The sequence below is a fragment of the Ovis aries genome, chromosome 3 (genome assembly GCF_016772045.2).
Source record: "Ovis aries strain OAR_USU_Benz2616 breed Rambouillet chromosome 3, ARS-UI_Ramb_v3.0, whole genome shotgun sequence".
Classification (NCBI taxonomy): domain Eukaryota; kingdom Metazoa; phylum Chordata; class Mammalia; order Artiodactyla; family Bovidae; genus Ovis; species Ovis aries.
The window spans coordinates 204,657,664-204,801,842 of NC_056056.1; the positions used below are offsets into that span (position 1 = coordinate 204,657,664).

Genomic DNA, 144,179 nt, shown 5'->3' on the forward strand with positions numbered 1-144,179 from the left:
CCAGGGGCAAACCCACATCTCCTGCATTAGCAGGCGAATTCTTTATCACTGAACCACCCGAGGAAGCCTATAGTACAAATACCACATGACTGAAATGAGGAAGTCATTATTTTTGTGTGAGTGTCTGGATGACGACAGTCACCTCCCACTATTTCAACATACTGGAGCTGTCATGACGATGACAATTCAGTTGAACACATGGTCTCTGATTTCAAAGAATACATCAGGTACTCTTGAAGAGACATTCAAGGCTGCTATAGGAAAGCTGACTGGCAGTTGAAAAAGTTAGCATAATCCTGATGGAGTCACCCAACTGCATAGCAATCCTTGCACCTGTAGGAATAATACTACAATGACTAGTCAGAATTTTAATAAGTGGTAAGTAGCAATAGGGAGAAGGGAGGTAGAATGGCTCAGCACAAAACAATGAAATCCTATGGAATGTCGTTGTTCTCAGCTGTTCCCTTATGTCTAATTTACAAAATATTTATTCAATATTTTCAAAGAATTAAGTATTAAGGGCACCTGTGCCAGACACTGTGCTAGATGCTGGATAAAAGAAACAGTGTTGGGTTAGAGTCTAGAAAGCAAAGGGACGTTATATACATGTTTGTATGCATAACGTGGTGCGGAGATGGTGAAGGACAGGGAGGCCTGGTGTTCTGCAGTCCAAGACAACAACAAGAATGTGTATTTGTGAATCACAGGCCATGGTAAGTGCTGTGAAGAAAAAGTACAGGGTAAGCGGAAGGGAGTAAAAAGTGGGAACTTTGCTGAAAAAAGTGGCATTTAAAATGAGACCTTACGAATGGGGTGAGTAAGCCTGACAGTGAAGAGAAGAGCTTTCCAGCAGAAGGATTATTTACGTGAAAACACTGAGGCAAGAAAAAAAGCAGTTTGAGGAACTGCAAGGAGGCGCAGTGAGGCAGGAGGGGAGTGGTGCTGATGAAACAGAGCGGTGCTCTTTCACACTGTATTTTTCTTCCCCAAGGAAAACAATGAATTCACCTTTAGCACCAATATTCAAAGTAGTACTTGATACTCATCCATCACGGGTAATTTAGAAATAATAAAATTCAACTCTACCAAAATTCTGGGAATAAGTTAGATGATCCAGGAGAGAATGCTTCACAAAATACCCACCATGTACAAAAATAGACTCAATGGAAAAGTATAGTTTTAAAAATATGTAAGAGGAACAAAATATTAATTCTGCAAATAGTTGTTCATTGTATACCACATACAAAGCTCAAAGCTAATCTCCGCGGAGAAAATAAAGACAAACCTGAATGACTCAAGTCACTTATTTAGTAGTAAACTGGTGCCTCCATTTTTTTTTATTACATATCTTTATTAGGAACAATATTTTGAACACTTGATCCTAATAAAAGTATATTAATTTATATAGAGATGTAAAATATACACAGTATAAAATAAATGCAATATAAATTTAAAAGGGTAAGATAAAGGTGAAATAAATTTATTTTTAAAATATTTTGCTAATTATTTCACATTGCATGTTAATGTTTATTTTGGGAGATGGCATAGAGACAATTGCTATTTTCAATGTGATTTGTTTTTCTGGATATAGATCTGGAAAACTGGATATAGTAATTGTTTATTCAAAGGAAACTGGACTTTACCCTCAATTGGCCAGAATTTTTCCAAAAGGACAGTTATATTTCTGGCATATTTGACTTATCATTCAAATCAGGTATTTCCAAGGTAATGAATAGAAAAGAGAATTATAATGTCTACCATTTAATCAAGTTGAATCTGTGTTAGGATTTGTTTTACTGTTTTGATTTCCTCCTCTCCCAGTCTTTCTTTTCCAATTTATCCTTTATGGTTAAAAAACAATTCTAACATAGCTAGGAACTGAGCAAATGCTGACCTGGAAATCATGTCCCATTGAAACTTGACAATGTAACTTAACTTAGAATAATCTGAACCAGAGTTCTCAAATCATGTTTGTGCACAACACTTTATTTAGGTATTTTGTGCCTGAAGAATCCCATGGACAGAAGAGCCTGGAATCCACGGAGGTTGCAAAGAGTTGGACACGACTGAGCACTTAGATTAAATTTGAATAATAATATTTTTCACCATTTTAAATAAAAAGTAAATCAGTTCAGTTCAGTCGCTCAGTCGTGTCCAATTCTTTGCAACCCCATGAACTGCAGCACACCAGGCCTCCTTGTCCATCACCAACTCCTGCAGTCTACTTAAACTCATGTCCATTGAGTCAATGGTGCCATCCAACCATCTCATCCTTTGTCATCCCCTTCTCCTCCTGCCTTCAATCTTTCCCAGCATCAGGGTCTTTTCAAATGAGTCAGTTTTTTGCATCAGGTGGCCAAAATATTGGAGTTTCAGCTTCAACATCAGTCCTTCCAAATTATTCAGGACTGATTTCCTTTAGGATTGACTGCTCGGTAAATGGAAAAAGTAAATAGAATCTTCTAAATCTTAACCTTAACCAGCCAACTCATTGGAAAATACCTTGATGCTGGGAAAGATTGAAGGCAGAAGGAGAAGAGGGCAACAGAGGATGAGATGGCTAAATGGCATCACCGATGCAATGGACATGAACTTGGGCGAACTCCAGAAGATGGTGAGGGACAGGGAAACCTGGCATGATTCCATGGGTACTCGAAGAGTCAGACATGATGGGGCAACTGAACAACAGCTGTTACTAAATTTTTTGCTCTACCATGACTCATTAAAAAAATAAATATGTGTCAAATACAGCAGAAGACTGAGAAAATAAGCCATTATGCTTAATTTAGCAGACTGGCTTTACTCGTTTTGGATATAAGAGTCAGTGGTAATGCTATGTGTTAGAAGCATATAATAATGTCATATGCGTGAAAAATAAGTTTGAATAATGGAATTGAATATATCACCATGTCTTAATAATCTAGCAATACCTTCAAGTGCTCACTATATATGAACATGTTTGAAAAACAATGGTGTGGAAGTTGTGGTGTTTCTGCACAATGATGGTTCTCTTATTTTAAAAAAATAACACCACTGAGTGCTCTAAAAGACATACATGGTTGAAAGAGAGAAGTTACTACAGAAGAGAAGAGAGGAAGGTGGTGGATGGAATAAAGACTGAAATAGACCATAGTCTTCTTACATTTAAAAACATTTCAATCACCTTAAAATACTGTTTTGACCATATAATATTCTGGATTTACTACTTTGATCCTTTTAATGGGATGCCATTGCTGCTAAGTCACTTCAGTCGTGTCCGACTCTGTGTGACCCCAGAGACGGCAGCCCACCAGGCTCCCCCGTCCCTGGGATTCTCCAGGCAAGAACACTGGAGTGGGATGCCATTGCCGTCTCTGTTTAATGGGATGAGTTAGCCTTAAAAGCTTTATTTTTCTTTTTTTTGTAAATACAAAACCAAAACTATTCAAAAGCTACTGATAAAGGAATGAGGACAAAAAACTACCCTTTCCAGTATTTATCACAGAAAAGTCAGAACATATATCTGGAGATTGTAAGTAGGAATGATTTGATAATTTTAAATAGTGGGGCAAAAGGCAAAAAAAGGTATGTGAGGACAGAGCAGACCTAAGAGATCAAAGGAAGAATTTTAGACACTGGAAAAAGTGGAACATTTTAAAAGACTAAATTAACACTTATAAGAAATAATCATCTCTGACCACAGCCCTCTGACTTGATTGGTCACCATGAAGCTGAAAATAAAAAACTTAAAAACTCTAGTGGGAAATCATTATTTTATAAATGCATATTGTGTATTTTATGAAATCATTAAGTCTTAATTTCAGCTGGAGTTGGAAAATAAAATGTTTATTTCTTAAATACTTCACATAGGTTTTTGAAGCTGATCACAGATAGATTGCATTAGCAAAGGCGGAAATAGTTCTTTATTTGACTTAATTTCAGGAGCCCAAACATTTATTTTCATAAATAAACTGTGCTATTACTAGTAAGTATGCTCTAGTTTGACGCCTACAGCCAGTGAAATTGAAATTTCTGTGTTCCAAAAATATTTTCACTACTTCCAGCCCATGCAGAAGCCTATGAACTGGCTCTTATATATTGTCCAAGGTAGCCACTAGACATGTCTGGCTATTTAATATAAAGTTCACACAAATAAGATTTAAAAATAAAAAATTCAATTCCTCAGTTTCACTAGCCACATTTCAAGTGCTCAACAGCCATTCAGAACATTTTTACTCTGAAGTTTAACATCTAAGACCACAATATACAAATGCTTTATAACGTTCCAATTTTTATTATGATACAAGAGATACACAATTCAATACACAATTGTTGCAGCTAATTATAAGCAGGATTTAATTAAGTATATTTTCACATTTCATCTTAATAACAGAGAGGATTAGTCGAGCTCAGATTTCTGTTTAGGAGATAAAGTCAGTCAAGGGTTACAGATGAAAATCTTAACACTGCATTCCATAAGTTCTGTTTACACAGTCACAGATCTGGTGTCTGTAGCTGTCTCTAGGCAAGCATGAACTCTGGCACATGTGCCAACAACTGGAAGGAAAAGCATTAGGGAATCCAAAGATTGCACAGGGCTTCCTACAAAAAACAAACCAAATGGATTGCTGCCTATATTTCCAGATATACTATAGAATGTTGTGGTCAAGTTTCTGTAGATCATTTGTGTGATAAGCACAGTGACTGACTCATCCTGGTTTGCCTGGGAAGTTCCACGTCTTAAGACTGAAAGTCCCACATCCCAGGAAACTCCTTGGTCTGGACAAAACTGGAGAGGTCAGTCACCTAAGAGGTGAGGGATGGTGCTATATGTTTCTTGTATATTTTCTATAATAGCAGCCTATATTGGAATCTCCTTGGAAGAAAAGTTATGACCAACCTAGATAGTATATTCAAAAGCAGAGACATTACTTTGCCGACTAAGGTCTGTCTAGTCAAGGCTATGGTTTTTCCAGTAGTCATGTATGGATGTGAGAGTTGGACTGTGAAGAAACCTGAGTGCCGAAGAATTGATGCTTTTGAACTGTGGTGCTGGAGAAGACTCTTGAGAGTCCCTTGGACTGCAAGGAGATCCAACCAGTCCATTCTGAAGGAGATCAACCCTGGGATTTCTTTGGAAGGAATGATGCTAAAGCTGAAACTTCAGTCCTTTGGCCACCTCATGCGAGGAGTTGACTCATTGGAAAAGACTCTGATGCTGGGAGGGATTGGGGGCAGGAGGAGAAGGGGACGACGGAGGATGAGATGGCTGGATGGCATCACGGACTCGACGGACATGAGTCTGAGTGAACTCCGGGAGATGGTGATGCACAGGGAGGCCTGGCATGCTGCGATTCATGGGGTCGCAAAGAGTCGGACACGACTGAGCCACTGAACTGAACTGAACTGAATATTGGAATCAAACAATTTTTCTATATTAGCATTTATACAGTGGTTAATCTGGGTTTCCATATTGACACTTATACAATTGCTAATACTTCACAGAACCTGCTGAGCCTGTTTTTCCGGTTATTCCACTTCCATGAACTTTTGTGTTCTAATGACACCGAATTTCTTGGCTTTCCCAAGTCATGCATTTTAACACCACTGTGCCTTTGCTCAGGCTGATTGCTTTTCCATCCCTCCGAACATATACTGAATTTATCCAACAAGGTCCAAGTCAAATAGCATCTTGTCACAAATCTTCCCTGGTATTTCCCCTTTCTTCTACTTCCCCTCTTCCCCAATAAAGTAACTTGAGTCCTCTGCAATATTACCAGCATTAAACAAACAAACAAAACTTTCTTATAGCATTTGCTTTCATGGACTAATATGTATCGACATGTTCGTTTTCTAGACGACAAGCACAAAGGATTTTTTTATTACCAGTGCCCAACCATTTCTGGCACATACGAAATGCCCATTATAACTCATATGTTGTTTCATAAATTTTAAATCTTATTTCACATACATTATCTTATCTGGTCCTTTCAACAGTTTTTTGAGCTTGACAAAGTTGATTTTAGTCTACTCATTTGGTTGACCAATAAAACGGCTTAAAGATAGGGTCTTAAAGGAAGTTAGGTAGAGATAAGTAATGGGCATAAATCCCTGTCTTCTGACTGCCACTCTCTTTATCAAATCCCACTGAAGGTTAAAGGGTATCCAACAAGCAGGATTATTCTGTGTGTCGATAAAAGAAAGGTAATCAATATAACCGAAGAGGAAAAAACAAACAAACAAACAAACAGGCTTTGTGTAAAGCTCAGCTTGCCTTTCCTCATCCTTCAAAACCCACTCCAGATGAGAGCTATATTTCCCCAGTATAACTCTAGAGCGTAAGAAATGGGCGCTAAACCACTTGACCTGTGATCAAATTGCCGAAACTCCAGTAACTGGATGTTTTATTATTGATAGAAATTTTTTTCGTATCATGACTGTCAAGAGATTTTGCTTCAATGTGCTCTTCAAATTTTCAGACAGCCTGTCGTGATGGATTCTTTCTACTTTGTCTCGTCTGGCTTCTAGATGCCAGAAAGCGAGCCATCATTGTCCAAAGGGGAGAGGCCTGTGTTAGAAGTCTAGCAAGAGAAATGGCTGTACTGCAGGTCTGCATTCTGATTCTGGGCTTTTACCTTGACTCATGCCACTAACCTGGGGGATAAGGCCACACCCACCTCACGGGATGCCGTGAGACCCCAAAAGTCAGAGCGACTTTTAATTTAGAACTTAGAGCAACTCCGAACTAATTCGGAGGTCATAACAAATGCTTTCATATTTTATCACTTGTGCTTTCCCAATATAATATGATCTAACTAATTTTGAAAATAATATGACCTTAGTAAAGCAGAGTTCATGCCTTTGCAACCCTGCCCCACCGCACCCTATCTCCCACCCGCTTTTCTCTCGGGCCGAGGGAGGCTGAAGGGGCGCGCCCGCTGTGACGTGTAATCCTTGGGCGACTGACGTCACTGCCAGGCGCCGGGAGTCACGTCGGCCGGTCCTTCGGCGGGCTTTTCGGGGACAAAGATGGCTATGGCCAGCGATTTCTACCTGCGCTACTACGTAGGGCACAAGGGCAAATTTGGACACGAGTTTCTGGAGTTTGAGTTTCGGCCGGACGGTGAGCGGAAGAGAGGCGACTGCCGCACCTGGGAGTGATGATGAGCAGGGGAGAAGCGAGGCGGAGAGGCCGCGAAGGAGGCAGGGTGGGTGGGTGAGCTTGCTCGGGCTCGCGAGTGTACAGTTGGGTCCAGGAGCTTAAAAATGTAGGAAGCTTACATTGGTTTGAGGGAATAAAAGAGAATTAGTCGGTGTCAATTATTTCAGAAAAGCCTATGCTACCTTTGATCCTAAAGTTCAAGCTATAGTAATCAGAATTCTAGAATCAGTTCACCGGAAGGGACCTTAACGGCCTTCTAGTTAATTAACCTAATACTTGGACATTTTTTGACATCCCCACCAAGCGGTGGATCCATGGACACTTAAAATCTTCCTTTAAATAGTAAATTTCAGACGGCCCATTCATCCTGAATTAATTTACTCGTTCAGGCACTGTATGGAAGGCAGAAAAGCAAAATGCTCTGGAGGTGGGAAGCCCAACGTGTAGAAAAACGAGTGTAATGATGTCTTTCGGGTGCTTAAATACAGTTGTTCGCTATTGGATGCATTAAGACTATTAAAAGGGGGCGCGGTTAGTTCTTCATGAAAGAGTCGGAAATCTTTTTTGAGAAGGCGACCATTGAGATGAGTATTGGAATGAGAAGACGTATTTTCTTGGTCTCTGGGAGAAAAGGCGTCAGACTCCTGAGCGCTCTAAGAGCGGGGAAGGGGGCCCGGGGTGAGGTGAAACTGCCAGTTGCCCAAGAAATATGCAGCAAATTCTATATTTTGACAACTAATTCTCTTTAGATAGTTGTACTGTATATTGAACTGTTATTGTAACAACAGTAGTCCAACTGCATAGACTGTTTTTTTGAATGCATATTATGTGCTGGGCAACACGTAAAAACAAAAATTGAGGGTACAGCAGTGCATAAGACATTTTCATTCCCTTCAAGGAGTTATATTTTGGTGGATGACATAAACATAAAACTAAGTGTAAAGCGGTATGCATATTAGGCGCTGTGTTCATGCTTTGGACAAAGTTCTGGGAGGGCATGAAAGAAAAATTAGGGGAGGTTCACATACTAGCAAAAGGGAAGAATATCAGATACATCAGGTAGAAGTCAGGGTAACTACATTCTGCAATTATTTAGGAACCTTAATCCCTAATCTTCCTGGTTCCCCTCAGGTTGTTTCTAAATTTAGCTCAGGAGCCAAATTTACTTGAATTCTCTTTATCTTTTCTTTCTTTGGACTTCCCTGGTGGCTCAGATGGTAAAGCATCTGCCTACAATGTGGGAGACCTGGGTTCAATCCCTGGGTTTATACTGTCTTCAGGGTCTTGGCATGTGACCAGCTTTTAGCTGGTCAATTTTAGCCAGTCACATGGATGAAACAGTCTTTTCTTAATCTTCAGTTCAGTTCAGTCACTCCAACTCTTGGCGACCCCATGGAATGCAGCAGATCAGGCTTCCCTGTCCATCACCAACTCCTGGAAGCTAAGTTCAAACTCATGTCCATCGAGACAGTGATGCCATCCAACCATCTCATCCTCTGTTGCTCCCTTCTCCTGCCTTCAGTCTTTCCCAGCATCAGTCTCTTCCAATGAATATTCAGGACTGATTTCCTTAAGGATGGACTGGTTGAATCTCCTTGCAGTCCAAGGGACTCTCAAGAGTCTTCTCCCAACACCATAATTCAAAAGCATAAATTCTTCCACACTCAACTTACTTTATAGTGCAACTCTCACATCCATACCTGACTACTGGAAAAACGATAGCTTTGACTAGAGGAATCTTTGTCAGCAAAGTAATGTCTCTGCTTTTTAATGTGCTCTCTAGGTTGGTCAGGACTTTTCTTCCAAGGAGTAAGCGTCTTTTAATTTCATGGCTGCAATCACCATCTGCAGTGATTTTGGAGCCCAGAAAAATAAGTCAGCCACTGTTTCCGCTGTTTCCCCATCTATTTGCCATGAAGTGATGGGACCAGGTGCCATGATCTTAGTTTTTGAATGTTGAATTTTAAGCCAACTTTTTCACTCCTCTTTCATCAAAAGGCTCTTTAGTTCTTTGCTTTTCTGCCCTAAGGGTGCCGTCATCTGAATATCTAAGGTTATTGATATTTCTTCGGCAATCTTGATTCCAGTTTGTGCTTTATCCAGCCTGGCATTTCGCATGATGTACTTTACATAGAAGTTAAATAAGCAGGGTGATGATATACAGCCTTGACATACTCCTTTCCCAACTTGGAACCAGTCTGTTGTTCCATGTCTGGTTTTAACTATTGCTTCTTGACCTGCATACAGATTTCTCAGAAGGCAGGTAAGGTGGTCTGGTATTCCCATCTTTTGAGGAATTTTCTACAGTTTATTGTGATCCACACCATCAAAGGCTTTGGTGTAGTCAATAAAACTGAAGTATATGTTTATGTACTGTTGAAGCCTGGCTTAGAGAATTTTGAGCATTACTTTGCTAACATGTGAGATGATTGCAATTGTGCAGTAGTTTGAACATTTTTTGGCATTGCCTTTCCTTGGGATTGGAATGAAAGCTGACCTTTTCCAGTCCTGTGGCCACTGCTGAGTTTTCCCAATTTGCTGGCATATTGAGTGCAGCACTTTCACAGCATCATCTTTTAGAATTTGAAGTAGCTCAGCCGGAATTCCATCACCTCCACTAGCTTTGTTCATAGTGATGCTTCCTAAGGCCCACTTGACTTTGCACTCCAGGATATCTGGCTCTAGGTGAGTAATCACACCATTGTGGTTATCTGGGTCATGAAGAACTTTTTTATATAGTTCTGTGTATTCTTGCCACCTCTTCTTAATATCTTCTGCTTCTGTTAGGTCCATACCATTTCTGTCCTCTATTAAGCCCATCTTTGCATGAAATGTTCCCTTAGTATCTCTAATTTTCTTGAAGAGAATTCTAGTCTTTCCCATTCTATTATTTTCCTCTATTTCTTTGCATTGATCACTGAGGAAGGCTTTCTTATCTCTTCTTGCTATGGAAGAACTCTGCATTCAAATGGGTATATCTTTCCTTTTCTCCTCTGCCTTTAGCTTCTCTTCTTTTCACAGCTATTTGTAAGGCCTCCTCAGATAACCATTTTGCCTTTTTTGTATTTCTTTTTCTTGGGGATGATCTTGATCACTGCCTCCTGTACAGTGTCACAAACCTCTGTCCATAGTTCATCAGGCACTCTGTTTATCACATCTAATCCCTTGAATTTATTTCTTACTTCCACTGTATAATCATAAGGGATTTGATCTAGGTCATACCTGAATGGTCTAGTAGTTTTCCCTACTTTTTTCAATTTAAGTCAGCTCCTAGTCTTGTTTTTGCTGACTATATAGAGCTTCTCTTCTTTGGCTGCAAAGAATATAATCAGTCCAGTTTCAGTATTGACCATCTGGTGATGTCCATGTGTAGAGTCTTCTCGTGTTGTTGGAAGAGGGTGTTTGCTATGACCAGTGTGTTCTCTTGGCAAAACTCTGTTAGCCTTTGCCCTGCTTCGTTTTGCACTCCAAGGCCAAACTTGCCTGTTACTCCAGGTGTCTCTTGACTTCCTACTTTTGCATTCTAGACCCCTATGATGAAAGGGATATCTTTTTTGGGTGTTAGTTCTAGAAGGTCTTGTAGGTCTTCATAGAATCATTCAACTTCACGTTCTTCAGCGTTAGTAGTTGGGCCATAGACTTGGATTGCTGTGATATTGAATGATTTGCCTGGAAACAAACAAATCATTCTGTCATTTTTGAGACCGCACCCAAGTACTGCATTTTGGCCTGTTTTCTTGGCTATGGGGGCTACTCCATTTCTTCTGAGCAATTCTTGCCTACAGTAGTACATACACTGGTCATCTGAATTAAATTCACCCATTCCAGTCCATTTTAGTTCACTGATTTCTAAAATGTCAGTGTTCACTCTTGCCATCTCCTGTTTGACTACTTTCAATTTACCGTGATTTGTGGACCTAACATTCCAGGTTCCTATGCAGTCTTGTTCTTTACAGCATCGGACTTCACTTCCATCACCAGTCACATCCACAACTGGGAGTTGTTTTCTCTTTGGCTTTGTCTCTTCATTCTTTCTGGAGTTATTTCTCCACTCTTCTCCAGTAGCATATCGGGCACCTACCGACATGGGGAGTTCATCTTTTGTGTGTCATATCTTTTTGCCTTTTCATACTGTTCATGGGGTTCTTGAGACAAGAATACTGAAGTGGTTTGCCATTCCCTTCTCCAGTGGACCACGTTTTGTCAGAACTCTCCACCATGACCTATATGTTTTGGTGGGCCTACACAGCGTGGTTCATAGTTTGGTTGAGTTAGACAAGGCTGAGGTCCATGTGATCAGTTTGATTAGTTTTCTGTGATTATGGTTTTCATTCTATCTGCCTTCTGATGGTTAAGGATAAGAGGCTTCTTAATCTTCGATTGACTATTTTCAGGGAAGTTTCATTTCAGAACAGTAGTTCTCATCTGCCACCACTGTTTCATAACCTTTCTGTCAGTAATAATGAGACCCAAAGAGAGCAGTTCCTTAGAGATTCACCTTATTAAGATAACCTCTCATTTTAGAGGATCTGGATCACGTTACAGCTGTACCTAGGCAACTGACCAGCCATGAGGAGAAGCGTACATTCAATGTAAATCAGAAAACAAACTAGCCAGTTTTTATTTGGAAGCAGCATGTAGTTTGTATTGCTTCTTAATTACAGTTCTAAAATAGTAGCATTACCAGAATACATTGAAGTGAAGGAAAATAAATGAGAACATTTTGGAGTCGTTAGAAAGGCGTGTATATTGGTACAAAGTAGATTTAAGTCTGAATCTTGTGTGACTCTGAGCAAGTTACTTAACTCTCTGTTTTTCTTAACTGTGTATAGGTGAGAGAATGAAACCTACTTTTTAGGGTTGTTTTACAGATTAGATGAAATGCTCTGGGTAACTCAGCACCAATAAGACATAAATAAGACAATCACAATAAAGTAAGGTAAACTTTAGAAGAAACATTAGTTCTTTTTTGAGATTCCCTATGTAAATCATGATGTTGCTTAAGAAAATGGGTTTTGAAAATGACTCTCTTATAATATGAAATTATATTGAAGGCATAGAGTATAAACAGTTGATTGGCTTCAACTTCAGCCAGCATAACAGCAAATGCGTATCCAGCATTGATCTTATGCCAGGAGGGAGCAAATATTAATAAAAGTAGTAGTGTAATATAGATTTTACCTTCAAAATTGCTTATGATGTCATTTCTTTATTTATTATTATCTTTAGCAGTTTTTGCTGTTATAGGTTGAATTTTTTTGTACTTCCTACAGGAAAACTTAGATATGCCAACAACAGCAATTATAAAAATGATGTCATGATCAGAAAGGAGGTACGTTCTTTTCAGATGTCTAATTCTTTGTGTTAAGCCTGTTTTCCTCATGTCTGTATTTTTACTTACCTGTTTAAAGTACACATAAGATTTCCCTGGTGGCTCAGGCGGTAAAGCGTCTGTCTACAATGCGGGAGACCTGGGTTTGATCCCTGGGTTGGGAAGATCCACTGGAGAAGGAAATGGCAACCCACTCCAGTACTATTGCCTGGAAAATCCCATGGACAGAGGAGCCTGGTAGGCTACACTCCATGGGGTCGCAAAGAGTCGGACACGACTGAGCGACTTCACATTCACATTCACATTCAAGGCTATAGAGAAGAGGCTGATTTATAGATTGAAAAAGGATTCTTTGTAGCATCTATAACAGCAAAAGAATCAATCTGAATATATTAAGTTGTAGTCTCACATTTGAGCATATAAGTTAATTCATTTTATAATTAACTTGGTCTTTTTACTCTGCTCATTATTTAAAATTAATTGACAATAATGTTTTAAACACAGGATGCATTTTAAATGAAAGCCTCAAAAGTTAGGTGTAAGAAAGAGTTCCCCGCACTGTGATGTGTATTTGAATTTGACACCGTTCACCTCATAAATTTTGTGTTAACCACTCAGATATTTGATACAAGATTTTAAGGAGGGAATAATGATACAAAGGGGGAAAAATATGTTTTAAAGGAAAGGGCAAGAGAGTGAAGAAAAAGCAATAAGAAGGATGAATGATTCTCTCCTTTTAGAATCAGAATTAAATTTTTCTTTAATATTCTATTTAAATACTCAGGGTTTGTAACTCCGTTTTATTATTTCTGTCTAAGTTGTGTCAAGACATAGACCCTAACATTTTTATTACTTGCTATCAGGCTTATGTACACAAGAGTGTCATGGAAGAACTGAAGAGAATTATTGATGACAGTGAAATTACAAAAGAAGATGATGCTTTGTGGCCTCCCCCTGACAGGGTTGGCCGACAGGTTTGTATTTAATAATTCTTTAAATGCATAAATTGTAAACATTATTAATAGAATTGTTGTGGTTCTCCTTATTTATCTAGAATAGATCCTCATTGAATCTTGGATTTTTTTCATCTAGTAGGCACCTGGTAAATGGTTTATAATTGTATTTCACTTTGCATCAATTTGTGAGCTACCTCCTAGTAATAAAGGAGTCAGTTTAGACATCTTTCTGAACAGTCTTCTCTGCAGCCACCGCAGCTAACCTTAGGGTGTTTTCACAGTATTAGAATTAATTTCCATTATAGGTTAAGTACTTTTATAAGGACTAATGAGTTCTTGCCTGATGAACTGTAATCCACCAGGCTCCTCTGTCCATGGGATTTTCCAGGCAAGAATACTATAGTGGGCTGCCATTTCCTCCTCCAGGGAATCTTCCTGACCCAGGGGTCAAAGCCAAAGCTGTGTCTCTTGCATCTCCGGCACTGGCAGGCAGATTCTTTACCACTGGCACCACTTGGGAAGCCCAATGATAATAAATAATAAAAATAGGTAGGAAAAAACTCAAATGTTTGATGAATTTGAGAATTAGGATTCTCACTATGTAAAATTCACTTTCTCCAGATATATAACTTTGAAAATTCGTATTTGCTTCTTTACACTCCAGAGAGATTTGATTGGTTTCTTTGTTCAAACTGACCATTGCCTTTGCCTGTCATATTCCCTTCAGAAAAATTGATATTTCTCAAAGAGCTGCTGAAGAGCTCTGAAGGCCTGATTTCACTCTGTAGAAAGACAGTTTGATTTCTGAATTGGGTCTTTTCAACTGCTGGAAGAATGAGATATGACTGCAGGAGGAAGAAACACTTAATTTCGCTTTTGTGTGTTCCTGAGGATTATACTCTATAACAACTTCTTTGACTAGAAGAAAATGTGGAGAATAGATGCTGATGCTCTGTAGCAGTAACTTAACGCTTCTATTTAAAGAAACATTATTTAGGAAAGCAAAGGTAATAGTTAACAGTATTTATTGTATTCACTGTGAACACTTTTAAGAAGTAAATTTAAATTTCCATTTGTTTTAGACACACATATATATATATAGGCATTAAAAATCAGAAACAATAGCAGCAAACCTTTTATTTATCTCTTAGACTCAAGGAGAGAGCAGTGTTTTCATCTACCCACTTGATCATGTGTTCATGTGTTTTGGATAATGGGGAGGATTACTTCTGCCGTTGAAGTTGTCTCTTGGATCTTTAGGTCAAAGATTTTGATTGCTTGAGAGTCTTAGTTAATTATCCATTCTGTGTGTGTGCCATAAAGGGGCATAATTAGATCTTTTCTGATCAAATACAGATCTGGGAATGTCTTTAATGGCATCTGTTAATTTAAACTGAAAACTTAATACAGACATAGCCTCTTAATTTTTCATTTTAGATTTGCAGATAAAATGTGGAGAAAAATTTATACTTAATTTTGTACACAAATCTTTCAGTTTTACAATCCAAGAGTTAAATATTAGTACCATCACATATTAGTGGTTGTAAATACAAACAGTTTTTTTTTTTTATCTTGCTTTTGAGTCTTGGGCTTTATATTTGTAAAATCAGGCAATAAAGCTGACCTGAGAAAGACAGGCTTTATTAGCCCAGTTTTGGGGATTACAAAGAACATGTTTTTAAAGTCCCTATCAGCAGGTCTGATACACAGTAGGTGCTAAATAGTGCTATTATTAGCATTATGCAGTTTATTTGTAGAGCCTGGTAGAAAGGATAAATGTATTTGTATTTATTATATTAAAAATAGGCTTAAACCCATATTCTTAGTTTTTATTGACATCACTATTTCTGTGTGCCTCTGAAGTCTATCATTCATTTGATAGCATCTTCTTTGTCAGATCTCTGGAAAGCAGTTCTTGATTCATCCTAATACTGGGGAACTCTGAGGAGTTGAGATTTTTACTTTACAGACATAGTTAACAAATTGTTTCTTTTTTATTTTTACCCCCTCCTCTATTACGGCTAGAAAACTTGCAGCTAAAATCAGGACCTCTTGGTTGTAAGAGGTGAATTTTTACACTAACTACATTTCTCTGTTTTATTTTTTTCAGGAGCTTGAAATTGTAATTGGAGATGAACACATTTCTTTTACCACATCAAAAATAGGTTCTCTTATTGATGTCAATCAGTCAAAGTGAGTATTAAAAGCATTAATAAAAGTTAAAGCATTTTGACTAAATTGACATGATTTATTAGGCTTATTTTAGAACCATAGCCAGTTTGATGAGATTAATTGTATCCTGTAGCAATTTATTATGTATATGTAATCCTCATTTTTATATTAGTAAAGACTTATTATCAAAGAAGTTAACAGTATATTTTACTGATTCCCAAAATTAGTCTGGATGCAGCCCCACAGAGTTTAAAAGAAATCTTCTTGAATTTCTCAGCCTTATTAGTTCCATATGACATCATTTGCCTCCTTGGGTTTAATACTTGAAAGAAATGGAGAAAAGCCTGATATAGCTTAAGTATGGCTGTAGCCATATGTGCCTTCCCAAGCTCTGTGTGTGACAGATACCTCTTACTATTATCTGAAAAAGCTCTCTGCCTCCTTCTACTGCTTTCCACTCTTTCCCCTCAAAATGTTCTCCTAGTGTTATTTTCTTATCAGCGTAACTTATAATAACTTAACTTGTTTGCTTAACTGGTTTCAGTGTAAAAGAGAGAGAGGAATTTCAGAGAAAAGTTCAGAGAAAAGATAAAGATAGAAATTGTCCAGTATATCAGTTATATTAATAGTTATCAGAAAATCCTTTCTCCTCAGTTCCTTTAATTTTTTTTGGTTTTTGGTCTCTGTTTTAAGAATTAACTTATATTATTATGTTGTTTCATTCTTGGAATAAAAAACTAACTTTTATCTTTTAAATTTTAGGGATCCTGAAGGCCTTCGAGTATTTTACTATTTGGTACAGGACCTGAAGTGTTTAGTGTTTAGTCTTATTGGATTACATTTCAAGATTAAACCAATCTAAACTATATGTGTTTTGAAACTGGGTTTATATTTAATTAAGGGGTGGGTGAGGGAGGATTTGTTCATTTATAATATTGGGGGTTTTATGAATGTGAAGCAAACTTTTTTGTATGCAAATTGAAAACAAGACAATATCTAAGCAGGCTTAACTGTTATCTTCACTTGAGTCCAAGTGGGTTAAGCAGTCACCGCACACATTAAACTCTGTAAATAAAAGCCACCTTTTGTTGAAATTTTGCTCCAATAAAACATCACAGCCTGGATGGAGAGTGCTTTTGGTCCTTCCGGAGGCCAGATCTCTGATTCATTTTAAAGATGAAAATTGTTCTAGAAGGTGTATCCTATGACAGAAGGTCTTATATGTAGAAACATATAGCCAGATTCCCATCTGCTTAAAAGCAGTTGTAGATCTCCCCTTGTTTCTGCCACACCTGACCAAATTTAAGTTTTTGGTGCTCATAAAAGTTGTTTATAGAAGCTTTTGGATTTTTTGTGTTTGTCACAAACTCCTTAGGGGTTATTCACATTTCAGTGTTTTTGTGTAAGCAGTGATTTCCTCAAGGTTACAAAGGTAAAGTCAGTATCCAAAGTTAGACACATCTTTTATTATGTGCCTATTCCCGTATTTCGCAATCCACATATTTTGTATATCTGTGGGAAATAAATGAGTTCTCAGCTCTACAAATTGTTTAAAGTTTGGACTTCCGTGTGTGTGTGCATTTGTGTGTGTCTGTATTTACATCCTAACTCCTAATGAACACAAGTCCCAGTCATATTTCCCAGTTCCCTTCAACCTCTTTCTGATAGACTTGATTACTTTGCCTGTTAGTAACTCATACCCTGGTATTCTGTTACTTTTCCATCTGCACCTTCACTCCGAAAGTATGCAGTCCTGGCAGTCATCATCCACTTTGCCCAAAGATCAGTCAGGTCCCCTCTAGGGACCTTTGGGTGGAAGAACTGGGGTCTGACAGCTAGCCAGGTCTCTGGAGCAGCTAGAATAGAGCAACTCTGGTAAACTTCTGTGCGATAATAGAGATGCTCTTGATCTGAGCAGTCCAGTAGGGTAGCCACTGGATACTGCACGTGGCTACTGAGTAGTTGAGATGTGGCTAACATGACTGAATTTAGAGTCATGTTAATTAAAAGTAATGTTTTCCAATGTTTTATTATGAAAAATTTCAAACATAGAAAACTTAAAAGACCCATATATGCCAATTTAGGTTCTATAACATTTTCCCTTTACTGTAGTAAGTCTAAGTCATGTCCTCTTGTTGGATTTTTCATTTACAGATGAAATAACAGGCATAATTGGTGCTATTTAATTTTTAATAGATTGAGATAGGCAAATGAGGCTGGTGGCTACCCTTTGGATAGTATAGCTCTGGAGCACGGCTTGGTAGCTTGTTTACTGTGGAGTGCATTAAAATGCATATCCTCTTCTGGTTTGCCATGGAAAGTCACCTGGTCTCCAAACCACCACTGTTAAAGACTGTGCTGTCATCCTCTTCAGGTTGCTTAGATGAAAACAAGCATTTCTATTCAAGGAGTAGACCCTGATGAATGTGCAGTATAAAACCATGTTACATTGTATGTCAGCCTCAAGGAGAAAAGGAGAAAACTCCTGTGGGCCCAGAATTTTTGGTTGCTCCTCAAAATATTCATTCTGTGGGTCCTGTTGAATAAGGTAATCCACTCAGGACTGAGCAAGACTGGGGAGAATTAGTCCTTGGATGAGAAAGTCTTTTAACATGTTAACTCTGTCGTCATTCATAACTTCCCCCCCAGGCTTCCCTGGTTTCTCAGTGGTAAAGAATCCGCCTGTCAATACAAGAGGTGTGGGTTTGACCCCTGGAAAAAGAAATGTCAACCCACTCCAGTATTCTTGCCTGGAAATTCCCATGGACAGAAGAGCCTGGCAGACTACTAGCCATAGGACCGCAAAGAATCGACACAACTGAGGCGACTTGCCACACACGCAGCATTATATGACAATGAGATTAAAAGTCCAAAAAAAAATTAATAAAAATAAACGAATGACTTGAGGGTGAGCCTATAGTCCAAACCGTGTAATAGAGTAGCAAGAACACTGAAGAATTAAAGTTCTTTATTATGACACTGCTTCATGGAACTATTTTCCCTTTCAACTTGTGAATAGACTTTATCCTTTAGTGGCACAGAGTCTGAATAGTTATCCAAAATCCGTTTTTTGGGGGGTTTTGTTTTTGGCCATGATTTTTTCATGCTTACTCAATTTCGTGAGGTGTTCCTCTCATTTTGTTAGCAGTTGGAGGAAGGAAAATATCTGTTCAGCTCATGGCTGGAGCCTAGCTGGGACAATAGAAGATTTTAACTCAGAATAGCTTTTACTGTAAAGATAAGATGGACTAATAAAGTAGCTAGTTAGGGAAACAGGAAACTTCAAGATGTTTTGAGTTTTTACTGTAAGAGCCAGGAAATGTCATATGGCTCAGTGGCATAAAGTTTAGGCATTAGGACAAATAACCATGGAAGGGGGAACATGGCCAGGTGAAGTTACTCCTCACATCAGAGTGATGCAGAACATCTTTCCCTGGGAGCTGGTGGTTATTCCTGAAACCTTCACTTCAGGCTGGGACAGGAAGAACAGCCTGCTGCTGTGAAAAGATAAGCCATTGAGGTTGGAAGGTGTGACAGGCAGCTGTGTGCTAAGCCTCTAGCTGACGAAATTAATATCGTCAGGAACGGATGGGTAAAATGTGTGGTTTCCTAAATAACACCTCTAAGCAGACAGGAAGTAAATAAATAAACGCTTTATGTATTCATGCTGTGTATGTGTTATGTGTGTTTTGCACAAAAATGAAATCGGAAGACAGTATACAAGAACATTCAAAATGTTCTTTAATTTTTTTTTTTTTTATTGTTCTGTTTTCTTAAGGAGTGGGTGTAATGAAGTTTAGTGCATCCATCTTGGGCTTCTTTGATCGAAGGACAATGCTAGGAGTTTCAGTGAGTCTCACGTGAAGTTACTGCTGTTATTTTGTGATGCTGGTTCTCTTCTTATTTAGGAAGAAGTTTGCCGTTCTCAGAAATCAGAGCTTAGTAATAAAAATAAACTGGAGCTTAGAGGGAACAGCTACACAATTTGTCTTTCTAGTTATTAACCTCATTCTGTCTCTCTACAAAACTACGAAAAATCTAGGTTTTGTAGTCAGTTCCATTTTTCTTTAACCACCTTGTTCATCAATGGCACATATAGGCATCATATATCTTCTGCGTGCTACAGTTACAATAACAAATGGGACCAATGTGGTACTCAAGGTATGGAGTTTATATAGAGGAAATGTAAGTATGGGTATGTAAGTAAAAAAATGTTCTACCCTCGTCTAGTCTCCACGAGAGCTGTCCCCCCTCTTCCCAGTTCTAAGCATGTAAAACAAAACAAAACAAAAAAGCTCAACATCACCAATATCTCCATGGGGTGGTAAGATAGAACATAAGTCACAGTGCTTTTTTTCTGGAGGGGCAGTGGAATGCTGCCATGTTTCCCAGCTCCTCCACTGTGTTAATATGTACTTGCCCCCCGATCCACATACTTTCTTCTAAGCATCTGCATTCCAAACTTGACATGTTGAGAAAGAGAACCTGGCTCAGTGCGTCAGCATTTCTGGATTGCAGTCCTGGCTCTTTAGCTATTTATAGACTCCTTGAACAGAGGAAAAAAAGAACATGCACTTATTTTTGAAGCCTAAGAAATCCTACCTGTAGAGCTAATCTAACTGAATTTTTCCAGGTCTATGAAGTAAGTGACATTCATGTTGAACCTGTGAGGAAACAGGTTCAAATTTTTACAGCTAGAAAGGATTTGAATCTTGGACTTCAAATGATAACATTTTTAATATTTAATGTTCATTAGCATTAGATCTGGTTAGCACTTTATATACCCTACAGTCTTGGGAGGCAAATATCACTACTTTTGGTGAGTCTGAGGTTTGAAGAAGTGAAGTGACTTGCCTCAAGTCACCCATGGGAGAGAGGGGCTGATATTTCAAGCCAGATCTACTCAATTCCAGTGGCAAGAGATTTGTTGAAAATCCAGGCCCTTCTGAATTCAAAGTCTATCTGTGATTTTAAACATGGGTCAAGAATTAGCATGGCAAATAGTTGGGGAAACAGTGGGAACAGTGATGGACTTTATTTTCTTGGGCTCCAAAATCACTGAGGATGGTGAGTGCAGCCATGAAATTAAAAGATGCTTACTCCTTGTAAGAAAAATGACCAACCTGGACAACGTATTAAAAAGCAGAGACATTACTTTGCCAACAAAGGTCCATCTAGTCAAAGCTATGGTTTTTCCAGTAGTCATGTATGGATGTGAGAGTTGGACTATAAAGAAAGCTGAGTACCAAAGAATTGATGCTTTTGAACTGTGATGTTAGAGAAGACTCTTGAGAGTCCCTTGGACTGCAAGGAGATCCAACTAGTCCATCCTAAAGAAAATCAGTCCTGAATATTCATCGGAAGGACTGATGTTGAAGCTGAAACTCCAATACTTTGGCCACCTGATGCAAAGAACTGACTCATTTGAAAAGACCCTGATGCTGGGAAATATTGAAGATGGGAGGAGAAGGGGATGACAGAGGATTAGATGGTTGGATGGCATCACCAACTCAATGGACATGAGTTTGAGTTAACTCCAGGAGTTGGTGATGGACAGGGGGGCCTGGCGTGCCACAGTCCATGGGGTCACAAAGAGTCAGACACAACTGAGCTACTGAATTGAACTAAACTGCCACGTTTTGGGAGAAGGCAATGGCACCCCACTCTAGTACTCTTGCCTGGAAAATCCCATGGTCGGAGGAGCCTGGTGGGCTGCAGTCCATGGGGTTGCCAAGAGTTGGACAAGACTGAGCGACTTCACTTTCACTTTTAACTTTCATGCATTGGAGAAGGAAATGGCAACCCACTCCAGTGTTCTTGCCTGTAGAATCCCAGGGACGAGGGAGCCTGGTGGGCTGCCGTCTCTGGGGTCACACAGAGTAGGACACGACTGAAGCGACTTAGCAGCAGCAGCAGCAGCCACATTTTGACAACATTACTATTTCGCCCAGCCTACTGCCTATGTCCTCTCATCAGACTTCATTCGTTCGTTCATTTCTGGCATTGGGATCGAGGGCTCAGAATCTTTCTGTTTTGAGATTGACAGCCAATTCGGGGTGAGGGTAAAGAGAGAAGAAAATGCCTACCAGTAAATATTCCTGTAGTGTCCAGACTCTACCCATGAAATTTTGCTTGTGTGATCAGATTAAATTAGTTTCTGGGAGGTAATTCTGTTGACCACTTGCCCACGATGATAAATGGCAGACTCAGTGGTGATTCCAAGATTAAAGGTTGCATCAGAGAACAGGAGAGAGCCAGCTGAGGACCAGACAACAGGCAGCATAACCTAGGGGGTGGTAGCGGTCAGTACATTCAGCTGACTGTGTTTATCAAGTAGTCTGGGGAAGACCTGGGAGGAGAAGAATGAGGATGCCTTCTAAAGAAAGGGTGATGGTTTGGTTGTGGCTAAAATCAAAAGGTAAGCAAGGAATGTGGCTAGAGCTTGGTGAAGTAGGGCTGGGTTTGTCTCTGCCTAATCAATTTCACCTTATGTTTTCCATGTCACTCCTCTCTCCCCACACTCCCTATTCACCATTATCAACTGATTTGGAGAGCAATGTAAATTGATTTCATAGAACTGTACACCTGAAGACTGACAGCATCTGCATCAAATGAAAGTGAACTTCACTGAGAGATTTGGGAGTATTCTGGGAAGATCTGACTCATAGAAACAGACTTACAGAAATTGATTTCTTTTTGCTGAAAGACCATATGCCTTCATGAAGTAAGATTCATAGATGAAACTCAAAAAGGAGAAGAGTTCGTCAGTATCCTTTAAGAATATTAAATGTTATCATTTTTATACAATTAGTGTTGTATAAACAGAAATAACTTTTCTGTGGGGCATTTGGTAATATGTATGAAAGCTCTTTAATTTACATACCCCTTGATCCCATATTTTGTTTAAAATGTTTTCCTAAGAAAATATCCAAAGGTACAGGCCAAACATTTTTTATATTCACAAAAAAGTTGAAAACAACATAAATGTCTAGCAATACAGGATTTCCTGAATAAATTAGGGTATAATCTATATGGATAATAACTATACAATTGTTTTTAAGATCACACTTTGGATGAATATTTTTAAGTGAGGAGACAGAGTAGAAAACAAGGGATCAAAAGTACTGTGTGTGGAATGACACCAACTCTGATAGCAAACAAAACACACAGGTAAAAATCTAGAAGCATATACACCGGAATTTTATAGTGGAATTATGTTTTAAAATACTTTCTAAAATATGTTTATCTGCAATAAACATAAATGGAAAAAGAAATCTTTTATTGTTTTTTTAAAAATTATTTATTTATTTTAATTGGAGGATAATTACTTTACAGTACTGTGCTGTACGGCCTCCGCCATACATCAACATGAATCAGACATAGGCCTACTTGTGATGCCTCTCCCCTGAATTCCTCTCCGAATCCTTCCCTAACCCATCCCCCCAGGCTGTCATAGAGCACCAGCTTTGGGTTCCCTGAGTTGTACATCAAACTCTCACTGGCTATCTACTTTACCTGTGTAGTGTATATGTTTCAATGCTGAAATCTTTTATTTTCAAATAGCAATCTGTAAGAGAAAGTTCCTAAGAGACAAGTTATTTATTTAGTCATAATATTTCTTGGGTACATGTATCTATATTTATGCACATACATTTTAATCAGTTGCTTTTGCTAGTAGTTTCTAAGGATGCAAGCTTTTGTTAAAAGATTTACTTTTTGTTTCCGCCAAAGCTATGTTCGTTTGTTTTTTCTGTCCTTCAATGTAGATTTTGAATGTTATTTTACATAGCACCGAAGTGGTTGGTTAGTTGAAATGGAAGAAGATATATTCAAGACCATTTTCCTTTCTCATCAACATCAGCATTTGTCATACAATTTCCTTTCATCACTTTGGTCAAGAGGAGGGGCAGAAAATTTTGAGTTAGAGCATGATTCAAAGACAATTCATGTCTGCCTCCATCTTACAGCCTCTCATGCACCCGAGGAATCGGGGATTGTAAAGGCCAACTTCTCTCACCCTGTTCTGGTCAGTTTTTTCCATCTGCATCACTGAACGGCACAGACACAGGTAACATTCGCTTTTTACTGTTTCAGATCTTTGTAGCTGAGTATCTATTAGTGCTACTTATTTTAAAAAAAAAGATTCTAGAGAAAAAAGATTCTCGGAATATGATAGTTTATTGTAAATGAGTTGGCATGAATATAGGAGGGATAGGAAAGCATGTTTTAAAAAATTGATTGGGTTATAACTGCATTCACTCCATGGAGATGAAATGAAAACTGTAGTTCAGCATTTATGGAGAATTATTTTCTTTTTAAAAAATTGGTTATGATTTTTTGCTTTGTGTTATCAAAATAAAGAGGGATTTGGGGGGTCAATAACTTTTTCTTTAGGCCTAATGATTTACGTATTGTCTTATCAATCTTGAAGTGTTCTGTAGTAGAAATAACCCTTTTTCCTTAGGAAAGTGGGAAAATGTGAGTAATCAAGTTTAGATACTAAAGAAAAGAATTAAAGAATATAGTTACATGTGCTATTTTTTCTCCATTTTTACTGTTTATTAGCATCTTTTCACACTGATTAATATAAAAACAAGGTACATCATAAATATCTACAGTTTAAAATTTCTTTTTATATTGATATCAATTAATAGAGTCGTTTATGGGTATTAACTAAAGACTGCCTGTTAACAAATTTTATTTTCACGTAGGCTTCTCTGGCAAGTAGAAGATTATTTCTTTAAGTTTAATATGCACAGAATCATTTGGGATTGAAAATACAAGTGTCTGGGGTCTAATGTAAGAGATTTTTTATTCGGCACTTCTCCCACGAGGCACTGGAATCTGAATTGTTAACCAATGTGCAGTGTTAACCCTCAATAATTTTCTTTTGCAGATGGTATATGGGATATACTTTGGTAGAGTCATGTTATAGTTGAAAAGAACAACACAGTATATTTATCTTCTCAGGTCAAGAAATAATTATCACAAACTGATATTCCAATCCTTCTAAGAAACTTTTACTATCAATAACGTAGATCTGAATACATAATATATATGTATATGTATTACATATACTTTTTAAGCCAAGATATTTATGTTTTTCAAAATCTCAAAAAATATAATTTTTGTTTTTTGAATTAATAGTTTTAAAAGTATCTCAGTAATTTGTGATGGCATCACTTTGCCTAACACTTGTATATGTGTGTTGAACATTTTGAGCTAAATGGAATAGGACCCAGCCTATTTAATCTATCAGTAAATTAAAAACAAAAATCTTCCCATATTTTCTAATAATATGGCTATAGTTACTAGGAGTATAAATGACTTTAGCAAAAATATTGAAAGTTTCTCATTTCTTATATAAATCAGGCTCAGTCTGCATACTTTAGGCCCTTGAAGGAATTACTGAGCACACATCCACATACACGCACACATGCATAATCTTCTTAATCCTAGTATATTTTTACAAACAGACATTTTAATTTTTCTTTGGAATGAAATCATTCAGTTGAAAGTTTTAATGCAAAACACATATTTGTTTACTCTAGAGATGAGTGATCAAGAAGTGACTTATTCCACCCTGAGATTTCTTCAATCACCTTCAGAGTCACAAAACAGATTAAGACCTGATGGTACTCAAAGACCTGACAAGACTGAGCAAAAAGGTACACGTTTGAAACATCTGGATTCACCTGACTCTTGTGTGCTTGCTAAGTCACTTCAGTCCTGTCCAACTCTCTGTGACCCCATGGACTGTAGCCCACCAGGCTCCTCTGTCCATGGCGTTTCCCAGGGAAGAATACCAGAGTGGGTTGCCATTTTCTCCTCCAGGGGATCTTCCCGAACCAGGGATTGAACCTGTATCTCCTGTGGCTCCTGCACTGCCGGCTGATTGTTTACCACTGGGCCACCAGGGGAAGCCCTCTTATGGACTGTCAGACTTCTGACGTTAGAAATAAAAAGTTCTATCCATATTCTAGGTGTTCAGTTGATAATAAGAAACCATAATGGTCTTTAATGATCTTTTAAAAAAATTGTGAGAATGTAGAAATTAATGCATTTTTTTTAAACTTGAGAAGGTAATAGAGTGTTTTTATTCAAATTTGGTCAAGAGAAATTCACAAGGACTCTTTTTTAGTTCCCCAACTAATCGAATCTGCACCCCCTGCATTGGAACTACAGAGTCCTAACCCCTGGATGGCCAGGGAAGTCCCTTGTGAGGGCTTCCAGAGTAAGAGACAGACTAGAGTCTCAAGAAAACATTGTGGTTCCTAGAGAATTGTCTTACAGAATGTGAAGACATGAGAAATATGCATTAGAAGCAGTGTTTTTATTCAGACAAAAGGTATTTTTGGTGTCTTAAATATTTACCAAACCTTAATGGCAATGAAGAAACGAAAATGTTCAAATCCAAAGGGCATTCTAGTTTTCCATTCTCTCTCGGTACCTTCAAACAGTGTCACGAACTCTAAACTGAAAATGACTTTTACTGATTTAATATAGTGTCCACCAGAGACACAAATTTTGGATACATATATACATATATATATATATATGTATATGTATATATATAGAGAGAGGATCTTGAAAGTAGGAGAATAAATAGAGCATTGCTAGAGAAAAAAGAGTTTGAAGATAAATGGAGAAAAATTGATTTCTAGGAAGTTCTTTAAGAGATGGGGCCCAGTAACATTTGCAGCTTCAGAATACTCACTCTTGGCTTCCAATTTCTCATGAATATTGCCTACTTTTTCCTTCTTCTTCATGATTAGTTGTGATCACATAAATATGCCTGTCATTGTGGATCCCCACAAATGAGTATTGTGTTTATTGCCCCCTGTACTTTTGTGGACAGAGGAGCCTCGAAGTCTACAGTCCATAGCGTTACAAAGAGTCAGATATGATTGAACAACCCCCCCTACACACACACCTGTCTGCTTCTCTAAGGGATACACACACACACACACACACACACACACACACACACACACAAACCTGTCTGTGCTTCTGTGCTTTTCTAAAGGAGGCATTTTAAAAATCCTCCAATACTCTTCTTGTGGTGTAGAATTTCTGCAATGGGTGCATGTAAGTAAAACAAACAAACAAACAAACAAACACCTGAGACTTTAAAACTATAATTACTAGATGGCAAATTAAAAACAGTTTGTATCATGGGTTTCTGTAAAACATTTTTTAAAAATGTTATGTATCTATTTTTGCCTGTGCTGGGTCTTGGGTTGCTGCTTTTGGACTTTCTCTAGTTGCAGTGAGCGGGGGCTACTCTTTGTTGCTATGCACTGGCTTTTCATTGTGGAAGCTTCTTTTGCTGAAGAGCACAGGGGCTTCCCAGGTGGCACAGTGGTAAAGAATCCTCCTGCCAATGCAGGAGACTGGGGTTTGATCCCTGAGTTGGGAAAATCCCCTGGACCAGGAAATGGTCTCCAGAACTCTTGCCTGAGAAATCCCATGGACGGAAGAGCCTGGTGTGCTACAGTCCATGGGGTCGCAAAGAGGCAGACTACTGACACGAACACACACACACACACACACACACACACACACACACATACACACAGAGGTTCTAGGGCACGAGGGCTTCAGTAGTTGTAGCACACAGGCTCCATAGTTGTGGTGCATGGGCTTAGTTGCCCGGCAGCATGTGGAATCTTCCTGGACCAGGGATTGAACTGGTATCGACTGCATTGCAAAACAGATTCTAAACCACTGGATCACCAGGGTAGTTCCTGAAAATTTTTAGAGAAGATTGTTTCTATGTTTCAAATGGGGTCCAGGTTAAGATGAGTAGTGGGCTGGGCTTTGTCCCCAATGATCACTTTCTTCCTTCTTTATTTAAAGAGTCTTCAGTGCCCTGGCATGGCATTGCAGTGACTCTTGGGATCCTCTGTTTACTTCTATTGATGACAATCACCGTGCTGGGTATAAAGAGTAAGTAACTGAAACACACCCAAGTCTGAGTAATAGAGATAACCACTCATTGTGTAGGTACCAACCATGCTCTATCAATTGTTTCATGGCGCTAATCAGAGAATGTTCTAGGGAGTTCTTAGTGATTTTTTTCCCCAGATATAATCACGGTGTGATTTTCATTTTGTTTATCTATTCCTGTATCTCTGAAGCTGTAATGAGCTGTCTCGTTCTATATAAGGCATGTTAACATTCTTTCTGATATAGGACTTAGCACAGAAGAACCCCTTTTCCATAGGGGATACCATCTCAGACCCCCAGTGGTGCCTGAAATCACAGATAGCACTGAACCCTGTACATGTTATGGTTTTTTTTTTTCTGTTCATACACACCTACGATAAAGCTTAATTTATAATTTAAGCACAGTAAGAGAATATCTGAATTGTGAGCATCACTACTCTTGTGATTTCAGACCATTATTAAGTGAAATAAGGGTTGAATGCAAGTGCTGCATACCCCGACAGCCATCTGACAAAGGCTACCAAGTGACTGATGAGAGTGAGATACACTCGACAAAGGAATGATTCCCCTTCCTGGGGGACACAAGAGGGATGGCTCGAGTTTCCTTCACACTATGAACTGCATGCAATTTAAAACTTATGAATTACTTATTTCTAGAATTTTCCATTTAATATTTTCAGGTTGTGGTTGATGGGGTAACTCAAACTGCAGAAAGCAAAACCAAGGTTAAGGGGAAACTATTGCAAAGAGTCAGACATGACTGAGCGACTGAACTGAACTGAACTGAACTGATTGTAATATTCTGCCTTCTAAATTAACATTGCTTTGAATCTCAGATACAAATTCTTTGAGAAACAACTGTTTGAAAATGAATTACGACTTTCTCTTAATTTTTTAAAAAATCTATAATAAGGAAATGATTTAGTAAAATGAGTGAGTCTGTGCATGGATGTTAGATGATCTTGAATGTAGCCTTTAGCTTTCATTTGAGTTCCTTGACATCTTTAGGGAAAAGTACTAATATCTTACACTCAGATAAAACTATGTATTTGGGTCTTCCTCTCTTTTTTCTTGTGGATATTCTGTCTATTCCAATGATATTGGTATAATTTCTTCATGCTATTTAGTGTAGATTTTCATACTCAGAAGATGTATTGCTAAGTGTTGGTCAGTTTTTCCTTTGGTGCCTATTTGCAGACGACACACTAATTTACAAAGAAATTGAACTGAATGCTTAGATGGTACCATCATAATTTTATTTAGAAATCATGATTTATTTATTCTACACTTAGGTGGCCCATAATGAGAAATCTGGTGTTTCAGTTTATATGGTCACGTTGTAGAGGTCTTACTTTCTAAATGTAAAATTAATAATTAAAGGAGTGAAATAGGTTGGTTGTCAAAGTGAGATTTCTTTTCTCCTGTCCTAATTTCAATAGTGAAACTTATGAGTACTTTAAAAATTATATCTATGCTGTTAATTTTAGTTTTCCAGTATATTCAAGAAAACCATCAACAGGAGGAAACTCTACGGAACCTCAGTCAGAAGTATGATGCTACGCAAAACGACAACTACTTAAAGAAGCAGCTTTTGACAAAGAAGACTTCAGAATGTGATAGACTAAATGAAACTTTTCAGCAAATGAAAGGATCGGACTTAGTCTTTACAGAAAAGAAGGGGTGCTATCATGAAAATGAGTCTTCAGAGTCTTTGCCAAATACAGGTATGGAGGAAATTTTGAATTGAAGATTGCACAATTTTCCGTTACTTATTCCTCCTCCAAAAGTTTTGAGGCTTAATGCAGGCTTATGTTATGTGTTAGGGACCCAGGTCTGCTAAACAACTTTTAATTTGTGCCTCTTAGATGTAGCATGGTTATTTGAGTTTGCTTATCTCAAATACAGGATTGAGACGCCAGGAATCATGTTTGGATGAATAGTCTTATACTTCCCAAACTCAATTGCAGTTCTTGCCTTCTTATGCTCCCAGAAGGTAAAATAGTGTTATATCAGGGCCCCTGAAAATTTGGATTGATTTGGACCTGCAGGCGAAGTAGACGCTTTAGTTTTGTTGCTGACATGAAATATGGAGACTATCAGTAAAAATACATTAAAAAAAATACGTTTAGGCTAAAATAAATGCTAGTCATTTTATTTGTATGCTGTTGTAAAGATAACTGTGTGTTTTTACTTCCATTCTGCATTAACTTCAGATATTTGATCTATTTTATGATCAATATGTACTCCCTCCAGGGGGCTTCCCTGGCAGCTCAGCGGTAAAGAACCTGCCTGCAATGCAGGTGACGCAGGAGACATGGGTTCAATCCCTGGGCAGGCAAGATTCCCTGGAGGAGGGCATGACAACCCACTCCAGTATTCTTGCCTAGAGAATCCCATGGACTGAGCATCTTGGCAGGCTACAGTCCATAGGATCACAAAGAGTCAGACAAGATCGAAGTGACTGAGCACGCACATGCGTATTCCTTCTAATGCATCTACAAGACTTGCCAGAGTTGTTGATGTTTGTGTAACATTGTGTGATGATACTATTCAAAACATCTAAGAAATAAGAATATTAAATCTCATACAATAATAAACTCTGTTATGCATAATGATGGAATGAATTGGCCTGATTAATCAAGTTCTAAATATTTTGCTTAGTGTTTATTATGCAAAGAGATTTTGCATAATTGATATCATTTAGGTATGGTAGTTAGTAGAAATGTACTGTTTCTATCACTGAAGAAATAATGTTTCATTTTTTTGTTTCTTTTGTTTTATTATTTTACTACCTATAACAAATTTAGATTTCATGCTGTAGAAAGGTTCACATCTTGTTTTTTTCCCCTTCTGTGGCCATTTTTCCATAGCCTTTTTTTTTAAAAAATTATTTACTTTTGGCTGTGCTGGGTTTTTGTTGCTGCACGGGCTTTTCACTAGTTGTGACGAGTCGGGGCTACTCTCTAGTTGCAGTATGTAGACTTCTCATTTTGGTGCCTTGTCTTGGTGTGGAATGTGCCCTAAGGCACACTGGCTTCGGCGCAGGGCACAGGGGCTCAATAGTTTCGGCTCCCAGGCTCTAGAGTGCAGGCATGATGGTAACGGCACATGGACTTAGTTGCTCCATGGAATGTGGCATCTTCCCAGATTAGGGCTTTAACCTGGATCTCCTGCATTGCCAGGCAAATTCTTTACCACTGAGCCACCAGGGAAGCCTCTTCCATAGTTTTAAATACTCCTCACAAATGTGTCTTTTAATGTTGTATATTATTGCATTGCATTTGTAACAATTTAAATGTTTTCTTTATTAGATTGTTAGACAGTTTTGTCTTCTATAAATAATCATAAATGTACTTTGAGGGATGAATAATATTTTGATTTGGTATATTTTAAGCAATGAGGACAAGAAAAATTTCCAAAGAATAATTTTAATTTTATTTAGAAGGCATTTCAGAATTTCTAAACATTTATAAAGTTAATTTTATTATTATAAAAACAGCTTTTCTGAGGTATTATTAATATGCAAAAAGCTGCATATAACTACTATATGCAGCTTGATGAGTTGGGACATATGTATATATGCGTAAAACCATCCACAATTAGGGTAATAGGCATATCTATCACCTTCAAAAGTTTTCTTATGTCCCTTTCTGCTCTGTGGTAAGAACATTTAGCATGAGGTCTGCCCTTTTAACAAGTTTTTAAGTGTTTGGCTCATTATTAGCTACAGGCGCCATGTTGTACAGCAGATCTCTAGAATTTATGCACCTTGAGTAACTGAAACTGTATACCCATGAAACAACAGCCCTTTCCCCTCCCCCAGCTACCCCTTTTCTACTTTCTGTTTGACTGCTTTTTACATCTCATACAAGTGGAATCATTCAATATTTGCCCTTTTGTCATTGGCTATTTCACTTAGCATAATTATCCTCAAGTTTCATCCATGCAGTTACCGATGGCAAGGTTTCATTCTTTAGGCTGAGTAATATTCCTTTTATTTTTTACATATATGAACTCTATATTTAGTTTTGGTAATAGACAAAAAAGTAAACACGACATTGTTAATTGTATGTTCCTTGATACAGGGCAATAAAAACAATGTTGATTCTGTAAAAGCAGTCGCCTTTGGTTAATCAAGAATGTGCTTCTCAATTGTTCTCTATCTCTGTTTTCATAACCTCAGAAGCCCAGTGCTGGGAAATTAATATTTCCTTTAGACTAGATCACATTTTCTTCATCCATCAATGGACATTTGGGTTGTTTCCATTTCTCGACTATTGTGAATAGTGCTGCAAAGACTATGGCAATGCAGAGTTCTCTCGGCATTCCAGACTTCTGATGAAATTCACATTATCATTATTGATAGCTGTTAAGATATTTCATGATAAATATCTTCCTCTGCTTAACAGAATACCAGATGAAAAGACGTTTAATGCTTCACCTTATGTATTATAGGCAAACTCAAGGAACTCTCCTGGTGGTGTTGCGGAGTAAAATGTTACTACTTTACTGCTGAAGCTAATAACTGGATGGGATGTAACCAGACTTGCCAAAGTCACAATTCATCTCTTTTGAAGATAAATGATGCAAAAGAACTGGTATCATGGATTGTTATATGTACTTTTATCCTCCAGGCCTCTGTCTCTCACCTTTGGGCCCAAGATACTGAGAAAATGGGGGAGTTTAGAAAGAGGAAACTTCAGGTATTCCTTGGGTCATGACTGTCAAGTGAACAAAAATTGTAAAGTTAAAAGTCTCAAAAAAATCAAACAAACAGATTTTCCTAGTGAAATATCTTTGGTCTTTCCTTCTATTAAACTAATTCCTTTAAAGTAAGAACCGAAGAACATGAAGACTGTAGCACAGAGAGCCTCCTTGAGGATAGGAGTGGCAGTTGCTTCTTGGAGATTGAAACTGATGGGCTAACTGTGGCATTCATCACAATCCCTAGTAAATATTCCCCTCTTGGTGAATGCTATTCTCAAATACCTTCTTGTTTTCCATAAAAAAGATAAAAAATTAATGAACAAAAGAACTTACCTGCTAATAAGAATATGATCTTGGTATTTTATAAGCATTCAATACATATTATCTATCAAGATAAGCATGATTATTTCCAAAATGGAAACCCCCTTTAAGATGCAATTTGGGTCTTTGCAATCATCTTCTTTACTTAGGACTCCGAAAAAAAAGCATGCCTTTCCTTTGATGAAGTACTTAACCCTTTGGTAAATGGCAGCCTGGAGCCAACAGTTATTTTTTTCCTATAAGGTGGTAACTGAAAACCCAAAGGCAGTGTAGTTTAGAAGTTACTGTTAGGAATCCAGGAGCCAGACTGCCTGGTAATGAATTCAGTTCTGCGGCTTACTAGCCGGGTGACCCTAGGCAAGTTACTTAACTATTCTGGGCCTGTTTTCCCACCTGCAAAATGTAGATAATAATGAGAAACATAAAAGTGGTAGTAGTTTTACAAATTAGCTTTATGGCAATTTTCATTGCATCTGTAGGCAACGTTCTGGAGGAGGTAATGGCAACCCACTCCAGTATTCTTGCCAGGATAATCCCATGGACAGAGGAGTCTGGCAGGCTCCAGTCTGGAGTCTCAAGAGTTGGACACAACTAAGTAACTGAGCATGCACGCATGTAGGTAGCATTTACTTGATCAATATTTGTATATATTATATCAACATGTATATCTCTCAAAAAGAATTGTAAAAAGAGAAAATACAGTGACAATAATATTGCATTTATCGTTCAAATTTATTGCAAATAAAAACTATCCACACACACAAAATGTGTTTTTACAGAGAAACGGTTGCAACTATCAGTCTGAAATCTCTACTTATTATCTAGAAAAACAAAACAAAATTTCTATGCAAATCTAGCAGATATTTTAAATCATAACATGAAAGAATTATGATGTTGTCATAAAATAATTTTTTATGTTTGTTGCACTATAATAATTAAAACTATATTTAGAAATATATTCAGTCATTTAACCAGACATTATGTACTATGTCACTTTGATATATTACATTTGGGGGCATAGTGAATATTTCCAAATATGGCCCTGTTTCCCTCCACCCCTTCCAACTACTGAATTACAGCAAGTCTTTTTTTTTTTTTTTTTATGAAGTTGAAGGCTCTAATGCACACATCCCCACAAACATTTGTTATTTTAATAATTTGTTTAGAAGATTTCTTCTTTCACTTGGGATATGTAAGATTATGTTTCTTAACCCTTAAGTTTTCTCTGGAGCATGACTTTGAATGGTTTCATAAAATGTCATGTATTATTTAACAACTCTTCTATTGTTGGATATTTAGATTTAAACTTTTCCACATTTTAAATAACCTATTAGATTGGCAGCCATTTTTAAAGAAATAAACTATTAGATGAAAATTAATTTGGAAAATGAAAATACAGGGGTTGAAGGAAAAGAGAGTCTTAGAAAGGAAGGATGAAGGATCATGTAGAAATTAGCAGACCACTGGTAGTAGGAACAGCTGGATCTTTTACCTGACCTTATTTTCATTCATTTAACAGATGGTGATGTAGCCCCATGATATGTTTTGTTTCCTTTGTAGAGTCTCCTTCAACCCAAGACTAGTCAAAATTCCTACTGGATTGGACTATCATTTAGGAAAATGGAAAACAGGTGGAAATGGATAGACAATGGCATACCTTCTAGACTGTAAGTTTCCGGGATGCATTTAAACTCTAATATTGATGTTGGGTTGGAATGACTGTTTCTAAAAAGAATCTTCATGGAGCGCAACTCATTTTCAGGTAGAAGTCATTAGTAAGAAGAAGGAGAATGATTTAAAAAGTGTTTCAGGAAGTATGGTTAGAAAGCAAGAGAAGCATCATACAGAGTTATTAATATAAAATTACGATGCTAAACAGATGTTCAGAAGCATGTGTTATGAGGACCCCAGACTAAGACAGAATCATTAGGTAAGGTGATTGAACCATTCTGAGTTAGCCATAGTGCTCACTTCCACAACCACAAATAAGTATTTTGAGTCTCCTCAAAATTCTGTTGAAATTCCTTTGTATTAGCGGTGGCGGCAATGGTTTAGTCACTAAGTCCTGTCTGACTTTTGCGGCCCCATGGACTGTAGCCCACCTAGCTCCTCTGTCCGTGGGATTTCCCAAGCAAGAATACTGGAGTGGGTTGCCATTCCTTTCTCCAGGGGATCTTCCCAACCCAGGGATTGAACCCGTGTCTCCTGCATCTCCTGCTTTGCATGCAGATTCTTTACCATGGAGCCATCGGGAAGCCTTTGTATTAGTAGTTTATATTAACGGCAAATAAACATAAATGTGAATATAAACATAGACACATGCATGCGTCTACACATACACACACCCACATCCTCTCTATAGCCCTTCTAAGTGCAGTACTTTGTGAACGCTTGCATTTACATTTAGTTATAATCTGCTATTTAATGATTAAAAAAAAATGAACAGTTACATTTTTTATTTCTAAGAGTTCTCTTATATCCTCAAATCTGCTTGCTAGTTACTCATGATTTCAAACTGTCTTGAATTTATTGATTTCTTGAAAGATATTTATCATCCTCAATTTATATTTGGTATCTGATCATTTTAATATTTGAAGTTTTATGGGTCCAACCTATCACATCTTTTGTTCACGATGTCATTTTCTTTGTAGTGGTTAGTGATTTTTTTTTTTTAAGCCTCTGGAAATTATTTGAGGATTGAGATGAAAGTGGCTTCCTCAAGGGAAAAATTTGCATTTGTTGGCTGTCTTGGGGGCATTGTGGGTCTGAGCAGTTTTTAATTCTAAATTTAGGCTCTGCAAGTAGTGTGATTCTGGGCTGCAAACCTACAAGAGATGTCATTCAGGAAACAACCTTAGTGTAATCGTAGTCTGTGAGTACAGTTTCAGGTGAACACTTTCAGGGCCAAAATAAGATGCTCGCATTGCATAATTAATCAAATCCATGTTAAGCACATAGCGCTATGCAAGGGGAAAGAAATGGGGTAGCCTATCACACTTGGGTGGAATGGGATAGGTTGTCACAGTTAGGAGAAGGGGCAAGTGTGTGAAAAGATGGCCTGGATCCTAAGTTACCACTCATCATCTGATCTAGCTCTGTGGTATCACACTTCCCTGATAATGGTGCAAGGACCAAACTTGAGATTTTGAGTAAGGGGGTCAACAGACAGAAGCTTCTTGTGGCCAGCACATACCTTTTTTCTACTGGGTTGATACAGGGGCAAGCGTGCCTGGTTAGAGCTGCAGCTTTGCAATTAACCTGAGGGGCAGCTATGGATTCTACTGGAGTTCCTCAGGCAGGGGGCCAGAATGAGTGCCACCCATGGGTGACAAACGTAAGACTGAATGGAGAGTGTCTATGTTCATCATGTATATTTTATGCATGATAGTTTCTGTCTGCTTGATTCTTCCTTCCTTTCCTATGTTCAGCACTCATGGGTTCTACTTACTCTTTGTCTTTGGGCTCAGTTGCTCAGTTGTGTCCAACCCTTGGACTGTAGCCCACCAGATTCCTCTGTCTATGGAATTTTCCAGGTCAGAGTACTGGAGTGGGTTGCCCTTTCTTTCTCCAAGGGATCTTCCAAACCCTGTGATTGAACCTGCATTTTCATTGGCAGGTGGATTCTTTACTGCTAAGCGAAGCCCTCTGTTTACTATATCTAACAAATCACATAGGTTACTAACTTACTGAACACATCTGGTATTTTCTGCTTGCGCTTCACAGCTATTTAGTTTCATTTATCTTCCTTAGTTGTTTCTCTTTTTACCTATAGCATATTTAAGTATTCCTAGGTAATGTGGCAAATGCAAATTGCATGAGGTGTGGTTTGCGATTTTGGATTGTGAGGTGGGATTATGCCTTTTCTCTTCTGCTTAAATTCAAGGTTCAAGACAGTCCTAAGGTAGTTTATATTGGAAATATAACACTTTTGTCCCAACCCTTTTGGTAGCTTGTTTTCTATGCATTGAGTTGGCCAAAAAGTTGATTCGGGGTATCCTGTAAGATGTTGTGAACTTTTTTGACCAACCCAATAGAATTTTCATCTTGGGCTGAATTCATTCTTTAGTCTGCTACATCTAGGGGAAAGACTGGTTTCAGTGCTTCACTTACCGTTCTGGGTTTCCATCTCTGCTTAACCCTCATAGCCTGAGCATGAAGCTGCCTCTTGCCAGTCCATGAACTTACTCAAGAGGTTTTAAAAAAATTTTTTCAGCATTTTAAACTATTTTCAACAGGAAGATATTTCTCCCCTAATCTACCACTTTGCTGAAATACAGATCTTGTTTCAGATATTTTTCCAGTGAAATTTTAATGTTTTAGTTAGTAACTATTAGCTCTGGGCGTAACAGCCCCATAGCTAACTGTGAGAGAGGGAAAGAAAAGATATAAAACATCCATTCAACAACTTCATCTCTGCCTATATTCCAATTCTACTTTTTCTTCTTAAATTATATTCACAGGCAACCTTGTTACCTGTATCATAGAAATTCAGTTCCTCTACTTTTAAATATCTCATTTTAATTGAAATAATTAACACAAGAAAGCAGGTTACTATGTCATGATCCCAACTAGCAATATTGCTCTCTGATCAAAAATTCCCAGTGTGAAACATGTGAGGTTATAGATGTGATCAAGATGATGTTATTCCATTTAATGGGATAAGAGCAATAGAAAATCTTTTAGTTTATTTATTTATTTGGCTGAGCTCTTAGTTTCAAATATACAGGATCTTTCATTGTTGCATGTGAACTCTTAGTGGTGGCTTGTTGGCATGTGGGATCTAGTTTCCTGACCAAGGATCAAACCCAAACCCCTTACATTGGGAGTATGGAGTCTTAGTCACTGGACCATTATGGAAGTCCTGAAAATCTTTAATGATGAACTTATCATTAATATTTCCATAGGCCAGATATTTAGAAAATAGATTTGAAAATATGCTTTATGTTGTTGTAAGCTGCAGAATTAAACCATGCAGAGTTGACTATGTATGTTTTCTGTCCTACAGTAATTTGACAATAATGCATCATCGTTTTGGGAAAAGTGAATGTGCATTTTTAACCTCAACAAGAATAGAAACTATTGATTGCTATAGAACCTATAATTGTATCTGCGAGAAGAGAATTGATTGCTTCAATAAACACTAAGAAGAAAAGGTGAGACGGAATTTTGTAAATTTTTTTGTTGTTGGTTTTCTATAGTAATTTGCGGCTAACTATAAATTAATGTTTTTGACTGCAGGACTTAGTTCACTGTAGAAACAGAGATGAGATGGAAGAGGAAGAGGAAAAGAAAGCGCTCTTTTGGACTGTGATCGAAGACATCAGATGCCATGTGTCTTCTTGGGGAAGAGGGAATCATTTTCTCCTTGGAGAGCAGTTACCCCTCTCTTTTAATGGCCTTGAGGAATTGCTCTCTCTTTTCCTGAAACACCCCTAGAATCAATTAGACAACTTCGATAAATAGCTTGAGTTTTTTCCTTATCAATAGGATAAATCATTTCAACAGACTCTGGTTTTGAGAGATCATAATTAATAACTAAAAAGTACTTATCCTCCCTCCCATCCCATCTAGATACTTACCTCTCATTAAAAATAATTTTGCTATAATTTCAAACTTACTGAATAGTTGAAACAGTAGTACAAGGAACTATCATGTAACCTTTACCCATGGTTACCATTTGTTTAAATTTTACTGTATATGCATTTTTATAGTTTCTTTCTCTCTGCCTCTTTCCTTGCTGATTCATTTGATAATAAATTTAGAACATTATGCCCGTTTGTCTAAATATTTCACAAGAACAGGATTTTGTCCTCTATAACCATAGAACAATTGTCAAAATCAGGAAATTTAGCACTGGTACAGTACTATGAGGGAAGTCTGGTGTGCTGCAGTCCATGGGGCAGCAAAGAGTTAGACATGACTGAGCGATTGAACAACCAATAGCAGGCTTCCAGTTGATACACTGTCTTCTTCATCAGCTCTAGACGTGGCCATTCATAATTCAAAACACAGTGTTACAATGATGAATTCCACCATCACTTTTTATACAAAATGATAGCGGAAAAGGAAGAAGAAAAAAGACATATTTTGTTATCATATAACTATAAAAATATAGCTATAAAGAGAGCTGTAAAAAATAGCTACCAATACCCTTGTCTCTGTAATAGGTTGTGAAGCCATAGTTGAATTTATCACTTTCTATTCCTCCCACTCATTTTTCTCGTGAAGCTAATGCCTCAACTAGTTGTGCAGCTGATTGGTGTTGTGATGGTGGCTAGAAGAGCTCTGGTACTGAAAGGTTGTTGCTGGACCATGAAAGACGCTGGGATTCTTGGCCTCTGGAGGAGAATTCAATTCGTGGCCAGAGACGAGGCTTGATCACTCAAAGCTTTTGTGTAATAAAGTTTTACTAAAGTATAAAAGAGATAGATAGAGAAAGCTTCTGACATTGACATCAGAAGGGGGCAGAAAGAGTGCCCCCCTGCTAGTCTTTAGCTGGGAGTTATATAGCTACTAGCAGTCTGCTAATTAAAGAAAGGAAATGTCTCAAAACTTAGAGAATGGCACCAGGCCCCTCACCCACAACATGCATTTTTGAGATAACATTGACACCAGGGGAGTCATCCGGGGCCATAAAACAATTGACATGAATCTTGAAGAAAGGCAGATTTCAATACAAATATATAGTTTCATTAACATAGATTAGGAGAACAATGTATTGAAGGAGGAAACAAAACAGGCTCTATCTTGAAATCAGGACTCCATCTTGGGCTGACTGTGGACTTTGAGCTATATGCCCAGTATTTATGGAAACGATATACCAACAGGAAAACCAGGCCCCCGGAAGGAAGAGCCCCAGCACTCTCAGTCGCCTAAAAGAATACCCTAATTATCTGTGTAACTGAATAGAATCATATATTCTATTATGCTTATTACGGTATGACCATGGGGCTATTGATAATTATCCACTGTTAACTACCTAGGCTTAAGGCATATGAATCATGGATTAATTTTGATTGTGCCTTTCTTCTTTTTCTTTGTTCAGACTAGTTTCAGGGAATTTGGGGAAGTGGGTTTGGGCATGTACACTTAGGGTATATAAGGTTTTCACAAAAACTGGTCGGGGTCCTTGGTTGAGAGGAGACTCTGCCTTGGGCCAGTCGGTGTCATAAACTGCATGCCACTTAGTTTGTTACCCTGAACACGTGGCTACAACAGTATAACATACTGGTTTGTCAAGTAGATTCTGAGAGTTCTGAGCCTTTAGGTGGAACTGACTTGAAGACAGAGTCTAGGGTAAATACACAGCATATTAACATAGCTTGAGACAAACATTTCCATAAGAAAAATGCATTGGTTAGCTCAAGGTTTGAGAAAAATTAAGTTCAAGTGGAGCCAGGTGTCATTATGGCAACACAGCATTCTTTTTAAATTTCTATAGAGAAGAGGAAGGAGAAGGCAATGGCAACCCACTCCAGTACTCTTGCCTGGGAAATCCCATGGACGGAGGAGCCTTGTAGGCTACTGTCCATGGGGTCGTGAAGAGTCGGACATGACTGAGCGACTTCACTTTCACTTTTCACTTTCAGGCACTGGAGAAGGAAATGGCAGCCCACTCCAGTGTTCTTGCCTGGAGAATCCCAGGGACGGGAGCCTGGTGGGCTGCTGTCTATGGGATCGCACAGATTCGGACACGACTAAAGCGACTTAGCAGCAGCAGCAGCAGCAGAGAAGGGCGAAAAATGCAACACTAGTTTGTTTCTTCCTGCCAGTTAAGGGAGAGATAAAAAATGTCTGACACTTGCAGCCTATTTTCACCGTTTGGTGACCCCTGGCCTTCCTGCCTATTACCCTCTCCGTAACACAGTCCTTTATGTCTCAGCACAGAGAGGAATTCAGCGAGAGGAAACGCGGTAGATAAGAATTGATTTATTAGAATAGGACTCTTGTCAGGTTTACAAGTGGGTGGGTGAGAAATGCCATCCCCGGAGAACTTAGTGGGGTATGGTTTAATAATAAAAGGAAAAGTGGGCATGGGGAGATAAACTTTCTTGTCTTTCTTGAGCAGTCGTTATGCTTCCATCATTGGCTCCTCCTGCAGGTTGGGCAAGGGAGTTTTCTTGTCCTTACATTGTCAAGCTAGGTTCATAAATTATTGTTGTTCATGTGTGCACAGAGCATGTCCTAGGGATCATTAACTTTCTGAGCTCACAGGGCAGGATGTGGGTCTCATACCACCATTGTTTTATTGTTTGGGGGCATGCCGTGTGCTTTTGTTGCATGGCTTTGTTGCTAAGCAAACTTGCTTGGTTTAGTGGTTAAGCAAACACGATTTCGCTTACAAAAAAGATCTTCATGATCCAGATAACCACGATGATGTGTTCACTCACCTAGAGCCAGACTTCCTGGAATATGAAGTCAAGTGGGCCTTAGGAAGCATCACTACGAACAAAGCTGGTGGAGGTGATGGAATTCCAGTTGAGCTCTTTCAAATCCTGAAAGATGATGCTGTGAAAGTATTGCACTCAATATGCCAGCAAATCTGGAAAACTCAGCAGTGGCCATAGGGCAGGAAAAGGTCAGTTTTCATTCCAATCCCAGAGAAAGGCAATGCCAAAGAATGCTCAGACTACCACACAATTGCACTAATCTCACTTGCTAGCAAAGTAATGCTTAAAATTCTCCAAGCCAGGCTTCAACAGTATGTGAACCAAGAACTTGCTGATGTTCAAGCTGGATTTAGAAAAGGCAGAGGAACCAGAGATCAAATTGCCAATATCCGTCAGATCGTTGAAAAAGCAAAAGAGTTCCAGAAAAACATCTACTTCTGCTTTATTGGCTATGCCAAAGCCTTTGACTGTGTGGATCACAACAAACTGGAAAATTCTTCAAGAGATGGGGATACCAGACCACCTGCCCTTCCTCCTGAGCAATCTGTATGTAGGTCAAGAAGCAACAGTTGGAACTGGGCATGAAACAACAAACTGGTTCCAAATCAGGAAAGGAGTACATCAAGGCTGTATATTATGACCCTGCTTCTTTAACTTAAATGCAGAGGACATCATGCTGGGAAAGAGTGAAGGCGGGAGGAAAAGGGGACGACAGAGGATGAGATGATTAGATAGCATCACTGACTCAATGGACATGAGTCTGAGTAAATTCCGGGAGTTGGTGATGGACAGGGAGGCCTGATGTGCTGCAGTCCATGGTGTCACAAGGACTCGGACATGACTGAGTGACTGAATTTAACTGAACTGAAATGCAATTTGCCCAGTCTGGTGACTCAGCAGTAAAGAATTTACCTTCCAATGCAGGAGACAGAGTTCAGTCCCTGGGTCAGGAAGATGACCTGGAAAATAAAATGCAACCCATTCCAGTATTACTGCCTAGGAAATCTCATGGACAGAGGAGCCTCAAGGGCTAACAGTTCATGGGGTCGCAAAAGAATTGGACACAACGTAGTGACTAAACAATAACAAAAGCCTGCTTTCTTGAGTAATCATTAACTTACAGAGGTCTCACCTATTTTTTCTACTTATAGTCCCCGAGTGGCATTAACAATTTGATCACTTACTTTGTCCCTTTATTCTGTCCCTATCAGTTGGGATCCCTTATCTAGTGTCATGACCCCTCCCAACTGTTCCTGTCCTACTGTACAGCCAGGCTTTATTTAATTAGACTATCTTTGTTACGTCTTCCGTTACCTCAGGATCTCTGGGCAGTAGTATTTATATAACTACTCATGACTGCAAGAAGATCAAACAAGTCAATCTTAAGGGAGATCAACCCTGAATATTCACTGGAAGGACTGATGCTGAAGCTGAAGCTCCAATATTTTGGTCAACTGATGCGAAGAGCCAACTCATTTGAAAAGCCCCTGATGCTGGGAATGATTGAGGGCAGAAGGAGAAGAGGGCATCAGAGGATTAGATGGATGGACAGCTTCACCAATGCAATGAACACGAACTTGAGCATACTCCAGGAGATGGTGAGGGCCTGGGAGGCCTGACGTGCTGCAGTCCATGGGGTCACAAAGAATCGGACATGACTGGGCGACTGAACAACAGCAGCAACTACCCAGGAAGGAATCCTGCCAAACTAGGCATAGAAGGGAGCTAGGACTCGAATGCCCTGAAGGACATCCCCTTATTACAAGCGTTCAGGCTCTGCATAATTTCTCCATCTTGTGCTTCCTGACCTATTACAGAAATGAGGAACCTCTTATTAGATGGAATCATGACATTGTTACATAAAATTTAAATTTGAATGTAAGGATGGCAATGAACAGCAAGGTTAGAACACACACCTTTGGGCCTATTTGTGTTCAGACCTATCCTTTGCTCTTCCCTCCTCAGCTTCTTATTGTGGGGAAATGAACACCTCCAAGCAGCATTTCCCAGTATCTTTAACCAGACAAACCCTGAGACAAACTTAAGTGCTATCAGTGCTGATGCCGAAGGTCCAATACTTTGGCTACCTAATGCAAAGAGCTGACTCATTGGAAAAGATCCCCCAATGCTGGGAAAGATGGAGGGCAGGAGGAGAAGGGAGTGATCAGATGGGATGGTTGGATGGCATCACTGACTCATTGGACATGAGTTTGAGTCTCTGGGAGATAGTGAAGGACAGGAAAGTCTGGTGTACTGTAGTCTATGGGGTCACAAAGAGTCTGACAGGAGTTAGCCACGGAAAAACAACAACAGTCAATGCTGCTGTACAGCATAGGGCTCAGCTTGGTGCTCTGTGATGACCTAGATGGGTGGGGTGCGGCCGTGGGAGGGAAGCCCAGGAGGGAGGGGACATGTGTATACACATAGCTAATTCACTTTGTTGTACAGCAGAAACGAACACAACATTATAAAGCAAGTATATCACACCCCCCCCCCCCACCGAAAATGTTTTATAAGGCAATGAAACTGAGGGAAAGAGGAAGTGAGGTGAAGGAGGATGGGAAATAAATACCAAGTGATACATAACTGAGCTGGCCACTGCTTCTCAAATGGAGAAAACAAGGTCATGTGACCTTGGGGAACTCGGCCCTAAAGAAATACTGGAAGTGTAACCCTTATTTAGTGGGGAGTAGAAGCTTCTGGATATGGCTAAACTCTGAGTGTCCTTATTGAGTTCTAAGTAGTTTCTTAGCATCTTTGTCACCTTCTTGATCAGCAAGTAAGTCAGTAAGTGAAAGTTGCTCAGTCTTGTCTGACTCTTTGCAATCCCATGGACTATGGACTACACAGTCCATGGAATTCTCCAGGCCAGAAAATTGAAGTGGGTAGAGTTTCCCTCCTCTGGGGATCTTCCCAACCCAGCGATTGAACCCAGGTCTCCCACATTGCAGGTGGATTCTTTACCAGCTGAGCTACAAGGGAAGCCCAGTACCTTGAATAAAATTTCCTCTGTTTTAAAACAGAGAGATTTGTTTTCCTTGCTGGGCTTTGATTGGTAAAATATATTTTTTTTACTTTCTTATTATAACCATCCTGTGAGATAATAACACCTTGGAGGTGTTGCAGGCTTGCTCCAACAACTGTAATCAAATCAGTATTGCAATAAAGTGAATGTTGCCATAAAGTAAGTCACACAATTTTTGTTTTTTTTGTTTGTTTCCCAGTGTATATAAAAGTTATATTTACATTATCCTGTAATCTATTAAGGGAGCAATAGTATTACGTCTTAAAACACACACACACACACACAATGTGCATAGCAGAAAAAATTAATTAAAAAAAGTTTAAAAACTAAAACCAATGTGCATATCTTATTTAGAAAATGCTCCATTGCTAAAATATTAGCCATCATATGAGCCTCCAATGAACTGTAATCTGTTTGCCGTTGGAGGGTCTTGCCTTGATATTTGATTATGGCTGATCAGGGTGGTGGTTGCTAAAGTTTGGGGGTGACTGTGACCATTTCTTAAACTAGACTTGTGTTACATATGTGTACTCAGTCATGTCCAACTCTTTGGGATGCCATGGACTGTAGCCTGCCAGGCTCCTCTGTCCATGGAATTTTCCAGGCAAGAATCCTGGAGTGGGTTGCCATTTCCTCCTCCAGGGGATCTTCTTAAATCAGGGATCAAATTCGCATCTCTTTCATGTCCTGCATTGCAGGCAGATGACCGCTGAGTCATCAGGGAAGCAGAAGTGAAGTTTGCCACATCAACTGACTCTTCCTTTCAGGAACAATTTCTCTGTAGCATGCCATATTTTCAGAAAGCATTTTACCCACAGTAGAAATTTTTTTCAAAATTGGAGTCAATCCTCTCAAATAGTGCTGCTGTTTTATCAACTAAGTTTACGTAATATTCTAAATCCTCTATTGTCATTTCAATCATTTTCACCGAATCTTCACCAGGATTAGATTCTATTTCAGGAAACCACTTTCTTTGCTCATCTTTAAGAAGCAACTCCTCATCCTTTAAAATTTTATCACGAGAGATTGCAACGATTCAACCATATTGTCAGGCTCCACTTCTCTTGCTATTTCCACCACATCTGCCATTACTTCCTCCACTAAAATCTTGGACCTCTCAAAGTCATCCATGAGGGCTGAGACCACTTCTTCCAAATACCCATTTATGTTGATACTTTGACCTCTTCTCATGAATCACAAATATTCTTAATGGCATTTAGGATGGTGAAGATTTTCCCCTCTCTCCTTTCTTCTCTTCCTTCTTTCCTTTCATTATCTACTCATATATGGTATGATTTTCCCCCCTCCACTTTTCAATCAAAATTCTTTACTTCACAGGTACTATTTTTTGGCTTGCTTGCTCTAGGCGATGAGAGAGGCCAGTTCAGTTCAACACAGTCACTCAGTCGTGTCCAACTCTTCGTGAACCCATGGATTGGAGGACACAAGGCTTCCCTGTCTATTACCAACTCCCAGAGATTACTCAAGATCATGTTCATTGAGTCGGTGATGCCATCCAACCCATCCCATCCTCTGTGGTCCCCTTCTCCTCCCGCCTTCAATCTTTCCCAGCATCAAGGTCTTTTCCAATGAGTCTGTTCTTCACATCAGGTGGTCAAAGTATTGGAGCTTCAGCTTCAGCATCATTCCTTTCAATGACTATTCAGGATTGATTTCCTTTAGGATGGACTTTTAGGATCTCCTTGCAGTCCAAGGGACTCTCAAGAGTCTTCTCCAACACCACTGTTCAAAAGCATCAATTCTTCAGTGCTCAGCTTTCTTCACAGCCCAACTCTCACATCCATACATGACTACTGGCAAAACCATAGCTTTGACTAGATGAACCTTTGTTGGCAAAGTAATGCTTCTGCTTTTTAATATGCTGTCTAGGTTAGTCATAGCTTTTCTTCCAAGGAACAAGTGTCTTTTAATTTCATGGCTGCAGTCACCATCTGCAGTGATTTTGGAGCCCCCCAAAATAAAGTCTCCCATTGTTTCCACTGATTCCCCATCTATTTCCTATGAAGTGATGGGACCAGATGCCATGATCTTAGTTTTCTGAATGTTGAGTTTTAAGCCAACTTTTTCACTCTCCTCTTTCACTTTTATTAAGGGGCTCTTTAGTTCTTCTTCACTTTCTGCCATGAGGATGGTGTCATCTGCGTATCTGAGGTTATTGATATTTCTCCCAGAAATCTTGATTCCAGCCTGTGCTTCATCCAGCCTGGCATTTAGCATGATGTCCTCTGCATTTATGTTAAATAAGCAGGGTGACAATATATAGCCTTGACGTACTCCTTTCCTAATTTGGAACCAGTCTGTTGTTCCACGTCCAGTTTCAACTGTTGCTTCTTGACCTACATACAGGTTGCTCAGGAGAAAGGTCACGTGGTCTGGTATTCCCATCTCTCTAAGAATTTTCCACAGTTTGTTGTGATCCACACAGTCAAAGGCTTTGGCATAGCCAATAAAGCAGAAGTAGATGTTTCTCTGGCACTCTCTTGCTTTTTCCATGATACAATGGATGTTGGCAATTTGATCTCTGGTTCCTCTGCCTTTTCTAAATCCAGCTGGAACACCTGCAAGTTCTTGGTTCACATACTGTTAAAGCCTGGCTTGGAGAATTTTGAGCATTACTTTGCTAGCATGTGAGATTAGTGCCATTGTGTGGTAGTCTGAGCATTCTTTGGCATTGCCTTTCTCTGGGATTGGAATGAAAACTGACCTTTTCCTGTCTTATGGCCACTGCTGAGTTTTCCAGATTTGCTGGCATATTGAGTGCAACACTTTCACAGCATCATCTTTAAGGATTTGAAAGAGCTCAACTGGAATTCCATCACCTCCACCAGCTTTGTTCATAATGATGCTTCCTAAGGCCTACTTGACACATTCCAGGAAGTCTGGTTGTAAGTAAGCGATAACATCATGGAGAGGTAAAGTGAAAGTGAAAGTGAAATTGCAGTCGTTCAGTCATGTCTGACTCTTTGCAACCCCATGGACTGTAGCCTACCAGGCTCCTCTATCCATGGGATTTTCCAGGCAATAGTACTGGAGTGGATTGCCATTTCCTTCTCCAGGGGATCTTCCCAACCCAGGGATTGAACCCGGGTTTCCCACACTGTAGACAGATGCTTTACCGTCTGAGCCACCATGGAGAGGCAAGGGTACTTTAAATAAAGTGGACATATGTAAGAGTTCTGACAAGAACAGAAACTTTCAGAATGTCTCAAATGTCAAGATTTCCTATTCTACTGCTGAGAATATTTTCAGTTGTTCTGGACATCAGATCTTTTCTTCCCATTCAGCCTTTAGAAGGGAAAGTGAACCCCTCCCAACTCTATTTCTGAACAAACTGTGAAACTTACAGGTAAGATCAAAGCTACTGTGTGTCATCAGCTACTGTTTCTGGAGAGATTTTTAACATCCTTAATCCTATCTGATGGGGCTTGGTATGTGAAAGTCTGAGATGGTAAAGAATCTGCCTGCAATGCAGGAGACATGTGTTTGATCCCTGAGTCAGGACGATCCCCTGGAGAAGGGAATGGCTACCCACTCCAGTATTTTGGCCTGGAGAATCCCATGGACAGAGGAGCCTGGTGAGCTGCAGTCCATGAGGTTGCAGAGTCGAACACGACTGAGCAACTTTCACAGAGCAAACTCAGAGTAATGAGACGTTAGGAAAGGAGAGCAAATCCCCTGAAGTATAGCATTTTCAAGTAGAACTATATTGAATTAAAAGGAGGACATTGAATGAAAGAATTTTTATTCTGGTAATGAAATAATGCTGAACCCTCCAAATTTCCTTGTTAAGAAATCGAATAAAGTGAATTGTAAAGACTAAGAAAAGGTATAGAAAAGGTATGTTTACCTTTCATTTCTTTTTAAGAATAATTTTTTTTGTGAATGTTTTCTATCATCATTTTAGTTAGCTTTTACTCTTAGTTATAAACTATAATAATCTAGATAGGCAATATTTTGTTTTCTAGTAGTATACAAATTAATGACTATGTGAAATCTTTTTTCCTTATAAGTTGAAAATTTTTGGAAGATAAACACTTTGTATTTAAGTTTAGAAACAAAGTCATTCAAGGAGATCAAATTATTGTGTCATAAACACCTTTACAAATAATTAATTGCTCTTTCTTTTCAGTTTTCTAAGTTTATAATTGCCTCCTGCCTTAGAGTATTCATTTGTTCCTTTATCCGTCTGTTCACCAATGCTTAGTTAACACTTTCTGTGTGCAAGGCACACATTATACTTGGTGCTGAAAATTTAAAGGTAATTAACTCACAGACCCTTTGCCTTGAAACTCAGAGTTCAGGGGACAGAAATAGCTATAAATAATTAAAATGTAATGTGAAAACAGAAGTAACTGGATCATAATTAAGGATATCTGAGAGTTCACAGGAAGGATGGAGTTAACTCTGTTCAGGCACAAGAAACTTTTCAAAGAAATGCATTCAGTCAAACTTGGAGGAAGACTATGTATTTTGCCAGGTGGAGGAGAGGAGCATGGCAATGCATTCAAAGTGATTATAGCCCAGATACATTATTTCCACAGACTCTTAGTGCTGCTGGAAGATAGGATATTGGGCATTGCTGGAGAAGCTGTGAATAGGGGCTATCAGCGTCAGATTTAGCCAGAGATGGCAAACTAAGAGCAGTCTGTTTTTTATTTTTTTAATTGTGCTGGGTCTTCACAGCTGTCAGCGGGCTTTTCTCTACTTGCCATGCACAGGCTTCTAAGTGCCCTGGCTTCTCTTGCTGCAGAGCACAGGCTCTAGAACACACAGGCTTCATAGCTAAGGCACGGGGCCTAGTTGTCCTGCAGCACATGTAATCCTTCCGGAACAGGGATGGAATCCTTCCAGAACTGTGTCTCCTGCACTGGCAGGCAAATTTATAACCACCAGACCACCAGGGAAGTCCCTAAGAGCAATTTTTAAAGAATCAATAAGAGAATCAATATTATACAGAGATTAAAAAATACCCTAAGATTTCCGTTCAGTCCGAAACTGTTTTTCTCTTCTTTTTTTGATTACCAGTCCTTTCCGGGACTCATCCCTCTTTTCTCTTCAATATAAAGTTGTCACAATCTAGGGAATCCCTTAGTATCATTAACCCAGACATATCCTTCAGGTGAAATCTTTCTAATTCAAACTTTTGTTTTTCCTAAAGGCAAAAATTATTCAGAGTTCTCTGCTTTTAAGTTTATATTTTAAAAAGGCTTTTATTGAATTTGTTACAATATTGTTTCTGTTTTTTTGTTTTGTTTTTTTTTTTTTTTTTTTGGCTGAAACGCACATGGGATCTTAGCTTCCTGACCAGGGGTCAAACTTGCACCCTCTGCTTTGGAAGGTAAAGTCTTAACCACTGGATTTCCAGGGAAGTCCCTTAAGCTATTTTTTTATACTGATAATTGCAGTAGGTAAACTAGCAGAGACAAGTAATATAGTAAAAGATCTTCTAAATTCATTCTATACTGTGATATGTATAGCTCTTAGCTCTTTTTCTGAAAATTAAAATGCCTTTTTGGATTCACTGTTGTTGTGTAGTCACTAAGTCATGTTTGACTCTTTTGCAACCCCATGGACTGTCACCCGCCAGGCTCCTCTGTCCATGGGTTTTCCCAGGCGAGAATACTGGAGTGGTTTACCATTTCCTTCTCCAGGAATCTTCTTGACCCAGTGATTGAACTTGTGTCTCTTGCATGCAGGTGGATTCTTTACCACTGAACCACCTTGACATTACCTTTACATTAATTTGAGGGTATAAATAGTTAGACCTCAAAAATGTGTTGATGTCCATTAAATCTTGTGTTAGCCCTAGCCTAGGGGGCCAAAGACTATTGACCAATCCATGAGCCCTTCTGAATCACTGTTTCTCTTTTTCTTCGCATGTTACTTTCTCAGCTCCCCTTGTAGCTAGAATGGCTATGTAGCCCACCTTTGGCTACTAAGACTTAAGACAAAGTCTAGCTTTCTGGAATGGCTTGCATTACCTCTACTCTTTTTTGCCTTGAATACTGAATAAGTTACCTGGAGCTGTGACAACTCTAATGTAGCCATGAGGTTGTCAACATGCCCAAGAGCAGCTTCAAAAGCTTTAGAGAGCCAGTGGCATTGATGATGCTGTTGACCTGTCTTGATCTCTGGATATTTTATCATATACATCCAGATACATGTCTAAGAGCCACCTACTTGTGGCTCTTATCGTCAGTTTCAATGGGTACCTCATTGCACAGAAGAAGGAACTCACATTGAATTAAAAATATAAGCAGGTTGTTTGACAAGTGAGAATGGACTTAGGAAAAACCAGATGGAGAAATCAGAATAGTTCTGGATTTATTATCACTATATCTATAAAACGTGTTCTTATAATCTAGCATTACAGTATACAGAGGATGTGCTTTGCTACAGAACTAGATAGCTTAACATGAAAACAAACCAAGACAAAACAAAACAGGTAACCCTTGTGATTTGTGGTTTAAAAATAAAAGGATCTCAGGCAGCCAAAGCTGCAACTTCTCAGCCTTTCTTCTGGCAGCTCTGCTTTTATGTTTTATGACCTATTGTTTTAATCTGTTTCTGAACACTGAAGGAAAGTCTCTTCAAAATATGTATATATACACTTTGGTCTGAACACTTTATACTTTTGCCCCGCCCCCCCTGCCCCACCCCAATTCTCCATTTATCATGGGAACAGCAGCCTCCCTCAAGCCTACAAAAGACCACCAATGGTGTGAAATTCCAATACACAATTTACTTATTTTAGGCATTCAAGGGAGTTCTCATGAAAGAGGAAGAAGATCCCCTCAAATATAATTTTTATAAAGAACAATTTTTCATATGGTGTATGAGAAGTGTGAATTGCAATAATTTTTTTCTTAAATGTATGAGAAAGCTCTCTTTCAACCACATCTCATCTCCACGTTTCTCTACCCTTCAGACATGATGGAGAAGCGTGTTTATACTGAGGTGAAATCTCTTGGCAAAAGGAAGAGAATGCAATCCAGAACTGCTGACACAAAATATGAGGGTGGTAAGCATCTATATTTACAGAATCATACATCACAGTTTTGAACATGATCTTATACATTTAAAAATCCACTAAATTTGTAAATGTCTCTCTATAACTTACCTGCCAAGTGTTTAAACTGTGTTTGAACACCTGCTTGGAAATGAAACTCATTTTTTTCTCCCAGGGTAGTAGTCAATCACAAATTGTAACTGCTCCTAGAATATTTTTGCTTTACTCTGAATAAGAATATTTCTTCTTGACTCTGGCATGCACAAACACTACTTAGAAGCATTTTCATGGAAAAAAAAAGTGATTATCATAAAAGCTTGATGACTTCTTATGTTGAGTCCAGGATTTCAATGCAACAAGGGCATTATTTCTTCCTGTGGGTCCATGAATTAATTACAGTGCAGAAAGCATGGCAAGATCATCTTGTTTTATTAGTAATAGATATAGAGTCAAGGTATATTTGCTGTTTAAGAGTTTTTTGTCTTTAAAGATGATAAATGCTAATGCTAGGGAATTAGCAATGTATATAGGCATTATACTGTAACGATTGGGTCTTTATCACCATTTTTTAATTTTATTTTTAAAAAATCAACTAATTTTTGGCCGCACTGGGTCTTTGTTGCTGCACAAAGGCTTTCTCTAGTTGCAGCAAGTGGAGGCTACTTGCTAGTTGCCTTGTGAGGACTTCTCATTGTGGTGGCTTCTGATGTTGCAGGGTGTAGCTCTAGGTTTGCAGGCTTCATTTGCTGCTGTACACAGACTTCATTCAGCAGTTGGGGCTCTCCATGGGCTTAGTTGCTCCACGGCATGTGGGATCTTAGTTCCTGGACCAGTAATGTCCACTGCACTTGTAGGCCGATTCTGGACTCCCAGGGAAGTCTCCTTATCATCATTTTTCAATGGTTCTCTTCTGACTGTCCTTCTCAATAATCCAAGTGACTACTCTGTGCTGGGCTGTTTTCCGCAGGTGGCCATACCAGTGGAAGGACTGAAAGAAAATGTCTTGGTCCTTAGGACTGCAAATAGCTTCTTCAAACTCCTTATTTAAAAATATGTAATTTTAAATTATTTTGTTCTTGCAGTTATAGCAGTTGCAAAAACATAAAAAAAAAGAAAAACATATCCTGTAATTTGTCGTGAGTAACATTAGGAAAGGGGGCTTAAGACTTAGGACAAATGTGAATTCTATCACTCTACTGTAATGCTTTGCTAAGTCGCTTCAGTCGTGTCTAACTCTGCACAGCTCCATAGACGGCAGCCCACTAGGCTCCTCTGTCCCTGGGATTCTCCAGGCAAGAATACTGGAGTGGGTTGCCATTTCCTTCTCCAATGCATGAAAGTGAAAGTGAAAAGCGAAAGTGAAGTCACTCAGTTGTGCCTGACTCTTAGTGACCCCATGGACTGCAGCCTACCAGGCTCCTCTGTCCATGGGATTTTCCAGGCAAGAGTACTGGAGTGGGTTGCCATTGCCTTCTCCACTGTAATGCTTTATTAAATGTTAAATTTCTACACTTTAGCCATTTATTCATAGATGTTGTAGGAAGTCATTATGGGTTGACATATATTTACATATATAAAAATTAAGGGAGATTTCCCTGGCAGTCCAGTGGTTAAGACTGCACACTGCCAATACAGGGGACATAAGTTTGATCCCTGCTGGGGGAACTAAGATCTTACATGGTCAAAAAATTTTCTTTTGAAAAAGTGAAAAGACAACCTACAGAATGGGAGGAAATGTTTGCAAGTCATATATCTGAAGTGGCGTGGATTCATAATACATAATGAACTCTTACACTTTAACAATAAAAAGATCATTTACCCAATTAAAAAAAAAATTAAGGGCAGACATGCCCATTGGGCAACTTGAGGCAGAGACAGAAGCACATGCAGGCAAATATGCATGCAAACCTTCCACGAAGGTCTTTTTCTTTTCCTTTTTTAAAAGAATGGATATTTATTTATTTATTGGCAGCATTGCAGCCTGTGGAATCTTAGTTCCCCAAACAGGGACTGAACCTGTGCCCCCTGTAGTGGAAGTCCAGAGTCCCAGCCACTGGACTGCCAGAACCGTCCCATCTGGGAAGATTTTCTTAAACTTATCTTTTTTTAAAATGTCTTTATTGGGCAGCATGCCCCATTATGCTGCAGTTTTCTCTAATAATTTTATGCTTCTGTAGTCTTGCTTTGACCTAGATACATAATATTAGTTTTGTTTGAACACTGTTGCAATAAGACCTTTAACTTATACGTTGATTGCTTTCATCAGGTTTATCGTTCCAGTCCCCTTACTTTCCTGTAATCATAGCTGCTTACTGCAAGTCAGCCACATTCTGGGTGCTGTGCTGTGGGCCAGTGATACCAAGGAGATACTGTGTTTTTGTTGCTGTTTATCACAAAGCCTTCTCCCTCTAGACTAAAATACATCCTCAGGAATGGAAATTATGATCAAATACCTATTGCAGAGCATGTGAAACCTCAGAGGAGGTCAGTGTGGAAGGAGACTACAAGTAGTGGGGAAAATGACAGAAAATGAAAATGAGGAAGTGATCAGATAATGAGGTAAGTTTGAATGTTCATCCTCAGTTCAAAAGGAAGTATTAGAAACTTTAATGGAGAAGAGAAAGAACCTGAGCTCTTTGAGATTTAGCTGATTTCATGGCTTGAAGAGGGAAAAATTAAGTTTGGAGAAGGGCTATATCTAATTGTTATCTGTGAATAAGGAAGCATTTAAGACAAAGTTTGTCAATATTCTGGAAAAGGCAAAAGTACAATGATGGCAAAGAGATTAGGGATGTGGAGTGGGGAGATGAATAAACAGAACACAGGAGATTTTTAGGGCACTGAAAACACGCTCTATGATATTATGATGGATATATGTTATTTTACATTTGTCCAAACCCATAGAATGTATTAATATAACACCAAAAGTGAACTCTTAGGTAAACTATGGACTGAGTCAAGGCAGGTTAATTGATTATAACAAGTGACAGCAAGTGTACCACTCTGGTAGGAGATGTTGATAATAGGGGAGGCTATCTATGCGTGTGTCAGGGTAGGGATTCCTTGAGAAATCTCTGTAACTCCACCTTCAAGATTGCTGTGATCCACAGCCAGGCAACAAGAAGGTGGGACGAACTGAGAGAGGAGGACTGGCATACCTACACTATCATGTGTAAAACCGATGACTAGTGGGAACCTGCTGTATAACGCAGGGAGCTCAGCTTGGTGCTGTGACGACCTAGAGGTGGGGGGAGCAGGAGGGAGGGTTAAGAGGGAGGGGATATATGTATACTGACGGCTGATTCACCTTGTATAGCACAAACCAATACAACATTGTAAAGCAATTATCCTCCAATTAAAAATAAATTTTAAATTAAAAAAAGTTTTAGCATAAGAAGATTGCTGTGATCCAAGAAGTCTAAAAGAATAAAGTCTTTAAAAAATTCTTTTAAAGATAATGTAAAAAAAATAAATAAAGATAACGTACATAGAGGTCAGCTTGAAGGAACTATTAGGGGCAGTTTGTGCAAACTATTTGGGGTACTTTGAGCATTAATGATAGTAATATTATAATAGACAAATATATAAATCAATAAAATTATTTTACAAGGTCATATGTTCATAATGATAATTAAAAGAAAAGTTTGTCAGCATAGATAGTTGTAATCTGAAATAAGAACTCTAACCGATTATATTTCAGAAATGTATTTCAAAAAGTTAATAATTTCATTAAATGTGTTAATATAGCTAAACGATTTTGAATATGTTTATATTTATATATGTTTGTGAAGTATAGAGAGGTATTTGTTTTAACTGTGTAAGTAAAGATGGGAAAATATTGGAAATTTTGTCAGCCCAGAAAAAGCAGAATCCAAACGAGGATGATCATACACAATAAGAAAGCAGAAAGAGGAAAAGAGAGTTTAATTTTGTGCTTTAAAATGATGATTTAACCACACGTTTTAAAAAGGGACTAACTTCAAGAGTTTGATTCCTCTTTTCCCAGGGCTTAGACTTTCTAAATGGCCCCAAATTTAAATGTTACAAGAAGGCATACACAATTTTTAATAGTGCTAACAGATAATAGCAATATTTAAAAAGGATAGCATAATGCATAATTAAATGTTAGCTAAAATGAGGCCTAAAACGTACCCTTCGTAATGGAAATATTAGGTTAAGAAATACAAAATCTATATGAAAGGTGAGAATTCCAAATGTTCCATTTTTGTAATAAATTAAGTTTAAAACAAGAGCCAACTTAATGGCCTGCAGCTTGAATTCAGTCATGATGCTAAAGCAAACAATCTAAAAATCAGTTGTTTGACAAAGTATTTTGCTGTTTTGGTCCATGGAGATTACTGAAAACTAGAAAAGTATTCAAGGATCTAATAATGTAACTATTGAACAGTTTAAGTACAGTTATAACCTTAGAGAAGTATAAAAATTATAGGAATAACACACAAAATGAAGTTTAAAAGCTACCGCTTTATTTTAAAGTAGATTTAAATACAAGAATAGCAATAGGTTTTGTAATAATTTTACTTATATTTGTTTCTTGAGGTGTTCAAAAGAGTTAGACACTTTAACTGAAATTTAAAAATTTTATAGGACTTAATTTGAATACTTAAGTAGAAATTAATGTTGAAATGTTTCAGTAGGTTTCAAATTGTCTTTATTAGTGAATAAATAAGCTGGGTGAGTCACAGATAAGTTGGGTGACTGACTCAGTTTCTTAGGAAGCTGCCTTCTAGGTGCGGGTCAGGGGTGGGGTCTCAGGTCAAGGCTTGTCTAGGGAGCTCCCACCTCCAAGCTCACTCCCATGGGTGTTGGCTGGTCTCAGGTTGGCTGTTGACTGGAGACCCAAATTCTTTGCCGCGTCGGTCTTTTCATAGGGCTATTTGCATCACTGGGGCTTCCCTCATAGCTTAGTTGGTAAAGAGTCTGCCTGCAATGCAGGAGACCTGGGTTTGACTCTTGGTTCAAAAAGATCCCTTGGAGAAGGAAATGGCAACCCACTCCATTCTTGCCTGGAGAATTCCATGGACAGAGGAGCCTGGCAGGCTACAGTCCATGGGATTGCAAGAGTCTGACACCACTGAGCGACTAAACCACCACCACCATTCACATCACAGCAGTTTGCTTCCTATGGGGGTGGGGGAGAGACTGGAGAAAGAAAGAGAGAGAGATGGAAATGCATTGGCTCTCTTGGGAAGAGGATTCCAAAATGGTATGGATATCAAGGGGTGGGGAATTGTGATTGGGGACCACTGTAGAGGTTGCCTGTGCTATGAGATATGCATTTGTGCATTTTATAAAATCAGGATGATTCAAATCACAAATATTAGTAAATTTTATTTTCCATTTGCAAAAGCCTTTGGCCACATTTGCAGGGATCAGTTTGCTTTTGTGAATCCCTGTTAAACTATGACCTTGAGGCCATGCCTTGTGACTCATATCTGTCTTCAGCAGGCGATAGACTAGTCACCGTGTGAAGTTCTCCAGAAATTCAGGTCGAACAAGATGCATTAATAAGTATCATTTGAAAGACTGTAAGCTTTATTTTATATGGTTGCTGAGGATAATTAGAAATCCAAATAGCAAGAGCACTTTTTGAAAACCTGTAAGACCGTTAATAGTCACCATAATTTTGCTGTTTCCAAAGGGGCTCCTCCACTTCTGCTTTTGTAATTTTGTATTATGGCCACCAGATGGCATCGTCGTACAAATCAAGTTCCGAAATTAAGCTGCTTCAATTTGAAAATGTCTTACTCATAAGAATAAAGAAATACATTCTCATAAGCTGCTACTTGGAATGTTAGTAGACTAGCATTGCAAATATATTTGGCAAAATATATCTGTAGTATTAAAAATGCTAACACTTTTTGAACTAATGATTCCACTTTAGAGATCTGTCTTCAAAAAATAATACATATGAACAAGATACTACACAGTTTGATTTTTTTAAATCTCAGTATTATTTGACTTGCCAAATACTAGGAAAATCTAGTATCCAACAATAGGAGAAAGGTTAAATATATATATTACCCTACAATTGAAAAATACAAAAATTTAAAAATTATATTTATGAATATTCAAAATGTAAGAAATGCTCCTGATATAATGTTAGTTGAAAAATCATAAAATAATGTGTAACTCCTCCTATGCACAAAATATACACATAAAATATGGAAAGGAAACATATTAGCATAATTTTATAACGAGATTTTAACTTTTTTTCTTCATATTTTCCTTGTTGTTCCAATTTTCAGTAATGAGTAGCTGGAAATAGCATCATATTTTTTAATAAGCAGAAATCAAGTGTAAGAACAAAGAAGGGAATAAAAATTTTTGTGCTAATCATAATTAAAAATTCTGTCCTCTACTATGTTAAACCATAAAAATATTCATTTATCTAATGATTATCTAGTGTTTTTTATATGTCAGACATCACACTGGGTGATGATTATACAAAAGAAAATAAGACACAGTTTTTACGGTCAACTTGGAGAGAGAGACATATAAACAGATACTATATAAAGTACTGTGACAGGTGCAATGAATAAGACTTTTAATGGTCTGGTACATTTTCTTTCTTTCATTCATTAATCTCAACTCTCCCAGGTTTTTTTCCCCTACATTTCACGGGGCTTGCAGGATCCTAGTTCCCAGACCAGAGATGGATTGAACCTGGACCCTCTCAGTGAAAGTGCAGAGTCCTAAACCCTGGACCAGGACATTCCCTCCGTTCTCCATTTTGGTCTCCAACATTTGATTTGTGACAGTGATTTACTGAACTATACACATATTTTTCATTAAGAATTTCCAAGAACAGCCATGACACACAAGGAAATAATATTTACATTATCTATCCAGTGGTTATGAGTACCATTCTGTTGGCAAAGATATTATCTACCTGTGAGAAATGGATTGTTGCTGCTGTGATTAAGGTGGAGGATGATATAGAACAGCTGCTATGAAAAACTTGCTTGTCTGAGGTTACCAGCATTTCGATTGTGAGGCTGAGATGAGTTTTAGTAACAAATTTTCAAAAGGTTTTCCCTCTTCTCTGGTTCAGCACAACAGAGTGTATGTGTGAAGAAGGAAAACACGTGGGCAGCTCTTTTTGGAGAGGCATTACCCTTTTGAAAAAAGCCCTGTATTTTGGGTTGCTTTTCTTCTCTTTAGAGGGATGTGACTGCATGAGTATGGACTAGCACTGGGATGAGAAATTCTGAGCCCCGCAGGCCGCTAAAGTATGCTGGACTGTGGGCCTGAGGGTGTGTTAGGGAGATTGGGGTGGTGGGAGGGGGTGGGGGTGAGGGTGGGAGGGGGATCTTTTTCCCCAAGAATAACAGGAGGTCTGATCCATGGCCTTTCACTTACTAAACATTTAAGATGCAGTACTGATGAGAGAGATATTGGACAATTGTTTTGAAGGCAGAATAGTGAATGGAAATGCTCTCAACAAAGCACAACTTTCCTTATGTCCAATGGAAAAAAATGCACAACGTGTTGTGAGTTGAGTTTTATTTGGGCCAAATGAGCACTGCAGCCCAGGAGACAGCATGTCAGATAGTTTTGAGAAACTGCTCCAAAGAAGTGGGGAGTAAGATCAGCATATATACATACACATATTAGTAAAGGGGGGGTTTGTGTAGTTAAGCACACATTTTTTGGCAGAGGTTTGCTACTAGTCACAAGAAGGTTGCTGCTAGTCAAGAGGAGCAATCTCTCCTTTAATGATTTTAGTGCTTCCCTAGATATCAGAAGATGTAAAAAATTGGGCTCATAAACTCTTCTAAAAATATCTAACTATATGAAGGCCTGTTCCGCCAGTTTTTCTTAGAGCACAGGGGGCTCATTCCTGATCTCCACCTTGGACTCCTTTCAGAGTCTGTTCAAGGTCAGGACCGCAGGGGCCAGTGACTTCATCCTTGTGAGAACCGGATGGTGAACTACAATTTTTAGCTGGCACTAATTTAGGCTGCAAACGGTGCTGGAGCTTGGTGGTTCTCTCCTCACCCCACATCGTTCTCTAGAAACGCCCCGCCTGCCTACTTTTAGACCCCTGAGCTAGCCACTTCCTCTCTCTTCACTCATTTCCCGATAGTGTGAGCTCATACTGGTCATCTGGAGGCAAAAATCTAGTCTGCCCAGTTTGTTCCTGTCTCTCATAATTAAATTTTGTGCATGATAGCTCTTGAATGCAAAAAGCAAAATGATTTTGTGGAAAGTCCAGTATTTTTGTTTTGGTTTTTGGAATTTCATGAAACATTTTCTGTTATTAACAGAAAAGTAGGATGAGAATGTGCACATAATAATTCTCATTAAGTTAATGTACACTTTATTCTTTATCTGTAAAGGTGAAAGTGAAGTGAAAGTGTAGGTCACTTAGTCATGACTGATTCTTTGTGACCCCATGGACTGTAGCCCACCAGGTTCCTCTGTCCATGGGATTTCTCAGACAGGAATACTGAAGTGGTTTGCCATTTTCTTCTCTAGGTGATCTTCCCAACTCAGGGATGGAACCTGGGTCCTCTGCATTGCAGGCAGATTCTTTTATCATCTGAGCCACAAGGGAGCTCTTTAAAAGTAAATATAAATATTCTACATAAAGTCACATATATGGATTTGTGTGTGCTTTTGTGAGTCACTTAATGCTCCTACATCTGAGTGTCTTCATCAATAAAATGATGAAAACAATCTATTATCAAGTTTGTTGAGAAACAGATGAAGTGGCTTAAGTGGGACAGCAACAATAACAAAAATAACCCCAAACTCTCCCAAACTATGCTTGACATATGGATTTTCTAAATGCTAGTTTGCTTCACTTAGTAAACAATAGACGATAGATGACAGCAAAAAGAACTGGCTCACACTTATTCATCTCTGAGCAAAGAAGAAAAACTACTCTAAAAACACAACAGGGGCTTCCCAGGTGGCTCAGTGTTAAAGAATTCACCTGCCAGTGCAGGAGATGCAGGAGACACAGGTTGGATCCCTGGGTTGGGAAGATCCCCTGGAGAAGGAAATGGCTACCCACTGCAGTATTCTTGCCTGGAGAATTCCATGGAGAGAGGCGCCTAGTGGTCTACAGTCCATAGGGTCACAAAGAGTTGGACAGGACTGAGCACGTACGCATGAAACAACAATTTCTGGGATCAAACACTCCATTTGCAATCATCAGACACTTTAATAAAATATCAGATTCTCATGTGTACGTTTCTTACTGTTACTGTACTGGAATCCATTCTTAAGAGGCCAAATTTAAAGTGAGCCAGGGATTTAAAGGTAGATCTCAAATCAGTAATATTTAAAAGTTTGTTTCATTGTTTCATTGTTTCTAGACCTTGCAGGAAAGTGAGGAAAGAGAGGAAGTACTTGTCAGGGTCACCCTGCCTTGCACAGTGAAATGTACATCACCCTGAGCCTTGCAGTGCCGTGAGCTCCTTGAGTTTGAGACTTCCTGTGTGGTTTTAGCTCAGATAGTGAGGTACCTCTAGCTACTTTTCTTCCTCTGCTGAGCTAGATATGTTGACAACCTCTCAGGAAGTCTCGGTCTATTTTTATATTTCATTTTCGTAGAGCATTTTGCTATGTCTTTTAGAATGTATTTTAATTGTCCTCATGATGGTGGAGGGTCAGATTGAGACAGACAAACAGCAGGTGATCTAAAACTCACTTATGTGTTATTTAATTATCATTTGAATTTTACTATTGTTTCAAATACACTTTGATAAAGCAATGTCCAACGATGACATTCCCTGAGCTTTAGCTAATTCATAACCAAAGAAAGTGGGCTAAGAAGGGTGAGGTGCGGTAGGAAATTAGGTGAGCATGAAAAATTGCAAATGTAAACTCACTAAGAGGAGAAGTCACCAGGGTGTATCACTGAACAGTGAGTTCAGGGCTTCATCTTTATTTAGGCTGAATTGAATCTCTCTAGCATCATGCTTGATCTTGGTGTATTGCTATCAAGTGAGCAACAATGCTCTATTAGTCTGGACCTGGAGTTTACCTTTTTCAGGTATCAAAACTTGAGATGAAGGCAAAAACATAGAGTTGCAATTCAGCCTGGTTGTTATTCTTTAAAAACATAATGGGAAGTGGCATAAATGATTCAACATATTCCCTCCCATTTTGTATCTAGGTTAAGAAAGATTTTTATCTTTAGGTACATCCTTACTTTTGAACTATGATTAACCTCTGGGTTATTCAACCTTTTGGTTTCTCATTTTTTTTGTTTCTCCTACATATGGGCTTAAAGGGAAGGACTGTTAATAGCTGTGACTCATTTGCTTCCAATGTTAGCATCAGTGGATTTCAAACTTTAGCTTGCATCAGAATGATCCGGAGAATTTGTGAAAATACAGAATATTGAGCTCCATCTCAAGAGTTTCTGATTCAGTGATTCTGGGGTGTGGCTACGAAATATGCATTTTTAACAGTTCTTAGGTGATACAATGCTTCTGGTCCCAGGGATGGTGCTTAAGGACCTCTGCTCTTGTTTATTTTTAATTATTTCACAGTGGAAGTATTTGATTTTGTTGTTGTGTAGTTGCTAAGTCCTATCCTACTCATTTACAACCCATTAATTATGTTAACCAATGCCCTCTGAGTGCATCAATCTGAGAATTCCTTTCTTGGAATTGCATTCTTAAACAAGAGAAATTGCTGTATATTTCTTCAGAAAAGGTTCCAACTAGCATTTCCATTTCAATGCTATGTCTTTTGATTGTTATTTCCCTGATATAGTCTGCTCTCAGAATGAAAGTTTCTATATCTTTTCTCTTATTAAGGTTCATTCTTTTATTCTGTTGTAGAATTTTCCTTCTTCTCCTGTTCACATGGGAATTATTGTTAGAACTACTGTTAGTTGCTCAGTTGTGTCTGACTCTTTGTGACCCATGGACTGCAACTGGCCAGGCTCCTTTGCCCATGCAATTCTCCAGACAAGAATATTGGAGTGAGTAGCCATTCCCTTCTCCAGGGGATCTTCCCAACCCAGGGATTGAACCCAGATTTTCTGCATTAGCAGGCAGATTCTTTCCTCTCTGAGCCACCAGGGAATTTGTAAACAAGAAGTTCAGTTCACTTCCATTTTGGTCAGGTGTCAGAATTATCCTTTCATGATTCCAACCCCTCGCAAGGTATCCAAGTTTCCCACCTTCTCTTGAGGAGAGCTTAAAAGTGTTCAGAACTGTAAGTTGCCCAAAGAAATTAGATAGGTGGTAGGAAATGGATGCTCTTGGACAATTGGGTCATTTCTTCCTTTCTGCCCCATTATGTCGAAAGGGTATCTTATTAGTTCCATTCTCATTTCATCTTGTGCTCTGCTTTCCTGCTTTTCTCTTCCACAGCGCTTAGGGAAAAATACCAACCTCAACAAGTACCTCCACTTTAGCCTCCTAGGGGACTTTGCAAAGTAGTGTCAGCTTTGTTCCAGGCTGGGCAAGAAAGAGTGCTTTTCAGGGTGAGTGAAAGGGAGGGAAAACTTGGAGGACTAGAAAACAACCCAAGTAATAGCCCTATAACTCTGTTTCCATATTTATATGTTCCCTCATATATATATATTAATTCATTCATATATTCTTTTTTTATGCAACAGACATGTATTGAGTTCTTAGTGCCTTTAATTAACACTGTTCACCAACATTTTGGAAATGGAGACCTGATTGAAATAAAAGAGCCATTTGTTTGGGGTTTGTTAGAACTGCAGTCTGGGAGACACAGATTCAAGAGGTACTTGATTTGTGTTCTGATGGACTACCAAATGCACAAAGCCTATAAAAGCAAAACTCCAAGGCCACAGTTAGTTACATAAGCTGTTTGTCAAGGATTATAATTTGAGCTGGCAAAGAGTAAGGGTGCTTGTTAAGCAAGGAATGGTTGCGGCCTGAAATGGCGGCGTGGTTACCAGGGGGGACCTTGAGACTTTAATGCTTCAGCTGGTGGATATTGTTCTAAATATGCCTGATAGTGGCCTTGGGTTTGATGCAGTTTGGAGAAAATACAAGTTCTCAGAAGTGCAGAGTCTTGTCTGAAACCACATCGTCAGTGGCTGATGAGTCTATTTTTTATGCCTGAACTGTGATTACTCCATTATAATTTCCATTGATTGTCAGTACTAACCACCATTTTAAAAGAGATTAGTTCCCCTCTCTTGTACTATTTTCTATTTAAGTTAGAAAGGTGTGTATTTAACCATATATTAAATGTGTATATTGCAAATTAAATATTTAAACATACACTATTTTAATATATGTGCCAAGCGTGTTTAACATATCTATGTTATGTTAGTGGTTCAGTCATGTCCAACTTTTGTGACCCCGTGAACTATAGCCCACCAGGCTTCTCTTTCCATGGAAGTCTCCAGGCAAGAATACTGGAATGGGTTGCCAGTCCCTTCTCCAGGGCATCTTCCCCACCTGGGGACTGAACCCAGGTCTCCTGTATTGGAGGCAGATTCTTAACTGTCTGAGCCACCAGGGAAGCCCTATGTATGTCGTAGGTTTTTCTTTTACTTTCTAATCAAAGACGATAGAGAATTGATGATCCACGGTGCAAATGCAGTTTTATTTGTAATCACCAAGAATTAAAATACATTTTTTGTTTTGCTTTAAAATTCTACATTTTATTGAACATATTTCTGGAGTTTCTTAGCAACATTCAGCAGTTATTGTATGTACTCTTCTCCGGGGTCTACTTGATCACAAATATAACACTTGCATTTTTTAAAAAAGTTTGTTCAACACTCTTAAATGCATTTCAGTGTATAGTTAAAACATCTGGATTATAATTAAAATTATTAGAAATCAATACAGTGCATAAAATTACAAAAGAGAAAAAATTCACTATCCATAATCACCTAAAGATTCTTTTAAACTCCCTTCTAGCTGTTACTTATTTTCTTGTTTAATTAAACTGACAATTTAAAAAACTATATAGATTCTTTACAAAAAACTTAACATTTCAGATAAATACAAAGAATAAAGCTTTAAAAATACAAAATATAAGAAATAATCATTATGAATATGCAGCTATAAACGTATGACTGTAGGTACATTCCTGATTGTCAATCGATAAAATTAATATTGAGTTCTGTAATCATAATTTCCAGATTTGTGTGGTATCAATTGTTCATTTATGTCAATTTAAGATCACCATCAATTATTTCTCATTAATCTTCTATGCATGATTTCCTTAATTTGGTTCAAATTTTTGTTAAAGGAGCCACAGTGACTCAGCAAAGTTGCCACTAACTTTTATATTGTTTTATAAATATCTATATATAAAGGATATACGTACAGCCTACAATTCACTTACTAGAATGTCATCATTGAAAAGCCATCCAAAATTATGCAATTATTTTCACAAAGTGTTTTTTTTATCTTAGCAGAGCAATCCAATAATGCTAATTCAGAAATACATTTTTAAAGAAACTGAGCCAGTTGACTTTAAAAAGTCATCTTATATACTCTTCTGCTTAGAACATAGAAGGCCACATCAAAAAGTCATTCTCACTCTGACAAGGAAAATCTAGGTCATCTACAAAATTTTAACTTCATTTGAGCATGTCAGAGTGACAAAGTCACAAAGTCACAAATTAAACAGTGCCAAAGAGGGACAAGCTCCCCTTCCCCCCACAACTCCCTCCACGCCGCCCCCCCCCGCCCCCAACCTGAGGAAAGATAGAACTCATAAAGAGCTTTATCTGTGGCAGGGGAGAAACAGTGGCTGCCATAAAAGGGGATAAGATTAAAATAGCAGATATTTTTAAAAACCCTTAGTGTTTTTTTTTTTTTTTTTTTTGTTTTTTAATTTGGCTGCACAGGGTCTTTGTTGTGGCATGCAAACTCTAGGTCAAGTCATGTGGAATCTAGTTCTCTGACCAGGGATTGAACCCAGGCTCCCTGCATAGAGAGCATGGAGTCTTAGCCACTGGGCCACCAGGGAAGTCCGTTTAACAAACTCTATGTCTAGTCAAGGCTATGGTTTTTCCTGTGGTCATGTATGGATGTGAGAGTTGGACTGGGAAGAAAGCTGAGTGCTGAAGAATTGATGCTTTTGAACTGTGGTGTTGGAGAAGACTCTTGAGAGTCCCTTGGACTGCAAGGAGATCCAACCAGTCCATTCTGAAGGAGATCAGCCCTGGGATTTCTTTGGAAGGAATGATGCTAAAGCTGAAACTCCAGTACTTTGGCCACCTCATGCGAAGAGTTGACTCATTGGAAAAGACTCTGATGCTGGGAGGGATTGGGGGCAGGAGGAAAAGGGGATGACAGAGGATGAGATGGCTGGCTGGCATCACCGACTTGATGGATGTGAGTTTGAGTGAACTCTGGGAGATGGTGATGGACAGGGAGGCCTGGCATGCTGTGATTCATGGGGTCACAAAGAGTCGGACATGACTGAGCGACTGAACTGAACTGTAAAGGATGAATGTGGACTGTCCTGACAGTTTAGAATCCCAAGAGCCCTAAACATAAAGGGAGTCCACTCTCTTTCACCAGGTCTTTTCAACAGACCTCCAGTGGGAGATCATGAGACAGACTGGGGCAGAGTAGGAGATGCAGGCGAGCTCCTTAGTGATTGAAAGGCATGAAACATCACCATTTCCCAGATCTTTTTCTCACATGAAGCAAAAACTCTGAGACACTGAGGGAGGGCCAGGAAACTCTCCGACTCCCAGAAATGGCTATTGGGGAAAGAATAGAAGCATTAACTTTTCTCCATTTTAGAAGAGGTAAGATAAGCCTCCCTGTTTCCCTCCTGGTCTCAGAAAATAAAGTGATGCTGCTGCTGCTGCTAAGTCACTTCAGTCGTGTCCAACTCTGTGCGACCTCATAGACGGCAGCCCACCAGGAGACGGCTAAAAGCAAAGTCTCTTTGTAGCTGATCAAAGGAAGGCCTTTGACTGTGTGGATAACAATAAACTGTGGAAAATTCTGAAAGAGATGGGAATACCAGACCACCTGACCTGCCTCCTGAGAAATCTGTATTCAGGTCAGGAAGCAACAGTTAGAACTGGACATGGAACAACAGACTGGTTCCAAATAGGAAAAGGAGTACGTCAAGGCTGTATATTGTCACCCTGCTTATTTAACTTCTATGCAGAGTACATCATGAGAAACACTGGGCTGGAGGAAGCACAAGCTGGAATCAAGATTGCTGGGAGAAGAAATATCAATGACCTCAGATATGCAGATGACACCACCCTTATGGCAGAAAGTGAAGAAAAACTAAAGAGCCTCTTGATGAAAGTGAAAGAGAAGACTGAAAAAGTTGGCTTAAAGCTCAACATTCAGAAAACTAAGATCGTGGCATCCAGTCCCATCACTTCATGGGAAATAGATAGGGAAACAGTGGAAACAGTGGCTGACTTTATTTTTCTGGGCTCCAAAATCAGTGCAGATGGTGATTGCAGCCAAGAAATTAAAAGACACTTACTCCTTGGAAGGAAAGTTATGACCAACCTAGACGGCATATTCAAAAGCAGACATTACTTTGCCAACAAAGGTCCATCTAGTCAAGGCTATGATTTTTTCCAGTGGTCATGTATGGATGTGAGAGTTGGACTATAAAGAAAGCTGAGAACCAAAGAATTGATGCTTTTGAACAGTGGTGTTGGAGAAGACTCTTGAGAGTCCCTTGGACTGCGAGGAGATCCAACCAGTCCATCCTAAAGGAGATCATTGTGTTCTGGGTGTTCATTGGAAGGACTGATGTTGAACTGAAATTCCAATACTTTGGCCACCTGATGCGAAGAGTTGAGTCATTGGAAAAGACCCTGATGCTGGGAAAGACTGAGGGCAGGAGGAGAAGGGGAGGACAGAGGATGAGATGACTGGATGGCATCACCAACTCAGTGGACATGGGTTTGGGTGGACTCTGGGAGTTTGTGATGGACAGGGAGGCCTGGCGTGCTGCGGTTCATAGGGTCACATAGAGTCAGACACAACTGAGCAACTGAACTGAACTGAACTGAAAAGAAAGGAAACCATAATTGCTCCCACCACAAACCTTGCATGGTCACAAACAACAGATTCTACTGCTCAAGGCGGAGCAGGCAACCCTTTCATCACTGGTCCTAGACAAAAAGTTGATGCTGCCAAGGAAAGACTAGAATAAAATTATGTTTAATCCTGGGAGAAAGGCAAGGAACTCTCTGGGACCAAGGATTCCACATACTGTATATAAAACCGGGTTCTGCCACCCCTACAGAAGAGAGGGAAACTCTTTCCTGACTAAAACCCATACAGATACAAGAAAGAGCTTGGCTACTGAGGAGAAGAAGTAGGAAAGCTGAGGGAGCCACACTCCCAAGGCTAAGGCAGATGGTATCTGTGTGAGACTGAGACTAGATCAAGAGAACTTCGAATCTCTACTGTCTCCCACACTGTCATACTTGATGTTACAAGCTATAGAAGCTTACCACTGGGGAAGGGCAAGAGTTTGGGGAGAGACCCCCTTCAGATCTGCTGAGACTGTAGGCTTGAATCAAAACACTCAGAACACATGTACACCTATGGCTGATTCATGTCAATGTATGGCAAAACCCAGTATAATATTGTAATTAACCTCCAATTAAAATAAATAAATTAAAAAAAAACCACTCAGAAAAAACGTTCACCAAGGGTGAAGACCCCACAGGAAGCATTAGGTTGCAGCACCATATTGCTGAAAATTTGAAGTCTGCATGTAACAAAGATGACCTCAGAAACAATGAACTATAAACCAGCCCAAGGTCCCACACTATTAGTCTTACAGAAGAGGTATCTTTTTTCTAGCCAAACATACAATGTTTGCCATTCAATAAAAATTGTTTGACACACATGTGCAAAAAAAGGAGACAATGACCCACTGCCAAAAGTTAAAATGGTGGTGCTGGTGGTTTAATTGATAAGTCATGTCTGACTCTTGTGACTCCGTGTAGTCTGCCAGGCTCCTCAGTCCATGGGATTTTCCAGGCAAGAATACTGGAGTGGATTGCCATTTCTTCTCCAGGGGATCTTCCCAATCCAGAAATCAATCCCAATTTCCTGCATTGGAGGCAGGTTCTTTACTGACTGAGCTGCAAGGGAGGAACACAGCGGAAATAAACTCAGGTGTGTTCAAGACGTTGGAATTAGCATCATGAAACTTTTTGAGAGTAACTTTTAACTTGTCAAAATACTAGTGGAAACTTAGGAAAACATACATGAGTATATGGGGAAATTTTATCTGAGAGATGAAGATTATATTAAAAAAGAGTCAAATGGAAATATCAGATGGGAAAAACTATATCAGAAATAAATCATTCCTTCCATGGGCTTGTTAGAAAACTGGACACATGAGAGAGAGAAGGAAAAAAATCCTAGTAAACCTGAAGATAGATCAACAGAAATATCCCAAGTGAGTCATAAAGAATAAAAAAAAGAGTGAAACTTGACAGGTCATCCAAGAGCTTTGAGACAGTAAGAATCATAGACTTTCCATCCGAAAGTATGCAGATTGGAAGGTGATAAAGTGACATTCTTTGTAGTACTGAAAGAAAATTTCATTAACTACTATAGGGATAAAGACACATATTACATAATGTTGAAGGAATCAGCATAATAAGATGCCTAAAAATTCAATGTGATATATACCCAAGAAAAGAATTTGAAAATACATAAAGTAAAAACTGATATAATTGAAAGGGGAAATAGAAAAATCCTCAATTTCATTTGGACACTTTGACATAGTTCTATCAGCAATTATTCAGGATATTTAGGCAAATAAAAGCAGTAAGGATTTAGAAAATCTGAAAGAGCAATTTGCAACCAAATTGCATATCAGACGTATATAGAGCCCTATACTCAACAATAGAAAAAGCATATTCTTTTCATGTGCACATGGAGCATGGAATGTTCACCAGTATTCACCACAAAAAAAAAAAATCTTTTTTTTTAAAGAAAAAAAATTACAGACCTATATCTGTCCTGGATAGACCAAAATTTCTTAACAAAATATTAGCAAATCCAATCCAGCAATATAAAAATTACAAACACATCATGAGATGGTTGGATGGCATCACTGACTCGATGGACATGAGTTTGAGTCAACTCTCAGAGTTGGTGATGGACCGGGAGGCCTGGTGTTCTGCGATTCATGGGGTCACGACTGAGTGACTGAACTGAACTGAACACATCATGACCTCGTGGATTTGTCCCAGGAATTCAATTTTGTTTCAACATTTGAAAACCAATTAATGTAATTTTCTATTTCAACACAGTATTAAAGAATAACCATGTTGCTGTTATATAGTCACTAAGCTGTGTCCAACTCTTTCTGACCCCACGGACTGTAGCATAACAGGGTCCACTCTCCATGGGCTTCTCCAGGTAAGAATACAGGAGTAGGTTGCCATTTCCTTCTCAGAGAATCTTCCCAACCCAGGGATCAAACCCTCGACTCTTGCATTGCAGGCGGATTCTTTATTGCTGAGCCACCAGGGAAGCCCACACACAGAAAAATACATGAGAAAAATCCAACTTTCATTCTTGATAAAAGGTCTTAGAAAGTTGTGAACAAAAGATAACCTGCTAGCAAGCACACCTAAAGAAAATAAAACAAAACTGTATCTCATTTCATACTTAAAGGTGAAAGACTGAATGCTTTACTCCTAAGATTGAAAACAAAGCCAGGATATACACTCTCCCTACCTTTTTTAAATGTTGTATTGGCTCCAGACCATGTAGTTGATCAGGAATAAGAAACACAATGCATAGACCAGAAAAAATGAAAGACAAATATATTTGCAGAGGTTTTTATTGTACACAGTTTACTCAAAGAATCTACAAAAGAGATATGACAACTAATAAGTAATTGTATGAAATTTACAAGATATATAGTCCATGTATAATTGTATTTCTATATGAGTGTGGTAGGCAGCCTCTAAAGTGGCCTTTCATGATTCCTGTCTTCTATTTTTGCCCTTCTCTGACTACACAGGTGTTGATTTGTGGTTCTCTTCTAAGTATGCTGTTGCTGCTGCTGTTTCCTACATTGGCAGGCAGATTCTTTAGCATTGAGCCACCTGGGACACAGAGATTCACTCAATCGTGTCCGACTTTTTCTGACCCCACAGACTGTAGCCTGCTAGATTCCTCTGTCCATGAGATTCTCCAGGAAAGAATACTGGAGTGGGTTGCCATGCCCTTCTTCAAGGGATTTTCCCTACCCAGGGATCAAACCTGGGTCTCCCAGGCAGATTCTTTACCGTCTGAGCCACAAGGGAAGCTTCACCGGGGAAACATGGTAAAAATAACAATATGTCACTTCTTTGGTTAGACTTCCATATATTTTAAAATATGTGTCCATTTCTCTTTAGAGAAATTTATTTTTTCCTTTAATGCAGCAGTTAAGGAGAGAAGAGCATGTACTCCTGATGCTTAGGTGAAGCACCAGTCTCCAGATCTCAGGCTGGAAGTCTGATCACAGAGCTTAGATATCTCCTGCCATACAATATGGTAAATACATGCTGGTGGGATCCTGAAGAACGAAGCTTGAATGGTAAAAGTCAATTAGTTCATCTTCAGTTAAATAGGTTAGCCTGTTTTCTATTCTGCTTGCTCAGCCAAGAAGTGTTTGCTTCTTTTTCAATTGGAGTATAGCTGCTTTACACTTCTCAATGAGTCATCCATATGTGTACATAACCTCTCTTTTTTTTGGGTTTCCTTCTCATTTACATCACCACAGTGCACTGAGTAGAGTTTTCTGTGTTAAACACTAGATTTTCATTAGTTATCTATTTTGTGCATAATATCAATAGTGTGTATATATGTCAATCCCAATCTCCCAATTGATCCTCCCTCCCCCTTTCTCTGCCTTGGTGTCCATACATTTGTTCTCTACTTCTGTGTCTCTATTTCTGCTTTACAAATAAATTTTTCAGTACCATTTTCGAGATTCCACATATATGCCTTAATAAATGGTATTTGTTTTTCCCTTTCTGACTTACTGAACTCTGTATGACAGCCTCTAGGTCCATTCACATCTCTGCAAATGGCACAATGTCATTCCTTTTTATGGCTGAGTAATATTCCATTATATATATACACATACCATGTCTTCTTCATCCGTTCCCCTGTTGATGGACATTTAGGTTTTTTTCCCTATGTCCTGGCTATGGTAAGTAGTGCTGCAATAGGCTCCCATCTTGGGTGCTCTCTCTCTTACTCACTCACTTTGAGAGAAGCCAGTTGCCATGTTGTGAGCTGCCCAAAGGAGAGGCTCACCTGACAAGCAACTGATGGTATGTTTACATAAATCGCAATTAACAATGGTTAAATGATTTGAATAGATACTTCACCAAAGAAGATATACAGATGACAAAATAAAAAAATGATTGGTTATTAGTAAATGCAAATTAAAGCCACAACAAGGTACATGCACCTATCATAATGGCTAAAATTTAAAATATGAACAATGCCAAGTGCTGGTGAAGGTGTGAGATATCTGAAAATCCTCATACAAATGTGAAATGGTACAGCCACTTTAGAAAACAATTAGAAATTTCTAATGAAGTTAAATATACACTTACCATATGGCCTAGAAATGAATACCTAGGTATTCACACTAGGGGCTTCCCTGGTGGCTCAGTGGTAAAGAATCCACCTGCCAGTGCAGGAGATGTGGGTTTGATCCCCTGGTTGGGAAGATGCCCTGGAGAGGGAAATGGCAACCTGCTCTGGTATTCTTGCCTGGGAAATCCCATGGACAGAGGAGCCTGGTGGGCTACTGTCCATGGGGGTCGCAGAAGAGTCAGACACTATTGAGTGACTAAACCACAACACATTCACACTGGAGAAATGAAAACAGACATCCACACAAAGCCCTATAACATTAATGTTATGACTTTATCATTATTACCAGAACCAGCCCATATGTTCACCACCTTGTGAAGGAATGACAATAGAACAATTGTTTAATGAATAACGGTTTATACAATGGAATAATCTCAGCCGTAAGAAAGAATGAAATACTGATGTGTATAACAATATTCGTAAATCTCAATAGCATTGTGAAAAGAGAAAGAAGTCATAATCAAAAACCTAAACATCATTATGAATTCACTCACATCACATTGCAGAAAAGGCAAGCTTATAGAGAAAAAAAATCAGATTAGTAATTGTCAGGGACAAGGCTGATGTGAGGGGATTGTCTACAAAGGGGCATGAGGCAACTTTTTGGGAGATACAAATGTTCTCTATCTCTGTTATGCATGTGGGTACAAACTACATATGTGTTAAAACTCATCAAACAATACTCTTGAAAAGGATGACAATTACTGCATGTAAATTTTAAATGAATATGATATTTTATCTAGGGAGATGCTTGAACCTTTATATTAGTAGCCATAGTACTGGTGTCATAGCCACCTGCCAGGTTTAACTGTGATCTTAAATACATAAAAAATCTAAGTTGATAAGAGATCTTATTTAGGTAGAAAGAGTCAAAGATTATTTGTCTATTAGATAATGCCGCACACATGTATTGTGTTTATAATGTGCATTATCCTTTGAATTGCAAGAATATATTAACAACAAAGTCAGGTTAAGACTCATACCTCTTGGGTGATATAATCTAATGAGACTATTAGGCAACAACTTTAATGCTCTAATGCATACTTTTTTTTTTTTTTTTACACTTTTAGCCACAGTGTGCAGCATATGGGATCTTAGGTCCCCAACCAGGCATTGAACTCACATGCCCTGAACTGGAAGTGTGAGGTCTTAACCACTGGACTACCAAGGAAGTCCCCTGGTTTCTATTTTTATTATGGAAAATATTTGGAGAAATGGGAGCATGTAAAAAGATTATAAGCTAGCTTTGTTGTTGTTCAGTTGCTCAGTCATGTCTGATTCTTTGCAACCCTGTGAACTGTAGCCCTCCAGACCTCCCCGTCCTTCTCTATCTCCTGGAGCTTGCTCAAGCTCATGTCTATTGAGTTGGTGATGCCATCCAACCATCTCATCCTCTTTTCCTCTCTTACTATGTTCTCCTTTTGCCCTCAGTCTTTCCCAGCAACAGGGTCTTTTCAAATGAGTTGGCTCTTCCCATCAGGTGGCCAAAGTATTGGAGCTTCAGCATCAGTCCTTTCAATGAATATTCAGGATTGATTTCCTTTAGGACTGACGGGTTTTATCTCCTTGCAGTCCAAGGGACTCTCAAGAGTCTTCTCCAACACCACAGTTCAAAAGCATCAGTTCTTCAGTGCTCAGCCTTCTTCACAGTCCAACTCTCACATCCATACATGACCACAGGAAAACCATAGCCTTGACTAGAAAGAAGGACCTTAGTTGGCAAAGTAATGTCTCTGCTTTTGAATATACTATCTAGGTTGGTCATAACTTTTCTTCCAAGGAGTAAGTGTCTTTTAATTTCATGGCTGCAATCACCATCTGCAGTGATTTTGAAGCCCCAAAAAAGTAAAGTCTGACACTGTTTCCACTGTTTCCCCATCTATTTCCCATGAAGTGATGAGACCAGATGCCATGATCTTTGTTTTCTGAATGTTGAACTTTAAGCCAACTTTTTCGCTCTCCTCTTTCACTTTCATCAAGAGGCTTTTTAGCTCCTCTTCACTTTCTGCCATAAGCGTGGTGTCATCTGCATATCTGAGGTCATTGATATTTCTCCCGGCAATCTTGATTCCAGCTTGTGTTTCTTCCAGTCCAGCGTTTCTCATGATGTAGTCTGCATATAAGTTAAATAAGTAGGGTGACAATATACAGCCTTGACGTACTCCTTTTCCTATTTGGAACCAGTCTGTTGTTCCATGTGCAGTTCTAACTGTTGCTTCCTGACCTGCATACAGATTCCTCAAGAGGCAGGTTAGGTGGTCTGGTATTCCTATCTCTTTCAGAATTTTTTCCACAGTTGATTGTGATCCACACAGTCAAAGGCTTTGGCATAGTCAATAAAGCAGAATTAGATGTTTTTTTGGAACTCTCTTGCTTTTTCCATGATCCAGCAGATGTTGGCAATTTGATCTCTGGTTCCTCTGCCTTTTCTAAAACCAGCTTGAATAGCCCGCTAATGTTTGGAAAGACAGAAGGTGAGAGTGATAGAACTGGACAGACAGGACAAGGGATTGGCCTAAGTCAAATGATGGCTTCAGTGGAGTGAATTTATTAGATTATAAAATTAGAGAATAAAAGGAGAGGATAGCTAGAGTTGCAGGAAGGTGCTTAAGAAATAACTTAAGAAATAAAGTACAATTCACATATTTGAAATGCCTTAGCATATTGAAAAGCAGTGATATTACTTTGCCAGCAAAGGTCCGTCTAGTCAAGGCTATGGTTTTTCCTGTGGTCATGTATGGATGTGAGAGTTGGACTGTGAAGAAAGCTGAGTGCCGAAGAATTGATGCTTTTGAACTGTGGTGTTGGAGAAGACTCTTGAGAGTCCCTTGGACTGCAAGGAGATCCAACCAGTCCATCCTAAAGGAGATCAGCCCTGGGTGTTCTTTTGGAAGGAATGATGCTAAAGTTGAAACTCCAGTACTTTGGCCACCTCATGCAAAATGTTGATTCATTGGAAAAGACTCTGATGCTGGGAGGGATTGGGGGCAGGAGGAGAAGGGGACGACCGAGGATGAGATGGCTGGATGGCATCACCGACTCGATGGACATGAGTCTGAGTGAACTCCAGGAGTTGGTGATGGACAGGGAGGCCTGGCGTGCTGCAGTTCATGGGGTTGCAAAGAGTCGGACATGATTGAGCGACTGAACTAAACTGAAACTATTCATATGTATTTTTATCTCTTTTTCCATAATTTTGATATATCTCTTCTTTGTTGTTCAGTTGCTAAGTACCCTCGGACTCCTTTGAGACTCTATGGACTGTAGCCTGCCAGGCTCCTCTGTCCATGGGATTTCCCAGGAAAGAATACTGGAGTGGGTTGCTGTTTCCTTCTCCAGGGGATCTTCCCAACCCAAGTGTCAGATTCGTGTCTCCTACCTTGGCAGGTGGATTCTTATCCCCTGAGCCATCAGGGAAGCCCAATTCACATATTTTTTAATCCCTTTTCCATAATTTATCATTTGTTTATGAATATCAAATGATTTTATTGATTAACAAAATGGTAAGTACACAGAAGTTTCTCTAAATGTATTTATTCAATTATTGATATTGTGAATAATAAGACATGCTTTCTATTCTCCTGGAGTTAACAATCTATTATATATTTAGACTCATGACCTCCAGTAGTATCTTTTAGAACTTTATTGAAGTGTTTCTTTCTCAAGTGAGGTCTTCCATTATTATCCCCAAACTATCACCTCTTTTCCAACATGTTTTTCTTAGTTTTTAAAAATCACAATTTAGTATAGTATGCACTTGACTTACTGGTTTACTGTCCTCCACCTCACTATACTATAAACCCCATGAGCCAAGAGGTAATTTACTTGCTATATTTTTCGACTGCTCTATCGTCAGCCTTTAGAACATGGCCTGGCATAAAATTACGTGATCAGTAAATGCACATTAAATGAGTTAATTAATGAATGTGTTGCTTTAGTGGAAAAACACCAATAATTTTAAGATCTGTACAAATTATACCTTTTAAGTTAGAGATCCTTTAAAAGATGAATTCAAACCTTAAAATAAAATTGGCCAGAATTCTGAAAAAAAAAAAAAAAAGGTCAGATTTTCTACCTTCTGATGTATGTATTATCATAGCTCAGCAATAGTGGGTCTCAGATGCAAATGTGCTAGTTGAACTCAGGACCTTATTATCTGATATTGAGGAGACTTTAAATATCCTCATCCTTTAACCTCTTGTGTGAAGGAAGAACAGCATGAATGTGACTCTAAGGGGAGGCTTCCTGTGTGGGACACATCACAGAGCAGTTAGACTCTTCTTACTCTGCTCATATTGTCACTTTGCTAACTTTTTGGTTCATGAGACAGACTCCTTGCCAGAACTTGGAATACTAAACCATGAGGCATAAACCACACAGAGGTGAGATGATCTCAGGATAACTGGCCATAAGTACAATTTAATAATTTAGCCTATGCTCTTGGGAATTAAGCTTCATTGCATGTTTTATAGTAGATATAGTTTTCTGTAAAGTATACATCTTGAACAATGATTACGTTGATGATAATGGGAGGATATTTGAGTTTTCTTCTTCTTTTGTTGTCGTTTAATGAAATTTGGTTTACGAGTTACGCAGATACATATACAAACACAAGCAAGAGACAAATGGTGCCTAGGAAACTTTTGGAATAAGTCTGCATATTCTTATCATTAATTAAATTTTCTACCAGAAACATATGAATATAGTCATGTATAACTATAACTTGTGCACTTATAATTATTACTCAAAATTTTTTTCCATATATGTATGTAAAGCTTGACAGATTTTTCTGTGCCTCTGTTTACACGTCTATAAAATGGGGATGTATAACTTTGCAGTTTCCATTATTCAGAATTGTTGTGAGGATTAAATAAATGAATGCATATAAATACCTGAAATAGTACCTGGGACATAGTGAGTTGTTATTATTGTTATTATTATTACATTAACCTAAAAATTATAGTCATTGACTATGGCTAAAAATGACATAGTCAATTCCCAGAAATTTAATGAAATGGATGATGCAAAGACTTGAACACATTCAGAGAGCTGGATATCAGATTTCCATACGGAGAACATTTTAATAATTATTTTTTGAGAAATTCTTCTTCATTGTTATTATTGTTTAGCTCTAAATACATACAGATCAACATGTTTTGGACAGGACATTTGACTTGATTTATAAAAATGTCAGTTCAATGTGATCAACTCTTTGATTATAAACAATGATAATAAACAGTATAGATGCCCAGATTTAACTTAAAATATGACAATTCAGAGGATACGATTATTGCCTTAATTTCTTAGCGATATGCCCAGCTTTCTTTTTTCAACACCTTTTTTAGTTGGTAAATTGAAGTTGTAGAATGTTACATTTATAAAGAAGCATAGAAAATGTTCATTTTCAGTACACATATAGCAGTAAGTACTTAGTAAATTCTTGTCCATAAAGCATGACATTATATGGTTATTAATTGTTATAGTCTTTTATTAAGGTATAATTTTAGAATTATTGCTACCTTTTAAAAATAGTTATTAACCTTCATTTCAGTTATAATGCAGGCTGTTATTTTATCCAGTTATGATGAGAACGGATTTTGTTCCACTTTACTTCCCAGAAAACAATGGCAAGAAGATGGAATATATGACGGTCACACTTGCTGCTCCTGATCAGCGGACAGGTGAGAGACCTGAAATATCTCAAAAAGAAGGTAAATATTTGCATATATATTTAGACTTCATAAGATCTTTACTTTGGAGTTTCTGTTTACAGAAACTGTCAGGTGTGTGTGTGTGTGTGTGTGTGTGTGTGTGTGTGTGTGTGTGTGTGTGTGTTTTGTGTGTATTCTTATTATTTAAATGGAAAAGTCTTATTATTCTCCAAAATTTAATTCTGGAGGATATGAAGAGAGGAAAGTTAAGTGTGAAATTGATAGTGTTAGAATTAATCAATATCTGTTTTGAAGCCTGTCTTCCTTAGACTCATTTTTATTTGTTTCATATTTTAATTAATCACATGCCCATTGCAAAAAAGACTCCACAAGACCAGGTTTACTAATGTATCATCAGTACTTAGAATAGTGTCTGGTATATAATATATGCTCAATAAATATTTTTCAAGTGAATTTTCATTCATTAATATAATCATTCATTTCTTCATTCAATGAATTTTTTTGCATGGAAACATTTGTTAAGCATTATGACAGGTATTCATGCTGCATAGATAAAAGAGAAATTATGCCTTCAAGTATCTTACTGTGCAGCAAGAGAGATGGCAAGTATACACTTTTGAACAAATGCTATATAAGAATACAAATGAGATGATGAGAGATCAAAGAAGGATACCATTTTTAGTTGGGTTAAGAATAGAAGTGGATTAAATAGAAAAGACTCCTTGATTGGGATAAGTCTGATGGAGAAGGAAGTGGAGGAATGTTCCAGGTGAAGATAAGGCATAGACACGTGGGGGGTGATGGAACAGTAACCAGCAGGATTTAGATGGACTGAGGAGACTGAAGGCAGACAGGCCAACCTCTTGCAAGGGATCTGGGAAAGAAATCAGTGTTCAGACTGCAGCTGTGGCGTTAGGGATGGGAATGGAAGAACTTAGCAGAGAGACTTAAGGAGGTAGAATCATCAGGTTTCTTAAATTGTAGGATGAGGGCAGTAAAAAGACACAGATATCAAGATGATTTCTAGGCTTTTGACATGGGAAACTTGGTCAATTATGGTGCCATTCAACAGGATATGAAAGGCAGGTGCAGGGGCCCCAAGATGAGGAGGATAGCTTTGGACAAAATGTTTTCAATACTTGTGAAGAATGAATGAGCCTGCAGATTAGAAAACTGATAGTATCTGAGTGTATAAAGTCATGAAAGAGTCTGATATGACTGAGTGACTCACACACACACACACACACACACACACACACTGTAAGATTTCCTTTTCTTGGGCTCTAAAATCACTGCAGATGGTGACTGCAGCCATGAAATTAGAAGATGATTGCTTCTTGGCAGGAAAGCTATGACAAGCCTAGACAGTGTGTTAAAAAGCAAAGACATTTCTTTGCTGACAAAGGTTCATACAGTGAAGGCTACAGACTTTCCAGTAGTCATGTGTAGACGTGAGAATTGGACCAGAAAGAAGGCTGAGTGCCAAAGAACTGATTCTTTCAGACTGTGGTGTTGGAGAAGACTCTTGAGAATCCCTTGGACAACAAGGAGATCAAACCAGTCAATCCTTAAAGAAATCAGTCCTGAATATTCTTTGGAAGGACTGATGCCAAAGCTGAAACTCCAATACTCTGGCCACCTAATGCGAAGAATTGACTCATTGGAAAAACCCTGATGCTGGGGAAAGATTGAAGGCAAAATGAGAAGAGGGCAACAGAGGATGAGGTGGTTGGATGGCATCACTGATTCAATCGATGTGAACTTGAGCAAACTCCAGGAGATGGTGAGGGACAGGGAAGCCTAGTGTGCTGCAGTTCATGGGGTTGTGAAGAGCTGGACGTGACTTGGCAACTGAACAACAAAAGGTATGTAAGTGACAGATGAAACCACGACAGCAGATGACATCACTCATCAACATAACGCAGGGAACACTGCTCAATATTCTATAATAACCTAAATGGGGAAAGAATTTGAGAAAGGATAGATACATGTATATGCATAACTGAATCACGTTGCTGTACACTGGAAACTAATAAAATTTTATTAATCAACTATAATATAAAATAAACATTAAAAAAGATTATGCAGATGAAGAGAAGGGGCCAAAGACAGATACTGAATACAAATCATTTGAAGATTGCACACACAAGGCTTCCCTGATGGCTCAGCATTGAAGAATCTGCCTGCCAATGGAGGAGACACAGTTTCGATCCTTGATGTGGAAGATTCCACGTAGCAATTAAGCCTGTGTATCACAACTACTGAGCCTGTGCTCTCAAGCCCAGGAGCCACAACTACTGAAGCCCGTGTACCTAGAGCCCCTGCTCCACAAGAGAAGCCACTGCAATGAAACCCTGTGCATCGCAACTAGAGAATCCTGTGCACCCCTGCTCACTGCAACTAGAGAAAAACCCAGGGAGCAATGAAGACCAAACACTGCCCAAAAAAAAAAAAAAAAAAAGGAAAAAAGACTGCACACACACACAAAAACAACTAGGAAGTGACATCAAGAAAACTATGAGTGTTAACAGGAAAGGAAAGGGAGGATATCCTTTTTCCTCTTATCTCAGATGCAGGATTTTCTAGTGTCACAAAATAAATGGTGGATTGTCTCTCACTCTGACTCCATGCTACTTTTGTGTTTTTATTGTTTATAAGAATTTATGTAATATTAGGATAATCTGTTCTTCTAACTTTTAGGACTTGCTTTTAAAATAGTATGAAACTATTGCTTTCTTTGTGAGACTATTTTAGACTCATTTTCGCTAATGGTTATGGGCAGGTATTAGATTCAAAATATTCACAACTACCGTGACATAAGCTCAACCAACCTGAAAACACAGCAGTCTGCAAACATCTGTTGCATCCTAGTAACTGTGAAACACAAAGAATTTTTCTTCAGGAATAACTTTTGGTAAATTAAATATTTCATTGAATTTGCTCATTTCATCTAAATTTTCAAATAAATTGTAACCCTTCAGCACTCTGTATCCTTCTTTCCTGAGTTATTTCTTACCATTTTCTACTAAACCATAATTTTGAAAAAGCTTGTTTATTTAATTATTATCCACCTTTCCGTCACACCCCACCTCCCCCTGCCCCCCCCCCCCCCCGCCCCGTTGGTAATATTAGCTCCATAAGAATAGGGATTTTTGTCTTTTTTTTTTTTAACCTGCTTTATTCCTGATGCTTAGAATAGTAGCAGGGCCACATTGTGTGCGCATAAATATTTGCTTAAATGAATAAGGTTTTTATTATCTTTGAATTCTCTACTATTTTTGGTCTTTTTTCCATTCATTATATGATTAATTTCTACCTTCTTTCTTTTTATCCATGTAATTATCCAAGAGTAATTTCATTACTCTTTTAAAAGAACCAGTTTCGAATGTGTAGATTCTGTTTTATGTTTATTTACTTTCTATTTAATTTTGCTTATCATGTGTTTTTTTGGTTGTTAGTTCTAAAAGGTCTTGTAGGTCTTCATAGAACCACTCAAATTCAGCTTCTTCAGCGTTACTGGTTGGGGCATAGCCTTGGAATACTCTGGTATTGAATGGGTTGCCTTGGAAATGTACAGAGATCATTCTGTCATTTTTGAGACTGCATCCAAGTACTGCATTTTGGACTCTTGTTGACCGTGATGGCTCTATTTCTTCTAAGGGATTCCTGCCTGCAGTAGTAGATATAATGGTCATCTGAGTTAAATTCACCCATTCCAGTCCATTTTAGTTCGCTGATTCCTAGAATGTGGACGTTCACTCTTGCCATCTCCTGTTTGACCACTTCCAATTTGCCTTGATTCATGGACCTAACATTCCAGGTTCCTATGCAATATTGCTCTTTACAGCATCGGATCTTGCTTCTATCACCAGTCACATCCACAACTGGGTATTGTTTTTGCTTTGGCTCCATCCCTTCATTCTTTCTGGAGTTCTTTTTCCACTAATCTCCAGTAGCATAATATCCTTTTCATTATAGGGGACTGGAATGCAAAAGTAGGAAGTCAAGAAACACCTGGGGTAGCAGGTAAATTTGGCCTTGGAATACGGAATGAAGCAGGGAAAAGGCTAATAGAGTTTTGCCAAGAAAATGCACTGGTCATAGCAAACACCCTCTTCCAACAACACAAGAGAAGACTTTACACATGGACATCACCAGATGGTCAACACGGAAATCAGATTGATTATATTCTTTGCAACCAAAGATGAAGAAGCTCTATACAGTCAGCAAAAACAAGACTGGGAGCTGACTGTGACTCAGATCATGAGCTCCTTATTGCCAAATTCAGACTTAAATTGAAGAAAGTAGGGAAAACCACTAGACCATTCAGATATGCCTCAAATCCTTTATGATTATACGGTGGAAGTGAGAAATAGATTTAAGGGACTAGATCTGATAGATAGAGTGCCTGATGAACTATGGACTAAGGTTTGTGATACTGTACAGGAGACACGGGTCAAGACCATCCCCATGGAAAAGAAATTCAAAAAAGCAAAATGGCTGTCTGGGGAGGCCTTACAAATAGCTGTGAAAAGAAGAGAAGTGAAAAGCAAAGGAGAAAAGGCAAGATATAAGCATCTGAATGCAGAGTACCAAAGAACAGCAAGAAGAGATAAGAAAGCCTTCCTCAGCAATCAATGCAAAGAAATAGAGGAAAACAACAGAATGGGAAAGACTAGAGATCTCTTCAAGAAAATTAGAGATACCAAGGGAACATTTCATGCAAAGATGGGCTCGATAAAGAACAGAAATTGTATGGACCTAACAGAAGCAGAAGCTATTAAGAAGAGGTGGCAAGAATACACAGAAAAACTGTACAAAAAAGATCTTCACGACCAAGATAATCACGATGGTGTGATCACTCACCTAGAGCCAGACATCCTTGAATGTGAAGCCAAGTGGGCCTTACGAAGCATCACTATGAACAAAGCTAGTGGAGGTGATGGAATTCCAGTTGAGCTATTTCAAATCCTGAAAGATGATGCTGTGAAAGTGTTGCACTCAATATGCCAGAAAATTTGGAAAACTCAGCAGTGGCCACAGGACTGGAAAAGGTCAGTTTTCATTCCAATCCCAAAGAAAGGCAATGCCAAAGAATTCTCAAACTACCACACAATTGCAGTCATCTCACATGCTAGTAAAGTAATGCTCAAAATTCTCCAAGCCAGGCTTCAGCAGTACGTGAACCGTGAACTTCCAGATGTTCAAGCTGGTTTTAGAAAAGGCAGAGGAACCAGAGATCAAATTGTCAACATCCGCTGGATCATTGAAAAAGCAAGAGAGTTCCAGAAAAACATCTATTTCTGCTTTATTGATTATGCCAAAGTCCATGACTGTGTGGATCACAATAAACTGTGGAAAATTCTGAAAGAGATGGGAATACCAGACCAGCTGACCTGCCTCTTAAGAAATCTATATGCAGATCAGGAAGCAACAGTCAGAACTGCACATGGAACAACAGCCTGGTTCCAAATAGGAAAAGGAGTACATCAAGGCTGTATATTGTCACCCTGCTTATTTAACTTCTATGCAGAGTGCATCATGAGAAACGCTGGGCTGGAAGAAGCACAAGCTGGAATCAAGATTGCCGGGAGAAATATCAATAACCTCAGATATGCAGATGACACCACCCTTATGGCAGAAAGTGAAGAGGAACTAAAAAGCCTCTTGATGAAAGTGAAAGAGGAGAGTGAAAAAGTTGGCTTACTGGCACCCCCCCAAAAAAATAAAAGTTGGCTTAAAGCTCAACATTCAGGAAACGAAGATCATGGCATCTGCTCACATCACTTCATGGGAAATAGATGGGAAACAGTGGAAACAGTGTCAGACTTTATTTTTTTGGGCTCCAAAATCACTGCAGATGGTGACTGCAGCCATGAAATTAAAAGACACTTACTCCTTGGAAGAAAAGTTATGGTCAACCTAGATAGCATATTCAAAAGCAGAGACATTACTTTGTCAACAGAGGTCTGTCTAGTCAAGGCTATGGTTTGTTCAGTGGTCATGTATAAATGTGAGATTTGGACTGTGAAGAAAGCTGAGTGCTGAAGAATTGATGCTTTTGAACTATAGTGTTGGAGAAGACTCTTGAGAGTCCCTTGGACTGCAAGGAGATCCAACCAGTCCATTCTAAAGGAGATCAGTCCTGGGTGTTCTTTGGAAGGAATGATGCTAAAGCTGAAAGTCCAATACTTTGGCCACTTGATGTGAAGAACTGACTCATTGGAAAAGACTCTGATGCTGGGAGGGATTGGGGGCAGAAGGAAGAGGAAACGACAGAGGATGAGATGCAGGGATGGCATCCCTGACTCGATGGACGTGAGTCTGAGTGAACTCCGGGAGTTGGTGATGGCCAGGGAGGCCTGGCGTGCTGCGATTCATGGGGTCGCAAAGAGTCAGACACAACTGAGCGACTGAACTAACTGACTGATTGATCATTTATTTTCTTTTTTTTCTCCTAGTTTCTTAAATTGAACTCATTTACATACACTCTTTATTACCATTTACCCTTTATTTTTTAGCACAAATATCTTTATCTTAATTTACCATGTATTTTTCCACTTGGAAACAGATATAAGCTCATTTAAGAAAAAACTTACTCTCAATTCCAATATCTGAGGTAAATCACCTTTGTTACTTTGGCATATTTTTCTTTTGCACATTTTTTCCCATTGCTTGATTCAAAATAGTTCTGTATACAATCTAGAGGCTGATTTTTTTTTTCTTTTACTTAAAGTGTGATCTCATTACAAATTTCTGCATTATTACCTTTGGACTAGTGTAGAGCTCCTACACTGTATACATAGTGATATTGTGACTAGAGATCTATACACATAATACAGTCATTTAAAAGTGTCCTTCAATGATATAACTAAATATATAAATATTTTAAGTTATTTTTAAAAGAATGTCCTCTAATAATGAGTGATGTTGAGCATCTTTTCATGTGTTTGTTAGCCATCCGTATGTCTTCTTTGGAGAAATGTCTATTTAGTTCTTTGGCCCATTTTTTGATTGGGTCGTTTATTTTTCTGGAGTTGAGCTGCAGAAGTTGCTTGTATATTTTTGAGATTAGTTGTTTGTCAGTTGCTTCATTTGCTATTATTTTCTCCCATTCAGAAGGCTGTCTTTTCACCTTGCTTATATTTTCCTTTGTTGTGCAGAAGCTTTTAATTTTAATTAGATCCCATTTGTTTATTTTTGCTTTTATTTCCAGAATTCTGGGAGGTGGATCATAGAGGATCCTGCTGTGATTTATGTCTGAGAGTGTTTTGCCTATGTTCTCCTCTAGGAGTTTTATAGTTTCTGATCTTACATTTAGATCTTTAATCCATTTTGAGTTTATTTTTGTGTGCGGTGTTAGAAAGTGATCTAGTTTCATTCTTTTACAAGTGGTTGACCAGTTTTCCCAGCACCACTTGTTAAAGAGATTGTCTTTACTCCATTGTATATTCTTGCCTCCTTTGTCAAAGATAAGGTGTCCATATGTGTGTGGATTTATCTCTGGGCTTTCTATTTTGTTCCATTGATCTATATGTCTGTCTTTGTGCCAGTACCATACTGTCTTGATGACTGTGGCTTTGTAGTAGAGCCTGAAGTCAGGCAAGTTGATTCCTCCAGTTCCATTCTTCTTTCTCAAGATTGCTTTGGCTATTCGAGGTTTTTGTATTTCCATACAAATCTTGAAATGATTTGTTCTAGTTCTGTGAAAATGTGGCTGGTAGCTTGATAGGGATTGCATTGAATTTGTAAATTGCTTTGGGTAGTATACTCATTTTCACTATATTGATTCTTCCAATCCATGAACATGGTATATTTCTCCATCTATTAGTGTCCTCTTTGATTTCTTTCATCAGTGTTTTATAGTTTTCTATATATAGGTCTTTAGTTTCTTTAGGTAGATATATTCCTAAGTATTTTATTCTTTTCGTTGCAAATCAAAACCACAATGAGGTACCACTTCACACCAGTCAGAATGGCTGCGATCCAAAAATCCGCAAGCAATAAATGCTGGAGAGGGTGTGGAGAAAAGGGAACCCTCCTACACTGTTGGTGGGAATGCAAACTAGTACAGCCACTATGGAAAACAGTGTGGAGATTCCTTAAAAAATTGCAAATAGAACTACCTTATGACCCAGCAATCCCACTTCTGGGCATACACACCGAGGAAACCAGAATTGAAAGAGACACATGTACCCCAATGTTCATCGCAGCACTGTTTATAATAGCCAGGACATGGAAACAACCTAGATGTCCATCAGCAGATGAATGGATAAGAAAGCTGTGGTACATATACACAATGGAGTATTACTCAGCCGTTAAAAAGAATTCATTTGAATCAGTTCTGATGAGATGGATGAAACTGGAGCCGATTATACAGAGTGAAGTAAGCCAGAAAGAAAAACACCAATACAGTATACTAACACATATATATGGAATTTAGGAAGAGGGCAATGACGACCCTGTATGCAAGACAGGGAAAGAGACACAGATGTGTATAACGGACTTTTGGACTCTGAGGGAGAGGGAGAGGGTGGGATGATTTGGGAGAATGACATTCTAACATGTATACTATCATGTGAATTGAATCGCCAGTCTATGTCTGACGCAGGATGCAGCATGCTTGGGGCTGGTGCATGGGGATGACCCAGAAAGATGTTATGGGGAGGGAGGTGGGAGGGGGGTTCATGTTTGGGAATGCATGTAAGAATTAAAGATTTTAAAATTTAAAAAAAAAAAAACTAAAAAAAAAAAAAAAAAAAAAAAAGAATGTCCTGGTTTCGGGGTCCTTTTACAGTTAAAAAATTTGCAGAATTTAGCTAAGTATGAATTACAATGCTAGAATATTTCCTTTCTTGATGTGGTCAGTTGGAGAAATGCCCTGGACTTTAGAGAATGAAACAAGAGGACAGTAAAAAATTAAAAGCAAAACCAAAAACAATTAGTTGTGTTTTATTTAAAAGTAAAGGTTAAGGGCTTACTGAGATGTGGAACTGCTGATTACATATTTTTGGAGCAGTACAATGACATCCCTCTTGACTAGGTCTCAGACATTTTCTGGGCCAAACTTAGTTATAGTCATCTTGGAATTGTCATTATAGCCCTCTACTCCTCCTCTATTTAATAGAAACTTACTACAGGCAAGGTCCTCAGCACATTATACAGATTAACCCATTAAGTTCTCATAGCTAATCAATGAATTAGAGCCTGTAATTATCTTCATTTTACAAATAAAAAAACAAAGACATAAAGAATTTAAATAACTTGTCTAACCTAATTCACATAAATAAGTGATAGAACCAGGGTTAAACCTGGAAATCTTGGTTCTGGAACCCATGCTCTAAAATGCATGCTGAGTCTCTTTATATCTTGACCAGAGATGTTGCCAGATTTTAAAATCTGGATAAACAGACCTGAGGGTGGGTGGGGTTGTGGGGGTGCAATCTGTGCTCCTGATTGTCTGGGGAACAATATATCTTCTTTATACCAATACCTCTCACCCTGGTCTCCGTATTTTTTTCCTCTGGGATAATGATTATTCCTGCAATTGTCTCAATATGCTAATTAATGCTGAGGACATTTTTCTTCTATAAAGCATCACAGAATAACAGATTAAAAAGACCTTACAGGAATGCAGGATTTCATTCTCAGCCTCAGATCCAAACAACTCAACAAATACAAAGAATTCCTGAACAGGACAGAAAAAAAGGTATGTGCAAGATTTTAAATTTCCATCATGCTCTGAATGTTAGACCATTGAGAATTGTTCATGATCTTTTAAGAAACCATGCTGCTGCTGCTGCTGCTACTAAGTCGTCTCAGTCCTGGAAGACTCTGTGCGACCCCATAGAGGGCAGCCTACGAGGCTCCGCCCTCCCTGGGATTCTCCAGGCAAGAACACTGGAGTGGGTTGCCATTTCCTTCTCTAACGCGTGAAAGTGAAAAGTGAAAGTGAAGTCGCTCAGTCGTGTCGGACTCAGCGACCCCATGGACTGTAGCCCACCAGGCTCCTCCGTCCATGGGATTTTCCAGGCAAGAGTACTGGAGTGGGTTGCCATTGCCGTCTCCGTAGGAAACCATAGAGAACACCAGAACTATTATTGCAGCTAAATTTTAATGTGTCTTCTACAAGAAAAAAAATGCTCTTTAATCCTACTTATTCAAACTATGCAGTGTAGAAGTAATTATCTGGATCACCTTACTGGAGATTTTGAGGGCAGTGTGGAAGAAAGAATGGCTTATTTCTTGCAGAAAGCTCATGGATTTTCTGACTTTCTTTCTTCTTCTTTTTTTTTCTTTTACTTTATTTTACTTTACCATACTGTATTGGTTTTGCCATACATCAACATGAATCTGCCATGGGTGTACACGTGTTCCCCATCCTGAACCCCCCTCCCACCTCCCTCCGCATACATCCCTCTGGGTCATCCCAGTGCACCAGCTCCAAGCATCCTGTATCCTGCATCGAACCTAGACTGGCGATTCATTTCTTATATGATATTATACATGTTTCAATGCCATTCTCCCAGATCATCCCAACCTCTCCCTCTCCCTCTCCCACAGAGTCCAGAAGACTGTTCTATACATCTGTGTCTCTTTTGCTGTCTTGCATACAGATGAGTATTCTAGACAAAACTTGAGAATATTTCTTTTAGAAAAATACCTGTTTTCCTTTAAAATAGTACCTCATTTCAAGTCATCATCATAAGAAGTTGGGGGCAAAGCTCAATGCATTTTGTAGTCAGAACTGGGTTTTAATATATTCCATCAATAATTAACAATGTAATTGTCAACTTAAAAAATGCACAATGTGAGAGTTGCAAGTTAAGTTTTATCTGAGACAAAATGAGGACAGTAGCCCAGGAGACAGCATCTCAGATAACTCTGAAAAATTTCTCCAAAGAGATAGGAGGAAGGTCAGTATATATATGATTTTTGTGAAGGGAGAGTACATGCAATCAGGCACATATTTTCCCAGAAGGTTTCCGCTAATCTCATGAAGATTTTGCTAGTCATGAGGAACAGTCATCACCATGAAGGATTTTAGTGCTCTTCTAGATAGGAGGAGATAGAAGAATTGGGCTTATAAAACCAGCTTCTAAAAATATCTGACTAGCTGAAGACCTGTTTTGCCAATTCTCCCTCCCCACCCTCCACCAGCCCCCAGCACAGAGTGCCTCATTTCTGCTCTCCACCCTGAACTCCTTTCAGGGAGTGTTGAAAGTTAGCAGCTACAGCTGTACCAGATTTAATCCTTGTAGAGATAGATGCCAGCAAGTACCAATTTGTAGCTGACTTAACAGTAGACCAGTTACCTAATAACCAGTATCTACACCTCGGTTTCCTCATCTGTAAAATAAGAATAGTAACAATCTTAGAGTGATTGTTGGGACTAAATGAGATTATAAAAGCCATTACCACATGATAATCTTTCCATTTTTGAGAGTTATTATTAATTCAATATGCAATTATATGTAAAGAATACTCCAAATAATACTTTCTTCCCCAAACTACATAGTTTTCTTGAGGTATGGAAAAGAAGAAATTTCTGCCAGGACAATTTCCACATAGTCAACTTCTCAGTTTGTCCCTGAGTGATTCACTCAACTAATTAAAAATATTTTTCAGTAGTATGCCTCTACTTTGAGTCACTGTGCTAAAGGAAGACCAGTCAGAGGACTTCTGTGATAGTTCAGACTAGATGTGACTGTGACTTGCCTGAGCGAAATGAAAGCAGAACATAAGATCAGGGATGCCTCTAAATTTCTACCTGCTTTTTTCTTCAGAGGGCTTTCTAGGACCTAGAGTGTGTTTGCCATTTCTTCCTTTCTCCATTGCCATAGTCTGGAATTTCTCCACTAGCCTGTTTTTCTAAGATTTTTTTTTTGAGTGTACCATTTTTAAAGTCTTTTATTGAATTTGTTACACTATTTCTTCCATTTTATGTTTTGGTTTGTGTGTGAAGCATGTGGGATCTTAGCTCCCTGACTAGGGATCAAACCTATAGCCCCTGCATTGGAAGGTGAAGTCTTGAACACTGGACCACCAGGGAGTCCTTCCCTTAGCCTCTTTTCTTTTTTAATTAATTTATTTTTTATTGAAGGATAATTGCTTTACAGAATTTTGTTGTTTTCTGTCAAACCTCAACATGAATCAGCCATAGTTACACATATATCCCCTCCCTTTTGAACCTCCATCCCATCTCCCTCCCCATCCCACCCCTCTAGGTTGATATGGAGCCCCTGTTTGAGTTTCCTGAGCCATACAGAAAATTCCCATTGGCTATCTATTTTACAAATGGTAATGTAAGTTTCCATGTTACTCTTTCCATACATCTCACCCTCTCCTCCCCTCTCCCCATGTCCATAAGTCTATTCTCCATGTCTGTATCTCCACTGTTGCCCTATAAATAAATTCTTCAGTTCCATTTTTTTAGATTCCATATATATGTGTTAGAATATGGTATTTATCTTTCTCTTTCTGACTCACTTCAGTCTATATAATAGGTTCCAAGTTCATCCACCTCATTAGAACTGTCTCAAATCCATTCCTTTTTATGGCTGAGTAATATTCTGTTGTGTATATATACCACAACTTCTTTATCCATTCATCTGTCAATGGACATCTAGGTTGCTTCCATGTTCTGGGCTTCCCTTGTAGCTCAGTCAGTAAAGAATCTGCCTGCAGTGCAGGAGACCCAGGTTTGATCCCTGGGTTGGGAAGATCCCCTGGAGAAGGAAATGGCAACCCACTCCAATATCCTTGCCTGGAAAATCTCATGGACAGAGGAGCCTGGTGGACTGCAGCCCATGGGGTTGCAAAGAGTTGGGCACGACTGAGCAAACTGCTGTAAATAACACTGCAATGAACATGTGTCTCTTTCAATTTTGGTTTCCTCAGGGTATATGCCTACGAGTGGGATTGCTGGGTCATATGGTGGTTTTATCCCTAGTTTATTAAGGAATTTCCATGCAGTCTTCCATAGTGGCTGTGTCAATTTACATTCCCATCAACAGTGCAAGAGTGTTCCCTTTTCTCCACACCCTCTTCAGCACTTAATGTTTGTAGACTTCTCGATGAGGGCCATTCTGACCGGTGTGAGGTGATATCTCATTGTAGTTTTGATTTGCATTTCTCTAATAATGAGCAAAGTTTAGCATCTTTTCATGTGTTTGTAAGCCATCTGTATGTCTTCTTTGGAGAAATGTCTGTTTAGGTCTTTTCCCCACTTTTTGATTGGGTTGTTTGTTTTCTGGTATTCAGTTGTATGAGCTACTTGTATATTTGGGAAATTAATCCTTTGTCAGTTATTTCATTTTCTATTATTTTATCCCATTCTGAGGGTTTTCTTTTCACCTTGCTTATAGTTTCCTTTGCTGTTCAGAAACTTTTAAGTTGAATCAGGTCCCTCTTGTTTACTTTTGTTTTTGTTTCTGTTACTCTAGGAGGTGGATCATAGAAGATCTTGCTTTGATTTATGTCATCGAGTGTTCTGCTTATGTTTTCCTCTAAGAGTTTTATAGTTTCCAGTCTCACATTTATATCTTTAATCCATTTTGAGTTTATCTTTCTGTATGGTGTTAGGAAGTGTTCTAATGTCATCCTTTTGCTTATAGCTGTCCAGTTTTCCCAGCATCATTTATTGAAGAAGCTGTCTTTGCCCCACTGCATATTCTTGCTTCCTTTGTAAAAAATAAGGTACCTATATGTATGGGTTTATTTCTGAGTTTTCTATCTTGTTCCACTGGTTTATATTTCTGTTTTTGTGCCATTATCATCCTGTCTTGATGACTGTAGCTTTGTAGTATAACCTGAAGTCAGAAAAGTTGATTCCTCCAGCTCCATTTTTCTTTCTCAAGACTATTGGCTATTTGGCATCTTTTGTGTTTCCATATGAATTGTGAAATATTTTGTTCTAGTTCTGTGATAAATGCCATTGGTAATTTGATAGGGATTGCATTGAATCTATAGACTGCATTTGGTAGTATGGTCATTTTCACAATATTGATTCTTCCTACCCAGGAATATGGAATATCTCTCCATCTGTTTATGTTGTCTTTGATTTCTTTCATCAGTGTCTTATAATTTTCTGTGTACAGTTCTTTTGTCTCCTTAGGTAGGTTTTTTCCCTAGATATTTAATTCTTTTTGTTGCAGTGGTGAATGGGATTTTTTCCTTAATTGCTCTTTCTGATTTTTCATTGTTAGTATATAGAAATGCAATTGATTTCTTCCCTTAGTCTTTCAGTTGAATCTTGACTAGGTCTTAATTGACTGTAGTAATTAGTATTTCTTAGTTCTATGTTTGTTTACTCAGAGACACTCTCTTACTATATCCCTCCTCTGAATACCAACTAGGAAGGGATCTAGTAGTCATCTAAATTTTAAAATCAATATTTTTGGTATTGGTATTTTTCTCTTCTACCCTAGAAGTAATAAGACTTAAGAGGAAGTAGGAAACGGCAACCTACTCCAGTATTTTTGTCTGGAATATTCCATGGGCAGAGGAGCCTGGAGGACTACAGTTCATGTGGTCACAAAGACATGCCTGAATGCACGTGTGCAGCTCCAAATGAGGGAAATACCATGCATGTTGTAAGCAAGACAAGAAAGACCAGATTGGTGATTTTAAAAAAGTAAATGTTACTTGGGAAGAATGGGGAAAATTACATCTCTTCCCCTCATTTCCTTTACATCACCAAATAATGTTTAAATTGGGAGCACCAATGATTTAAAAACAGAGGCAAATATTTCTAATAGATGGTAAGTGGTTTTTTTTTTTTTTTTAGTAAGTGAAATGATACCCCTGTGAACTGAGTGGGTTACAATAGCTACTTCATGACAGTGCTAATTCATTCTTAACCTGTATGCTTTTGTGAGACAAAAACTCAGAGAATATTACCTAGATTGTAGCCTTGTGACACTTTATCTTCAGTTTTCACATTCTTTTGACAGCGTTCCGAGCATCATCTTCTGGATGTATTGTAGCAGTAATACTAGGAATTATATGTGTCATCCTTTTGGGAATATCAGCTTTTTTTGCTACCAAGTGTAAGTATTCTACAGAAACTTCATTCCTTTTTTTTTTTTTAATTTATGTTTTTATTGGAGGATAATTGCTTTACATAATTTTGTTGTTTTCTGTTAAACCTCAACATGAATCAGCCATAAGTATAATACATACATCCCCCCCCTTTTGAACCTCCCTCCCATCTCCCTCCCAAATCCCCCCCCCCAGCCCCACCCCACCCCACCCCAGGTTGATATAGAGCCCCTGTTTGAATTTCTTAGACATTCAGCAAATTCCCATTGGCTATCTGTTTTACATATGGTAATGTAAGTTTCCATGTTAGTCTCTCCATACATCTCACCCTCTTCTCCCCTCTCCCCATGTCCACAAGTCTATTCTCTATGACTATTTCTCCATTGCTGCCCTGTAAGTAAACTCTTCAGTACCATTTTTCTAGATTCTGTATAGGTGTGTTAGAATAGGTTAATATGATATTTATCTCTCTCTTTCTGACTTACTTCGCTTTGTGTAATAAATTCTAGGTTCATCCACCTCAGGACTGACTCAAATCCATTCCTTTTTATGGCTGAGTAATATTCCGCTGTGAATATGTACCACAACTTCTTTGTCCATTCATCTGTTGGTGGACATCTAGTTTTCTTCCATGTTCTAGCTATTGTAAATAGTGCTGCAATGAACAGTGGGGTACATGTGTGTATTTCAGTTTTGGTTTCCTCAGGGTATATGCCTAGAATTAGGATTGCCAGGTCATACGGTGGTTTTATTCCTAGATTTTTTTAAGGAATCTCCATACCATCTTCCACAGTGTTTGTATCAATTTACATTCCCACCAACAATGCAAGAGGGTTCCCTTTCCTCCACACATTCTCCAGCATTTATTGTTTGTAGACATTTGGATGGCAGCCATTCTGACTGGTATGAGGTGATATTCCATTGTGGGTTTGATTTGCATTTCTCTAATAATGAGTGATAAGAAAGCCTTCATCAGTGATCAATGCAAAGAAATAGAGGAAAACAACAGAATGGGAAAGACTAGAGATCTCTTCAAGAAAATTAGAAATACCAAGGGAATTTCATGCAAAGATGGGCTCAATAAAGGATAGAAATGGTCTGGACCTAACAGAGGCAGAAGATATTAAGAAGAGGTGGCAAGAATACACAGAAGAACTGTACAAAAAAGATCTTCATGACCTGAATAATCATGATGGTGTGATCACTCACCTAGAGCCAGACATCCTGGAATGTGAAGTCAAGCTGGCCTTAGACAACATCACTATGAACAAAGTTAGTGGAGGTGATGGAATTCCAGTTGAGCTATTTCAAATCCTGAAAGATGATGCTGTGAAAGTGCTGCACTCAATATGCCAACAAATTTGGACAACTCAGCAGTGGCTACAGGACTGGAAAAGGTCATTTTTCATTCCAATCTCAAAGAAAGGCAATGCCAAATAATGCTCAAACTACCGCACAATTGCACTCATCTCACACGCTAGTAAAGTAATGCTCAAAATTCTCCATGCCAGGCTTCAGCACTACGTGAACTGTGAACTTCCAGATGTTCAAGCTGGTTTTAGGAAAGGCAGAGGAACCAGAGGTCAAGTTGCTAACATCTGCTGGATCATCAAAAAAGCAAGAGAGTTCCAGAAAAACGTCTATTTCTGCTTTATTGATTATGCCAAAGCCTTTGACTGTGTGGATCACAATCAACTGTGGAAAATTCTGAAAGAGATGGAAATACCAGACCAGCTGACCTGCCTTTTGAGAAATCTGTATGCAGGCCAGGAAGCAAAAGTTAGAACTGGACATGGAACAACAGACTGGTTCCAAATAAGAAAAGGAGTACATCAAGGCTGTATATTGTCACCCTGCTTATTTAACTTCTATGCAGAGTACATCATGAGAAACGCTGGGCTGGAAGAAGCACAAGCTGGAATCACGATTGCCGGGAGAAATATCAATAACCTCAGATATGCAGATGACACCACCCTTATGGCAGAAAGTGAAGAGGAGCTAAAAAGCCTCTTGATGAAAGCGAAAGAGGAGAGTGAAAAAGTTGGCTTAAAGCTCAACATTCAGAAAACGAAGATCATGGCATCTGGTCCTATCACTTCATGGGCAATAGATAGGGAAACAGTGGAAACAGTGTGAGACTTCATTTTTGGGGGGCTCCAAAATCACTGCAAATGGTGACTGCAGCCATGAATTAAAAGACACTTACTCCTTGGAAGAAAAGTTATGATCAACCTATATAGCATATTCAAAAGCAGACATTACTTTGCCAACAAAGGTCTGTCTAGTCAAGGCTATGGTTGTTCCAGTAGTCATGTATGGATGTGAGAGTTGGACTGTGAAGAAGGCTGAGCGCCGAAGAACTGTTGCTTTTGAATTGCCGTGTTGGAGAAGACTCTTGAGAGTCTGTTGGACTGCAAGGAGATCCAACCAGTCCATTCTAAAGGAGATCAGCCCTGGGATTTCTTTGGAAGAAATAATGCTAAAGCTGAAACTCTAGTACTTTGCCCACCTGATGTGAAGAGTTGACTCATTGGAAAAGACTTTGATGCTGGGAGGGCTTGGGGGCAGGAGGAGAAGGGGATGACCGAGGATGAGATGGTTGGATGGCATCACTGACTCGATGGATGTGAGTCTGAGTGAACTCCGGGAGTTGGTGATGGACAGGGAGGCCTGGCGTGCTGCAATTCATGGGGTTGCAAAGAGTCGAACACGACTCAGTGACTGAAATGAACAATGAGTGATGCATATTTTCATGTGTTTGTTAGCTATCTGTATGTCTTCTTTGGAGAAATGTCTGTTTAGGTCTTTTTTCCACTTTTTGATTGGGTTGAGCAACTTCATTCTTTATGCTCAATTTTATCTAAACATTTTGTCTTTTCCTAAAAGGAGAATCAAGGTTAAGACTAATGAGATAATCACACTCTGACATCAGAAACATTCTTATTTCCAGATGTTTCTCAGGACTTGAGAAAAAAAATATTCATGAATCCAAAGAAGAAAGTCTTTTTAAAGATTAAATTTAAGTTTTAGTTTTTAATTTTTTATAAGAAATATAATTGATGTTCAATATTGTGTTAGTTTCCGGTGATATTTGCATGGCTTCCCAGGTGGCGCTTGTGTTAAAGAACCTGCCTGCCAATGCAGGAATCAAAAGAGACCCGGGTTCGATCCTTGGGTCAGGAAGATCCCCTGGAGGAGGAAATGGCAACCCTCTCCAGTATTCTTGCCTGGAGAATCCTATGCACTGAGGAGCCTGGCATGCCAATGGGGTCACAAAGAGTCAGACACAATTGAGTGACTAAACAGCAACACAACCTTTTTAGATTGCTGTTTAGTCTTGTGAAGGGGACTAAAGTCAGGAATGAATTATGTTGACATTTGATGATTTCACTGTTTCATATAGTTTCTAAAATGTGAGATACAAAATTGAAATTATGGGAGATTTTAAATTTTTTTCTGATTTTTAATGTTATATATATATTTTCTTCATTTTGAAAATGAAAATTTTAGTGTAACAAGTTTATATTTTACCTTTTAAACTAACAGTCTTTTTTCTGCTGATAATTTTCAGATTTTCAAAATTCTTTTAATTATCAGAATATGTTGGATAATGACCCACAGAAATATGATCAAAATATGTTGGATAATGACACGCAGGAATATGAGAAAGCTAGGACTCCTGTGAAAAATAAATGCTTTTCAAAGGATTGGTTAAACTCAGGTATGTAGTAACATATAAGCACTCATAATTAAAAGCTGGTATAATGAATTATTGCCAGGCAATCTCCATTTTATTATTAAACTCATGATCTACGAAAGTGAAGTATGGTAGAGATATTTTTCATTCAAGAAGATACAATTTCTTGCCACATGGTCTGCCTGCATCTTTGAACTGTAGATAATAAAAATTTAGTAGTTTCTATTTATTGGTCTGTCAGTTAACTGACTTTGCAAATAAGAAGTGAAATAATTTTTGAGTTTCTTTCAGAGTCATATCAATCAGCAAAGGAAATCTTTCAGTGCATTTAATTTATATAGCATGCATAAGATATAGTATAATTACTTAGTAGTTTCCTACTTCTTTATAAGACAATATTTTCCACTGATCCTTTGTGAAATGACACTGTCTTATGTCACTTCCCAGGTGGCTCAGTGGTAAAGAATCCACCTGCCAATGCAGGAGATGCGGGTTCAATTGTTGCATTGGGAAGATCTGGAGAAGGAAACGGTCACCCTTCCCAGTATTCTTGCCTGGGAAATCCCATGGATAGAGGAGCCTGGCAGGCTCCTTGGGGTTGCATGGGATAGCAAAAACAGTCGGGTAAGGCTTAAGGGACCAAATAGCAACAACTGTCCTACATATCACTTTGCTAACTCAAGTCCCTTGAAACATATCCTAACTCCTGACTTGGTCATATGGGTAAAATTTACCTTGCAAGCAATCCCATCCTATCTCTCAAAGTCATGGATAACCTGAAAATTCAGAGAGCTTCCCTGAGGTTTCTCCAGGCCAACAGTCAATTCAATAAGACTCTTATCTATTATCCATGTACTAGTTTTGATAAGCACTCTGGTGGGACTTTATCCTTCTGTCTGTTTTGCTTATCATTAGCAACTAGTTGCTTAAAATATTCTTGCTAGAATATAATTTAGTTACTTTCGTTTTGTCTTCTATGAAAATACTTTAAAGATGCTTTTTTAGTAACTATATCTTTTTGTTCTTACATTTTTCAGATAGTAAAATTTGATGGGTAGGAGAAAGGAGAAATGGATTATTTTCTTTCTTTAAACTAATAATTGCTGTTGTTGTGGTTTAGTCACTAACTCGTGTCCAACTGTTTGTAACCTTATAGACTGTAGCCCACCAGGTTCCTCTGTCCATGGGATTTCCCAGGCAAGAATACTGGAGTGGGTTACCATTTCCTCATCCAGGGGAATCTTCTTGACCCAGGGATCAAACCCGTGTCTTTTTTGTCTCTGCGTTGGCATGCAAATACTTTACCATTGACCCACCAGGGAAGCCCAAACTAATAATCACTGTACTTTGATGAAGCTAGAGAGTTCCTGGAGGAAAGCATTGTTAGTATTGATACAAAAATTAAATATCAAAAGCAATACAGTTTTTGCCCTCTTAAATATTTCCTACTCTTGCATTCATGTCCTGGTGCCCATGACATCCTGGAGAAAACTTTGCAGAAAAAGAAAAGTACTCTTTCCCTATTGATGACAGATAGATACATTATTTTGCATTTTAAGTTAGCAGTGATGTCCTCAGAGCTCATGGAAAGTAATAAGACCTGTAGAGCTGGGGAAGATGTCTGGAGCAAAACTTTCTGGGAAGAGCATTCAGTTCAGTTCAGTTCAGTTCAGTTCAGTTCAGTCGCTCAGTCGTGTCCAACTCTTTGTGACCCCATGAATTGCAGCATGCCAGGCTTTCCTGTCCATCACCAACTCCCGGAGTTCACCCAAACTCAGGTCCATCAAGTGGGTGATGCCATCCAGCCATCTCATCTTCTGTCATCCCCTTCACCTCCTGCCCCCCATCCCTCCCAGCATCAGAGTCTTTTCCAATGAGTCAACTCTTCACATGAAGTGGCCAAAGTATTGGAGTTTCAGCTTTAGTACCAGTCCTTCTAAAGAACACCCAGGACTGATCTGCTTTAGAATGGACTGGTTGGATCTCCTTGCAGTCCAAGGGACTCTCGAGTCTTCTCCAGCACCACAGTTCAAAAGCACCAATTCTTTGGTTCTCAGCTTTCTTCACAGTCCAATCTAACTTAAAAACTTTTTTTTTTTTTAAGAAAAGTCCAGAGAAGAATACAAAAACAAATGGTCTTGCTGTGAAGAGAAATGCTACTATTTTTCTAATGTAGGTAAAACCTTTGAAGAGAGTCGGAAATTCTGCACCAACCAGGGCTCCCATCTGTTGAAGATAGAAGATGAGGATGAACAGGTAATGAGTTCTGAAGTTGGAAATTTTTCCCATATATTTTTTATGCAAGGAGAAAATTGCTAAAAAGTTTTAAAGAACATCTGAAAATCATATGTTTGTTAAATGACAATGACTTGTCTTTTCAAGTTAAATAGAAAACTTTGAGGTAAATAAAAAGAATCCCTTGTTGGGAATTACAGCATCTCAGTTTTAGTTTTGTTTCAGAAAAAACATTAAGCTCTGGTAATGATGCTCTGTATCTGCTCTAGGAAGCAAACTAAGGTTTCTGAACAAAAAGGCATTTCTCATGAAACCATCATGGGAGTTGCCCTTTTTTCATGTTGCTCTGTTTTGAAGTCCTTTAATAATAATGGATCTTTTAATATGTTGATACTTTTGCACATATTGGAGTGGGTTCAGTTCAGTTCAGTCGCTCAGTCGTGTCCGACTCTTTGCGACCCCATGAATCGCAGCATGCCAGGCCTTCCTGTCCATCACCAACTCCCAGAGTTCACTCAGATTCACATCCATCGAATCAGTGATGCCATCCAGCCATCTCATCCTCGGTCATCCCCTTCTCCTCCTGCCCCCAACCCCTCCCAGCCTCACAGTCTTTTCCAATGAGTCAACTCTTCACATGAGGTGGCCAAAGTACTGGAGTTTCAACTTTAGCATCATTCCTTCCAAAGAAATCCCAGGGCTGATCTCCTTTAGAATGGACTGGTTGGATCTCCTTGCAGTCCAGGGGACTCTCAAAAGTCTTCTCCAACACTACAGTTCAAAAGCATCAATTCTTCGGCGCTTAGCCTTCTTCACAGTCCAACTCTCACATCCATACATGACTACTGGAAAAACCATAGCCTTGACTAGACAGACCTTAGTTGGCAAAGTAATGTCTCTGCTTTTGAATATACTATCTAGGTTGATCATAACTTTAGTCCTAATTGAAAATATAAAAAAGAGATTATAATTGTGTTCACATTATTTTCTTTTATTTTGTATAAAGGTTTAGCCAATTAACACATAATGTTGTGGCCGTTTCAGGTGAACAGCAAAGGGACTCAGCCAAATATACACATGTATCCACTCTCCCCTAGACTTCTTGGCAAAGTAATGTCTCTGCTTTTGAATATGCTATCTAGGTTGATCATAACTTTTCTTCCAAGGAGTAAGTGTCTTTTAATTTCATGGCTGCAGTCACCATCTGCAGTGATTTTGGAGCCCCCCAAAATAAAGTCTGACACTGTTTCCACTGGTAGCCCTTCATTTCTCCAGGAGACCTTCCCAACCCAGGGATCAAACCTGTGTCTCTTGTGTTTCCTTCCACCAGGGAAGCAGAAGCAATGATTTGGCAATAATAAGTAGTCCTAATTGAAAATATAAAAAAAAAGATTTTGGTAAAAATCAAATTATAATTGTTTGTGTTCACATTATTTTCTTTTATTTTGTATAAAGGTTTAGCCAATTAACACACAATGTGTGGCAGTTTCAGGTGAACAGCAAAGGGACTCAGCCAAATATACACATGCATCCACTCTCCCCCAGACCTCTCTCATTCAGGCTGCCACATAACATTGAGCAGAGTTCCATGTTCTAGGTCCTTCTTGGTTATCCATTTTAAATATGGCAGTGTGTGTTCACGTTATTTTCATCTTTTATTGTTATAAAAAAGACTGGGGATTAAATTACATGTAGGGTTCTTCCTTCTCAGAACTTTGTTCAGTCTTTGGTGTCTTATTTTTATTGGATTGGATTATCTCGAAAAGGAAGTGTCAGCCCCTGGATGTGGGAAGATGGTTCCTTGATACAATATAAACTGTAAGTATCCAAAGCACTTGAAAGCTTCAGTTTACTTGTCAACTATGGAAATGAATTGCAGAGATAAATTTCATTAAGCAAGATTCTCTGACCTCAAGAGCAATTCTAAGACTAATTTTAATTTTGTAAAATATCCTTGACATTAGAAAAAACACTGCTGACTTCCATGCTTCTGTACTTGTATTCATGCAGTTTCCTCAACCAGTAACACTTTCAGTTAAAATTTATTCTCTTTGAAGTCATTCTTGATCTCCTGCTTTGAAATTAGTTCCCCTTTTATGCTCCTAATTAGCATTTTCTTTTCTTTTACCATCTCACATCCAATCTAGAATATTCTGTCTCTCATCTTTTGTTTTCTTTTTAAATTTTTATTTTTACTTTATTTTACTTTAAAATACTGTATTGGTTTTGCCATACATTGACATGAATCCACCACGGGTGTACATGCGATCCCAAACATGAACCCTCGTCCCACCTCCCTCCCCACAACATCCCTCTGGGTCATCCCCATGCACCAGCCCCAAGCATGCTGCACCCTACGTCAGACATGGACTGGTGATTCAGTTCTTACATGATAGTATACATATTTCAATGCCATTCTCCCAAATCATCCCACCCTCTCCCTCTGAGTCCAAAAGTCCGCTATACACATCTGTGTCTTTTTTGCTGTCTTGCATGCAGGGTCATCATTGCCATCTTTCTAAATTCCATATATATGTGTTAGTATACTGTATTGATGTTTTTCTTTCTGGCTTACTTCACTCTGTATAATCGGCTCCAGTTTCATCCATCTCAACAGAACTGATTCAAATGTATTCTTTTTAATGGCTGAGTAATACTCCATTGTGTATATGTACCACAGCTTTCTTATCCATTCATCTGCTGATGGACATCTAGGTTGCTTCCATGTCCTGGCTATTATAAAAAGTGCTGTGATGAACATTGGGGTACATGTGTCTCTTTCAATTCTGGTTTCCTTGGTGTGTATGCCCAGCAGTGGGATTGCTGGGTCATATGGCAGTTCTATTTGCAATTTTTTAAGGAATCTCCACACTGTTTTCCATAGTGGCTGTACTAGTTTGCATTCCCACCAACAGTGTAGGAGGGTTCCCTTTTCTCCACACCCTCTCCAGCATTTATTGCTTGCAGATTTTTGGATCGCAGACATTCTGACTGGTGTGAAGTGGTACCTCATTGTGGTTTTGATTTGCATTTCTCTAATAATGAGTGATGCTGAGCATCTTTTCATGTGTTTTTTAGCCATCCGTATGTCTTCTTTGGAGAAATGTCTATTTAGTTCTTTGGCCCATTTTGTGATTGGGTCATTTATTTTTCTGGAATTGAGTTGCATAAGTTGCTTGTATATTTTTGAGATTAGTTTTTTGTCAGTTGTTTCATTTGCTATTATTTTCTCCCATTCCAAAGGCTGTCTTTTCACCTTGCTTGTATTTTCCTTTGTTGTGCAGAAGCTTTTAATTTTAATTAGATCCCATTTGTTTATTTTTGCTTTTATTTCCAGAATTCTGGGAGGTGGATCATAGAGGATCCTGCTGTGATTTATGTCTGAGAGTGTTTTGCCTATGTTCTCCTCTAGGAGTTTTATAGTTTCTGATCTTACATTTAGATCTTTAATCCATTTTGAGTTTATTTTCATGTGTGGTGTTAGAAAGTGATCTAATTTCATTCTTTTACAAGTGGTTGACCAGTTTTCCCAGCACCACTTGTTAAAGAGATTGTCTTTACTCCATTGCATATTCTTGCCTCCTTTGTCAAAGATAAGCTGTCCATAGGTGTGTGGATTTATCTCTGGGCTTTCTATTTTGTTCCATTGATCTATATTTCTGTCTTTGTGCCAGTACCATACTGTCTTGATGACTGTGGCTTTGTAGTAGAGCCTGAAGTCAGGCAAGTTGATTCCTCCAGTTCCATTCTTTCTCAAGATTGCTTTGGCTATTCGAGGTTTTTGTATTTCCATACAAATCTTGAAATGATTTGTTCTAGTTCTGTGAAAAATATGGCTGGTAGCTTGATAGGGATTGCATTGAATTTGTAAATTGCTTTGGGTAGTATACTCATTTTCACTATATTGATTCTTCCAATCCATGAACATGGTATATTTCTCCATTGATTAGTGTCCTCTTTGATTTCTTTCATCAGTGTTTTATAGCTTTCTATATATAGGTCTTTTGTTTCTTTAGGTAGATATATTCCTAAGTATTTTATTGTTTTTGTTGCAATGGTGAATGGAATTGTTTCCTTAATTTCTTTTTCTACTTTCTCATTATTAGTGTATAGGAATGCAAGGGATTTCTGTGTGTTGATTTTATATCCTGCAACTTTACTATATTCATTAATTAGCTCTAGTAATTTTCTGGTGGAGTCTTTAGGGTTTTCTATGTAGAGGATCATGTCATCTGCAAACAGTGAGAGTTTTACTTCTTCTTTTCCAATTTGGATTCCTTTTATTTCTTTTTCTGCTCTGATTGCTGTGGCCAAAACTTCCAGAACTATGTTGAGTAGTAGTGGTGAAAGTGGGCACCCTTGTCTTGTTCCTGACTTTAGGGGAAATGCTTTCAATTTTTCACCATTGAGGATAATGTTTGCTGTGGGTTTGTCATATATAGCTTTTATTATGTTGAGGTATGTTCCTTCTATTCCTGCTTTCTGGAGAGTTTTTATCATAAATGGATGTTGAATTTTGTCAAAGGCCTTCTCTGCATCTATTGAGATAATCATATGGCTTTTATTTTTCAATTTGTTAATGTGGTGAATTACATTGATTAATTTGTGGATATTGAAGAATCCTTGCATCCCTGGGATAAAGCCCACTTGGTCATGGTGTATGATCTTTTTAATGTGTTGTTGGATTCTAATTGCTAGAATTTTATTGAGGATTTTTGCATCTATGTTCATCAGTGATATTGGACTGTAGTTTTCCTTTTTTGTAGTATCTTTGTCAGGTTTTGGTATTAGGGTGATGGTGGCCTCATAGAATGAGTTTGGAAGTTTACCTTCCTCTGCAATTTCTGGAAGAGTTTGAGTAGGATAGGTGTTAGCTTTTCCGAAATTTTTGGTAGAATTCAGCTATGAAGCCGTCTGGACCTGGGCTTTTGTTTGCTGGGAGATTTCTGATTACAGTTTCAATTTCCGTGCTTGTGATGGGTCTGTTAAGATTTTCTATTTCTTCCTGGTTCCAAAGCACACAACACATAATATTTGATGGTTGCTTAACAACTTAAAAATTATCAATATGGATATTAATGAATTTTCTAGACATAAATAGAGGGTAGCTGGAAATGTAGGGTTTTGGTGACTAGTTGCTGTTCTTGTTGTTTAAGTAGCTAGGTTGTTGTGACTTTGGAATCCTATAGCTGTGACTCTGTACCCCGCCAGGCTCCTCTGTCTGTGGGATTTCCCAGGCAAGAATACTGGAGTGGCTTGCCATTTCCCCCTCCAGGGAATCTACGCCATCCAGGTATCAAACCAGTGTCTCCTGCACTGGCAGGCAGATTCTTTACCGCTTAACCACCAGGGAAGCCCTCAATGACTAGTTCCAAGGTCTAAATCAAGTATCTTCACTGTTTATCTAAATTTCCTCACTGTCTAGCAAAGCCCATTTCATGTTACAAATAATACACCATTAAGAAACAATCTGAAAATGAATTGGATTGGACTCAGTGTACTATGTTTCCTCCCATTTTTCATGATGTAGCTTTCTATGATAATTTTTAAGATTATATATATTTCCCCCTCCACAGATACTATTAATAAATAAACTAAAAAAGTCGTAACAACTATTAATGGTAGAGATGGACTGAGGACTAGGTCACCTACTTCTGAATTTGGTCCTTTTTACACTACACTAGTATTTAGAGTGCTTTTTTATTTGCTGTAATAACAATCTGTTCCAAATTTGCAGTTAATCACATGAGATACACTCTTTTATATTTCTGCACATTTGCATATACTATATCCTTTATCTGGATTCTCTGTAGTTCCACTCTTCATCTGGTTAGATCCTAATCATTAATTTAGTTAATTTTTAGTTGCTTGATAGCTCAGTCAGTAAAGAATCTGCCTGCAATGCAGGAGACCAGGGCTTGAGTCCCAGGTCAGGAAGATGCCCTGGAGAAGGAAATGGCAACCCACTCCAGTATTCTTGCCTGGAAAATCCTGTGGACACAGGAGCCTAGCGGGCTACAGTTCATGGGGTCAGAAGAGTTGAACATGACTTATCTACCTAACCACCACCACTATAGTTCCTTTAAGATGCTGTGTTAGTTTCTAATGTACAGAGAATTCAATCAGCTACATATATACATAAATCTCACATAAACACAAATTCCCTCCTTTTTGGATTTCTTTCCCACAGAGCATTGAGTAGGGTTCCCTGTGCAATACAGGAGGTTCTTATTGGTTACCTATTTTATACATAGTAGAAAGAGTGTATATATGTTACTCCTAACCTCCCAATTCATCCCACCCAGCTCCCTTTCCCCTTTGGTGTTCATATGTTCATTCTCTACGTCTGTGTCTCTATTTTTACCTTGTAAATAAGATCATATTTACCAATGTTTTCAGATTCCATATATGTGTGTTAATGTACAATACATGTGTTTTTTTCTTTCTGACTTTCTCCATTCTGTATGACAGTCTCTAGGTCTATCCATGTCTCTGCAAATGACCCAATTTCATTCCGTTTTATAGCTGAGTAATATTATATGGTATATATGTACTATATCTTGTTTATCCATTCCTCTGTTGATGGACATTTAGGCTATTTCCACATCCTGGCTATTGTAAGTAATACTGCAATGAACATTGGGTGCATGCATCTTTTTGAATTATGGTTTTCTCTGGGTCACTAATTTATGAGATAATTATACCATTTATTTATTTGTGCATGTATTGATTTAATCATTCATAAACTATGCATCACATTCTACATAGAGGCTCTGCACTCAGTGGTATGTCTTCCTTAAGAGTCAGCTAAAATCTTCCCACATCAAAACTGTGTTCTCTGGCAAACTCTTTTCCCCTTGTCTGAGTTAGAAGCCACTCTTCTGTGCCAAATAAATGCATCTTTCCCTCTCTTTGTGTAAACTTCTTGAGGACAGAAATAGATTTACTCTGTATCTGCATTCCAGAATCTTGGTAATATGATAATATTTTAGAAATGTTTGTTAAGTGAATAAACAGAGAGATAGCTAAACATATAACTCCCTCTTTGTCTATAGTAGTATTTCTACTGGAAATATGATTTATGTCTGAATATTAGACTCAATTTTTGTTTTTCCCCTCTTCAACAGAAATCTGTGGAATTCAAAAATAAACAACAACTGTGCATATGTCACAAGAACCAAAGTAGCTGCCACAGTGTGCACCAGGCAGTATTTCTTTATTTGTGAGAAGAATTATACTAGTGTTGATCTCAAACTATCAGAAGATAAATGAAGTTGTTGACATTCTGGTGCATCCACCTGTCACCTGCAAGATGCAAGTAAATGTTGTGTTCCTGACACTGGTCTGTTATTAAGTTAATCGCATATGTAGGATAGCTTGTAAATTTGATGTAGATACTTAAAATGTTGGAACTTCATCTGCATGGGGAAGGGGTTGATAAGCACCTTCTTTGACTTGATTTCAGGTGGAATTAATTTTGATGGAAAGATGAAGATTTAATTCAGAAACTATTAGTGATATTCTTTTCCACTCTATTTTGGTTGGACTTTCCTGCAACATATGGTATCCCTCATATATATTGTGAAGAAATAGTCCATACACAGAGCTATTTTTTAACTGTTCAGGAAATCAAGGTGAAACATGATATGACTATGTACATTCATTTTTTTTTTTTGAGAAGTATATTTGTACTTTCAGAGAGGATGAGTCATTTCTGCACTTCTGCTTTATCACTTTTAAAATTCAAGATTTTCACAATTAATGTAAGAATTCATAGTTGAAAAATTAAAAAATATATTAAAAAAATAGAAACACATTGAATAAAAACTGATTCCATAATCCTTTCTCCTAATTTTTTGCCTTTCCAGTTACACTGTTAACATTTGGATTGTATCCAGTTTTGGCTAGCGTTTTGCTGTAGATAGTAGTGTTACATGAAACTTTATTACATAAACATCTCTGTGAATGTATTTGAATATTCTATAAAGTAGAAATAGAGAAGAGAAACTTCCATGTCAAATAGTATGCATCTTATAAATCCTCAAGTATAGATACTTTCTGCAAAAGCTGTTAATTAGTAGCCACATATACAATACATGTATCAGTTCAGTTCAGTTCAGTTCAGTCACTCAGACGTGTCTGACTCTTTGTGACCCCATGAATCACAGCACGCCAGGCCTCCCTGTCCATCACTAACTCCCGGAGTTCACTCAGATACATGTATACGTTTCTTCAAACCCTTACTAATATATTATATTATCAATTTTTAATAGACACAAATGTTCTTTTATTGTTTTAACTAATACTTCCAACATTACCTGTGAGACAGAGCACCTGTTCTGTTACTTATTTGTCAATTATTCCATGCTTGGCTATTTTACTTTTTTTATTCATTGTTTTTCTATTTGTTTGTCTTCCTCCTTTTCTTTACTGATTATAGAAAGTAATTATAGATTACGATTACTGATTATAGAAAGTACTGATTATGTCTTTTTGTATTTTCACTCAGTATATTTTTATTACCTTTCAACTTAGTTTTTCATGATTTTTATCTTATGTATAATACATAAGACAATATTTTTCTTTTTTATTAATTTAATTAATTTATTTTACTTTACAATATTGTATTGGTTTTGCCATACATTGACTTGAATCCACCATGAATGTACATGTGTTCCCCATCCTGAACCCTCCTCCCACCTTCCTCCCCATCCCATCCCTCTGGGTCATCAAGTGCACCAGCCCCAAGCACCCTGTATCATGCATCAAACCTGGAGTGGTGATTCGTTTCACATATGAAATTTTACATGTTTCAATGCCATTCTCCCGTATCATCCCACCCTCGCCCTCTCCCAGAGTCCAAAAGACTGTTCAATACATCTGTGTCTCTTTTGCTGTCTCTCATTCAGGGTTATCGTTACCTTTCTAAATTCCATATTTATGCATTGGTATATTGTATTGGTGCTTTTCTTTTTGGCTTACTTCACTTTGTATGATAGGCTCCAGTTTTAGCCATCTCATTAGAACTGATTCAAATGTATTCTTTTTAATGGCTGAGTAATATTCCACTGTGTATATATATCACAGCTTTTTTTATCCATTCATCTGCTGATGAACATCAAGAACACTTTCTAACACCATACACAAAAATAAACTCAAAATGGATTAAAGATCTGAATGTAAAACCAGAAACCATAAAGCTCCTAGAGGAAAACATAAGCAAAACACTCTCTGACATAAACCACAGCAGGATCCTCTATGACCCACCTCCCAGAATATTGGAAGTAAAAGCAAAAATAAACAAATGGGACCTAATTAAATTTAAAAGCTTCTGCACAACAAAGGAAAATATAAGCAAGGTGGAAAGACAGCCTTCAGAATGGGAGAAAATAATAGCAAACGAAGCAACAGACAAAGAATTAATCTCAAAAATATACAAGCAACTCCTGCAGCTCAATCCCAGAAAAATAAAAGACCCAATCAAAAAGTGGGCCAAAGAACTAAACAGACATTTCTCCAAAGAAGACATACAGATGGCTAATAAACACATAAAAGATGCTCAACATCACTCATTATCAGAGAAATGCAAATCAAAACCACAATGAGGTACCATTTCATGCCAGTCAGAATGGCTGTGATCCAAAAGTCTACAAGCAATAAATGCTGGAGAGGGTGTGGAGAAAAGGGAACCCTCTTACACTGTTGGTGGGAGTGCAAACTAGTACAGCCACTATGGAGAACAGTGTGGAGATTCCTTAAAAAGCTGGAAATAGATCTGCCATATGACCCAGCAATCCCACTGCTGGGCATACCCATCGAGGAAACCAGAATCGAAAGAGACACGTGTACCCCAATGTTCATCGCAGCATAATAGCCAGGACATGGAAGCAACCTAGATGTCCATCAGCAGACGAATGGATAAGAAAGCTGTGGTACATATACACAATGGAGTACTTTTCTTTATCACACTTAGGATTCACGCTTCACTTAGGGAGGATTTTTCTCTCTAAAATTAAAAATAATCTTTTATCTTTATATAATTTCAGGGAACTTTTAATTTCTGGAACAGGTAAAGGTTTCTATGTACTGAAGTAAACAGTTACTTGAATTTTAATTAACATTAAATTTATTGAAGCACTTGTCTCTTGGAAAACTAATATATCAAAGTGAAAATTTAGTGTATAGAACTCAAACATTTTTTCTTTCTTTTTAAAATTTTATTTTATAGTGAAGTGTAGCTGATTAACAATGTGACAGTTTCAGGTGGACAGCAAAGGGACTCAGCCACACATATATATGTATTCAGTTCAGTTCAATTCAGTCACTGAGTCATGTCCAACTCTTTGTGATCCCATGGACTGCAGCACACCAGGCCTCCCTGTCCATCACCAATGCCTGGAGTTTACTTAAACTCGTCTGCATTGAGTCAGTGATGCCATCCAACCATCTGATCCTCTGTCATCCCCTTCTCCTCCTGCCCTCAATCTTTACCAGCATCAGGGTCTTTTCAAATGAGTCAGCTCTTCACATCAGGTGGCCAAAGTACTGGAGCTTCAGCTTTAACATCATTCCTTCCAATGAACACCCAGGACTGATCTCCTTTAGAATGGACTGGTTGGATCCTGTTGCAGTCCAAGGGACTCTCAAGAGTTTTCTCCAACACCAAGTTCAAAATCATCAATTCTTCAGCACTCAGCTTTCTTTACAGTCCAACTCTCACATCCATATATGACTACTGGTAAAGCCATATTCTTGACTAGACAGACCTTTGTTGACAAAGTAATGTTACTGCTTTTTAATATGCTGTCTAGGTTTGTCATAATTTTCCTTCTGAGGAGTAAGCATCTTTTAATTTCATGGCTGCAGTCACCATCTGCAGTGATTTTGGAGCTCCCCCAAATAAAGTCTGTCACTGTTTCCACTGTTTCCCCATCTATTCTCCATGAAGTGATGGGACCAGATGCCATGATCTTAGTTTTCTGAATGTTGAGCTTTAAGCCAACATTTTCACTTTCTTCTTTCACTTTCATCAAGAGGGTCTTTAGTTCTTTTTCACTTTCTACTATAAGGGAGGTGTCATCTGCATATCTGAGGTTACATGTATCCATTGTTCCCCAAACTCCCCTGGCTGCCATATAACATTTAGCAGTGTTCCCTGTGCTATATAGTAGGTCCTCATTGGTTATCCATTTTAAATACAGCAGTGTGTACGTGTCGATCCCAAACTCTCTAACTATCCCTGTAGAATTCAGATATTTTAAAGCAGAGTCTTTCACAGAAGACCAATTAACAGGTACTTACAGATAACACATGACAAAAATCCCAGAAGACAGGGCAAAGGCTCAAGTACTCCACTGGTTCACAGAGATGGAGAAGGATTGCACAGAAGGATGAGGAGAATGGTCACAGTCTGACCACTTGTCCCTCCCCCAGGTCAGCACTGCAGAGGGTCTCCCTGAGCCTACAACTTCTCCCAGTGGGTAAAAGAGAGCCCAAGGTGGATATCCAGCTTCCCAGCATTGTGGATCACTTCCTGGTTGATTCATCTGGGTCTTGCATCAAGAAGATGCAAGAATCTGTGGGGTTTCAGCATGGACATCAGATTGGAACAGAGAAAGGACATGGAGCTTAGTGCTGGAGCAACCAGCACTTACTGGAGCAAGCAGCACTTGCATCTCAGCAGACCATACGTCTCCTCCCGGTGGTGCCTGAGTAGAGATCCCAGCCAGCAGCTGAGTCCATTTGTACAGGGGCTTCCCTGGTGGCTCATTTGGTAAGAAATCTGCCTGCAATGCAGGAGACCTGGGTTTGATCCTTGGGTTGGGAAGATCCCCTGGAGGAATGCACACATTCTTGCTTGGAGAATCCCAGTAGACAAAGGAGCCTGGTGGGCTAGAGTCCACGGGGTCACAAAAATCAGACACAACTGAACAACTAAGCACACACACACACTCCAAACTCCACGATCTAATGCGTGATGACATGAAGTGGAACTAATGTAATAATAAGAGAAATAAAGTGCACAAAAAATGCAATGTGCTTGAATCATTTTGAAACCATCCCCTCCACCCCAGTCCATGAAAAAATTATCTTTGTGAAATGCCCCTGGTGCCAAAAAGGTTGGGGACCAGTGTAATTTGAAGATATAAGATGAGGCTCTGTCTGCCAGAGAATTCCCTGTTTAGTTCTGCCTAATTTGGGCCTCTAAATAAAAATATAAGGACTGATGCTGAAGCTGAAACTCCAATACTCTGGCCATCTGATGTGAAGAGGTGACTCATTTGAAAAGACCCTGATGCTGGGAAAGATTGAAGGCGGGAGGAGAAGGGGATGATAGAGGATGAGATGGTTGGATGGCATCACTGCCTCAATGGATATGAGTTTGAGTGAACTCCAGGAGTTGGTGATGGACAGGGAAGCCTTGTGTGCTGCAGTCCATGGGGTTGCAAAGAGTCGGATACAACTGAGTGACTGAACAACAACAAACGACAAGATGTACAGGCCTGTTCTCCTGTCTCTCTCAGATTGCATAGCCCCCCTACTGTTGAATACAGCCCCCAGGCCCACCCAACCAGTAAACGTAACCATAGCATCTGGGAAGTTGTGTAGTTCAAGCCTAGTCTGCCTACAGTGGCAATTGAGGAGCCAATCCAGCCAGTAGAGCTGAGCTGATGGCCCTTCTGACCAGGATGATTAGTGCAAAATTCTGCTTCATTTGGGTCTCCAGCTGACCAGCTGACCCTTTCTTTGAGCCTGATTTGTCACCCTGCTTGAACAGGAAAGTGGGTTTGTGGCTCTATGTATTTCAAAGAGTAGCTTTGAGTCCCACTCAACAATGCCTGACCAAAGCATCCAGGAGTCTGCATAGTCCACCCTACAGCCTGGTTTGAAGTAAATGCCTGAGCATAGAGCACAGCCCATCTGAGCTGAGCAGCTCTGCCCATTTGCTTCACCTATCAGGGGATCCCAACCAACAGTCCCTCCCAATTTGGGTCCCCAGACAAGAAGCTGTACCAGCATAGAAACTGTTGTTCTGGCCCCATCTGGCTAAGGAGTTTAGTGGGCAGCTCTATCAGATGTAGGTACCCAGTTATTGAGCTGCAATGCTATGGTCCTCAATTCAGGCCCTGCCCAGGCAGGCAAGCAAGTTTACAGACCTGCTCAGCAGCTGAGTAGAACACATAATCCCACTCAACTAGGAAGTCTGAACAGAGTGTCTGAGCATCCACAGAGCCCATCTTACAATTGCCTGGGCAAAAAATTAAGATAGTAGTCCTATTCAGCTGCTCTCAGCCACTGGCATCATGCAACCTCAGAGCTCAGGAAATGCCCTTGCCCGAATAGAAACCCCAGTGGCAAGCCTTGCCTGACTAAGAATGCTCTCAGCTGACCCATCCAGAACCCCAAGCTGAGCTGACTGATGTAGGATGATCTCTTCCAAATGAAGCATGTAAAGTTTGGATGAGAAGATGGCTTATTCAACTGTGCAGATACCAAGGATAATGGATGATAAAGAATCAGGTAAACATGACATCAATAAGGGAAATTAGTATAACTCGAATAACTGACCCCAAAGATATGAAGATCTGTGAACCATCTGACAAAGAATTCAAAAATAATCCCCTTAAGAAAACTTTGTGGCCTATAATAACACACGGATGGACAACTAACTAAATTAGGAAAACTGCATTAAAAAAAACAACAAGAAATTCAAAACAGAAATTGAATTCATTAAAAAGAATTCCTAAGCAAAAGTTTTAGAATTTAATAATACAATGACTAATCTGAAGAAATCAATATAGAACTTCAACTTCATTTGACAAAACAGCCAACAGAAAATAATCAATAAACTGAAAGATAGGTCATTTGAAATTATCCAGTCAGAGAAGCAAAAATAAAATATAAGGAGTAAAGAAAGCCTGCTGCTGCTGCTGCTGCTGCTGCTGCTGCTAAGTCGCTTCAGTCATGTCCGACTCTGTGTGACCCCATAGATGGCAGCCCACCAGGCTTCCCCGTCCCTGGGATTCTCCAGGCAAGAACCCTGGAGTGGGTTGTCATTTCCTTCTCCAATGCATGAAAGTGAAAAGTGAAAGTGAAGTCGCTCAGTCGTGTCCAACTCTTAGTGACCCCGTGGACTGCAGCCTACCAGGCTCCTCCATCCATGGGATTTTCCAGGCAAGAGTACTGGAGTGGGGTGCCATTGCCTTCTCCTAAAGAAAGCCTATGGGACTTTAGATTCCTAGATGGCTCAGTGGTAAAGAATCGCTTGTAATGCAGGAGACACAAGTTTGACCCCCAAGGTCGGGAAGATCCCCTGGAGAAGGAAATGGTAACCCACTCCAGTATTCTTGCCTGGGAAATCCCACGGACAGAGAAGCCTGGCAGGCTACAGTCCGTGGAGTCTCAAAAGAGTCAGAGAGTACGTAGCAACTGAATAACAACAACAAAAACAAGAAGACACGTTATAAATAAATTGCCAAAAGTTGAAGACAAAGAAAGAATTTTGAAGGAAATCAAAAGAAAAGCAACTCATTACATAAAGGAAACCCCCCACAAGACAACAGGTGGGTTTCTCAAAAGAAATTTTGCATGCCATGAGAGATTGGGATGACATTCAAACTGTTGAAATAAAAATTTTCAAGGTTACTGTACCTGGTCAAGCTGTCCTCCAGAAATGAGGGAGAGATAACAAAGAAAATCTGAAGGAATTCATCATTTCTTGACTTGCGTTAACAGAAATCCTAAAGGAAGTTCTTCAAGAAGAAAAAAAAATGAAAGTGAAGTCGCTCAGTCATGTCCGACTCTTTGCGACCCGTGGACTATAGCCCACCAAGCTCCTCCGTCCATGGGATTCTCCAGGCAAGAATACTGGAGTGGGTTGCCATTTCTTTCTCCAGGGGATCTTCCCGACCCAGGGAATGAACCCAGGTCTTCCACATTGCAGGCACACGCTTTAACCTCTGTACCACCAGGGAAGCCCCCAGTTTCACTAGGGTCTTCCTAATGCCCCCATTCCAACTTAGAAGATCTCATTCTTGCCCCGTTCATGCCCTCACTTTAAAGGCAGGCACCCTTTGAGGTTGACAGTTCAATTTGTATTGCAATTCAGCTAGAAGCAGGTTGAAATTCTGAATTTAATTTTTAGTGATCTCAGCTCTACAGGAGATATGGGTCTCCTTCAGGGCTCACACAGAGGTTATTGACTTGATGCTTAAGTGACTGCACCATTTTACATTCCCTCCAACAGTGCACAGGATTCCAATTTTTCCACATCCTTGTCAACACTTACTATTAATATTTTGTTTTTTTAAATAGATAAGGCAGAACAATTGCCAGCAGAAGCAATAACTGGAGAAGGCAAATAAAAACCTCAATCTTTTGTTATTAAAGACATAACTGTAAGCAGAAATGCTCCCAAATAATTTACATTTTGATGTATCAATATATTAGTTATCTCCTTGCCTTTTCATACTGTTCACGGGAGTGTCTTTGGCCACCTGATGCAAAGAGCCAGCTCATTGGGAAAGACCCTGATGCTGGGCAGGAGGGCAAGAGGAGAAGGGGGCGACAAAGGATGAGATGGTTGGATGGCATCACTGACTCAATGGGCATGAGTTTGAACAAGCTTTAGGAGATGGTGAAGGATAGGGAAGTCTGGCCTGCTGCAGTTCATGGGGTTGCGAAAAGTTGGACATGACTGAATAATAAAGACCAACAACATGTTATTAAACAAAAATGACATATGGAGACATTTTAAAGATCTGAAATACAGCAAATTATCTCCCTTTGTATCTTTTATTTTTTGTCACATACATTCCTGTTTATTTGCTAGTTAACACATTTTTCTCTTTTCCTTTCTTTCTAATATAACCAAGAATTTTGGACTGAATTTCTTTATACTTACCTAATTTTTACCAGCTTTAAAATGAAAAAAAAAAAAACCAAATAGATGAAAACTGCTTATAAGAAATACATAATACAAAAATAAAAATTACAAACTTATTTTGGAAATTTATTTCAAAATTGTATGCACTCTGCCTGTTTCCTCCCTTATCAGGAATATTTCTCTCTTTATGTCTCATATTATTCACTTATTAATTTGTTTCATCTTGAGGTTGCATCTTGGTTTCTACAAATTTATTGTCCTTTCAATCAAGGACAGTAGTTTATCCTTTTTCTTTGATACCGGTTAGACTTGGTGGATGTAAAAATAGTGAAACACGATTTATAGTTTAGTGAGACAAGAAAGGCTAGATAAAACTGAACGAAAAAAGGAAGTATAGAAAACATTATAAAAAGCACTAAAAATACATTGGTATTTTGGGTGTGAAGGTATGTGGGTGTTTTAGGGACAGGAAAGTGGGGGAAAATGTGTTTATAATCAAACAACTAATAAGGGCCTCATTCTTTACTCAAAATAGTTAAAAAGATAACAAAAAATCCTCAAAGATGTGATATAGGCTGATAATATTTTATATTTTTACTTGCTGTAGATACTGTTGAAAAGTATTCAAATCTATACAGTGAGAAAAATTTTCTAAAACCTATCATGTATGTTTTAATTGCCATAAACCCAGAAGCCTATTTTAAAAGGCTCAGGATTGAATACCACTAATAATTGCTTTTCCTTGGTTGTTGTTCAGTCACTAGGTCCTGTCCAACTCTTTGTGACCCCATGGGCTGCAGTATGCCAGGCTTTGCTATCTTTTATTATCTCCTGGATTTTGCTGGAACTCATGTCCATTGAGTCAGGGATGCCATCCATCCATCTCATCCTTTGTCACCCCTTCTCCTCCTGCCCTTATTCTTTCCCAGCATCAGGATCTTTTCTAATGAGTTGGCTCTTCGCATCAGGTGACCAAAGTATTGGTGCTTCAGCTTCAGCATTAGTCTTCCAATGAATATTCAGGGTTGATTTCCTTTAGGATTGACTGGTTTGACCTCCTTGTTGTCATTGATGACTTAACCCAATTTTTTAGAAATACAGAAGTATCGGTTGAGGCTTCCCTTGTGGCTCAGATCATAAAGAATCCGCCTGCAATGTGGGAGACCTGGATTTGATCCCTGGGTTGGGAAGATCCCCTGGAGAAGGCAATGGCAACCCACTCCAGTATTCTTGCTTGGTAAATTCCATGGACAGAGGAACCTGGTGGGATACAGTCCATGGGGCTTATTATTAGACAATAATAACCATAAAGTCTGTACAACTTTTAAAATCAGTGGAGACAACACATTACTGTAAACATACGTTAATTTTTTGAGTCAACTTTCCAACTGTTTTTTAAAAATATAAATTTATTTATTTTAATTGGAGGTTAATTACTTTACAATATTGTATTGGTTTTGCCATACATCAACATGTTTTTAAAAAAATTTATTTTTTATTCGAGTACAGTTGATTTACAATGTGTTTCAGGTGTGCAGTCGAATGATTCAGCTATTCATATACATGTATCTATTCTCTTACAAATTCTTTTCCCATTTATGTTTCTACAGACTACTGAGCAGTGTGAAAGTGAAAGAGGAGAGGGAAAAAGTTGGCTTAAAGCTCAACATTCAGAAAACTAAGATCATGGCATCCAGTCCCATCACTTCATGGCAAATAGATGGGGAAACAATGGAAACAGTGGCAGTGTTTATTTTGGGGGGCTCTCAAATCACTGGAGATGGTGACTGCAGCCATGAAATTAAAAGATGCTTACTCCTTGGAAGGAAAGTTATGACCAACCTGGACAGCATATTAAAAAGCATTTAATATGCTTTTTTACCATTACTTTGCCAACAAAGGTCTGTCTAGTCAAGGCTATAGTTTTTCCAGTAGTCATGTATGGATGTAAGAGTTGGACCATAAAGAAAGCTGAGCACAGAACTGATGTCTTTGAACTGTGGTGTTGGAGAAGACTCTTGAGAGTTCCTTGGACTGCAAGGGGATCCAACCAGTCCATTCTAAAGGAGATCAGTCCTGGGTGTTCATTGGAAGGACTGATGTTGAAGCTCAAACTTCAATACTTTGGTCACCTGATGCAAAGAGCTGACTCATTGGAAAAGACCCTGATGCTGGGAAAGATTGAAGGTGGGAGGAGAAGGGGATGACAGAGAATGAGATGGTTGGATGGTGCTGACTCATTGGAAAAGACCCTGATGCTGGGAAAGGTTGAAGGTGGGAGGAGAAGGGGATGACAGAGCATGAGATGGATGGATGGTACTGACTCAATGGACATGAGTTTGGATAAACTCTGGGAGTTGGTGACAGACAGGGAGGCCTGGCATGCTGCAGTTCATGGGGTCACAAAGAGTTGGACTTGACTGAGTGACTGAACTGAACTGAAATGAAATTGCGCCATATAGTCGGTCCTTTATATATTTGAAATATACATATTTCAAATGAGCAGTGTGCTCATTAATTTTTTTTCTTATTGTGATTAAAGTCAGATAGTGTAAAACATACTATTTTAACCATATTTAAGTGTACAGTTCAGTGGTACTAAGTATATTTACATTGTCATGCAACTCTCCATTATCCATCTCCTGGATTTTCACCTTCCTAAAGTGAAACTGTCCCCATTAAATACTAACTTTCCATTCCCCCTCCCCATCCCTTATCCTCCAGCCCTGGCATCTACTAGTGTATCAGTACTTTCTGACTGTATGAATTTGTCTATTCTAGATACCTTGTGTAAGGGGAATCAAACAGTATTTGTCTGTACCTAATGTAAATTGGCTTCTCTGGTGGCTCAGTCATTAAAGCATTTGCCTGCAATGCAGGAGACCTGTGTTCAATCCCTGGGTTGGGAAGATCCCCTGTAGGAAGAAATGGCAACACACTCTAGTATCCTGGCCTGGAGAGTTCCATGGACAGAGGAGCCAGTCCATGGGGTTGCAAAGAGTCAGACATGACTGAGCGATTTTCACTTTCATTTTCATAGTATATTGGAATGCATTTTTAAGGCTAACTGAATATTTGTACTACAAGTAGATTGTACCTTTTTATTTACCCCTTCATGCTATACACAATACAGTGTGTACATGTTACTCAAACTCCCACTCCATCACCTTCTTCTGTTCTTCCCCCTGGTAACCGTAAATTCTTTCTCTAAGTCTGTGAGTCTGTTTCTGCTTTGTAAGTAAGTTCATTTGTACCATTTTTTTTTAAAAATTTCACATATAAGTGTACAGATGAACCTGTTTCTGGGGCAGGAATAGAGACACAGATGAAGAGAATGGGCGCGTTGACACAGTGGGAGAAGGAGAGGGTGAGGAGAATTGGTAGATTAGAATTGACATATATACACTCTCATGTAAGACACCTAGTGGGAATCTGCTATAAAGCACAGATTGCTCAGCTCAGTGCTCTGTGATAATCAAGATGGGTGGGGGTGGGGTGGGGTGGGAGGAAGGTCCAGGAAGGAGGGAACATATGTATACATATAGCTGATTTGACTTGTTGTACAGAAGAAACTAACACAATATTGTAAAGAATTATATTGTAATAAAAACGTTATTAAATACCACCTAGTAGATTCCTTAAGTCTTCCGACAGACTACATTTGTGTGGAAGGTATTCCTGATGCTGCTGAAGAGGATGAGGCTTCCAAAGTTAGCTGCCTCACTCACTCTTGCTACAGAGAAAGTCTCAAGTATGAACTGCAGTCAGCTCTTACCATCCATACCACTGGATGATATCACTGCACCGAGAGCATTGAAATCATATGTATTCACCCCTAGAATACATGTTCAAAGTCAATTTACTGTCTTAATTATACTTTACCAATAAGAATGCTATTTAGTTGCAAAACAAATGGTTATCAAATGCATTTCTGTTCAATGATACATTTCAGGATTGGAGAATTTGACATAGAAGGTGTAAATTGAGATGTACCAAAGCCAAGTAGAGTAATTACATCCGTGAGCCTTGAAGTTCATGGCACACAAGTGTGCCTAAAAACTAAGCTTTGCCTTTATGAGAAAGTCCTCATGCATGGAGAATTTCTAGAACACTTTTCTTGTTGTCTTTATTTATGTCAGAAACCTCCTCCCCAAAAGCAAACCATTAGATCCTAGCAAAGAAAAATAAGTCAAAGACAAACCTACAAGGACAAAAAATTGAAATTTTCATATGTGCTACCATTATTTAAAGGAGATAAGACAGTTTTGCTTTGGAGGCAATGGGGGGAGGAAACATAAACCATGGAAAAGTGCTTTTGAAAAGACTTCAAACCATATAGCTGACACAGAAGTGGGTTTTGGTTATTACTATACATTTCTAAGAATTTTAAAGCATCGGACATAGGGGTCCTTTGATGCACAGATAAATGTGGTTGATAAAAAAAACAAAACAACACTTTTATTCCTGTCTAACACATACTTCTAGGGTTAAATGGTGCATTGAAGTATTCATTGAATTAAACAAATCATAATTTATAAATACATGCTCTGACAATTTTGGCTATAACTAGAACAGATGATTTTTTACTTTGATGCCTTAAAAGGACTACATTCAACCCCACTCAACATTTTGAGCCTGTCGCTTTGTTTCTTTCTTGATTTCTATTTATTATTTAAACAGAAAATCTGCTTCTTTAGATAATTTAAAAAGAAGACAAGAAATAATTCAAAATCTATTATATATTTATGTATTTATATTACTGCAATCTGTCAAGCAATGTGGTTATCAAAATGTTTGTTAAAGATATAAGTTGCTTATGCACATTTTGACATATACTTATTTTTACAGTTTTTATCTCATATATATATATATTTTAGGGATTTACCTTCATTCTTTAAAAAGAAAAATGTATGAATCATGTCAGGTAGAACATGGGTATTTCCCCTTTTGTTTTTATTAATATAACCTTTTATTTTTTTGTTAACCATTTTCTAATCTCATGAGATCCTGAGATGACCATTTTATTTCCGATTTATGGTAACTGCTAAAGTTCAGATTTGAACTGATCTACAGATGTCCTCAAAATTTGGGGCTTTAGTTCTTTGTGACTCTTGTCTGACAGAGTGTGGAGTAAATGAGATACTGACACCAGTGGAAACTTTCTTTGTGGGAATATTGAAGGCCGTTTGATCATTGGCTACTTTTTCTCTGACATTGTCTCTCTAAGGCCAGTCATACATTTTAACAAGGACCTCCTAGACTCAAAGCAGAAGTGAAAGGCCAGCAGAGTGAGCTCATCCCAGCTGTGCTCCTGACCAAGCTTGTCCTCCTGTTGGTGAAATCTCAAGGCATAAACACAGGTACTCTTGGGCACTGTGGGTGTGCCTTTGCTGTCACGCTGTTGAACAAAGAAGGATAAAGCAGGTAAAGGAGAATTTGCTAGTGCGAGACCATGTAGAAAGTTACAAGGATTTTGTATCATTGCAAGAAAGAATTCACTTTGGGGTCCATGTTAATTAATATCTAATGTTAACCCTGTTTGACCCTATGGGTCAAAATATTTAATATGCAGAATATGAATTTTAAATATACTCAAATGTTTTGGGGAATATTTAACTCTTTTTTAGGTAATATAAATTTGTGGGTTCTTTTCTCTCACCTCTAGGGGTGGCAGCCAACTGGTTAGCAACTAATTATGCAAAGCTTGAACTCCCTTGTCTTAAATGCAATAGAGAAAGTTCAAGTGTTTGGATAATATGATTATTTTTCCATTAAAATATACCCAGGTTTATATAACAAATGTATTTTCTTGTTATTTGGATAAACAGTTATTGAATTATAAAGTAACTAAATAAAAATCAGTGAGCTAGGAAAATATGTCCTTGAAAAAGGATTTACTTTGTAATTTGTCACTGTGGTAGAAAGAATATTTATTGAAAAATAATTGGTAGTATATTCATACATCTTATCATAATTTGATGATTGTTCAAATCGTTTCCTCAAATTATAAAGAAATTAAAAGGTGAAATACTATAATATTAATATTTTAAGAACCAAGAATAAAATCTATTTAGGAAGACTGGTTATCTGGTTCTTTCTATCGAGTTACCAAAAACATTAGTTTTTGAAAAATGTTTTTCCTCTTTAGTCATTATTTATTTAAATTTCTAGGGAAATATGTATTTTTTGTGGAAGTGTTTATATAAACTAAGTGTAGGAAAAGGATCATATTTTTGTAATTTTAGAAGCAATTGATATAATGCACATATTTGAACTAAATAGGTATTACATATGAAATATATACTTTGGTATGTACTTATATATATTTATTCATTTGAACTAAATACTTTTGTTTATAACAAACTGTGGAAGAATCTTGAAGAGATGGAAATACCAGATCACCTTACCCTCCTCCTGAGAAACCTGTATACAGGTCAAGAAGCAACAGTTAGAATCGGATATGGAACAATTGACTGATTCCAAATTGGGAAAGGAGTACGTCAAGACTGTATATTGTCACCCTACTTATTTAACTTCTATGCAGAGTACATCATGTGAAATGTCAGGCTGGATGAAGCACAAGCTGGAATCAAGACTTTGGGGAGAAATCTCAATAACCTCATATATGCAGATGACAGCATCCTTATGGCAGAAAGAAAAGAGGAACTAAAGAGCTTCTTGATACAGGTGAAAAAGGAGAGTAAAAAAAAAACTGGTTTAAAACTCAACATTCAAAAAATGAAGATCATGGCATCTGGTCCCATCACTTCATGGCAAATAGATGGGGAAACAATTGAAATAGTGACAGACTTTCTTTTCCAAAATCACTGCAGCCCTGAAATTAAAAGATGCTTGCTCCTAGACAGCATATTAAAAGCGGAGACATTACTTTGCTGAAAAAGGTCCTTCTAGTCAAAGCTACAGTTTTGCTAGTAGTCATATATGGATGTGAGAGTTGGACCATAAAGAAAGCTGAGTGCTGAAGAATTGATGCTTTTGAACTGTGGTGTTAGAATTACAAATTATGCCTCAGTTGTTTGATGTTACTTCCTAAAATGCTTTTTCTTGAATCCTCCCACAATTTCTGCCTTTTTCTCAAACTGAGAAGATTGTCAAATTTGAGTGTGTGTGTGTCTGTCCTAAAGGGGGATTACCTATTCAGTTTCAGACTATGGTTACCATTTGGGCATGATACAGGTACTAACTGACCAAATACAAATTTGCAAGAGAAGCTATAATTCTAGATAGTTATATAAGAATGAAATATACCATTTCCTAAATTGTTGCAATTAATTCATTTATTTTAAAAACAGTAAAAACTTAACATAACATGCTCATGAACTGTAATGGCCTGTTAATTAATCATGTAGAGACCATTGTAAGTCATCACAAAGAAAATTTAGAAGTATCTTTTTCTGATATTTTCAGATCAATAGTTACTTGGCATCACTTATTTCAGATTATCATGCTGATCATTCATTTAGCTCTTTCTATTATTTCATGATAAATATTGCCATTTTTCAATGCTATTAAAATGCCTTATTCAATGCTGCAAAGGATTCTTGCTGTGTTCTTTGCCTCCAGCCCTCAGAAATGAGCCAGGAGAAAGTGGTATACATGGAGCCAAAATTCCTGTATTCAAAGAAAAAGAAGGACAAAAGATATCGGAGTTACAAAAGGAAGGGTAAAATTTCTTTTTCATTTGTTTTCTTGTTTTCTGAAAATATTATGATGTTAAGTAAGAAAAAATGAAGTCATAATTGTGCCCACACATATTTGATATTACATGCCTAGTTCCTTATATACTGAGATGTACATATGTGCTAAGTTGCTTCAGTCATGTCTGACTCTTTGAGACCATATGGACTGTTGCCTGCGAGGCTCCTCTGTCCATGGGATTCTCCAAGCAAGAATCCTGAAGTGGGTTGCCATGTCCTCCTCCAGGGGATCTTTCCCATCCAGGAATCGAAACTGCATCTCGTGCAGCTCCTGCCTTGCAGGTAGATTCTTTACCACTGAGCCACCAGCGAAACCCTTATATGTTGCTTTTCAGTCACTCAGTCATGTCTGATTCTTTGTGACTCCATGGGCTGCAGCATGCCAGGCTTCCCTGTCCTTCGCTGTCTCCTTGAGTTTTCTCATGTCCATTGAGTTGGTGATGCCATGCAACCATCTCATCCTCTGTTGTCCCCTTCTCCCACCTTCAATCTTTCCCAGCATCAGGGTCTTTTCTAATGAGCCAGCTGTTCTTATTAGGTGACCAAAGTATTGTAGTTTCAGCTTCAGCATCATTCCTTCCAATGAATGTTCAGGGTTGATTTCCTTTAGGATTGGTAGATTTGATCTCCTTGCATTCCAAGGGACTCTCAACAGTTTTTTCGAGTGCTTATATACTGAGGGATAGAAAAAACATAATAGTAATGAAATTTGTGGTCACAGTAATTATAGGTATTAATTTTAAACTCCAGAACAAATTTCCATTTTGTTCCAATTCTGTTTTTTAATGCTTGATGCTTTATGTATATATATATTTACATATATTTTGCTTTTTGATTTTGTACAGAATCTCCATGGCATATCATTGCAATAATCCTGGGAACTGTATGCTTGTTTCTCCTACTGGCAATCACAGTCTTAGGATATATGTGTGAGTACCATATATATACATTTCTTACGAGTGAAAAGAGTCAGGATGAAAAATGAGATACTATAACTAATGAACTTCTGTTGATATAAAGTTGTATAGAAACCATTAGTGATCATGGATGGTGTTGATGATAATATTGAAGATGATGATTTTATTATTTTGCTGTCACTGAGTGTTCATGACACACAGAATAGTGTGATAAGTGTAATGGCACAAAAATCTTGCTGATTATACAGTGTTGTTTACATACACAGTGGAAATTACTTTTCAAGTAGGATGAGGTTTTCCATATGACCAAAGAGTTGGGAAAATATTTATTTGAATATTACATTCATTATTATATGCACTAAGCATACTGTTATATATTTGAAAATAATAATGTTTAAATTACAAAGGAAAATAAATGATTTATTTTCTATATGACTAATGTTATCAATTTTACATAGTTCATGTAAATTTTCAAAAATTCTTATACAATGCTTGTTTCCAACATCTTTTCCTCATGATTATTAATTTTTTGTTTCATTCATTCAACAAAAAATTTTGAGGAACTCTTATGGATCAGGAACTATGTATGGCATCAAAGATACAAAAATTAAAGGGAAAGTCATTTTTCAATGAGCTCAGTTTCAAGGAAAATATTTTTTAAAAAAGAACCAGTGCTTACAATAAAATATTATTAGTATAAGGACAATGGCATGAAGATATCAGATGAATGGCATATAGCATGCTGAGGTCAAGAAAGCTCTACTGTAGGATTTAATAACTGATAAAAAGGATAATTAGGAGGCTCAGGGTAGAGAAGGCTCATTCAGATAAAGGATAACATGAAAAATGGACAGATGTACATGCTGGGAACATTCAGGTTTGGACCAAAAAAAAGTGGCTAGCAGTAAGTTTGGCTAGGTGTGTAACTTCATGGAAATCTTTTGTACCGTGTTGTGTGCATGCATGCTAAGTCACTTCAGTCGTGCCAGACTCTTTGTGACCCTGTTGACTGTAACCTGCCAGGATCCTTTGTCCATGGGATTCTCCAGGCAAGAATACTGGAGTGGGTTGCCATACCATCCTCCAAGGGATCTTTCTGACCCAGAAATCGAACCCACATCTCTTATATCTCCTGCATTGCAGGCAGATTCTTTACCCACTGAACCACCTGGGAAGCCCTAAAAACAAAGGAAACAATTGAAGTATTTTACATTAAGGAAAACCATAACTCATATTACATGAGCAGATCTGGATTCTGGAAAGTTCAGTCAAGGTAGACTGGAAAGATCAGATAGGGGATTATATCCAGATGAGGAATGAAATGTTGCGTGCCATGTCAGTAAACAAAGGATGTCACGATCATCAGTGATTGTAGGCCTCAGGGGTGGTAAGCTGGTGAGCCCTGAGGGAACTCAGGAAGCAAAACAACACCTGTGATTTAGCAGCCATCAGACTGTAGCCACTCCATACTATGAGCCCCAAGGACACTCAGTATATGAAAACACAGCATACTGGCCCCAGATAGCTGAGATGCATATCAAAGGAGTGATATCTGTGAGCCCAGACTCTTGTATATTCCTGTACAAAGAAAAACACCAAATTTCTTAACTTGAAATATCTAGTTTCCTTTATTGTTTAGATAACAATAATCTTTTGAAGTTTAGACTACCTGCCTTTTGTTGCCAAACTCCTATATAACCTATCTCTTCCTCCCACCCTCACCTCTTCAAAGTCGTTCTTTCAGAGTTACTTGAGGCACTTCCTTCCCAGGGTTTGAAGTCCGAAAAACTCCCACTAAATATAACATAACTCTCAACTTTTAAGTTGTGAATATATATATTTAGTTGACACAGACTAGGGGTGAGAATTTCAGACTTGTTCAGTGGGAAGCACAAATTTTTTCTGCAATGGATTGATGGATACCTGTGTGTTTATAAAAACGGAGCCAAGAAAGTAAGGAGAACTTAGGCTTGATGGTGATTGTTTCTATGTGAAGTACTGATAGCAGATGAAGCCATCTTTTGAGAGAGAGTCAGGAGGGGTCATAGATAATTAGGAAAAGACAGAATAGCTATTGAATTAGGGAAAGAATGTGACTCAATAAACACATTGGGTAGTATTGAAGAGCATAATGATGATGAGAATTGTAAATGTTGAGCAGCACTAATTTGTATCTGAACAGTTTTGTGACATTTTTGTCATTGGACTTTGAAAAGTTTGTGGGAAGGCAATGTGATGAGATGAGTGATACATGTCTATCAGAGTTGGCTATTTTCAGATGTGCCTAAAGACTATTCTGCAAATTGTTGGAAGTCTTGCCCAAATTAGTTCTCTACTGTGTGACCTCCAGTTCAGTTCAGTCACTCAGTCGTGTCCAAATCTTTGTGACCCCTTGAACCACAGCACTCCAGGCCTCCCTGTCCATCACCAACTCCTGGAGTCCACCCAAACACATGTCCATTGAGTTGGTGATGCCATACAACCATCTCATCCTCCGTCGTCCCCTTCTCCTCCTGCCCTCAATCTTTCCCAGCATCAGGGTCTTCTCAAATGAGTCAGCTCTTCGCATCAGGTGGCCAAAGTATTGGAGTTTCAGCTTCAACACCAGTCCTACCAATGAACACCAATGATCTCCTATAGGATGGATTGGTTGGATCTCCTTGCAGTCCAAGGGACTCTCAAGAGTCTTCTCCAGCACCACCATTCAAAAGCATCAATTCTTTTGTTCTCAGCTTTCTTTATAGTCCAAATCTCACATCCATACATGACCACTGGAAAAACCATAGCCTTGACTAGATGGACCTTTGTTGACAAAGCAGTGTCTCTGCTTTTTAATATACTGTCTAGGTTGGTCATAACTTTCCTTCCAAGGATAAGTGTCTTTTAATTTAATGGTTGTAATCACCGTCTGCAGTGATTTTGGAGCCCCCAAAAATAAAGTCAGCTACTGTTTCCACTGTTTTCCCATCTTCCTGCCATGAAATGATGGGACCGGATGCCATGATCTTCGTTTTCTGAATGTTGAGCTTTAAGTCAACTTTTTCACTCTCTTCTTTCACTTTCATCAAGAGGCTTTTTAGTTCCTCTTCACTTTGTGCCATAAGGATGGTGTCATCTGTATATGTGAGGTATATTCCTCCCAGCAATCTTGATTCCAGCTTGTGCTTCCTCCGGCCCAGCATTTTTCATGATGTACTCTGCACAGAAGTTAAATAAACAGGGTGACAATATACAGCCTTGACGTACTCCTTTTCTTATTTGGAACCAGTCTGTTGTTCCATGTCCAGTTTAACTGTTGCTTCCTGTGTGGGCTTAGATAGACAAAAAGGAAAGGGAGGTGGGTGTCTACTAATCACAAGAAATCGCAGTATTTAGAAACTAGAAGTCTTGGTGTGTCTTTTAAATTCAGGTCCAAAATATAAACATTGGAATGGATTAATGAGTCGGAGCAACAGTGATATTTATTGTAACCAAGAACATTAAGAGACTGTGCAATTAATGTTTCTAGAGCTTTTTTACAAGTAGACATTGCATTTGGCTGAATGGTGATGAGTGTTAGCACAGTTTGAAACAAAGATTCTCAATTTTGTAACAAATTCTCCAGTGTTTTGAAAAATGTTCCTACACTTGCTTTTACATTTTTTATGCAAGAATTTTTTGAAAAGATGGCTGTTTTTCAGAGATTTTTAACTCTCTTTTTCGACATTAGAAGTAGCCCTCTGAGTTCTTTTCCCATAGGTGTTCAATGAATCCATTATAAACTTGTGCTTAAAAAAAGCCAAATCCCTTAGGTTACCCTTAAATGAAAATATTCAATGCTAAATCAAATAGTGAATACTAAATGTCACAAATTTCAAAATCTTTATTTGAAGAGTAGATGACATAAAAGCCCTTTATTTACAGTTTATATTCTCTGTTTTATAAATATTGATTACTGCTTTACATACTTAAAATAAGTATAATAATTTATAGCTATATATAAAAATAAATTTTATGTTCTGACACTTTAAAATATTTTAATGTTACATTTTCTCTGATCATACTTTCACTTAGTCAACATTGTTTATTTTGTAATTCAGAATTAAATGATTGTAATAAAATGATCTATTAAAGCCTTTCATTATCTTAATTTTACCATATGGATTGAAGATTTTCAAACAAATTCTAAGTGCAATACACAAGATATGAAAAACACAAGTGAAAGGAATGCTTCTGTACCAGGAGCTGAGGATCACTCAGTTTTACCACTTGGCACAGGTAAGTACTAAATATTTAGGCTGATAGCTGACAGATTTTTTTCATGGAGTTATCCCCTTCTGTACCCTTCCAGTGTTGTTGGTCACTCGCTCAGTCCTGTCCTACTCTTTGTGACCCTAGTACTGCAGCACACCAGGCTTCCCTGTGTTTCACCATTCCCAGAGCATGCTCAAATTCATGTCCATTAAGTTGGTGATGCTATATAACCATCTTATCCTTTGCCACACTCCTCTCATTTCCCAGCATCAGGGTTTTTTCCAATGAGTCATTTCTTTGCATCAGGTGGCTAAAGTGTTGGAACTTCAGCTTCAGCATCAGTCTTTCCAATGATTATTCAGGGTTGATTTCCTTTCGGATTGACTGGTTTGATCTCCTTGCTGCTCAAGGGAATCTCGAGAGTCTTCTCCAGCACCATAATTCAAAGGCCCTTTCAGTATTGTAAAATTTTACACTCAACTTTGTTAGGACCTATAATTATGCTCATTCTTTCCTATCAAATCAATTTTATTAATTATAGTTAATTAAATACAGACTTTCCAAAGTAAGAAGCTATTAGCCCTTTATATTGTTTTGATTATTTTGTGCTTGTGGATGAATTTTTGCCAATACAGATTCCTTGGAATTAATGGTTATGTCATGCTCAGTCTTTCAGTCGTTGTCTGAGTGTATGTGACTCCTGGACTCCACCAGGCTCCTCTGTCCATGGGTTTCTCCCAGCAAGAATACTGGGTTGGGTAGCCATGCCTTTGTCCAGGGGTCTTCCTGACCCAGGGACTGAACCTGGGTTTCCTGCATTGCAGGCAAATTCTTTACCATCTGAGCCACAGAGAAACCTGGAATTAATACTATTTCTAAACACTTACACTGATGGGTTTCTTCCTTCAGGGAGGGCTGCTCCACTTTTCTGTAGTCTATTTGTATTCAAGAAGTCAAGATTTATCAATCTTAACAATGGCCTTGGGTCTGTCAGAGACAGTCTCTGGCTCAACAGTATTCTTACCTACAGAGTTTGGCAGGAGAGCTAAGATAACTTTGGGGATGCAGGAGAGTTCATTCAGTGTGAAGTAAGCAGTGAAATACAGAAAAGTACAGGTCGCTAAATGGTCTTGAGGTTGTGGATGATGGTGGCTTTTATTTTCAAGTTAAAGGCTATGGTACATGTCAAGGAAAGTGGTCCTGCTGTGGAGAAGACTGTTACCATTTTTCAAAAAAAGAGAAAACTTGGACGGAGAGTAAGAAGTCATGCCAAGACCTGGGTGCTAGTCTCATTAAGATTGATGACCGAGAGGAGCAGGTATGTTTACTTTACTACATCTGAATAAGTGCTCTAGAAGTTCGTATGTCTTAAGTTAGGATAATTGTATAGGCTTTTCCTCCAATGTCATTTCATCAGTTTTATTTGAAGCCCTGGTCCATATAGGTGCAGACTTACCTGAAGGGGAGGGGACGCAGGTGTAGCAAAGACTTGGAAGAATTATTTGTTAAACCAAGAGAAATAGCTTTCCTGTGCATGCGGGTGCCATGGGATGCTTTTCAGTCTGTTATATGTGTTGCCTCTTCACAGTTTAGTATACATCAGATTGCTCGGTATTCAGCCGCTAGGGGCTAGGTCAGGGCAAATGAAAAACTGCCTTCGATGATATGAACAGTTTAGAAGAGGTAACATCTCATTGTATTGAGTTCTATTCTTTCACCATCAGTGTTCGGGAAGGAACACATTTGTAGAGAAGGATGAGTTTTTTATTTTCATGATCATAGGAAATATGGAATGAAAATAAAAGTGAATGAAACTAGCTGAAATGATTCTTCAAAAATGAATTTTTACCTCACTTATAATCCTGAGTGACAGAGGAAGCTTCTTTTTCCTAAAGAGAAAATCTAGATCACATTTGCCATCACTTATAAGATTTGAGAAGATAAAGCTTATCTAACAGATTGTGTAGATTTCCTTCTAATGATTCAATTCAGGCATTGAATTTAATTCTTAATATTTAGTCCTGGAAATGTTATTTATATTAGTGTCTTATGAAGTACAGGTTAAAGCCCTATGTTTTCTTGTTTATGGAAGTTATATTGTCATAATAATAATATGAATGAATCAATCTTTACTATCTAAGTAGTGGGATATGAAGCCAAAGAAATACAAATGTCCAGATACAGATTACAAGTTCCTAGATCAATTTAAACCTCAGTTGTAATCAGTTCCCAAGTGATATGAATTTTATTTTACCCCTGAGAGTTTATTTTAATCCATATTTTTCTTGTAATTTCCAATTCTGTTCTCTTCAGTTTTATTCTTGCCATTGAAGTTTCTGGACTTAGAGCTTCAGTGAATCTGCTTATGCTGTTATTTCTGTATTTGCATGAACTATTCTAGTTCCTTTGAAATTTCTGAAAAAACTTTGATGTTGTTTAGAGCAAAAGCCTTGCTTCATACTCTGTTACCTCTTTTGGTGATAGCCTTGCTGTCAGTATTAAAAGCTGTGAACTGTACACTCTGCAAACTCTGGGATGGACTTTGTCCTGGAACAGCATTATTCTCCCACTAACATTTAAGATTTTCTGTCTTCTGCTGTGTTACAGAGCATAAGAATGTAATTAGAACAGTGACTTAAATCCAATGATATTTGAAAAGAGAGACTGGTTTTTGTGCGTTTATGTACCTAACACCTAGCAAAAAATGAAGAACTAATAGACATTTAAGGCTTTTTCCAAGTTCTAGAAATAATAAAGTATATTTTTGGCATGTCTCTACAATACCCATACATTTTTCCTAGGCTTTAAAAATAAACTATTAAAATATTCCTCTTATACAATTTTATTATGGTGTAAAAATATTGACTTGTGTGTTTGTGAGAGAAACAGAGACTGATATGTAACTTTTAGGAAAGAGAATTTACTGCTTCACATTTGTGTCCATTCAAAAATAACTGATGTGAGTAAAATCTACAAACTGGAATAATGATTACAAGTAACTAACAATATTTTATGTCAGAGATGTTTCAGACACTGCCTGCATTATTTCAGTACACAAAATCTCCATAACAGATAATATGATTCCCATTTTATAGACAAAGAGGATGCTTAAGAAAATTTATTTGCTTAAGTTTACATGCAAGTAAATGGGATGACCTATTTTAAAACTTGTAGGTAAGTTTCTTCATTTTCACTCCTGCATACTATTCTGTACTGCAGATATACTTTATTCATAGTCTAGATGATGGGAATTTGGGTCATTTCCAGCTTTTGTTGTTATGAATGGTCCTTCATTAAACATTCTTAAACACATCTCTGCAAGATTTTTCCCTCTGCCCTATGTTTTATCATACATCACCCTAGGATTGGAAGCACTAGGTATGTAAGAATTGAACTTCATATAATATTTCCAAATTATTTTTCAATGTAATTTTAACAGAAGTTTTTCAGTGTGTTTGTTTGTTTAATTTTGGCTTCTTGTGGGATCTTAGCTCCCTGATCAGGGATTGAAGCCAGGCCCCTTGCCATAGAAGAACAGGGTCCTAACCACTGGACTGCCAGGGAAGTCCCTAGCAACAGTTTTAAAGATACCTTTGCTCTCTACCTTCAAACAAGCTTGGTGTTGTTATTCTTAATTTTTCACCAAGTGAATAGCTGTCAATATATCTTTGTACTTTTGATTTGCATCCCCCTGATATCTAGTGAGCTTGTTATATCGCCACATTTATAGCACCTCTGTTTTATTTATTTGAAATACAGGTTCTTAAATTTTGCTTATTTTTCTTATTGAATAACTTTGCTTTCTTATTGATTTTTAGGGATATTTTATTTGTTCATCAAACTAAATCACTACAGACATCTGCAGATTTCAGACTTGTCTTTTTGCATTCTTTAAAGTATCTTATGATGAAGAGAAGTACTAGGTTAGAGCAGTCATGTTTACCTATGTAATCTACTTTACACGGTGATTTTTTTAAAGTCCATCATGTTCATTCTTTTATATATTTCATCCAGACATGAGGAACAGAGTGATTCATTCATGAGGACTTTCCACTTTCATTTCTTTTCTTCACAATGGAGAAATTAGTGCCTACTCTATTTGTCCTAGGAGTATTTAAAAACAAATGTGCCCAGCATCTTATGAGAGTTCCCTGTAGTAAAGTGTATTATTGATATTGTGAATAATGCTAGTGATTCTAATTTTCCCACAGGTCTTCATTCAATCAAAAATAAAATACAATCATTGGATTGGGTTAGAGAAGAGAGGGGTTCATCATCCCTGGAAGTGGCTGGATGGCACAAACGTTTCTAAGAATCTGTAAGATTTTATTTCATAGTCTCCCCACTCCCTTTCATTCTCAGTACCTGATTCATAAATTACAGGTCAAAAATGGAAATGGTCCTTGGGAATTTAGGGAACATCTTTAATTCCAGTCATCTCACTTCTCAGACCAGCAACCAACTGCACATTTCAGGCCCCAGATAATCACATCCAAAAAGCATTATATCTACCCTCATTCTTTGGCAGTAGGAGAATGGTAACAAACCAAAAAGTACCAAGTAATTTATATAGCATATTGCTGCTGCTGCTGCTGCTAAGTCACTTCAGTCGTGTCTGACTCTGTGTGACCCCATAGATGGCAGACCACCAGGCTCCCCCGTCCCTGGGATTCTCCAGGCAAGAACACTGGAGTGGGTTGTTATTTCCTTCTCCAATGCATGAAAGTGAAAAGTGAAAATGAAGTCGCTCAGTCATGTCCGACTCTTAGTGACCCCATGGACTGCAGCTGACCAGGCTCCCCTGCCCATGAGATTTTCCAGGCAAGAGTACTGGAGTGGGGTGCCATCGCCCTCTGCGATATAGCATATTAGAGGATTGTAAATGCTATAATGTGATATGAAGCCCAATACATTTTGTCATAAAAGTGCTATATAAGTACCTTCCTATGATGGAGGTAAAAAGAGACTTCAAGTTTCTTTGTTAGCAACTATAAGAATAATTGCCAGTAATTTTGATGGGGCATATCTGGAATTCAGTTTTAGATTTATGGTGGATAAATATATTAAACATTTAATTACCTGCAGGATGTCACATGAACATTTTGGCACACGATTTCAAGTTCAAATGAGAGGTCTATTCATGCCTCAGTGCAGAGATGGTATTAATACTATGAGGCTGGAAGTGAACATCAGGAAATCTAAGGTCTGGGCCCTTGGACACCCAAATGTTTCAGATTATGTAACTCAAAGACATTACTGAGAAAAGTGGTTAAAAATATGGTTAAGTCAATGAAGAGGGTAGGTTCATTGGGTACCTTAAAAAGAAGGACTACTTGAATAAGCAGAATGTGAAAGGCTGGTGACTTTTCAATGTTAATTTTGTTACTTGATATTAATACTTCTGCTGAGATTCATGAACAGTTGGAGCAAAATTAAAATACATTTTCTTGTATATATTGTAGCCTTGCCCTAAAGTGCAAAGTCCATGTTCCTTAATCTCATTGCTCAGTTTCACAGATTTTTAATACTTTGTTTCATGTGGAAGGCATTAGGCTCAGTGGGGAAAAAAAAATGCACTCACATTTTCTTTCTTCCTTTTCACTGAAGAATAGATGACATACTCTATTGTATTATTAGCTTCAGGTATATGACATAGTGATCTGATGCTTATTTACACCATAAATTGATCATTACAGTAAGATGAGTCCCCCCTCCCCCGAAAAGACTAGTAACCCTCTGTCACCACAAAAATTTATTGCAATATTACTGACTATATATTATATTCCCGGTAACTTACTTATTTTATAATTAGAAGTTTATAACTCTTAAACCCCATCATCCATTTTCCCCAGCTTCCCACTTCTCTCTGCAACCACCAGTTTTTCCTAAGAATCTATGAATCTGACTACGTCTTATGGGGCCCAGTGGCACAATCCACTCTGGTCACTGGAGCCTGGTCCCCCGGGTTTCTCCTGTATGGGCTGCATGTGTCCTCTTGTGGTTGAACTGCAATTGTCGTTGAACTGCGATTGTTGTGGGTGTGCAGGTTGGTGGGTTTGGCCTGCAGGTGGCCAAAGTTTTGGTGCTTCAGCTTCAGCATCAGTTCTTCCAATGCATATCCAGGGTTAATTTCCTGTAAGATTGACTTGTTTGGACTCCTTAGAGTCCAAGGACTCTCGAGAGTCTTCTCTAGCACTACAATTTGAAAGCATCAATTCTTCAGAGCTCAGTCTTCCTTATGGAACAACTCTCACATGCTAACATGACTACTGGAAAAACCAATAACTGTGACTATATGGACTTTGTAAGCAAAGTGTTGTCTCTGTTTTTTAATATACTGTCTAGGTTTGTCATAGCTTTGCTTATCATCAGACAGTTCAGTCTCTCAGTCATGTCCAACTATTAGTGACCCCATCCACTGCAGCACACCAGGCCTCCCTGTCCATCAACAACTCCTGGAGTTTACCCAAACTCATGTCCATTGAGTCGGTGATGACATCCAACCATCTCATCCTCTGTCAATCCCTTCTCCCCCCGCCTTCAATCTTTCCCAGTATCAGGGTCTTTTCAAATGAGTCAGCTCTTCCCATCAGGTAGCCAAAGTACTGGAATTTCAGCTTCAGCATCAGTCCTTCCAATGAATATTCAGGCCTGATTTTCATTAGGATGGGCTGGTTGGATCTCCTTGCAAGGGACTCTTAAGAATCTTCTCCAACACCACAGTTTAAAAGCATCAATTCTTTGGTGCTCAGCTTTCTTTATAGTCCAACTCTCATATCCATACATGACTACTGGAAAAACCATAGCTTTGACTAGACGGACGTTTGTTGGCAAAGTAATGTCTCTGCTTTTTAATATGCTGTCTAAGCTGGTCATAACTTTCCTTCCAAGGAGCAAGTATCTTTTAGTTTCATGGTTGCAATAACCATCTGCAGTGATTTTGGAGCTCCCTAAAATAAAGTCTCTCACTGTCTCCACTGTTTCCCCATCTATTTGCCATGACGTGATGGGACCAGATGCCATGATCTTAGTTTTCTGAATGTTGACTTTTAAGCTAACTTTTTCACTCTCCTCTTTCACTTTCATCAAGAGGCTCTTTAGTTCTTCTTTGCTTTCTGCCATGAGGGTTTTCATCGCATATCTGAGGTTATTGATATTTCTTCCGGCAATCTTGGTTCCAGCTTGTGCTTCTTCCAGCCCAGTGTTTCTCATGATGTACTCTGTATATAAGTTAAATAAACAGGGTGACAATATACAGCCTTGACATACTCCTTTCCTGATTTGGAACCCGTCTATTATTCCATGTCCAGTTCTGTTGCTTCTTCACCAGCATATAGACTTCTCAGGAGGCAGGTCAGGTGGTCTGGTATTCCCATCTCTTTAAGAATTTTCCATAGTTTATTGTGATACACACAATCAAAGGCTTTGGTGTAGTCAATAAAGCAGAAGTAGATGTTTTTCTGGAACTCTCTCTCTTTTTGATTATCCAACGGATGTTGGCAATTTGATCTCTGGTTCCTCTGCCATTTCTAAAGCCAGCTTAACAATCTGGAACTTCATGGCTCACGTACTGTTGAAACCTGGCTTGGAGAATTTTGAGCATTACTTTACTAGCATGTGAGATGAGTGCAATTGTGTGGCAGTTTGAGCATTCTTTGGCATTGTCTTTCTCTGGGATTGGAATGAAAACTGACCTTTTCCAGCCCTGTGGCCACTGCTGAGTTTTCCAAATTTCCTGGCATATTGAGTGCAGCACTTTTACAGAATCATCTCTAATGATTTGAAATAGCTCAACTGGAATTCCATTACCTCCGCTATCTTTTTTCATAGTGATGCTTCCTAAGGCCCACCTGACTTTGCATTCCAGGATGTCTGGCTCTAGGTGAGTGATCACACCATCATGATTATCTGGGTCATGAAGATCTTTTTTGTATAGTTCTTCTGTGTATTCTTGCCACCTCTTCTTAATATTTTCTGCTTCGGTTACTTGTCATAGCAAGCATCTCTTACTTACATAGCTGAAGCCACCATCTGCAGTGATTTTGGAGCCCAAGAAAATAAACTCTATCACTGTTTCCACTTTTCTGTTTCTATTTAGCATAAAGTGATGGGACCGGATGCCATGATCTTAGTATTTTTAAGAACGAGTTTCAAGCCAGCTTTTTTACTCTCTTCTTTCCCCCTCCTCAAGAGGCTCCTTGGTTCCTCTTTACTTTCTGCCATTAGAGTGGTATCATCTGCATTTCTGAAGTTATTGATATTTCTCCTGGCAATCTTGATTCCATCTTGTGATGCGTCCAGCGTGGCATTTCACATGATGTACTCTGTGCATAAGGTAAATAAACTAGGTGACAATATACAGACTTGACATACCCCTTTCCCAATATTGAACCAGTTCATTGTTCCATGTCCACTTCTGGCTGTTGCTTCTTCACCCACACACAGGTTTCTCAGGAGGCAGGTAACATGGTCTGGTACTCCCATTTTTTAAGAATTTTCCAAGGTAAGCTGTGATACACACAGTCAAAGTCTTTAATGTAGTCAATGAGGCAGAACTAGATGCTTTTTAGGAATTCCCTTGCTTTCTCCATTATCCAAAGAATGTTGGCAATTTGATTTCTGGTTCCTCAGCCTCTTTGAAACCCAGCTTGTACATCTGGAAGTTCTTGGTTCATGTACTGCTAAAACCTCGCTTGAAGGATTTGGGGCATAACTTCACCAGCATATGATATAAGTGCAATAATACGGTAGTTCGAGGACTTCTCAGATGGCACTAGTGGTAAAGAACTTGACTGCCATAGCAGGAGACGTAAGAGACACATGTTCGATCCCTGGTTAGGGAAGATCCCCTGGAGGAGGGCCATGAACAGAGGAGCCTGGCGGGCTGTGGTCCATAGGTTTGCAAAGAGTCAAATATGACTGAAGTGACTTAGCAGGCAGCAGACAGTAGTTTGAACATTCTTTGGCATTTCCTTTTTTGGGATTGGAATAAAAACTGACCTTTTTCTTGAAGATATCTCTAGTCTTTTCCTTTCTATTGTTTTTCTCATTTCTTTGCATTGCTCATTTAAGAAGACTTTTTTTTTTTTCTCTGCTTGCTATTCCTTGGAGCTCTGCATTCATTTGGATATATTTCCATTTCACCCTTGCCTTTCACTTGTCTTCTTTCTTCAGATATTTGTAAAGCATCCTCAGACAACCACTTTGCCTTGCTGCATTTCTTTTTCTTGGGAATGGCTTTGGTCACTACCTCCTGTACAGTGTTATTGATTTCCATTCATAGTTCTTCAGGCACTCTATCAGATCTAATCCCTTGAGTTTATTTGTCACCTCTACTGTATAATCATAAGAAATTTGATTTAGGTCATACCTGAATTGCCTAGTGGTTTTCCCTACTATCTCAATTTAAGCCTGAATTTTACAATAAGGAGTTCATGATCTGAGCCACAGTCAGCTCCAAGTCTTGTTTTTGCTGACTATGTAGAGCTTCTCCTTCTTGAGCTGCAGAGAACATAACCAGTCTCAATTCAGTATTGACCATCTGGTGATGTCCATGTGTAGAGTCTTCTCTTGGGTTGTTGGAAAAGGGTGTTTGCTATGACTAGCATGTTCTCTTGATAAAACTCTGTTAGCCTTTGCTATGCTTCATTTTGTACTCCAAGGTCAAACTTGCCTTTTATTCAAGTATTCCTGCCGTGAGTATCCCATGAACCCTTAAAAAAGGCAGAAAAGATATGACACCAGAAGATGAGACCCCAGGTCAGAAGGTGTCCAATATGCTACTGGGGAAGAGCATAGAGAAATTACTAATAGCTCCAGAAAGAATGAAGCAGCTAGGTCAAAGCAGAAATGATGCTCAGTTGCGGATGTATCTGGTGGTGAAAGTAAAGTCTGATGTTGTACAGAACAATGTTGCACAGGAATCTAGAAGGTTAGGTCCATGAGTTAAGGTAAATTGGATGTCGTTAAACAGGAGATGTCAAGATTGAATATCAACATTATAGGAATCAGTGAACTAAAATGGACAGGTATGGGTGAATTTAACTTTTGTGTGTTAATTGCTTAGTCATGTCTGACTCTCTGTGAGCCCATGGACTGTAGCCCACCAGGCTCCTCTCTCCATGGAATTCTCCAGTTAAGAATACTGGAGTGGGTTGCCACTTCCTTCTCCGGGGGAGATTCCTGACCCAGGGATCAATCTCATGTCTCCTGCATTGCAGGCAGATTCTTTACTATCTGAGCTATAGGGAAGTCCTGAATTTAATTTGGCTGACCATTACATCTACTACTGTGGCCAAGGAATGAAGTAGCCCTCAGAGTCAACAAAAGAGTACAGAAAGCAACTTCAAAATGGGTTGCAACCCATTTTGGGTACAAACTCAAAAATGACAGAATGATCTCAGTTTGTTTTGAAGATAAAACATGCAAAAACACAATATTCTAAGTCTATGCCCCAACCACTGATGCCAAAGAAATTGAAGTTGTCCAGTTCTGTAGAGACCTTCAAGATCTTCTAGAAGTAACACCAAGAAAAAGATGTCCTTTTTAACGTAGGGGATTAGAATGCAAAAGTAGGAAGCCTGAGTCATAGGAAACTAGATCTATTTTTATTTCTAATGACAATGAACCAAATAATATTTTTTAAACACTTCTCAAATTTTCAGAAGTCTCAGAAGAATTTTTCAAACTACACATCTAGTTCATGTATATATCCCATTCTATACTATCTTTCTACTTCTTCCTTATCTCTAATATTTTCCTTAGTTTTAGACATAGTCATACTTTATAATTCCATAGGTAAATATCTGTTGCAAGATAAATATTCCATTGAAATAATTACACCCATATGTTTTAAATTTGTGATAATTAAATTTTGCTAAAGAATAACTTTCTAAAATAAATATATTTTCTGATGCAGGGATTTCCAGAATTCAAATGGAAAATGTGGATGCCTCAAGTCAAGACATATTATTCCTGATATTTGTACTAAGCAGTTTCATTATATTTGTGAAAAAACATTTACTTGCCTTAATAATTAAAGGAATTACTTTGATCAATGTCTTAATACATTCACCCTTTAATAGATGTTAGGGAACAAACTTTAATTATTCACTAACTTAAATTACAAACTTAAATTACTCAATTACATATGATTTAAAAAGGATTATGGTATCTCATCATCTGTGAGAAAAGACAAATAAGTTTTATATATAGAAAATGATAAATCTAAAATTTGTTTATTTTTTTAAATTTCAAGGATCAGTGAATCAGAGAACATGAAACAAATTCATTGAACTGAATAATGTTTTTATATTTATTTTCTTAATCATTTAATTGAATTTATTTGACTAGATAATTAACACATTCAGATTGCTCAGACTATGAGAAATGAAATAATGAGCAAAGTCTCTTTCCTATTCACCTAGTTTCCTTGTTAGAGGTGAATACATAACTAGTTTCCTGGATAACTATAAATAATGGTTCTGTTTCTTTATATTTTGATGTAAAAAGTATCTTGCAGATTGTTCCATATCAGTACTTTAAGAGCTGTCTCATTTTTTGTAAAAGATTGCAAGTATTGCACCAAATCCCTGGAGAAGGAAATAGCAACTCCAGTACTCTTGCTTGGAAAATCCCATGGACAGAGGGATCCCCAGAGCCTGGTAGGCTACAGTTCACAGGGTTGCAAAGAGTCAGACATGCCTGAGCGACTTCACTTTCATTTTTTCATTGCACTAAATGGATGTGCCAAAATTTATTAAACCAGTTTATTTCAATGAGTATTTAGGTTTTCCCCAGAGTTTTGTAATTATAGAAAAACTTTACAGTAAAAAGAACTTAATATATTGTGTTATTTTCTATACATCTTACCTATATGGGAAATATCCATGAATGTAATTTCTGTGTCAACAGATGTATATATTACATTTTAATTGATATTTATTGTTTAAATAGAGATTATACACCTGTTGTATCCAAATAGCAATGTTCAAGGGTGACACTTTCTCACATCTTTGCCATAAAAGCATGTTAGCAATCTTTTTGATTTTACCAATAAAATATTTACCAAAAAACTTTTGTTTTGTGTCAATTTAATCACAATTCTTTATTACCTGAGCATCTCTTGATAGCATTTATTTTATTTAAACTATTTGTTCACATCTTTGTCGATTAATATCACAAACAATTCTGAGCAAAAGAAAGCAGACACATAATAGTTTATCCTATAAAATTCCACTTATTTGTATAGAGTGAAATGAGATAAATCAAAACTCTGATATTAGAAATTTAGGACAAGAATTATACAGTGTGAACTAGCTCCCAGAAAGAATAGCAATTGATAATAAATATTAGTTACCATGATGAAGAATTATTCTTGGAAATAATGTCCAAGGGGCATTTCTCAGTTGATGATAATGTTGTTTAATAATCTGAAGGTGAATTACAGGGGTATTGTATTTATTTCTTGGGGGTGGGATAACAAAGTGTCACAGCTTAGGTGCCTTAAAACAACAGATTTTTTTTTTTAATAGTTTTGTAGGCTAGCTGTTCAAAATAAATCAAGTGTTGGCAGGACCAAGTTTTGTGAGACTCTGGTAAATCCTTCACTGCGCTTCCTAGCTTCTGACGTTTCTTTCCATTTCTCGGTTGGTCCCTGTGTCGCTCTAGTCTTTGCCCTTGGTGCTATACAACATTTTTCTTTTGTGTCACTGTACAAATACACCTCTTTTTGTAAATAGCCCATCATATTTGATTAGGCCTTTCCTTAATGGCATCTACAAAAATTCTATTTCCAAATAGGACACCTTGACCTATTTTACCTTGAATATACCTGCAATGACCCCGTTTCCAAAAATGGTCATATTCACAAGCATGGGAGTTAAGATTTCAGCAAATATATTTTATGGTAACACAATTTAACCCATAACAAGTGTAAAAATTAATAACATGTGCATAATGATTTATTTGGATTTCTTTATGAGTGCTTTATTTTCATAAAATTTTGTTTAATAAGACATACCATTTATATTAGAAAAATTAGATATTAGGAGTTAACAATAAAAAATGAAATGCTATGTAGAACATTACTAAAAATTCATAAATATTAAAAAAGATCTAAATTACTAGAGACATAGCTCTTAACAATGCATAGAAAGATTTAATAATATTAAATATGTTCCTCTCCCTAAAGTGTTTTGAAAGTTTACAGAAACTAAAACAAATCCTAACTTAATTTTTTCCTGGAACTTAATCATTTAATTCTAAAATATCTATGGTAGGACAAGGAGCCAACAAGAGCCATGATATTTCCAAAGTTAAAGAATAAGAGAATTTGGAATGATAAGTGCTAAGCTACTTAGATGAAAATAATAATTTACACCATTTGATATTGAATCGGGGAGAGGTGAATTGACCACTGGAACAAAAGAGAAGCATGGCAATGCATAATGAGATTCACCAAATATGTAAAAGTAGAAGAGAACTGCTATCAATCAAGCAATGTCAAAGCTAGAAATAGCTGCAGCTGGCATGCTCCTTCTGAGAAGGCATCCTCTCTGAAAATTAGCTTTCTTGAGGAATACTTGACATCCAATACATTGTGGATATTGAAACTGTAGAATGAGCTTCCCTGGTAGCTCAAACGGTAAAGGATCGGCCTGCAGTGCAGGAGACCTGGGTCTGATCCCTGTGTTTGGAAGATCTCCTGAAGGAGGGCATGGAAACCCACTCCAACATTCTTGCCTGGAGAATCCCCATGGACAGAGGAGCCTGTGGGCTACAGTTCAGGGTCACAAAGTGTCAGATATGACTGAACAACTAAGCATGGCACAAACTGTAGAATATGACATTTGACAAATATATTCATACCTGTGAAATTATTGAAGCAAGTATGGTATGAATATTTCTATTACTCCAAAAAATTTGCTTGTGTCTCTTCACAACCCTCTCCTTGCCACTCTGCCCACCTTCAACACCACATGACCACTGGTATGCTTTCTGTCACTTTAGATTGGTTTGCATTTTCTAGAAATTTATAAATGTGAAAGTATAAAGTATGTACTTTTTCTGACTTCTTTCAGTCAACATCATTATTTAGATATTCATTCATGCCATTGTATATCAATAGTTCATTCTTGTTCATTGCTGAGTAACATTCCACTGTACAGATAGACCACCATTATCCATACATCTGCTCTTGGGGTGTTGGGGGAGGTCTTCAAGAGGTCATAACTACTAGTTGACCATGCAATTGGAAGCTCCTCTGTCCTTGGAATATACACCTGTACACTGGTCCCAAAGTAGGAGCCATTTCATTTTCAAGGAGGCAGATCTGAGAGAGCAATGGGTTGTTGAGAGCATCTTGACAGTATACATGGCTGAACTCATTAGAGCCTGTTAATAAACTTTTGAAAATTTTTTTGGAGTGATAGCAAGAAACACCAACATTAAGAAGAAACAGAGATCAAATGAACAACCTGATCTTCCACTTGACAGAACCTCAAAAAGAAGAACAAAGGCCAAAGTTAATCGATGGAAGGAAATAACAAAGATTGAAGGAGAAATAAATAGAGATAGAAAAACAATATAAAAGATCCATAAAACTAAGAACAAACAGAAAACTTCAAAAATACACAATAAATCCTATTTCCAGGCATATTCATAGAGCACATAGTGGTGGTGTCACTGCATTATCTTCCAGACAGGTTGACAACAGGGCACTTGAAAGGTGGAAGCTGTGCTCGGCTGTACTTAGTTGTTCAGTCGTGTCTGACTCTCTGTGACCAATGGACTGTGGCCTGCCAGGCTCCTCTGTCCATGGGGATTCTCCAGGCAAGAATACTATGTTTGATACAGGATACAGGATGCTTGGGGCTGGTGCACGGGGGATGATCCAGAGAGATGATATGGGGAGGGAGGTGGGAGGAGGGTTCAGGATTGGGAACTCATGTACACCCGTGGTGGATTCATGTCAATGTATGGCAAAACCAATACAGTATTGTAAAGTAAAATAAAGTAAAAGAAAAAAAAAATACTAGAGTGGGTTGCCATTCCCTCCTCTACGGGATATTCCCAGTCCAGAGATCGAACCCAGGTCTCCCACATTGTAGGCGATTCTTTACTGTCTGAGCCACCAAGGAAGCCCTGAAAGGTGGGTATTTAAATTTAACTTTTAATTAGTTAAAAATAAGGAATATTTTAATGTTGGTTCCTATTCACACCACATTGAACAGAGGTGGAACATTTCTAGCATCACAGAAAATTCTCTAACCAAATAGAACTCTCTTTTCCATGAGTGCAAGTCAATAACCAAAAATTTGAAAATCCTTAGTTGGTTTTAAATTTGGTCATAAATGTCTGAATAACAGGTGGACCACACAAATGACCACAAAAATTCAAAAATTTTATAAGAATTACAAGATAAATACAAAACCAAATGTCTGTCTTGTGAAGAATTGACTGCCTTACATGCTTACTTTACAAATGAAACAAAACAAAACAAAGTAGAAATCCAAGCTTGCATCACAAGAAATTAAAAATGAAAAAGCTAAAATTAGGTGAAATAAAACCCAAATGAAGTAGAAGGAAGAAAACAATAATTAGTGCAAAATCAAGACAAAGGACAGAATTGCAATATGGAGAAACAAGAAGACCAAATGTATTCTTATTGAATATATTTAATAACATTGATAAAAGACTGATGAAAAAAATTGAAAAAGGGGAATTTCCAGGTGGTTCAGTGGTAAGGACTCCATGCTCTCACTGCTGGTGGCCCACGTTCAATACCTGTTTGGGGAAGTAAGACCCACAAGCCATGAAGTGAGGCCAAAAAACTTTTTTTTGAGAGGAATCAAATCTTTTACATGTATAATAAATAAAGGGATAATGTATACTTTTTTCAGATATTAAACAGATAAAAAACAATATTATGAATACATTTTAGTGTCCATATAAAATAGGAAAATCCTAAAATACAAATTACCAAATTAAAGTACGGCAAAAAAAAAAAAAAAAAAACCTGAGTAAACCTAACATATATTATGAAACATTGAGTTCATTATATAAACCTTTCTATAAAATAGTTCTAGAAGCTCAGATAGCATTGATAGTGAATAATAACACTCAAAAATGTAGCAGTACTCTTTCACAAAGTTTCAGGTAAAAGAAAAAGAGAAATACTTCCAAATAATAGCTTTCATAACAACCTGTCAAGTATATATAACATAACTGAAAACTCAGTTAAAGCTCTTTGTGAACATAGATGAAGAAAAATAGCTTAATCTACATATAGCATATGCACTGATTTTTTAAGAAAATGGGCAACACAGATGATCATTGTGATTTTATTTCAGAAGTGCAAGATTGATTAACTATTGGTTTAATGGAAGAAATAAAGGTAATTTACTTCATAATCGTTATACAAAGAAAACATTTACCATTCCAACTGATGGAAAATAATGCAAACATAACATCAACATCAATTGATTATAAAATTTGTTTGAAAAATGAGAATATTATGGTTTCACATGAGAAACATATGATGAAAAAACCCTAAGATAAATCTCATATTTAAGGATGAAATTGAAATCTCTTCCTTGACTAAGAAGAGATAGATACAGAACCTTTACTGTACCTTCTATTCAAATTTGGAAATTAAATTGTAGCCTAAGAAGGGAAAAGATGGCGGAGGAATAGGACGGGAAGATCACGTTCTCCCTCACAAATTCCTCAAAAGAACATTTCAACGCCAAGCAAACTCCACAAAATAACTTCTGTAGGCTGGCAGAGGACATCAGGCAACCAGAAAAGCAGACCATTGTCTTCAAAAACAGGTAGGAAAAAATATAAAAGACGAAAAAGGAGACAAAGGAGGTGGGGAGGGAGCTCCGTCCCGGGAAGGGAAGCCCGTCCCGGGAAGGGAATTTTAAGAAGAGAGGTTTCCAAACACCAGGAAACACTCTCCCTGCCGAGTCTGTGGTGAGCCTTGGAAACACAGAGGGCAACATAACAGGAAGGAAAAATAGATAAATAATTAAAACCAAGAGATTACAAGCCCACCAGTAACTCCCCCAGCGGAAAAGCAGCACAGCCGCCTGCATCCGCCATTGGGAAGTGGGGGCAGGGCAGGGACGTGCAGGAGGCGCGGG

The 144,179-nt window shown here is 38.3% G+C and overlaps 4 protein-coding genes across 12 annotated transcripts; all 4 read left to right on the forward strand.

Annotated features, from left to right (window-relative positions):
* Positions 1-6,949: 6,949 nt before the first annotated feature.
* MAGOHB (mago homolog B, exon junction complex subunit) lies at positions 6,950-17,163 on the forward strand. 2 transcript variants are annotated; one of them, XM_004006863.5, is made up of 5 exons: positions 6,950-7,102; positions 12,415-12,473; positions 13,337-13,447; positions 15,540-15,622; positions 16,364-17,163. In XM_004006863.5, exons 1-5 carry the CDS (start codon positions 7,009-7,011, stop codon positions 16,461-16,463), a joined length of 447 nt encoding a protein of 148 aa, XP_004006912.1. In that variant the 5' UTR covers positions 6,950-7,008; the 3' UTR covers positions 16,464-17,163. The 2 variants fall into 2 exon arrangements, with proteins under 2 accessions (XP_004006912.1, XP_012030744.1); XM_012175354.5 differs by having other exon boundaries at positions 7,058-7,187.
* Positions 17,164-23,524: 6,361 nt separating this feature from the next.
* LOC101116133 (killer cell lectin-like receptor 2) lies at positions 23,525-38,347 on the forward strand. The gene is made up of 8 exons (XM_027965849.2): positions 23,525-23,669; positions 25,153-25,269; positions 27,461-27,550; positions 29,038-29,274; positions 32,006-32,148; positions 34,139-34,245; positions 37,584-37,731; positions 37,817-38,347. The coding sequence occupies exons 2-7, from the start codon at positions 25,155-25,157 to the stop codon at positions 37,720-37,722; spliced, it is 831 nt and encodes a 276-aa protein (XP_027821650.2). The 5' UTR covers positions 23,525-23,669; positions 25,153-25,154; the 3' UTR covers positions 37,723-37,731; positions 37,817-38,347.
* An 8,902-nt stretch (positions 38,348-47,249) lies between these two features.
* Positions 47,250-106,117, forward strand: LOC101123029 (C-type lectin domain family 7 member A-like). 6 transcript variants are annotated; one of them, XM_042247526.1, is made up of 9 exons: positions 47,250-47,360; positions 50,943-51,035; positions 77,251-77,343; positions 86,900-87,013; positions 92,259-92,354; positions 95,918-96,067; positions 98,148-98,299; positions 99,990-100,096; positions 105,406-106,117. In XM_042247526.1, exons 2-9 carry the CDS (start codon positions 50,945-50,947, stop codon positions 105,548-105,550), a joined length of 948 nt encoding a protein of 315 aa, XP_042103460.1. In that variant the 5' UTR covers positions 47,250-47,360; positions 50,943-50,944; the 3' UTR covers positions 105,551-106,117. The 6 variants fall into 6 exon arrangements, with proteins under 6 accessions (XP_042103460.1, XP_060269402.1, XP_042103462.1 ...); XM_060413419.1 differs by having other exon boundaries at positions 77,251-77,313; XM_042247528.1 differs by lacking the exon at positions 86,900-87,013.
* Positions 106,118-119,427: 13,310 nt separating this feature from the next.
* On the forward strand, positions 119,428-139,095 carry LOC121819204 (C-type lectin domain family 7 member A-like). Of its 3 annotated transcripts, none has more exons than XM_042247531.1 (7): positions 119,428-119,588; positions 121,749-121,848; positions 122,728-122,811; positions 126,949-127,056; positions 128,199-128,350; positions 131,244-131,350; positions 137,951-139,095. In XM_042247531.1, the coding sequence occupies exons 2-7, from the start codon at positions 121,758-121,760 to the stop codon at positions 138,069-138,071; spliced, it is 663 nt and encodes a 220-aa protein (XP_042103465.1). In that variant the 5' UTR covers positions 119,428-119,588; positions 121,749-121,757; the 3' UTR covers positions 138,072-139,095. The 3 variants fall into 3 exon arrangements, with proteins under 3 accessions (XP_042103465.1, XP_042103466.1, XP_060269403.1); XM_042247532.1 differs by having other exon boundaries at positions 119,428-119,524; XM_060413420.1 differs by lacking the exon at positions 119,428-119,588 and adding an exon at positions 120,541-120,851.
* Positions 139,096-144,179: the final 5,084 nt, after the last annotated feature.

Coding starts and splice junctions, on each gene's coding strand:
- LOC121819204 (XM_060413420.1), top strand. CDS start 120,810: ATGGCAGAAAGAAAAGAGGAACTAAAGAGCTTCTTGATACAG. Junction 121,849..122,727: donor TCGGAGTTACAAAAGGAAGG/GTAAAATTTCTT, acceptor GATTTTGTACAG/AATCTCCATGGCATATCATT. Junction 122,812..126,948: donor CACAGTCTTAGGATATATGT/GTGAGTACCATA, acceptor TATGGATTGAAG/ATTTTCAAACAAATTCTAAG.
- MAGOHB (XM_004006863.5), top strand. CDS start 7,009: ATGGCTATGGCCAGCGATTTCTACCTGCGCTACTACGTAGGGCACAAG. Junction 7,103..12,414: donor GTTTGAGTTTCGGCCGGACG/GTGAGCGGAAGA, acceptor TACTTCCTACAG/GAAAACTTAGATATGCCAAC. Junction 13,448..15,539: donor CTGACAGGGTTGGCCGACAG/GTTTGTATTTAA, acceptor TATTTTTTTCAG/GAGCTTGAAATTGTAATTGG.
- LOC101116133 (XM_027965849.2), top strand. CDS start 25,155: ATGAGTGATCAAGAAGTGACTTATTCCACCCTGAGATTTCTTCAATCA. Junction 27,551..29,037: donor CACCGTGCTGGGTATAAAGA/GTAAGTAACTGA, acceptor TGTTAATTTTAG/TTTTCCAGTATATTCAAGAA. Junction 32,149..34,138: donor TAAATGATGCAAAAGAACTG/GTATCATGGATT, acceptor TTTCCTTTGTAG/AGTCTCCTTCAACCCAAGAC.
- LOC101123029 (XM_042247526.1), top strand. CDS start 50,945: ATGATGGAGAAGCGTGTTTATACTGAGGTGAAATCTCTTGGCAAAAGG. Junction 51,036..77,250: donor TGACACAAAATATGAGGGTG/GTAAGCATCTAT, acceptor TTTACTTCCCAG/AAAACAATGGCAAGAAGATG. Junction 77,344..86,899: donor TGAAATATCTCAAAAAGAAG/GTAAATATTTGC, acceptor TCTTCTATAAAG/CATCACAGAATAACAGATTA.